Genomic DNA, 144,179 nt, shown 5'->3' on the forward strand with positions numbered 1-144,179 from the left:
CCTCTGAAGCTAATGGTGTCCAGTAGCCGAGGAAGCAGAGCCTATCATTTAAGTAGGTCTGCTCCTCTCTCCTCAGTCCCTCGATGCAGGGAGCCTGTTGCCAGCAGTGATCCCTGAAAAAGAGAAAAAATCCAAACAAAAATGCTTTCTAAGCAGGAAACTCAGGAGAGCTCCCTGCAGTGCACCCATTCTCCTCTGGGCATAGTCTAAAACTGGAGTCTGGAGGAGGGGCATAGAGGGAGGAGCCAGTGCACACCCAGAGTCCAAAGTCTTTCTTAAAGTGCCCATGCCTCCTGCGGAGCCCGTCTATTCCCCATGGTCCCAGCATCCTCTAGGACGTTCGAGAAATCCACTTTGTGCAGTCTCTGCGCAGCCCAGGACTTACTCCTACAGTGCGATCAGAAGAGGCTGATCGGGGCCGGAGCTGACGTCAGACACGCTACCTGACAACGCTCGGTAACGCCTGCATTTTTCCGGACACTCCCAGTACACTGTCAGTTACCACCCACAAATGGTCTCTTCCTGTCAATCACCTTGCGAGCGCTGAGCGGTGATGCCCGTTGTTGGCCAACGAATATGCGTATTGCGGTGCATACGCATGCGGTTATTACCTGACCGCCCACAGCGATCAGGCCTGAATCAGGCCCATAGCTAGAAAAGGCATATTTTGAAGCATGAAGGCCAGGCCTGATTTCTTCTAGGTTAGGAACCATTTAGTTATCTGTTTCTCTATCCTTCTATTGAAGGCTATCCTCATTATGGACAAATCATTGGATCAGGAGAACCACCAATCTTGCCTTTTATTAAGGTACACACAATTTTACGACTTAAATTGATAGACTATGGCTCAGAAATTGTTTTGCAAAATATGTATTTATTTGTTTAGATAGCTATATCTAGAGTTACACACAATAACCTTCAATAAAATATATATTATTAATTATGCAATAACTTCAGTTTTTGGTGTTCTCTACTGAGGTTTGGGTGAGCAATCAACTCCAATAACACTCCTATACTGTGACATCCAAGGATATGAACCATGTCTAAGAAAGGGTTCTTCTGTCTGAAGTCTATTTAGGCCATGGGATGAGTTTATCATAATGTTAGATTATATGTAAAATGTTAGTAAATTAACAAAAAACAATAATAACCCAACATTAAGAACATGCTAACAAGTCTTACAATTAATACAAATGCATGACTGGGTTAGACTGCTGCTAATAAGCCAACAATTGTCATTTTTATTCTGGAAGTTTTTGTTCTTAAATTTATGAGGCTATGGGCAGGATGTAATGCCGCCCAAACTTGGCGGCCATGCGGGATGCCGGCCAAACTCGGATGTTTTTTTTTAAAGGGGCAATCACTTACAAGGCATGGTTTTGCCTTGTAAGTTAATGCCCCTTTAAAATAACATCCGAGTTCGTCTGGCATCCCGCACGGCCGCCAAACTCGGGCGGCATTACATCCTGCCCTTTAAACTTATTAAAAGTTCTAGTTTCTGTCATTCCCAGTTATTTCTTATTTTCAAAATTGTTTTTCTTTGTGTTGTGTACTTGACTGTATAACACGTAACGTGCAATATTACAAAATACAATCCCAACAAAGTTAGTCACCTTGTGTCACCTTCCAGTTCAGTGAAACTTGTCCTTGGGGTGGTGAATATTTTAGCGCTCTGTATTTTGTCTGCCAGATAGTTACAGATATCAACGTCCTGTTGCAGGGGTAAACGATTCTACTTTATATATAGAATGTGCTGATAGTAGCATTGTTTTACTGAGACACTGAACACACAACACAATGTCCTTGTGATTGTTTTACATACAATACCTATTTAAAGCAGAAGGTTTGTTTTTCAAGGGCAGTATATAGCTAATCTAGAATACATACACAAAACATATCCAATTTATTCAGAGCACTTCTGTAGTTCAGTCTTTACTACAAACTGTTGGTTTCCAATGTAACTGCATTGCATAATAATATTAATTTATGTTTTATCACTGCATATTCCACAAATACCACAAGTGTTACAGTTTTACATGAGACAGACATTCCTGGGGAATACACGCAATATATTCTGAACGCTGGGATCCTCACCGCATCCCATTCCGGGTACTTATGTAGATGTTGGTGCACTACTAAAACAGTGTGTGCTGCATGATCATATAGCAAGTACTTCATATTTTCCTTGTAATTCCCTTCTTTACTATTAAAGACAACTAAACTCACATAATACAAATTCCATGCAGGAGACAAATATTTATACATATTATGTATTGATGATAAATGGGTAATTCATTGCAAGATTTTGCTAATTGTAGGCTGGCATGATGAATTATTTCAGATATTGCCCTGATGATGCTGTTTGCAGTAGTATAATTCATACCTCCCAACTGTCCCGATTACAGTGGGACAGTCCCACTATACGGACACTGTCCCGCTGTCACAGCCGTGGTTCGAAGTGTCGCGCTTCAGTTGTGAGGAGGCTTTGATCACTCGCTGCTCTGCAAAGCAGCGAGTGATCTCTGAATAGATGCCGTGCGCAGTGCTCGGGGAGCGCTGGGCACACTCCTAAAATGTCAAAAATAGGTCAGTGACGCGCGGCCACACCCACTCAGCCGAGGCCATACCGCTCCCATCAGAAGCCACATCCCCTTTTCAGGTCACATGTGGCTGCGCCGCGCGAGCGTTCCGACCTTTTACTTTGAGAAGTTGGGAGGTATGTAATGAGCGGTTAGAGCATCGGTTCTCAAACTCGGTCCTCGGGACCCCAAACAGTCAGCGTTTTCCAGGAAGCCCAGCAGGTGCACAGGAGTATTCATTACTCACTGACATTTTAAAAGGTCCACAGGTGGAGCTAATTATTTCACTTATAATTCTGCAATGAGACCTGCAAAACATGTACTGTGTGGGGTCCTGAGGACCGAGTTTGAGAACATGTGGGTTAGAGGATTAAAAAATAAAAAGGGTTCTGTAGCACAAATCAGCGTTTATTTAGTGTTGTCAGGGGACTATCACAAGGAAATGACAATACACGCTCAGTATTAGAAAGATTGATTGTTAGAGTCAATGCAGTTGTTCTGGCATTCAGAGAAAAAATACAAATCATCCTCCACATAAGTATGTCAAAACACTTTCACATTTACTAAGGGAGCTGTATCAAGCCTTGGAGAGAGATAACGTGGAGAAGTTGCCCGAGACTTGATACATCTCCCCCACTGTATGAAAAATGTGCACTTTTGTGGATGGTGGAGGATATCAAATAAAACCCACTCATGCTATACTGTGCTCACACTTTATTACATATTATGGTTTACTGAGGCTCAGGTACCTACATTCCTATTATTGTGAATGCAGGAGTGAGTAATTGCAGCACACTGTACATGCATGTCACAATTACAAGCATTCTTCCTGCATTCATCACATACATAACTGCAGCTACAAAACCAGCTGTGCTCCAATCTCTATGTGCAAAAGGTCTGGACACAAATAGGCTAGGTATATTACTAATCATTCAATGCATATATACAGTATGTACATAGGTAAATATAATGATTAGGTGCAATACATATGTGTGATGAAAGAGGTCTACTTTTACATGTAAAAAATAATTTCACGAACATTCTTAATAGTATAATAGTATATGCTACATAATGCTACATGCTGCCTATAATAAGAAATGGCAATCATTATACCCCAAAGTGAACTTGTTATAAGGTTGGCAGATAGAATGTTTGGAAGTATTTGGATACACATAAGAGTGTTTGTTGAAGTACATAGAACGGTGATGAATACACCTTAGGTGATACAGTGCAACACTGCAAGCTGACGTGATTAGAGGCTCCATCAACAGCTACTGAGGGACCACAGGGATTACTGGGGATACAGGGATCTGGGGTGGATTTCCTTCTCTGCAATCAATCATCTCAAGCCACCAGGTTACTTTATATTTAAAAAATAAAAATAAAAATTGTGATCAATGCCAATGTTTCCTGTCATTTTTTGAAATTACGTAACTGGTTGATGTATATATTATTTTTTTCAGCTGCAGTCAAACTATTTGCTTGCTGTCAAAAATATATATGTTTTCTCATAGCTCAGCAATAATTAAGGTCTGTACACATGTGCCTTGAAAAACAAGGCCTGTTAATTGTGGAGACAAAACAGAACGATCCAATTGTGTTCTTAAAGCTTCCCTGCAGTATAGCCTGCTAAGTACCCAGAGTTACTGATCATGAAAGCTGAGAAGAACATTTACATTGAAGTGAAGCAAATGCTTTTTCGAAAGCCATACTATAAGTATGAAAAGACTAAGAGCATGCAGCAAACTTACCTCATTTTTAAATTGGCCTCTCAGAGATCCGGATGGGAGAGCAGAGGTGGGAGGTGCAGGGTGCGTGGTGCAGAAATGAATGTCAGTGTTATGCCGAACCCCTACCCCCTTCACCCCCATGGGGAATACAGCAATTTATGGCATCACAAAGAGGGGTGGGGCCATGATGGCATAAATCACAACACAATGCTCCATACCACCCTCTCCACCAGTGCTGTAGGTGGCATTTGGGAGGCTGCACTTCTTTCCTTGAGAGTCCTGGAGAGCTCCTCAAAATGTGCGAGTCTCCCGGACACTCCCGGAGAGTAGGCAAATATGACACACACACAGTGAGGGCCTTATTCCATCGCCCATGTGTAGGAGCCATGAGACTAGCCAGTGTGAAAGACACAGTCAACACGTTCATGGCCAGCAGCAAACTAAACCAGTCACAATAGAAAGCTTACTATATTAGCGAACTGATGAACTGAGTCATATGAAACCACTGACTTTAGTGTGATAGTTCAAAAAATACCAAACTCTTCAAGTTTTGCCTTCAATAAATACACAGGGATAGTTCCATATACAAGCAGCTGGGACTGGACATGTTCTGTGGAGTATGTCAACTTCAGGAGATACATCTGGAATAACCGAAGACTGAGGAAAGTGATATCACAATATGAAAAAAAGAAAAACCTGTAGTGTGTCCAATGCTGGGACCTGCAGTAACTTTTGCCAGTACCGTAAGATGCTTATAAGTTGTTTCTTCACAAAAATGTATTAAGCCCAGATCTGTGGAAATAAGAAAATCTCTTTAGCACAATGAAAATATTTGGAGGTGTAATTAACTACAGCAGTGCTTCCCCAAGCCCAGTCCTCGGATCACACTAACAGCTCATGTTTCCCAGATCTCCTCGCAAAATTACAAGTAAAATAATTAGAACTTCATATGTCTCTTTTAAAATGTGTCAGCCAGCAATGACTACACCTGTGCTTCAGCAAGGAGATGTGGAAAACATGCACTGTTAGTGTGTCCGAGGACTAGATTTGAGAAATTCTGTACTACAGAATGAAAGCATGAGGTTGGCTTACTTGACATCCGTACTACAACCCACATTTGAATATATCTTGATGAATAAATACTATTTTGGACACACTGAGTAGATAGGGCTACATCTCACACAACCAGTTTAAAAACACAGAATAAACATCATACTGCATTCTTTCAGAATGTCCTAACACTGCAAAGGTACATGACCTTATGTGAGAACAGGGAAGTCACACAAGCTACTCAATGAACCTTGTTGGTTAGTATGTGACTAACTTGAAGGCTGGATCCCTGCAATCACATGGTCAGATCTATTTATTAATGTTTACCCACAACTACAATATCTTTTTATTTGAACACAATAACACTGACCCTCAGAGTGTGATCCCATGACCCTGAGCAGAACGCTGTCCCATCTGGAGAAACACGCAATGTGCTGACTCTGTTCTCATGCCCAAAAAGAATGGAGACTCGGCTCCCTTTCAGGACATCCCAAACATTGATTGTGTAGTCGTTGTATCCCGCAAACAAGAGACGACCTGAAATATAAAAAAAGGGAATTCGTTATGGCAAATTTAAAAGGTATTTCTTGCCAAATGTGACTTATGAAGAATGGAGTAAATATTACTGCTGGGCAAACTGATAAAACAAACGTCACTTTAATATTATGACACAACACAATAAATGCCGAAAGCTTTGTTATATCCCTAGCTGTAGAAATCTTCAGTTTACATCAGATATCGGGCAGAACAGGCGGTGTAATGGGTAGCATTACTGCCTCACAGCACCGAGATCATGGGTTCAATTCCCACCATGGCCCTAACTGTGTGGAGTTTGTATATTCTCCCCGTACTTGCGTGGGTTTCCTCTGGGTACTCCGGTTTCCTTCCACAATCCAAAAATATATAGGTAGGTTAATTGGCTCCCAACAAAATTAATCCTAATGTGAATGTGTGTGCGTGTACGTGTACATGTAGTAGGGAATATAGATTGTAAGCTCCACTGGGGCAGGGACTGATGTGAATGGCCAAATATTCTCTGTAAAGAGAGGCAGAAAATGTGTGCGCTATATAAATAACTGGTAATAAATAAATAATAATAAGAAGAATTTACTTACCGATAATTCTATTTCTCGTAGTCCGTAGTGGATGCTGGGAACTCCGTAAGGACCATGGGGAATAGCGGCTCCGCAGGAGACTGGGCACAAAAGTAAAGCTTTAGGACTACCTGGTGTGCACTGGCTCCTCCCCCTATGACCCTCCTCCAAGCCTCAGTTAGGATACTGTGCCCGGACGAGCGTACACAATAAGGAAGGATTTTGAATCCCGGGTAAGACTCATACCAGCCACACCAATCACACCGTATAACCTGTGATCTGAACCCAGTTAACAGCATGATAACAGAGGAGCCTCTGAAAAGATGGCTCACAACAATAATAACCCGATTTTTGTAACAATAACTATGTACAAGTATTGCAGACAATCCGCACTTGGGATGGGCGCCCAGCATCCACTACGGACTACGAGAAATAGAATTATCGGTAAGTAAATTCTTATTTTCTCTGACGTCCTAGTGGATGCTGGGAACTCCGTAAGGACCATGGGGATTATACCAAAGCTCCCAAACGGGCGGGAGAGTGCGGATGACTCTGCAGCACCGAATGAGAGAACTCCAGGTCCTCCTCAGCCAGGGTATCAAATTTGTAGAATTTAGCAAACGAGTTTGCCCCTGACCAAGTAGCTGCTCGGCAAAGTTGTAACGCCGAGACCCCTCGGGCAGCCGCCCAAGATGAGCCCACCTTCCTTGTGGAATGGGCTTTTACAGATTTTGGCTGTGGCAGGCCTGCCACAGAATGTGCAAGCTGAATTGTACTACAAATCCAACGAGCAATAGTCTGCTTAGAAGCAGGAGCACCCAGCTTGTTGGGTGCATACAGGATAAACAGCGAGTCAGATTTCCTGACTCCAGCCGTCCTGGAAACATATATTTTCAAGGCCCTGACTACGTCCAACAACTTGGAGTCCTCCAAGTCACTAGTAGCCGCAGGTACCACAATAGGTTGGTTCAGATGAAACACTGAAACCACCTTAAGGAGAAAATGAGGATGAGTCCTCAATTCCGCCCCGTCTGAATGGAAGATCAGATAAGGGCTTTTACAGGATAAAGCCCGCCAATTCTGACACGCGCCTGGCCGAGGCCAGGGCCAACAACACGACCACTTTCCATGTGAGATGTTTTAACTCCACAGATTCAAGTGGTTCAAACCAATGTGACTTTATGAACCCCAAAACTACATTGAGATCCCAAGGTGCCACTGGAGGCACAAAAGGAGGCTGTATATGCAGTACCCCTTTTACAAACGTCTGAACTTCAGGAACTGAAGCTAGTTCTTTCTGGAAGAAAATTGACAGGGCCGAAATTTGAACCTTAATGGACCCCAATTTTTGGCCCATAGACACTCCTGTTTACAGGAAATGCAGGAATCGACCTAGTTGAAATTCCTCCATCGGGGCCTTACTGGCCTCGCACCACGCAACATATTTTCGCCAAATGCGGTGATAATGCTTTGCGGTTACATCCTTCCTGGCTTGATCAGGGTAGGGATGACTTCATCCGGAATGCCTTTTTCCTTCAGGATCCGGCGTTCAACCGCCCTGCCGTCAAACGCAGCCGCGGTAAGTCTTGGAATAGACAGGGTCCTTGCTGGAGCAGGTCCCTTCTTAGAGGTAGAGGCCACGGGTCCTCCGTGAGCATCTCTTGAAGTTCCAGGTAATAATAATTATAATAATAATAATTTTATTTATATAGCGCTCTTTCTCCAACAGGACTCAAGGCGCTTTACAGACATCAAAAACAATGCACATGATACAGAGGATTTGAGTAATACAACAATTGACAAGCAACAGACATAAAAGAAAACCTTAAGCCCACAGAAAGCATAACGCAGGATTGGTGCAGGCATTTTGGGTAATAACTTCCAAGGGTTGTGTATTCCACCCTCACAAGGTACCAGGTGCAGCAGCCATATTAGGCGCTCGGCGTAGGATTACCCAGGGTGGGATAGTCCACCCCTAGAAGTGATGACACAAAATGGGGGTGATTTCAGAGTCCTACAGTTCAGAGTAGGGTTCCATCAAAACCATCAGGCCTATGTATTTTTCATCCCATCCACAAGTGTACCATATGGGGCAGCCATGTTGGGCGCACTTTGGAGGTTACACTGTGGGAGGTGAGCCATACAAGGGCCAAGGTCAAATGTGGGAAAACTGATGCTTATGTTGTAGTATGATGTACCCTGCATGTAGGGCACAATGGAAAGGTGTGCAATCAGTGGAGGTAAACATTACAGGAAAAACACATGGTGGAGTGGAAGCGAGCAATGGAGGAAAAAAAAACAAAAAAAAAAACAGGTAACTAGTGGCAGAGTAGGATTGGGCTAACATTTTGATTAGATCTTAGTACGGGTGGGTAGGATAATGTGGGGGGCATACTCAATACTTAGAAGCAATAGGGATGTCCCTGCTGAACCTGGTCCTATGCCCCACAGTTCCTTGTTCATCTTGGGGATTAGGCCCGGGGCGGGCTTGATGTTCTCAGCCAGAGAGGTGCTAAGCCTGATCTTGGTGTTCTCATGTTTGATGCGAGGAGAGGCCACATTAAGTGCCAGAGTTTTGAGGTTGTGATGCAGTTCTTCTGTTATCTTGTTTGGTTGTTTGCCTTCTGTTTTCCTTCGGTTTAACACAGGTATAACACTGCTGTTTTGTGCTGCCACTTTATAACTAGCCACTTCATAAAATAGCCACTGCAGCGTCCTAATAGGCCTGGCGTCCTATGCTTTACTGACTAAATAGCTCTACAAACATATGTCCTGATTACAACCCCCTCCCCCACACAGCAACCCTCCCACCGAAAGGTGTTAATTAGCTAACAAATGTGAGGTTTGAAAACCCCAGTCAACAACTATAAGTTTTTGCACACTACAGATATTAAACAACTTAAACAATTTTAAAAACATACAATGTAATGAGCAATGTTCTGCAAATATTTACCAGCAAGATTTTACTCCAAGTCCTTCTTGGCCAATCTGGAGCCACGAGTATAGTTCTTACTCCCCTCCGTCTTATAATTCTCAGTACTTTTGGTATGAGAGGAAGAGGAGGGAACACATACACTGACTGGTACACCCACGGTGTTACCAGAGCGTCCACAGCTATTGCCTGAGGGTCCCTTGACCTGGGGCAATACCTGTCCAATTTTTTGTTTAGGCGGGACGCCATCATGTCCACCTTTGGTTTACCCAATGGTTTACAAACATGTGGAAGACTTCTGGGTGAAGTCCCCACTCTCCCGGGTGGAGGTCGTGCCTGCTGAGGAAGTCTGCTTCCCAGTTGTCCACTCCCGGAATGAACACTGCTGACAATGCTATCACATGATTTTCCGCCCAGCGAAAAATCCTTGCAGCTTCTGCCATTGCCCTCCTGCTTCTTGTGCCGCCCTGTCTGTTTACGTGGGCGACTGCCGTGATGTTGTCCGACTGGATCAGCACCGGCTGACCTTGAAGCAGAGGTCTTGCTTGGCTTAGGGCATTGTAAATGGCCCTTAGCTCCAAAATATTTATGTGAAGTGATGTCTCCAGGCTTGACCACAAGCCCTGGAAATTTCTTCCCTGTGTGACTGCTCCCCAGCCTCGCAGGCTGGCATCCGTGGTCACCAGGACCCAGTCCTGAATGCCGAATCTGCGGCCCTCTAGAAGATGAGCACTCTGCAACCACCACAGGAGAGACACCCTTGTCTTTGGTGACAGGGTTATCCGCTGATGCATCTGAAGATGCGATCCGGACCATTTGTCCAGCAGGTCCCACTGGAAAGTACTTGCGTGGAATCTGCCGAATGGAATTGCTTCGTAGGAAGCCACCATTTTTCCCAGGACCCTTGTGCACTGATGCACTGACACTTGGCCTGGTTTTAGGAGGTTTCTTACTAGTTCGGATAACTCCCTGGCTTTCTCCTCCGGGAGAAACACCTTTTTCTGGACTGTGTCCAGGATCATCCCTAGGAATAGAAGGCGTGTCATCGGGATCAGCTGCGATTTTGGAATATTGAGAATCCAACCGTGCTGCCGCAGCACTATCTGAGATAGTGCTACCCCGACTTCCAACTGTTCCCTGGATCTTGCCCTTATCAGGAGATCGTCCAAGTAAGGGATAACTAAAACTCCCTTCTTTCGAAGGAGTATCATCATTTCGGCCATTACCTTGGTAAAGACCCGGGGTGCCGTGGACAATCCAAACGGCAGCGTCTGAAACTGATAGTGACAGTTCTGTACCACAAACCTGAGGTACCCTTGGTGAGAAGGGTAAATTGGGACATGTAGGTAAGCATCTTTGATGTCCAGAGAGACCAGATAGTCCCCTTCTTCCAGGTTTGCAATCACTGCTCTGAGTGACTCCATCTTGAATTTGAACCTTTGTATGTAAGTGTTCAAGGATTTTAGATTTAAAATTGGTCTCACCGAGCCGTCCGGCTTCGGTACCACAAATAGTGTGGAATAGTACCCCTTTCCCTGTTGCAGGAGGGGTACCTTGATTATCACCTGCTGGGAATACAGCTTGTGAATGGCTTGCATTACTGCCTCCCTGTCTGAGGGAGACGTCGGTAAAGCAGACTTTAGGAAACGGCGAGGGGGAGACGTCTCGAATTTCTTGAGACGGGCCCCCACCGTGCCTGAGTCCGCTTGTAAAGCCCCAGCGTCATGCTGAGGACTTTGCGGAGGCGGGAGAGGGCTTTTGTTCCTGGAAACTGGCTGTTTGCTGCAGCCTTTTTCCTCTCCCTCTGCCACGGGGCAGAAATGAGGCGCCTTTTGCCCGCTTGCCCTTATGGGGCCGAAAGGACTGCGCCTGATAATACGGTGTCTTCTTAGGTTGAGAAGCTACCTGGGGTAAAAATGTGGATTTTCCAGCAGTTGCCGTGGCTACCAGGTCTGATAGACCTACCCCAAATAACTCCTCCCCCTTATAAGGCAATACTTCCATGTGCCTTTTAGAATCCGCATCACCTGACCACTGCCGCGTCCATAAACCTCTTCTTGCAGAAATGGACAGCGCGCTAACTCTTGATGTCTATAGTCAGTAATATACTGTCCCTATCTAGGGTATCAATATTTTCAGTCAGGGAATCCGACCACGCCACGCCCGCACTGCACATCCAGGCTGAGGCGATTGCTGGTCGCAGTATAACACCCGTGTGAGTGTATATACATTTTAGGATATTCTCCTGCTTTCTATCGGCAGGTTCCTTTAGGGCGGCCGTATCAGGAGAGGGTAGTGCTACCTGTTTAGACAAGCGTGTGAGCGCTTTATCCACACTAGGCGGTGTTTCCCAACGTGCCCTATCCTCTGGCGGGAAAAGGTATGATGCCAATAACCTTTTAGGAATTATCAGTTTTTTATCGGGGGAAACCCACGCCTCATCACACACTTCATTTAATTCCTCGGATACAGGAAAAACTACAGGCAGTTTTTTCTCACCAAACATAATACCCTTTTTAGTGGTACTTGTATTATCAGAGATATGCAATACATTTTTCATTGCTTCAATCATGTAACGTGTGGCCCTACTGGAAGTCACGTTTGTCTCCTCATCATCGACACTGGAGTCAGTATCCGTGTCTGTGTCTGCCATTTGAGGTAACGGGCGTTTTAAAGCCCCTGATGGCGTTTGAGACCCCTGGACAGGCACAAGCTGAGTAGCCGGCTGTCTCATGTCGTCAACTGTCTTTCGTAAAGAACTGACACTGTCACGCAATTCCTTCCATAAGCTCAGCCACTCAGGTGTCGACTCCCTAGGGGGTGACAACTCTATAATAGGCAATTGCTCCGCCTCCATCTCATTTTCCTCCTCAAACATGTCGACACAATCGTACCGACACACCGCACACACACAGGGAATGCTCTGATAGAGGACAGGACCCCACTAGCCCTTTGGGGAGACAGAGGGAGAGTATGCCAGCACACACCAGAGCGCTATATATAGACAGGAATACCACTATAAAACGTGCTTTTCCCTTTATAGCTGCTGTTATTATTAGAACTGCGCCAAATTAGTGCCCCCCTCACTTTTTTACCCTTTTCTGTAGTGCAGGACTGCAGGGGAGAGTCAGGGAGACGTCCTTCCAGTGGAGCTGTGATGGAAAATGGCGCCCGTGTGCTGAGGAGATAGGCTCCGCCCTCTTCTCGGCGGCCTTTTCTCCCGCTTTTTGGTGAGTTCTGCCAGGGGTTAAAATACATCCATATAGCCCTGGGGGTTATATGTGGTGTATTTTCGCCAGCCAAGGTGTTTACATTGCTGCTCAGGGCGCCCCCCCCCCTAGCACCCTGCACCCTCAGTGACCGAAGTGTGAAGTGTGCCTGAGTAACAATGACGCACAGCTGCAGTGCTGTGCGCTACCTTGTTGAAGACTGATGTCTTCTGCCGCCGATTTTTCCGTCTGGCTCTGTAAGGGGGCCGGCGGCGCGGCTCTGGGACCGGACTCCGAGGCTGGGCCTGTGTTCGGTCCCTCTGGAGCTAATGGTGTCCAGTAGCCTAAGAAGCCCAAGCTGGCTGCAAGCAGGCAGGTTCGCTTCTTCTCCCCTTAGTCCCTCGATGCAGTGAGCCTGTTGCCAGCAGGTCTCACTGAAAATAAAAAACCTAAAACTAAACTTTCACTAAGAAGCTCGGCCGGGCACAAAAATCTAACTGAGGCTTGGAGGAGGGTCATAGGGGGAGGAGCCAGTGCACACCAGGTAGTCCTAAAGCTTTACTTTTGTGCCCAGTCTCCTGCGGAGCCGCTATTCCCCATGGTCCTTACGGAGTTCCCAGCATCCACTAGGACGTCAGAGAAAAGTAGATATTGGACCTTATTCAGAGTGCATGCAGTTGCTTGCGCAGATACGATTTTGGTCACAGCAGACATATGAAAATATTTTAAATGACTCAACTGCCATCTTGTGAGGAGAGACGCCCCATACAAGCATCTCATATCTGCTACTTGAGCGCAAAAGCGGACGATTGGTCACATCATCGGACCTCTGGGCAACACTACGCTGTCTCAGAATGAGCATCTCTCCTGCTGCATATGAATTCTCAGTGGCTGATTATGATTAGGGCACGCCCAGAGAACGGTTCCGATACGTATCCGTTTAGCTAACCGCCCCCGTTACCTCCTCCAAATGCTCACAACCTGTCACTCACATTGCAAACAAATCCTCTGCGCATATTGATAATTAATTGATGCATGTGCACAGTACGGCTTTGGGGCATGCACAGTGGCAAAATATCGACACGGTGTGCATCTCTAAATGAGGCCCATTATCACATCAGTTATTAACACAGCTTAGTGTAAAATGCAAGACTATAATAGTTTTATTTTCCATATATTGGTCAGGATACACAAACAGTCCTACTAATCGAAGTGATTTGTTTAAATATTGCAGTTACATTTGGAGCCCTCAAACAAAATAGTCTTCTTTCCAGGGCCTGAGTTATATGAGATTATATGACTGCAGTCACAGTATGTGTTGTGTAAGCATTAGGCACTGCTCTGGCAGTCGCCTGCCTCACTGTACTGGGCAAGCTGTTGACAGCTGTTTTCAGGACTGAAATTGCTGACTAGATGCAACTGCTACAAATGTTTTTACTGAGTAATGAGCTCACAACATAAAAGCCCAGCAAGAAACCTCTGAAACCATCCACTGACACAGCAGACTCTTCTCACAAAGACAGTTTATTTGCTGCTGTCTGTTTCCGGTAAAAGACAGAATTTGTACTTTCCAGCAGAATCCTACATGATAAATCTTACAATACTTTACAGGAACACCTTGTATTGCATACAAGACTTTATGTACAGTACGTGTTTCATGTTCTTCCATCTATTACTTTCTAGTGGTAAGATCACGGGCTGTTTAAAGGTCAGACTCTAATATAGACAATTACTAAAAGGAAATAGATATATACGTACGTACGTATCTATGTATCGTACGTACGTACGTACGTACGTACGTACGTACGTACGTACGTACATAAGATAGATAGATAGATAGATAGATAGATAGATAGATAGATAGATAGATAGATTCATCTGTACATACAATCTATCCATATGTATGTAACTTATGAACTAAGATATATGACTTTTTTACCGCTGAGGGAGAAATCAACACTTGAGGCTCCAAAAATGATGCTATCCTTAGAATAGATGGCTACTTCTCTATCTGCTCGGAGGTCATACATTCGGCACTACAAATAAAATACATAAAATAAACACAGTATATACAGCATAACAAACATAATGCATTGCATAAACAGCGGGCTCATTGTAAAACACAACAAGAACCTTAGCAAGATTCTGTATAATTCATTAGTAACCAATGACTCTTTACCATTGCTACTGTACATACAGTATGGCCTGTAGATGTCCTATGGTGTGATTACGGACCACAAGTGTAGGAAATGTCTCCACCCAATGATCACAACTTTCATTTGAAATGTTTCCCTTTGTGATAAGCTCCTGAAACTTGCACATACATATAACTGTGAATGTTACGCATAGTTCTATTTTAAGTAATCTAACCTCTATTATAGACAGTTATTTACTGTTCTGTACAAGTGAGAGGATAATGAATAAGTGTATGACAATTTCACAATAGCCATCTTCTCTCTCGCTGCCCCAATTTTCACAGGTTCTAAGCACTAATTTCATGCCTCACATGGGAACACTCTCCTTAATTAATAAAATTGTATGAAGACTGGATTAGTCATTATATGGTAAATTTATTTTGGAGTACATTTCTGAAATGAGACAATAAGCTACTATGTTTAGGAGCACATTACTGAAATAAGACAAATCAGACCAAACAGTAATAATTATCATCACAAATTCAGGGACATAAATATGGATATATAGAAACTTTCTGCCAATTATCCAGTGGTGTAGAGAGAGTTACCCACTGATGCTAAGAAAACACCAGTGCTACCACAGGTCACACACGGTCACGTTTGCCATGTGACGTGTAACTACCTGCGATTGTGTATGGTGCAGTAACCCCAAGAGAATTGAGCAAGCAGTGTCCAATTTACATTGCCATGCCACCAACACTTCCAACTGCAGGTACAAGTGGGTATGAAGGCATCAATTTATTGTCAGCAATGTTCATGACATGTTCTGGTTAGCATTACTTCCTCACAGCACTGAAGTGTTGGGTTCAATTGCAACTATGGCTCTAACTGTGTGGAGTTTGTATATTCTCCCCGTACTTGCATGGGTTTTCTCTGGGAACTCTGGTCTCCTTCTACACTCCAAATATACTGGCAATTTAATTGGCTTCTGACAAATATTAACCCATGTGTGTGCGTGTAAACATGTGGTAGGAAATACAGATTGTAAGTTGATTTCAATGACCCAATATTCTCTGTAAAATGCTGGGGAACACGTATGTGCTCTATAAATCAGATGTGAATACAATCCCGATGGTCGGGATCACGGCATATGAGATACCGGCAGTAGAATCCCGACACATGACGGAATGTCGATATCTCGTCAGAAGGCAGGACACCGCTGCCAAAAATCCCGACCGTCGGGATCCCGATCTTTGAGACACTGGGCTGGGTAAGTACTACACCGGGGATGGGGAGGGGGTTAGATTTAGGCAACCCCCGGGGAACTTAGGGCTAGGGTACAGGGAGGGAAGTGTTTGGTTTAGGGTGCGGGGAAGATGGGTTAGGGTTAGGCACCACCAGGGGGTTAGGGTTGTGCTGCAGGTGAGACACGGCTAAGTTTAGGGAGCGGGAAGGGGAGGTTAATTTTAGGCACCACCCGGGGGGGTATTAGGGTTAGGGTAGGGGGTGGGTTAGACTACTTACCAACCCTTGTTTGGATATCGACTGTCAGGATGCCGCTGTCGGTCTCCTGACCGCCAGCAGCTCGACAGCTGGAATTTCATACATAACCCCACACATCAATTTTGTTGTGTACATTAGCAAACTTTCTCAAATTAACAAAAGGACATTTTATACAAGCTGCATTTAGTTCACCAAGTATAGTGCTACATGGTGCTATTACATATAGATTATATCATTAATAGGATTGCTACAAGGGAAGCTCTTATATCACTATTACATATATACTTTCTGCAGCTGTATTCCAGCTTATATAGAAAAGTCATCAATCGTGGCTGTTATAGATTGGAGTTAATAATACATTTGATAAAATCAATGTTTTATACATGAATTTTTTTCCAAATATTTTTTAAATATTCATGAATGTTTTCCAGAAGTTGAAAACTAGTAGTGATTACTAAGAAAATCCACTAGTATAGTGGTAATGTGATAAAATAAAAGGGTGTGTAAGAGCTGTATAGCATACAATGGACCTTATTAAGCTTCAGTTGCAGTTTTGCTAAAATAGCAAAACTGCAACTGGCTGCGATCGCATGCTGGGGGCTGCCCACCACAGGGCCACCCAGTATGCAAATGCTCGCGAGCCATGTGATCGCAATGTAAATACAATAGCATCACTGATTTGTGAAAGCCCCCCTGTATCCGCAGTCAGGCTGCGAAAGCAGGTGCAGGGCAGCCATTTTTTGGGTCACAGCGATCGCGTGTGATGTCACGTAGCAGCCCCGAACCCACCACCATTTTCATTGCCACACCCACCCAAAGACGAGTCACCGCCGCCGCAATGCAGTGTCGACGCCCCACGAACGCCTCTGCATGTCAATCATGCAGAGGAATTTGTATAAGTGATATACGATCGCATCTCACTGTGTTGTGCATGCGCACAGGATCGTCAGTATGTGATCGCATCGCTGATGCGTCACATAATGAATAGGGTCCAATGTCCGAACATCTACAACACGCTACACATTTAAAAAAGTACCGTGGCATCATCTGACCCAGAGGCGAAGGCATCTCCACTAGGGTAATACCTGCAGAATAAGAGAGGCAGGGCGAATGCAAACAAAGAAATACAATTCTATAATATACATTTATATTATTATAAAACATTGTAGCATTTTATTATAAGTAGTGAAATTATCATTAACAGCTTGTGTCATAAAAGAAAAAAAAAAGTATTGGCCATTAGGAATGATTTTTCATTCTTACGTATAATAATGGAGAACACCTCCCCAAATGTGTATAAGGTATCTAAAGCGACTGTGTGGTTCTGAAGGTTCTCTGGCAGCGGCTTCTTTATACTTTTCAGGTTAATTAATGAATAACACATCAAAGACTGTTAATATCCTTGTAATCTACTACAGTCCATGCCAAGCACACGTCAGCTGCTAGCTGTGTACTTTCTCATCAGTCTTTAGCCCCAGTTTGGACAGCTACCTGAGCTTAAATATAATAACAGTACAGTGTTTAAACCTGGGCAGCGAGATATATAATTTCACAGTACAAAACCTTAAGTGTTTGCAGAGTATGAGCCTTATTCAGAGTTGGACATAAACGTGTATATGGGAAGGAGAAGGTACCACTGTTGCAAACTTACATATACACCCAACTCTGAATGTACCACAATTTATTTTTCTTTTACAAATGCATTTTGCAATTCCGTTTGCGTTTATCTCTGAATAAGGCCCCATGTATATACATAGCATTGGAATATATTTGGTAAAAGCCAAAATTGGAGTCCCCCTTTCCAAAACCCTTTGCTTCAAAGCCCACAAATATTTTCCTTTTAATTTATCTGTAATAACATAAATAAACCTACTCTCGTTTTATCCTTCAAGATAAAAATATGGTAAGTATTGCATGTTACAAAATGATTCAGCGCATGTACAGCCACCTTCACTGATGTTTCATGCAATATGTATTGTACATGGAGCTAGTATTTCCAGGCGGAACTCTGCGTGTTACATCAGTATCTGGTACTGACCTGACACTGTTGATGTCAGATTCGTGAGTTTCAAATGATTGAATGCACTGGCCAGTGCGCATGTCCCATACCATTGCCTTCTTGTCACAGCCCTACATAAACCAGAAGAAACATGCTGGTTACCAGCTGCATCTATAACGGGGGCACATTACGAAACTGCCTCAGTCCTGGAAATGGTTCTACTATTAAAAGCATATAAATAGGCAAATATAGTATATTTATAAGCTTTAACTCACATTACATCTAAGGGGTAAAGGTTACTTCCAAGGGTAATGAAGTCTCCAGGCATATTCCTATATCATAAGGGTTATAGAACTTACTCCAGACACAAAGGTATTTCCTGTTTCAGAAGGTGCCAGATCCAGACACAATACATCAGCTCCATGTCCATGAAAGCTTTGCAGCAGCTGTCCGCTTTCCACATCCCATAGAGCACATGTCCCATCTCCGCTGGCTGTCAGGATCTGAATGTATAGACAGACACAACATGTATCAGGCATGGATGCACTCACAATGGCGGCTCCTCTCTCTGGAGAGACAGAAGAATCCTCATGCAGTAGTGTACATGTCACATCAATGTCCAGCCACCTACACATTTAATATCACCTCTTTTAATTACATTTCCCATTTTACTACAATATTGTAAGGTTTAGCTGTATTAACACTCAAACAAATCATGCCAGAAAGCATTAGGACTATTTATTACATGTATAGTGTTTGCGTGTGCGAGACTTTTCATTCCATTCCTTGGCATGTGCTTAGATATGCCCTTGTCCTGGGGTCCGAGTTTTAGAACCTGTTATTATCTGATAGCCAAACTTATATTTTACATAGAACATTCTGCAACTTTGCTTGTTCTATAGCACATGAAAATGCACAATTCAATCATTCTTTAGTCTAATCATATTCCCCGGATATAGGGGTATATTCAATTGAAGTCGAAAACTGCCGTCTGTCGAAAAGACGTCAGTTTTCGACTTTTTAAGGTCGAATCCTGATTCGACCTATTCAATATTTTGCTAAATTCGATAAATTCGAAATTGTCGGACTGAGATGCGGACCCAGATGAGGCGAGGGGGGGGGGCGCAGGGAGACGGCCGGCGGGCATACAGGGGAAATCAGCGCTACAGTAGCGCTGCAGCTGGATGTCACTCAGCCACCCGACCTCACAGCAGCTTCAACCCGGCTCCAGCATGAGGTCGGGCGGCTGTATGCCCGCCGGCTGTCCCCCCGCAGCTCGCCCCCCCCCCCTTCTCCTCCTCTGCGTCCCATCTAAATTCGACTTGAAAAAGTCAAATTAAGATGGGATTGAATAGGGGTTGTCGGATCCATTTCGACAAATACATGTCGGAATGGATCCGACTTTAATTGAATATACCACATAATCTGTACAGACCACCTTTCCTGACTTGTTTAGTGGCTGAATATTCATAATAGATCATGATAGACTACTTTGCAAATCTAACGTCTATAATTTTAATCACTTACTGCTATAGCAGAGTTTATCTAGCACATGACTTGCTGCTCGTCACCTGCCATCTTTGGGCCCTAGGCTGGCACATTACAGACCAGATGTCAACATCAGATAAAACTTCAATTTTACTAACATCAATTGACTTTTATTAAACCCTCAGTTATTTTTTTCTTTTACATAAAAACTGCTGATATACACATTTGTATAAAAACAAGCCTCTCTGCCTCTGCCACCCCAAACACAGCCCTGATGTGCCAATGCAAAATCTGGGCCTACACTCCGGGCATATATAAACAACAGCACTAGTGTCAGGGCTTATTTAGCAATGGAAATTTGTGATAATACTGTGTGCATGGGATAATAAGTGGTATAGCACAGTGGAACAGTGATTAGCATTGCTGCCTCATAGCACTGGGGTCAACCGGGGCACTATATGTGTGGAGCTTGTATGTTCTCCCAGTGCTTATGTGGGTTTCCTCCAGTTGCTCAACAGTTCATCACACCAGTTCCTCAGAATGCAGTCATTTTTATTCACTACACATTTAATATGCATTTGTTTCTTACATATAATCCACACATTATTAACTCAAACATTTTATCAAAAACTACATTTTAATTTTTTCGAAAAGGGGATTGAAGGGGGGGGGGGGAACTTGATCATATATTTTCGATTACAAGCATCTGGTGATAGATCTGTGATCATTATGAGATTCTACAGCTGTGCAGGAATGTTGAGGAACAGTTATTGTTGAGTGCTGTCACTCATCTAGATCCGGTAGCAATACAGGTATGTGACAAGGATCACACTTACACAATAGCAGAATGTTGGAGAAAGGCTCATTACATAAGTTAACTGAAATAAAATTGAACATGATTCTCACGTATGCAGGAAATGGTGTAATCTGCATTTTTACATTGTGACGTTATCTCGTTCCTGCCACACTTTACAAACAGTTGGTTCTAAGATTCCTTTACAGGGGTTAGGGCTGGGAGACTGGCATTCAGGATCCCGGCGGTCAGCATACCGACCCCGGGATCACGGCAGTAGAATGCTGGCGGGGGAGGGGGCGAGCGCAACAAAGCCTCTTGTCATGAACACGAGTGGGAATAGTCCCTGTGAGTTTGCATTCTGTCTGCCGGTTTTTTGATCACTAGGGATCGCGGCGTAGGCATGATGACCGCATCCCCTTCAGAGTAGGGGTTCCCAGCCACGGTCCTCAGGGCACACTAATAGTCATGTTTTACAACTTGCCATACATAAGCACAGATGACTTAATTAGTACCTAGTTTATTTTAATTGAACCATCTACAGTATGCTGAAGCATGCATATCACTAAAACCTGTACTGTTAGTGTGCTTTGAGAGCCAAGGTTGGGAAACACTGCTTTAGAGGCTTATATGCATTAAAAGTATTCAAATGTAGGCTTACCATACTATCCCTTTAAACCGGGACACTCATGGATTACACAGATTCTATGGCTGATTAAAAATACAGGCTTGAAGTCAGCCAGCCACAGAACCTGTGTAATTCATGAGTGTCTCGGTTTAAAAGGTATGGCAAACCTATTAAAATGCCAATTCTACAGGTTGTCCTGATGCATTAGCTATGATACAGTATGAGAACATTTCAGGAAACAGATAACCATGACACCTGAACATGCACTGCTGGTACCCACATGTTTGGGGGCTATTGCTATACATTTCAATTTGCTTGTTTTCCTAACGCTATCATATACATACCTGCCAACAGTCACGATCTGCAGACCATGGTGCTTTGTCAGTAAGTGGGCATAGTAGGTGCATTGGAGTGGGTTTGGGGTGAATTGGAGGCAGGGATTTTATTTATTTGCTTTTCTGTGGATAAATGCTGGGAGGTATGCATGTAACACCTTCCATATTTATATCTGTGTATTAGCTTTCAAAGAGATCTTGTTTATTGTGTTAGCTATTTTATAAACACTGATTACATTAGTAACTTAGAAATAATAATATAAATATATCCCACATGTGTAGCCATGCTGTACAGCAGGTAAAGTGGCAACATCACACAGTGTGGATTTCTTTGGAGACAGTGCTGCTTATTGGGGGTATTCTGACTCGGCCACACACATTGCGGTCGCATTCCCGATGGATTCGACCACAATGTAAATGACAGGCAAGGTCGTTGCAGGGGTGGAGATTCATCGTTGCGGGCTGGGACCATTTTCGGGGAAAGCTGTGTGACGTCGCACACAGCTGCACTAAAAAGAAAAATAGCCGCTGACCGCCTGGCAGCGTAGCCGCCAGGGGTCAACCTTAGATCCGATTTGTTCGCATTTAGATTGCATCGAGAGGCAGCCCCTGTGCTGAGCGGCCCCCAGCATGTGCAGAGAAGAATGCAGATCTGGCTATGTATGCAGCAATCTATGTTCATCTCTGAATAACCCCCTATATCCCATTATGATACAGATTTTTCCAATTTATACTTGGCTCCTACTTGTAGCTCCCTTGCCTGATGCGATAGCAATAATTCTAATAACACAGTGGGAGTAAGTCTTGGAAAACATGCAGAGTTCACCATGTTACCTGCATGTCGGAGTTTGTGAAGCTGCAGGCAGACAAGTAGTTGGTATGCATCGCCACTGATTTCTTCTTTGCAGCCATGTTTTCATTCTTATCAAATGTCAGAGGGTACACAGAGCACTTATTGTCAAGACCCCTGCATGGGGTAAACAGAGACAGACAGCAATTCAGCTAAGAAACAACATACTACAACAGTGAAGTCAGTGTTAAACTATGGCAGATGTATATGACATCAGAGTTTTGCAGTAATTTAGTTGTCAAAAACGATTTCTAACATATTGAATTTTTATTTATTTTTTTTATTTTATTTTTTACACACAATCACATTAGATTTGTTCTAGACCCACAAACTTGTAATTTCAGGGCAGTTCTTGTCTTTTGCAGCAAAATTGAGACTTGGCAAATAATAATGAATTCCATGTAGTGTTAGTTTGGGAACATCTTAAGGGCCCCATTCACTAGAAAGATAATGTCCGATTTCAACCTTTTGGGCCAATAAATCGGATGAAAAGTTGCAAACCGGATGTGTTTTACATCCGATCCGATGCGCGTTTCCGTGAGCATCGGATCGGAGCCCCTAAGTCGTTAGTGCTGCATTTGTGATATGTCGGATACCGCAGGCATGGCTGGGATCGCATATGATACGATCCTGCTGCCCGGGAAGCTGCCGGGCGGTTCAAGGGAAATCGCCTCCGACTTCAGCCTCAGACATATCGTTGTAGTGTATAGGGCCCTATAGAGAAAATTAACTGATACTACTTCACAATTTGCACACAATGTGTTGCTGTAGTGGGAGTACAAGCTCCTGCAAACCCCGACAGCCAGACCTTTTATATAACTGTGCTCTAGTGACAATAGTCCTATGTTTTGCCTGTTATGTATCACTTAGAAAAATAACATTTCAGTACTACTGAATGTGCAAGACTTACCCACAAGCAATGGCGCAACCAGATGGGGCATATGCACAGGCCATCACCCATGTGCAGGGCATGGTGACTGCATGCTCCTAGAATGCAGCAAAAAACAGATTAGCACAGAGAAATTCTATTTCAAAATGAAAGCTTCCTTTTTCATCCTTTTATTTCATTATTCACTTAAAGAAGATCCGTCACCCCGTGTGTTTAGTAAAGGCTAAATAAAGCTTGCACTACAGAAAAACAAAACAAAAAAAAGTTCCTACACCCCACTCCTTACTTTGGATCTCTTAGAAGAATACCAGATAGATAGCACATATGTCTCTCCTTCGCCAGCCCTCTGCTCCATGCTGGCATTTTTGGGAGAATGGAGTCATTATTTTCGCTCTCCACTGACTGTCCCCTACCCTAACCCGCCTGGGGTGGCAGCTATGGTTAAGATTCGAGGGATGGCGGTTAGGGTTCACTCCACCTCTAGTGCCTACCCCTAAACCCCCCAGGCCCTAACCCTAACAGTCATCCCGATACTAACCTTGAGATGTTGGCGGTCGGTGTTCCGGTGCCAGAATTCCAAGTGGTGTCATGATTCCGGCATCGGTCACATGACAGCCAGCATCCTAACTGCAGGTCCTGTTTAGCACTTAAAGCCGCTATTAACATAATATTTAAAAGTGTGGCATTGGTGTTGCAGTAGAGATTGTCAGAGAAGATGGTGGAGGTATGCATCCGGCCCCTAGCTCGGCCGCCACAAACTAGGCCATTAGGCTATCACTTCTAGTAACCTCCTGTGAAGTGATCTGAATGCACAACTAATAGATAGTCAAGTAGAAGGAAAGTTATTATGTAAATTTAATTTCTGAATATTTTTTCTATTTATTTTATAGCCACATGGTTTACATCTTACTCATGATGGAGTATTATGTGTTTGTTGTTACTGTATATTGTTGCCATTAGACAATATGATAATAAAATAAGAAAACTTCTGTCATTTGTCTGGAAACAGTACTCTTTCACCAGCCAAGTACAAATCTTCTATTGTAGTACAATTAGACACAAATTACTTAATTTATATATACAGTATGCTAACAGAGGTTCACATGGTGAAGAAGAGAAATTGCCACCATATCTATTTCACCACTTGTAATCAGCATTAGTTTTTTTTAATAAGGGAAACAAACCGAATTTCTGTGACTCATTGCTGTGTTTTGTTTGAGAGCTATACTACCATAGTGACACAAGTCTATGTGACACCATAGTGACACTATGCTGCAATGTGGTATAATGGAGATAAAAGTAAAACAATCCTACAATATATTTAATAAAATGTGTTATTATTGCTAGCTGTGGTTTTCAATACGCAGCTGTTTTGTGCATGAGACAGGTCTATGGGTGTGTGTACTGTTACAATAGAAGTGAGATCAGTGCTTTTGTGGTATTGATGTGGTTAATATACTATTAAGTGCGTGTTCATTGTTTAATTTTGTATCGTTGTTTAGAAGTTATACAGTATAGTCATCCTAGGTACTGTCCTGTGATGTGGCTATTTCTCAGCGATATTACAGTATGTAATAATCTCATCATTTATTTCCTTGGTAATATGACTTACTATGAATAACCATGAATAAGGTTCTCACATTCGTGGGATTAAGCTACCTGCTTTACCAGCTCTGACAGTGGAGAGATACATTGCACCGGTGGTAGCTGACGTAATGCTTCCATTTGTTTACCATTAGTATGATAGAATATATGATTTTATTGTATCAGGGTATGACATTGTGTTTGTGTTACAGGAACTTACTGAGCGGCTGTAACTGATGTATTCCTAAATTAGGGTAAAGATGATTTGTATAAAATAAAGGGGATTTTAGTACAATGTTTGTAGAAAAAGAGTCAGTGAGAAATGATGTAACCTGTATTATGGAACTCTATGGTTAGTGTGTCATTGACCATAACTCTAAATATGTTTAGGGTTATGCTATAGCAGTTAATAGGTATGTATGCACATGTGGTGCGGGTATAAGGTACCTTGTTTGTTGTAAAAGCATCCCACACAATCACTTTTCCATCCTGCATAATAAAAACACAAACAGAAAGGTATTAGCACAAATAATAAGGATGCAAATCCACAATTAAGTGATAAAGAGATGCAATAAGCTGTACAGCATTGCTGTGTTATGCTGACTGCAATAGCAACATTCATTGTCAGGTGTATAGTAGCTATGAGGTGGTTGTTTGCAGCTGAAGCCACAGGACAGAGAGCCTGATTCAGAGGTGATGCAATGCCTGTGTATTCGCGATTGGACAATCTTTCTCGTACTCCGCATTTGTGCCGCTATGGATTAAAGACAACGGTCATAGGGGGAGATTCAAATGTTTGAAAAGTCAGTTGGGTGTCTGTTTTTTCCTATCTAATAGACAGGAAAATACAGACACCCAACCGACTTTTCAAACATTTGAATTCCACCCATTGTGTGAATTTGGATGCAGAGTGAATGACCGTTAATAAGCATTTGTGGGGGGGAGGGGGGGGGGGGGTCCATGACCGTTTCCAGGGCATTTTGCATCCAGCCTGGGCAGCCTTGTATGCGTTAGTACAGGGCACAGTGTCTTAGTTCCGATGAACATTCTGAGCAGTAGACCGAGGGGTAAATTTACTAAGATGGGAGTTCTATTTAAGATGGGAGGTTGCCCATAGCAACCAATCAGACTCCAGGTATTATCTTCTAGAAGGTGCTAGACAAATGAGAAGTAGAATCGGATTGGTTGCTATGGGCAACATCCCATCTTCAACAGAACTCCCATCTTAGTAAATTTACCCCCATGTGTGACATTCCAGCTGCTGTGGAACTATACAGAAAGCAGATATGGACCTCCTCTATCCATCGTTATAAGTGCAGGGCAGGAGTAGACCACGTGTGGCACTCCAGCTGCTTTACAACTATACAGAAAGTAGATATGGACCTCCTCTATCCATGGTTATAAGTGCAGGGCAGGAGTAGACCACGTGTGACACTCCAGCTGCTTTACAACTATACAGAAAGTAGATATGGACCTCCTCTATCCATGGTTATAAGTGCAGGGCAGGAGTAGACCACGTGTGGCACTCCAGCTGCTTTACAACTATACAGAAAGTAGATATGGACCTCCTCTATCCATCGTTATAAGTGCAGGGCAGGAGTAGACCACGTGTGGCACTCCAGCTGCTTTACAACTATACAGAAAGTAGATATGGACCTCCTCTATCCATGGTTATAAGTGCAGGGCAGGAGTAGACCACGTGTGGCACTCCAGCTGTTTTACAACTATACAGAAAGTAGATATGGACCTCCTCTATCCATGGTTATAAGTGCAGGGCAGGAGTAGACCACGTGTGGCACTCCAGCTGCTTTACAATTATACAGAAAGCAGATATGGACCTTCTCTATCCATGGTTATAAGTGCAGGGCAGGAGTAAACCACGAGTGGCACTCCAGCTGCTTTACAACTATACAGAAAGCAGATATGGACCTCCTCTATCCATCGTTATAAGTGCAGGGCAGGAGTAGACCACGTGTGGCACTCCAGCTGCCTTACAACTATACAGAAAGCAGATATGGACCTCCTCTATCCATCATTATAAGTGCAGGGCAGGAGTAGACCACGTGTGGCACTCCAGCTGCTTTACAACTATACAGAAAGCAGATATGGACCTTCTCTATACATGGTTATAAGTGCAGGGCAGGAGTAGACCACGTGTGGCACTCCAGCTGCTTTACAACTATACAGAAAGCAGATATGGACCTCCTCTATCCATCGTTATAAGTGCAGGGCAGGAGTAGACCACGTGTGGCACTCCAGCTGCCTTACAACTATACAGAAAGCAGATATGGACCTCCTCTATCCATCATTATAAGTGCAGGGCAGGAGTAGACCACGTGTTGCACTCCATCTGCTTTACAACTATAGAGAAAGCAGATATGGACCTCCTCTATCCACCTCTGTAAGTGTAGGGCAGCAGTAGGCCAATCGTTGGAAGTTTTATTTTCTTTATTTTATTGGATTTAGTTAGGTTTGTTGGTTACTTGCAAATGCAAGGTAAATGGGGGAATAAAAAATAACAATTTTATGATGTTTAATATAATGCATACAGATTTCGCTACCTCTTTATATTGTACGTGGTTGCCTATGTCTTATGGGTCATTCTAGATTCAATGTCTGTTTTATGATACTTTTTCTACATAGCTATATGATGACCATGGCCCTCATTCCGAGTTGTTCGCTCGTTCTTTTTCATCGCATCGCAGCGATTTTCCGCAAACTGCGCATGCGCAATGTTCGCACTGCGGCTGCGCCAAGTAAATTTGCTAAGAAGTTTGGTATTTTACTCATGGCATTACGAGGTTTTTTCTTCGTTCTGCTGATCGTTGTGTGATTGACAGGAAGTGGGTGTTTCTGGGCGGAAACTGGCCGTTTTATGGGAGTGTGTGAAAAAACGCTGCCGTTTCTGGGAAAAACGCGGAAGTGGCTGGAGAAACGGGGGAGTGTCTGGGCGAACGCTGGGTGTGTTTGTGACGTCAAACCAGGAACGATACTGACTGAACTGATCGCAGTGGCAGAGTAAGTGTCGAGCTACTCAGAAACTGCTTAGAAATTTCTATTCGCAATTTTGAGAATCTTTCGTTCGCAATTTTGCTAAGCTAAGATTCACTCCCAGTAGGCGGCGGCTTAGCGTGTGCAATGCTGCTAAAAGCAGCTTGCGAGCGAACAACTCGGAATGAGGGCCCATGTTTTGTGTCGGCTCCACATTGTTGTATTACGATTGTGTGCTGTATTTGTTGTCATGTGCTTCATGTGATATCTGTATATGACAATTTACTCTGAATAAAAATCACTATTTAAAAAAATAATAATAAGATTTTACTTACCGGTAAATCTATTTCTCTTAGTCCGTAGAGGATGCTGGGACTCCGTAAGGACCATGGGGAATAGACGGGCTCCGCAGGAGATAGGGCACTTTAAGAAAGCTTTGGATTCTGGGTGTGCACTGGCTCCTCCCTCTATGCCCCTCCTCCAGACCTCAGTTAGGGAAACTGTGCCCAGAGAAGATGGACAGTACGAGGAAGGATTTTTGTAAATCTAAGGGCGAGATCCATACCAGCCACACCAATCACACCTTATAACTTGTGATAAACTACCCAGTTAACAGTATGAACAACAAAATAGCCTCGGTTCAATCGATAAACTATAACATAACCCTTATGTAAGCAATAACTATATACAAGTCTTGCAGAAGAAGTCCGCACTTGGGACGGGCGCCCAGCATCCTCTACGGACTACGAGAAATAGATTTACCGGTAAGTAAAATCTTATTTTCTCTAACGTCCTTGAGGATGCTGGGACTCCGTAAGGACCATGGAGATTATACCAAAGCTCCCAAACGGGCGGGAGAGTGCGGATGACTCTGCAGCACCGAATTGAGCAAACAGGAGGTCCTCCTCAGCCAGGGTATCAAACTTACAGAACTTTGCAAAGGTATTTGACCCCGACCAAGTAGCAGCTCGGCACAGCTGTAGTGCCGAGACCCCTCGGGCAGCCGCCCAAGAAGAGCCCACCTTCCTAGTGGAATGGGCCTAAACCGATTTAGGTAACGGCAATCCTGCCGTAGAATGCGCCAGCTGAATCGTGTTACAGATCCAGCGAGCAATAGTCTGTTTTGAAGCAGGGCCGCCAACCTTGTTGGCTGTATACAGGACAAACAGTGCTTCTGTTTTGCAGATCCTAGCCGTTCTGGCCACGTAAATTTTCAAAGCCCTGACCACATCAAGGGACTCGGAATCCTCCAAGTCACGCGTAGCCACAGGCACGACCATAGGTTGGTTCATATGAAATGATGAGACCACCTTTGGCAGGAATTGAGGACGGGTCCACAATTTCGCTCTATCCATATGGACAATCAGATAGGGCTTTTAGTAATAAAAGCCTCCAATTCCGAAACTCGCCTAGCCGAAGCCAAGGCTAACAACATGACCACCTTCCAGGTGAAATATTTCAACACCACTGACTTAAGTGGTTCAAAACAATGTGACTTAAGGAACCGTAACACCACGTTAAGGCCCCAAGGCGCCACCGGCGGTACAAAAGGAGGCTAAAAATGCAGTACTCCCTACTCAAACGTTTGTACTTCAGGAAGAGAAGCAAATTCTTTTTAGAAGAAAATGGATAAGGCCGAAATTTGAACCTTTATCGATCCTAATTTCAGGCCCAAGTTCACTCCAGTTTGAAGGAAGTGAAGCAGACGGTCCAAAAGAAATTCCTCCGTAGGAGCATTCCTGGCCTCACATCAGGAAACATATTTTCGCCATATTCGGTGATAATGTTTCAATGTCACTTCCTTCCTAGCCTTAATTAGGATAGGAATGACCTCCTCCGGAATACCCATTACCGCTAGGATCCTGCGGTGAACCGCCATGCCGTCAAACGCAGCCGCGGTAAGTCTTGGAACAGACAGGGCCCCTGCTGCAGCAGGTCCTGTCTTAGAGGAATAGGCCACGGATTCTCTGTGAGCATTTCCTGCAGATCTGGATACCAGGTCCTTCGTGTCCAATCTGGAACAATGAGAATTGTTCTCACTCCTCTTTTTCTTATTATCCTCAACATCATGGGTATGAGAGGAAGAGGAGTAAACACAGAGACCGACCAGAACACCCACGGTGTCACTAGGGCAGGGGTGGGCAATTATTTCAGCTGAGGGGCCATTTCACATGTCCTGTCAGTATCCGAGGGCCACAAACAAAATAGCATCTCCCCCCACTTGACAAAAATATAGGGACGTGGCTTCATGTGGAAGAGGTGTGGGCAAAAAATAATACAGATTCATATAAGGCTGCACAATAGTCTCCATTATTCAAATTGCGCCACACAGCGCCACTTACACACATTACACCAGGTAGAGACCCTTTTTACACACATTACAGCAGGTAGAGCCCCCTTTTACACACATTACGGCAGGTAGAGTCCCCTTTTACACACATTACGGCAGGTAGAGCCCCCTTTTACACATTACAGCAGGTAGAGCCCCCTTTTACACATTAACATTTTATTTAGGATAATTATTGCGCAGCAAGCAAATTATCCAGTGTCTTATAGCCCCTGGGGAAAGGTGTGACACAGTGATAGAACACGGGGGGTGTGACACAGTGACAGAACATGGTGGAGGTGACACAGTGACAGAACACGGGGGGTGTGACACAGTGACAGAACACGGTGGGGGTGACACAGTGACAGGAAATGAAGGGTGACACCAGTGGTGTCAGAAGGCGGGTGCGGGGGGTGCGACCGACAATCGGGTGTCCCCCTCGGACGGGGTGACACAAAAGTGCCAGCTCTTCTGCTGTGACAGGAGCCGAGTGCTGCAGTGAGATAATCTCCTGCAGCACTCGACTCCTGTCACAGATAAGAGCCGGCACACACACAGTCCAGTCTCCGGGGTCAGCCAGCATCTTTGGGGAAGCTGGACATGCCCCCGGAGCGAAAGAGAAAAGACCCGCCAGGCCACGACCCTTCAAAATTAGGTCACACCCCCTTTTCGGGCGCCACGCGGCCCAAGTGGGGGGAGGGGTGGTGTAATAGTACAGAGTGCGCTCCGGGTGATGCCTCTGGGCGACACGGTGACAGAACACGGTGGGGTTGACAGTGACAGAACACGGCGGGGGGTGGCAGTGACAGAACACGGGGTGTGTGACACAGTGACAGAACATGGGGGGAGTGACAGTGACAGAACAGGGGGGGGGTTACACTGTGACAGAACACGGGGGTGACACGTGACAGAACACGGGGGTGACATGGTGACAGAACACAGGAGGGGATGGTACAGCGAGAGCTAAAGTCCTCTCCCCGCAATCAGTGGCAGTCTCCACCGAATTGCAATCTGTGCTAAGACTTCCTGATGAAGTCCCCACTCTCCAGGACGTAGGTCGTGTCCGCTGAGGAAGTCTGCTTCCCAGTCGTCCACTCCCGGAATGAACACTGCTGACAGTGTGCTTACATGATTCTCCACCCAGCGAAGAATTCTGGTGGCTTCCGCCATCGCCACTCTGCTCCTTGTGCCGCCTTGGCGGTTTACATGAGCTACTGCGGTGACGTTGTCTGACTGGATCAGAACCGGTTGGTCGCGAAGTAGGGTCTCCGCCTGACGTAGGGTGTTGTATATGGCCCTTAGTTCCAAGAAGTGAAGACAAGTCTCTTGACTTGACCAAAGACCTTGGACATTTTATTTTTCCCTGTGTGACTGTTCCCCAACCTCGGAGGCTCGCGTCCGTGGTCACCAGGATCCAGTCCTGAATGCCGAACCTGCGGCCCTATAGAAGGTGAGCACCCTGCAGCCACCACAGGAGAGATACCCTGGCCCTGGGGGAGAGGGTGATCAACTGATGAATCTGTAGATGTGACCCGGACCACTTGTCCAGTAGGTCCCATTTGAAAGACCTCGCATGGAACCTGCCGAAGGGAATGATTTTCCCCGGACTCGGATGCAGTGATGCTGACACCTGTCTTGGTTTCATTAAGTTCCTGACCAGAGTCATGAGTTCCTGGGCCCTCACTATCTGAAGGTAAACCCCTTTCTGGTCCGTATCCAGAATCATACCCAAGAAGGGCAGACTAGTCATAGGAACCAACCGTGACTTCGGGATATTGAGAAACTAGCCGTGTTGCTGTGACACCTTCAGCGAAAGTGACACGCTGTTCAACAACTGCTCTTTTGATCTCTCCTTATAGGAGATCGTCCAAGCATGGGATAACTGTGACTCCTTGCTTGCGTAGGAGCACCATAATTTCCGCCAATTACCCTGAAATTGGTAATGACAATACTGTACCGCAATTCTCAGGTACGCCTGATGGGGTGGATAAATGGGAACATGAAGGTATGCAGCCTTTATGTCTAGATACACCATCAAATCCCCCCTTTCCAGGCTGGCCATGATCGCTCTGAGCGATTCCACTTTAAATTTGAACCTTTTCCAGTATAGGTTCAGAGGTTTTAAATTTAAATAGGTCTGACCGAACTGTACGTATTCGGGACTACAGCCAAGGTTGAGTAATAGCCCCCTCCTTGTTACAGGAGGAGAACCTTGAGCACCACCTGTTGGAGATACAATGTGTGAATTGTATTTAATATAACTCCCCTTCTGGGGGAGGAGCCGGTAGGTCCGATAAGGAAAACCGGCGAGGAGGCACCTTTCGAATTCCTTTGTAACCCTGAGAACAATTTTTTTCTATTGCCCCGGGATCCACCTGTGAGTGAACTCAGATGTGGCTGAAGAGTCGAAGACGTGCTCCCCCTGGGACGGATGCCCTTAGCGGAGCTCCCGCATCCTGCGGTGGATGTAGTAGAGGCCGGGGAGGACTTCTGTTACTGGGCCGTGCCCTTACCTCTGGTAAGAAAGGACGCTCCTCATACTTTCTTGATATTCTGCGACCGAAAGGACTGCATTTGATAATGTCTGTGAGGGAATATAAGGCAAAAGATCAGAATTACCAGCTATAGCTGTGGAGACTAGGTCCGAGAGCCCTTCTCCACACAATTCCTCAGCCTTGTGAGGTAAATCCTCCATATGCCTCTTCTAGTCGGCATCACCTGTCCATTGCATGTTCCCCAGGACAAGTCTAGCAGAAATCGACATAGCGTTGACTCTAGAACCCAGTAGACTAACGTCTCTTTGGGCATGTCTTATATATATATATATATATATATATATATATATATATATATATATATATATATATATATATATATATATATATATATATATATATATATATATATATATATATATATATATATAAGACAACATATTTTACATATGTATAGTGATGTGCACCGGACATTTTTCGGGTTTTGGGTTTTGGTTTTGGATTCGGTTCCGCGGCCGTGTTTTGGATCCGGACGCGTTTTGGCAAAACCTCACCGAAAATTTTTTGTCGGATTCGGGTGAGTTTTGGATTCGGGTGTTTTTTTCAAAAAAAACCTTAAAAACAGCTTAAATCATAGAATTTGGGGGTCATTTTGATCCCATAGTATTATTAACCTCAATAACCATAATTTCCACTCATTTCCAGTCTATTCTGAACACCTCACAATATTATTTTTAGTCCTAAAATTTGCACAGAGGTCGCTGGATGGCTAAGCTAAGCGACACAAGTGGCCGACACAAACACCTGGCCCATCTAGGAGTGGCACTGCACTGTCAGGCATGATGGCACTTCAAAAAAATAGTCCCCAAACAGCACATGATGCAAAGAAAAAAAGAGGCGCACCAAGGTAGCAGTGTGACTAAGCTAAGCGACACAAGTGGCCGACACAAAGACCTGGCCCATCTAGGAGTGGCACTGCAGTGTCAGGCAGGATGGCACTTCAAAAAAATTGTCCCCAAACAGCACATGATGCAAAGAAAAATGAAAGAAAAAAAGAGGTGCAAGATGTAATTGTCCTTGGGCCCTCCCACCCACCCTTATGTTGTATAAACAGGACATGCACACTTTAACGAACCCATCATTTCAGCAACAGGGTCTGCCACACGACTGTGACTGAAATGACTGGTTGGTTTGGGCCCCCACCAAAAAAGAAGCAATCAATCTCTCCTTGCACAAACTGGCTCTACAGAGGCAAGATGTCCACCTCATCATCATCCTCCGATTCCTCACCCCTTTCACTGTGTACATCCCCCTCCTCACAGATTATTAATTCGTCCCCACTGGAATCCACCATCTCAGGTCCCTGTGTACTTTGTGAAGGCAATTGCTGCTGGTGAATGTCTCCACGGAGGAATTGATTATAATTCATTTTGATGAACATCATCTTCTCCACATTTTCTGGAAGTAACCTCGTACGCCTATTGCTGACAAGGTGAGCGGCTGCACTAAACACTCTTTCGGAGTACACACTGGAGGGAGGGCAACTTAGGTAGAATAAAGCCAGTTTGTGCAAGGGCCTCCAAATTGCCTCTTTTTCCTGCCAGTATACGTACGGACTGTCTGACGTGCCTACTTGGATGCGGTCACTCATATAATCCTCCACCATTCTTTCAATGGTGAGAGAATCATATGAAGTGACAGTAGACGACATGTCAGTAATCGTTGGCAGGTCCTTCACTCCGGACCAGATGTCAGCACTCGTTCCAGACTGCCCTGCCCTGGTGGGCTCGGAATTCTTAGCCTTTTCTTCGCACCCCCAGTTGCGGGAGAATGTGAAGGAGGAGATGTTGACGGGTCACGTTCCGCTTGACTTGACAATTTTCTCACCAGCAGGTCTTTGAACCTATGCAGACTTGTGTCTGCCGGAAAGAGAGATACAACGTAGGCAGTGATCGCAAAAACGCGCTATAGCGCGTATTTTACCCGAAAACAGCTCCTTAGGACTCACTTTTGAGAAATCAGTGGGTCACGCAGGACGCGCTATAATCTGCCTGTGCGTGACGCGCTATAATCTGCATGTGCATTCCGCACTTCAGCCAATCGCCACCTGCAGTGTCTGCCCCCCCTTGATGATGTGAGACCAGACGCCGTAGCAGACGCCCACCCTCCTGCCCGCCCACTCGCTCTCTCTCCCACTCGCCTGCTTTGATCTCCGGTCCTGCTGCTCGTAGCGCGCGATGGAGAGCTGCACCACCATGTCTCCTTTACACTGACTGAGACCCACTAAGCTGGGAAAACCAGAAAGCGGACAAACGAAAAATCCAGGCAGCCATAGACCACCTGCCGTAGCAGGGATAACCTCAGCAGTGAGAACACAGAGCAGCCTAACCATCGGCTTCAGTTAGCGCTGCTTGTGGAACGCTCCCCTAAAATGTGACAGAAAAAGGGCTCACGGCCCTGCAAAAGGCTACTGTATTTGAGATTCAGAGCCACAAATCTACAGCCAAACCACAGTAGGCTAAAGCAGGTACAAAAAGGCGCTTGCCTTGAAAGCATATGGTTAACGCGCCTGTGGACATTTAAAGGCACTCTTATCTTTATAATATATTTTTTTTAATGTTATTTATCTGTATGATATATATACATTTTTTTATTGTGTAGAATTTTGTAAATATATATGTATTGTTTTTAGCAACAATCCGAGTTCTCACATATATACACAAGCACCGGGGTTAAATAATATTATTGTTTTAAGGTTGGCACAACAGGAGTACATTGTTTTTAGCTCTAACGGCAGCTCACAGATATGGGTAAATGTAAAAACAGTCAATATGGGGTAGTGGAGCGGTATGAGCACACTTTAGGTGCGTTATACTGCTCCTCCCCATGTATTAAGGCTGCGGTCCGGGCTCAGTGACACCCGTTATATTGGCGCTGCTATCAACCAGATAGCACACCGATATGTGAGGGCAATGTAAGAACGGTCAGCCGACACCTGCAGCTATCGATTTCGGCAGCTGCAGGTGGCGATGCCCATACACTACAGCAGGGACAGAGCTGTCCCTGGTTGTGGCGGGTGCCGGCTCTGGGACTGCACAGGGAATCTTGCATGAGTAGCAAGATCCCACACATGTGCACTGGTGCCAGCTGGGCAGGGAGACACAGCCCATCAGCACTAAGCTCAGGGGGCATCGCCAGAAGGGGAATTTTTCATTCCCCCACTTCGGCAGACAAGATGTTACTACATTTTGTCGATGTCCCTTCCTGCTCGGTAATAAGTGCATTGTGCTGGCAAAATACATTTATCCCATAATTTGACACTACAGTATCTAAACCTAGGGGATGGTGAGAATTAGCTATACATATTTACATTCTGCTGAATTGCCATGGCACCTGTAGTGTCACCCCAGCCAATTGCCATGGCACCTGTAGTGTCTTCCTCCCTCCATGGCCTCCAGAAGAAACTCTGCAGTCTCCTCCTCCACTGGTGCGAGATGGTGCCTGTAGCCTCTGCTTAGCGATGCAAGATCTCTGCTGCCGAATGCCCCTACACGGTGCCAGCTCCCTGTTGTTGCCCACTCAGGATCTGCCGGGATCCTTGATGCACCGGTGCCCGTCTCTGCTGTGCCTGCACCACAGGGTGCCGTCACCTCAGCTGCTGCTCTGCTTGCTGCGGTGAGGTGCTCCTCACTGATTGCTGGTTTTAGGTGTGCCATTAGTTACACACTTATCCCTGAGGCTGCCATACCGCCAGTGCTGGTGTTACTGCAGTTTGCACTGACCCCCTGTGCTTCTGACTACTTCTCCAGCATTCAGAACTGCTGCACTCCCTACAGCAGCCAGCCCCCTTTCACCCCCTACCCTAAAGATAGACCCACAAGATCCCTTAGCCAGATGAGTGCCTATATTACCTTTGTACCCTAGCACATTTGCTGGGCACTATCATATACCTCCACACAAATTCTCTGCCTCCTGAATGTTTGGATATCAGCTGTCTACCCCTACCTTCCCCCAGTTGCTATCTACCCTCCCTGCCCCAGCACTGCCAGTAGTACTGCCTGTTCAAAAACCCCACTCTGCACCAACTGCTATATGACCCTACCACCAGCACTACCTGCCCCATAACCTCTCCTTGCCACCCCCTTTATTTTCCCAGCTGCTATCTACCCTTATCCCCTCCCAACCCCCAGCATTGCCTGCCCCTAACCCTCTCCTTGCCCCCCCAGTACTGCCCCAGCTGCTAACTACCCTTATCCCCTCCCTACACCCAGCTCTGCTTACCCATAACCCTCTCTTGCCCCCAGTACTGCCCCAAATGCTATATACACTTATCCTCTTCCTACCCCCAGCATTGCCTGTCATTAGCCACCTCTTTGCCCCATTATTGTCCCAGCTGCTTTCTACTCTTATCCCCTTCCTATTCCCAGCACTGCCTGCACCTAACCTCTACTTGCCTCAAAGTACTGCCCCAGCTGATATCTAGACTTATCCCCCCTTCCTACCCTAATGACCACATGCCCTTACCACCACTACCCCCCCCCCCTCTTCCCCAACTGCTCCCTGCCTAAACTGCCAGCTCAGCCCCAACTACGAGTGCGACTTCTCATGTGTAAGGCATATGGGGTGGCCTGACGCTATATGGGGAACTCAAAAGCATAATTTATGTGATGAGACCCAGAAAGAGTAGAGAAGGACCCCACTTTTTGAAAGTGAGGGGTCCCTGGGACCCACAATTTTTTTCGCTGACCGCGATCACTGGTAGGTTTTAAATCTAGGATCGAGCACGGTGGCCAAAATGTAGTGCTCTGATTTCAACAGATTGACCACCCGTGAATCCTGGTTAAGCGAATTAAGGGCTCCATCCACAAGTCCCACATGCCTAGCGGAATCGCTCTGTTTTAGCTCCACCTTCAATGTCTCCAGCTTCTTCTGCAAAAGCCTGATGAGGGGAATGACCTGACTCAGGCTGGCAGTGTCTGAACTGACTTCACGTGTGGCAAGTTCAAAGGGTTGCAGAACCTTGCACAACGTTGAAATCATTCTCCACTGCGCTTGAGTCAGGTGCATTCCCCCTCCTTTGCCTATATCGTGGCCAGATGTATAGGCTTGAATGGCCTTTTGCTGCTCCTCCATCCTCTGAAGCATATAGAGGGTTGAATTCCACCTCGTTACCACCTCTTGCTTCAGATGATGGCAGGGCAGGTTCAGGATTGTTTGGTGGTGCTCCAGTCTTCTGTACGCGGTGGCTGAATGCCGAAAGTGGCCCACAATTCTTCGGGCCACCGACAGCATCTCTTGCACGCCCCTGTCGTTTTTTAAATAATTCTGCACCACCAAATTCAATGTATGTGCAAAACATGGGACGTGCTGGAATTTGCCCAGATGTAATGCACGCACAATATTGCTGGCGTTGTCCGATGTCACAAATCCCCAGGAGAGTCCAATTGGGGTAAGCCATTCTGCGATGATCTTCCTCAGTTTCCGTAAGAGGTTGTCAGCTGTGTGCCTCTTCTGGAAAGCGGTGATACAAAGCGTAGCCTGCCTAGGAACGAGTTGGCGTTTGCGAGATGCTGCTACTGGTGCCGCCGCTGCTGTTCTTGCTGCGGTAGGCAATACATCTACCCAGTGGGCTGTCACAGTCATATAGTCCTGAGTCTGCCCTGCTCCACTTGTCCACATGTCCGTGGTTAAGTGGACATTGGGTACAACTGCAATTTTTAGGACACTGGTGACTCTTTTTCTGAGGTCTGTGTACATTTTCGGTATCGCCTGCCTAGAGAAGTGGAACCTAGATGGTATTTGGTACCGGGGACACAGTACCTCAATCAAGTCTCTAGTTGTCTCTGAATTAACGGTGGATACCGGAACCACGTTTCTCACCGCCCAGGCTACCAAGGCCTGAGTTATCTGCTTTGCAGCAGGATGACTGCTGTGATATTTCATCTTCCTCGCAAAGGACTGTTGGACAGTCAATTGCTTACTGGAAGTAGTACAAGTGGTTTTCCGACTTCCCCTCTGGGATCACGATCGACTCCCAGCAGCTACAACAGCAGCGCCAGCAGCAGTAGGCGTTACACTCAAGGATGCATCGGAGGATTCCCAGGCAGGAGAGGACTCGTCAGACTTGCCAGTGACATGGCCTGCAGGACTATTGTCTTTCCTGGGTAAGGAGGAAATTGACACTGAGGGAGTTGGTGGTGTGGTTTGCAGGAGCTTGGTTACAAGAGGAAGGGATTTAGTGGTCAGTGGACTGCTTCCGCTGTCACCCAAAGTTTTTGAACTTGTCACTGACTTATGATGAATGCGCTGCAGGTGACGTATAAGGGAGGATGTTCCGAGGTGGTTAACGTCCTTACCCCTACTTATTACAGCTTGACAAAGGCAACACACGGCTTGACACCTGTTGTCCGCATTTGTGTTGAAATAATTCCACACCGAAGAGCTGATTTTTTTTGTATTTTGACCAGGCATGTCAATGGCCATATATGTCCCACGGACAACAGGTGTCTCCCCGGGTGCCTGACTTAAACAAACCACCTCACCATCAGAATCCTCCTTGTCAATTTCCTCCCCAGCGCCAGCAACACCCATATCCTCATCCTGGTGTACTTCAACAGTGACATCTTCAATTTGACTATCAGGAACTGGACTGCGGGTGCTCCTTCCAGCACTTGCAGGGGGCGTGCAAATGGTGGAAGGCGCAAGCTCTTCCCGTCCAGTGTTGGGAAGGTCAGGCATCGCAACCGACACAATTGGACTCTCCTTGGGTATTTGTGATTTAGAAGAACGCACAGTTCTTTGCTGTGCTTTTGCCAGCTTAAGTCTTTTCATTTTTCTAGCGAGAGGATGAGTGCTTCCATCCTCATGTGAAGCTGAACCACTAGCCATGAACATAGGCCAGGGCCTCAGCCGTTCCTTGCCACTCCGTGTCGTAAATGGCATATTGGCAAGTTTACGCTTCTCCTCAGACGCTTTTAATTTTGATTTTTGGGTCATTTTACTGAACTTTTGTTTTTATGGATTTTACATGCTCTCTACTATGACATTGGGCATCGGCCTTGGCAGACAACGTTGATGGCATTTCATCGTCTCGGCCATGACTAGTGGCAGCAGCTTCAGCACGAGGTGGAAGTGGATCTTGATCTTTCCCTATTTTAACCTCCACATTTTTGTTCTCCATATTTTAATGTGTGGAATTATATGCCTGTATCAATAGCAATGGCCTACTACTATATATACTGCGCACAACTAAAATGCACTACAGGTATAGAATGTAGATGGATAGTATACTTAATGACGACACAGAGGTAGGTACAGCAGTGGCCTTCCGTACCGTACTGCTATATATAGTATACTGGTGGTCACTGTGTCAGCAAACTGCAAAACTAAAATGCACCACAGGTATAGAATGTAGATGGATAGTATACTTAATGACGACACAGAGGTAGGTACAGCAGTGGCCTTCCGTACCGTACTGCTATATATAGTATACTGGTGGTTACTGTGTCAGCAAACTGCAAAACTAAAATGCACCACAGGTATAGAATGTAGATGGATAGTATACTTAATGACGACACAGAGGTAGGTACAGCAGTGGCCTTCCGTACCGTACTGCTATATATAGTATACTGGTGGTCACTGTGTCAGCAAAACTCTGCACTGTACTCCTCCTATATAATATTATACTGGTGGGCCCGACTCCCCAGTCCCCACAATAAAGCAGCACACTGAGCACAGATATGGAGTGTTTTTCAGGCAGACAACGTATAATGGTGGTCACTGTCAGCAAAACTCTGCACTGTACTCCTCCTATATAATATTAATTATACTGGTGGTCCCCAGTCCCCACATTAAAATAAAGCAGCACACTGAGCACAGATATGGAGTGTTTTTCAGGCAGACAACGTATACTGGTGGTCACTGTCAGCAAAACTCTGCACTGTACTCCTGCTATATAATACAGCTGCTCCCCAGTCCCCACAATTAAGCAGTGTGAGCACAGATATATATGCAGCACACTGAGCACAGATATGGAGCGTTTTTTTCAGGCAGAGAACGGATAACTGGTGGTCACTGATCAGCAAAACTCTGCACTGTACTCCTCCTATATTATACAGCTGCTCCCCAGTCCTCCCCACAATGAATTAAGCAATAATGCACAATCAAATTCAACAATAACGGAGAGGACGCCAGCCACGTCCTCTCCCTAACATTTGCAATGCACGAGTGAAAATTGCGGCGACGCGCGGCTGCTTATATAGAATCCGAATCTTGCGAGAATCCGACAGCGGGATGATGACGTTCGGGCGTGCTCGGGTTACCCGAGCCATACGGGAGAATCCGAGTATGGCTCGGACCCGTGTAAAAAGGGTGAAGTTCGGGGGGGTTCGGTTTCCGAGAAACCGAACCCGCTCATCACTAATATATATATATATATCTATATACTAGGGACAATAATAACATGGCATCCTTATCTAGGGTTTCAACCTCAGCTGATAAGGTATCTGACTACGCTGCTACAGCGCTATAAACCCATGCCGACAAAATCGCCGGTCTGAGTAGTGTACCAGAATGTGTGTAAATGGACTTCAAAGTACTTTTACTGCATGCTATCTGCAGGATCCCTGAGGATAGCTGTTAAGTCAGCGCTACCTTTTTGGGTAAACGTGTCAATGCCTTGTACACCCTAGGGGAAGATTCCCATCGTATCCTGGCCCCATTAGGGAAAGGATACCCCCTGAGAATTCCTTTTTGGGAAGCTGCAGCTTCTTGTCTGGAGATTCCCGCTCTTTTTCTTCATGAGAGGAGGGAAATTTACCTCAGCTTTCTTCCCCTTAAACATGTGTACCCTTGTGTCAGGGACAGATGAGTCATCAGCGATATGCAAAACATCTTTTATTACAAAACTCATAATGAATACATTTCTGCCAGTCTTGGCTGTACTTTGCATTATCGTAGTCGACACTGGAGTCAGACTCCGTGTCGATAACCGTGTCTATTATTTTGGATAGTGAGCGTTGTGAGACTCTGAAGGTCTCTGTGACATAGGGGCAGACATGGGTAGATTCCCTGTCTGTTCTCTAATCTTTTGTAATAAGCTCATCTTAGCACTTAATTTCACATATCCAATCAGGTGTCGGCGTTGTCGACGGAGACACCACGCACCCACACAGATTTGTTCCATCTCTTCCTTAGGAGAGCCTTTTACCGCAGACATGTGGACACACACGTACCGACCCACTCCACAAACACAGGGAATCTCTTATCTGAAGACAGATTCCCCCCTAGGCCCTTTGGAGAGACAGAGAGAGAGAATGCCAGCACACACCCCAGCGCTATATAACCCAGGAAAAAACACCGAATGTTTACCCAGTAGCGCTGCTGTAATGTATAATCGCCAAATATGTGCCCCCCCCTCTACTTTAAAACCCTCTTCACCGTGTGTCAAGCAGGGGAGAGTCCGGGGAGCTTCCTCCCAGCGGTGCTGTGGAGAGAAAATGGCGCTGGTGAGTGCTGAGGGAGAAGCCCCGCCCCTTCGGCGGCGGGCTTCTGTCCCGCTCAAACTTACTAAAATATGGCGGGGGCTCTTTTATATACATGTACAGTGCCCACCTGTACATGTATATATACTTTTTGCCATAAGAGAGGTGTTATATTGCTGCCCAGGGCGCCCCCCCTGCGCCCTGCACCCATACAGTGACCGGAGTGTGTGAGGTGTATGGGAGCAATGACGCACAGCTGTGGTACTGTGCGTTACCTCAGTGAAGCTCCTGAAGGCTTCTGCCGCCTGAGACGTCTTCTGACTTAGTTTCTTCTGGCTCTGTGAGGAGAACGGCGGCGCGGCTCTGGGGGTGGACGCCCAGTAAGAAGCTGTGTTCACCCCCTCTGGAGCTAATGGTGTCCAGTAGCCAAGGAAGCAGAGCCTATCTTAGACAAGAAGGTCTGCCCCTCTCTCCTCAGTCCCTCGATGCAGGGGAGCCTGTTGCCAGCAGTGCTCCCTGTAAAAATGTAGAAAAAATCCAAACAAAAATGCTTTCTAGGCAGAGAACTCAGGGAGCTCCCTGCAGTGCACCCATCTCGCTCTGGGCACAGTGTAAAACTGAGGTCTGGAGGAGGGGCATAGAGGGAGGAGCCAGTGCACACCCAGAATCCAAAGCTTTCTTAAAGTGCCCTATCTCCTGCGGAGCCCGTCTATTCCCCATGGTCCTTACGGAGTCCCAGCATCCTCAAGGACGTTAGAGAAATATATATTATCTAACCTATAAAAAGCCATAAAATATTGAAAAAAATGTAAAACAAGAAGGTGTTATTATTGTACAGCCTTTCTGACTAATGTAAAAGAGAGACTTGTATAATAAATCTGTAATAGCTTTTAAAATGCTAAATATTTTTCTCTGTTTACATTTCCATTTGCCTAACAACAGTCAAACACCTACAGATTTGAATACAAGTAAATTTGGGTAAACCTTCATATTTTTAGCTTTACAATACATGAATTATGTCATTATTAAACAGTGTGAGGGGAGGTGTAGGAGGACAAAAATGACATTTTGACAGTTTTGTGTCCACTGTTCTCGGTCACTCCCTTATTACCCAAGACTGAAGCTTAGTTACCTGAGATGAGCTCACAATTCTTCTCTTGTCTTTACACCAGTCCATGCAGAGTACTTTATTACCATGGCCCTTCAGTGTCCTCCTTGTTTTCATAACAAACTGACCAAGAGAGTCCACGCGTTCTGCCACCTGGTGCACTACAGAGGGAAAAGGAAGCAGTGTAACGTCTTGTAATTAGTGTTGTGATGTCAACAAAATCTCTTAATCGACTGTAGACCTATGCAGAGCTCCACATGTATATGCACAGTGAAATATAGGGCAAATTGCACACATCAGATGAACAATGCCACACGTTTACCTTGACTGGTAAAAAAGGCTACATGTGCCATTGCAGATACACTTCCCTAAGTGATACCCTTTTCAGACAGAAAAGAAGTGTGAGTGAAGAAGTTCTACCTGGCAATTTGCCGATTAACATTGGTCCTTTTTCTGTGTGAAAGGGTCAACCCGGGTTGAAATTCCCGGGACTTCAACCCAGGAAATTACCAGGGTTGGAGACCCGGGAATTTCGTCCCAGGTTGACCCTTTCACAGAGACAAAATACCCATGTTGATCCGCAAATTACCGGGTAGAAATTCTTGAGCCAGTAATTTGCTTGTCTGTGTGAAAGGGGAGTCAGGCAGGGTCCGGCAAAACTACCCGTAACGCAAATGCCGGGTAAAAGTTGGGATTTTCAGACATTTCTGTCTGAAAAAGGTAGAAGTCTTGCTCTGTAAAATACTTTAAATAGGGAATATAGACACTAACAATAACCTAACTTATATAGAATAAAATAAGATTTTACTTACCGATAAATCTATTTCTCGTAGTCCGTAGTGGATGCTGGGACTCCGTCAGGACCATGGGGAATAGCGGCTCCGCAGGAGACAGGGCACAAAATTTAAAAGTTTGACCACTAGGTGGTGTGTACTGGCTCCTCCCCCTATGACCCTCCTCCAAGCCTCAGTTAGGATACTGTGCCCGGACGAGCGTACACAATAAAGAAGGATTTTGAATCCCGGGTAAGACTCATACCAGCCACACCAATCACACCGTACAACTTGTGATCTGAACCCAGTTAACAGTATGACAAACGTAGGAGCCTCTGAACAGACGGCTCACAACAATAACAACCCGATTTTTTTGTAACAATAACTATGTACAAGTATTGCAGACAATCCGCACTTGGGATGGGCGCCCAGCATCCACTACGGACTACGAGAAATAGAATTATCGGTAAGTAAAATCTGATCTTCTCTGACGTCCTAGTGGATGCTGGGACTCCGTCAGGACCATGGGGATTATACCAAAGCTCCCAAACGGGCGGGAGAGTGCGGATGACTCTGCAGCACCGAATGAGAGAACTCCAGGTCCTCCTTAGCCAGGGTATCAAATTTGTAGAATTTTACAAACGTGTTCTCCCCTGACCACGTAGCTGCTCGGCAGAGTTGTAATGCCGAGACCCCTCGGGCAGCCGCCCAAGATGAGCCCACCTTCCTTGTGGAATGGGCCTTGACAGATTTAGGCTGTGGCAGGCCTGCCACAGAATGTGCAAGTTGAATTGTGCTACAAATCCAACGAGCAATCGTCTGCTTAGAAGCAGGAACACCCAGCTTGTTGGGTGCATACAGTATAAACAGCGAGTCAGATTTTCTGACTCCAGCCGTCCTTGAAATATATATTTTCAATGCTCTGACAACGTCCAGCAACTTGGAATCCTCCAAATCGCTAGTAGCCGCAGGCACCACAATAGGCTGGTTCATGTGAAACGCTGAAACCACCTTAGGCAGAAAGTGAGGACGCGTCCGCAGTTCTGCCCTGTCCAAATGGAAAATCAGATATGGGCTTTTATACGATAAAGCCGCCAAGTCTGACACTCTCCTGGCTGAAGCCAGGGCCAGTAGCATGGTTACTTTCCATGTAAGATATTTCAAATCCACCGATTTGAGTGGCTCAAACCAATGGGATTTGAGAAAATCCAAAACTACATTAAGATCCCACGGTGCCACTGGGGGCACAACCGGGGGCTGTATATGTAGTACTCCTTTTACAAAAGTCTGGACTTCAGGAACTGAAGCCAATTCTTTCTGGAAGAAAATCGACAGGGACGAAATTTGAACCTTAATGGACCCTAATTTGAGGCCCATAGACAATCCTGTTTGCAGGAAATGTAGGAATCGACCCAGTTGAAATTCCTCCGTCGGGGCCTTCCTGGCCTCACACCACGCAACATATTTTCTCCAAATGCGGTGATAATGTTGTGCAGTCACCTCCTTCCTGGCTTTTACCAGGGTAGGGATGACCTCTTCCGGAATGCCTTTTTCCCTTAGGATTCGGCGTTCAACCGCCATGCCGTCAAACGCAGCCGCGGTAAGTCTTGGAATAGACACGGTCCCTGCTGAAGCAGGTCCCGTCTTAGAGGTAGAGGCCACGGATCTTCCGTGAGCATCTCCTGAAGTTCCGGGTACCAAGTTCTTCTTGGCCAATCCGGAGCCACGAGTATCGTTCTTACTCCCCTTTGCCGTATAATTCTCAGTACTTTTGGTATGAGAGGCAGAGGAGGAAACACATACACTGACTGGTACACCCATGGTGTTACCAGAGCGTCTACAGCTATTGCCTGAGGGTCTCTTGACCTGGCGCAATACCTGTCCAGTTTTTTGTTGAGGCGGGACGCCATCATGTCCACCATTGGTCTTTCCCAATGGACCACAATCATGTGGAAGACTTCTGGATGAAGTCCCCACTCTCCCGGGTGCAGATCGTGTCTGCTGAGGAAGTCTGCTTCCCAGTTGTCCACTCCCGGGATGAACACAGCTGACAGTGCTAACACATGATTTTCTGCCCAGCGGAGAATCCTTGCAGCTTCTGCCATTGCCCTCCTGCTTCTTGTGCCGCCCTGTCTGTTTACGTGGGCGACTGCCGTGATGTTGTCCGACTGAATCAACACCGGCTGACCCTGAAGCAGAGGTTTTGCCAGGCTTAGAGCATTGTAGATTGCTCTTAGCTCCAGTATATTTATGTGAAGAGACGTCTCCAGGCTTGACCACACGCCCTGGAAGTTTCTTCCCTGTGTGACCGCTCCCCAGCCTCTCAGGCTGGCATCCGTGGTCACTAGGACCCAGTTCTGTATGCCGAATCTGCGGCCCTCTAACAGATGAGCACTCTGCAACCACCATAGCAGAGACACTCTTGTCCTTGTGGACAATTTTATCCGCTGATGCATCTGCAGATGCGATCCGGACCATTTGTCCAGCAGATCCCACTGAAAAGTTCATGCATGGAATCTGCCGAATGGAATCGCTTCGTAATAAGCTACCATTTTTCCCAGGACTCTTGTGCATTGATGCACAGATACTTTTCCTGGTTTTAGGAGGTTCCTGACTAGATCGGATAACTCCCTGGCTTTCTCCTCCGGAAGAAATACCTTTTTCTGAACAGTGTCCAGAATCATCCCTAAGAACAACAGACGTGTCGTCGGGATCAGTTGGGATTTTGGAAAATTCAGAATCCACCCGTGTTGTTGGAGCACTACTTGGGTTAGTGCTACTCCGACCTCCAGCTGTTCTCTGGATCTTGCCCTTATCAGGAGATCGTCCAAGTAAGGGATAATTAAGACGCCTTCTCTTCGAAGAAGGATCATCATTTCGGCCATTACCTTGGTAAAGACCCAGGGTGCCGTGGACAATCCAAACGGCAGCGTCTGAAACTGATAATGACAGTTTTGGACCACGAACCTGAGGTACCCTTGGTGTAGGAGGGGTACCTTGACTATCACCTGCTGAGAATACAGCTTGTGAATGGCCTCCAATACCGTCGCCCTGTCGGAGGGAGACGTTGGCAAAGCAGACTTTAGGAAACGGCGAGGAGGGGACTTCTCGAATTCCAACCTGTAACCCTGAGATACTACCTGCAGGATCCAGGGGTCCACCTGCGAGTGAGCCCACTGTGCGCTGAAATGTTTGAGGCGACCCCCCTCCGCCCTTGAGTCTGCTTGTAAGGTCCCAGCGTCATTCTGACGCCTTTGTAGAAGCCGGGGAGGGCTTCTGCTCCTGGGAAGGAGCTGCTTGTTGCAGTCTCTTACCCTTTCCTTTGCCTCGGGGCAAATAGGAATGTCCTTTTGCTCGTTTGTTCTTATAGGAACGAAAGGACTGCGGCTGAAAAGCCTGCGGCTTTTTCTGCTGGGAGGTGACCTGGGGCAAAAAGGTGGATTTTCCGGCCGTTGCCGTGGCCACCAGATCCGATAGACCGACCCCAAATAATTCCTCCCCCTTATACGGCAATACTTCCATATGTCGTTTGGAATCCGCATCACCTGACCACTGGCGCGTCCATAAACTTCTTCTGGCAGATATGGACATCGCACTTACTCTTGATGCCAGAGTGCAAATATCTCTCTGTGCATCTCGCATATAAAGAAATGCATCCTTTAACTGCTCTATAGTCAGTAAAATACTGTCCCTATCCAGGGTATCAATATTTTCAGACAGTGACTCCGACCAAGCCACGCCAGCACTGCACATCCAGGCTGAGGCGATTGCTGGTCTCAGTATAACACCCGTATGTGTGTATATACTTTTTAATGTATTCTCCAGCCTCCTATCAGCTGGATCCTTGAGGGCGGCCGTATCAAGAGACGGTAACGCCACTTGCTTTGATAAGTGTGTGAGCGCCTTATCCACCCTAGGAGGTGTTTCCCAGCGCGCCCTAACCTCTGGCGGGAAAGGGTATAATGCCAATAACTTCTTTGAAATTAGCAGTTTTCTATCTGGGGTAACCCACGCTTCATCACACACTTCATTCAGTTCCTCTGATTCAGGAAAAACTATCGGTAGTTTTTTCACACCCCACATAATACCCCTTTTTGTGGTACTTGCAGTATCAGAGATATGCAAAGCCTCCTTCATTGCCGTGATCATATAACGTGTGGCCCTACTGGAAAATACGTTTGTTTCTTCACCGTCGACACTGGATTCAGTGTCAGTGTCTGGGTCTGTGTCGACCGACTGAGGTAAAGGGCGTTTTACAGCCCCTGACGGTGTCTGAGACGCCTGGACAGGTACTAACTGGTTTGCCGGCTGTCTCATGTCATCAACCGACTTTTGTAGCGTGCTGACACTATCCCGTAATTCCATAAACAAAGCCATCCATTCTGGTGTCGACTCCCTAGGGGGTGACATCACCATTACAGGCAATTGCTCCGCCTCCACGCCAACATCGTCCTCATACATGTCGACACACACGTACAGACACACAGCAGACACACAGGGAATGCTCTGATAGAAGACAGGACCCCACTAGCCCTTTGGGGAGACAGAGGGAGAGTTTGCCAGCACACACCCAAGCGCTATAAATATATATAGGGACAACCTTAATAAGTGTGTTCCCTTTATAGCAGCTCAAATATTATAAATATCGCCAATAAGTGCCCCCCCTCTCTGTTTTTACCCTGTTTCTGTAGTGCAGTGCAGGGGAGAGTCCTGGGAGCCTTCCTCGCAGCGGAGCTGGGCAGGAAAATGGCGCTGTGTGCTGAGGAGAATAGGCCCCGCCCCCTTTTTGGCGGGCTTCTTCTCCCGTTTTTTTTTTTAACCTGGCAGGGGTTAAATACATCCATATAGCCCCAGGGGCTATATGTGATATATTTTAGCCAGAATAGGTATATTACATTGCTGCCCAGGGCGCCCCCCCCAGCGCCCTGCACCCTCAGTGACCGCTGGTGTGAAGTGTGCGGAGAGCAATGGCGCACAGCTGCAGTGCTGTGCGCTACCTCATGAAGACTGAGACGTCTTCTGCCGCCGGTTTCTGGACCTCTTCTCTATTCGGCATCTGCAAGGGGGTCGGCGGCGCGGCTCCGGTGACCCATCCAGGCTGTACCTGTGATCGTCCCTCTGGAGCTAGTGTCCAGTAGCCTAAGAAGCAAATCCATCCTGCACGCAGGTGAGTTCACTTCTTCTCCCCTAAGTCCCTCGTTGCAGTGAGCCTGTTGCCAGCAGGACTCACTGAAAATAAAAAACCTAACAAACTTTTTCTAAGCAGCTCTTTAGGAGAGCCACCTAGATTGCACCCTGCTCGGACGGGCACAAAAACCTAACTGAGGCTTGGAGGAGGGTCATAGGGGGAGGAGCCAGTACACACCACCTAGTGGTCAAACTTTTAAATTTTGTGCCCTGTCTCCTGCGGAGCCGCTATTCCCCATGGTCCTGACGGAGTCCCAGCATCCACTAGGACGTCAGAGAAATAAATGTATTGTTACTGTCACACTCCAGTAACAGTTGCCATTTAAAAAAAAAAAATGTAAACTAAGTAAATCACACACACACAGACGTATGACAAAGGAGAGGTGGTCTGCAATGGAGACATTTTTCCTAAGGTAATTCTCATTGCAGATACAAACACCATCCCATAAAACACGCACAGGTATGTAATGTAGAGTTCTGTGGGTCATGTACAGTAGCTCACCTGGTGGAGGACCCAGTTACAACAGTGTGAATTGGAGCTAGAAAAGGTGATTGTCAGATTTAGTGGAATGACTTAATGATATGAGTTGCTAAAGCTTAGTTGACACTCAGTCACAGGATGTAAGTTCAAACTTTTTAAAAACAATTAAGTAATCATGAAGGGAAGTATGCCCATAAGTTATTAAGTCATTATTTCCTGGCAGAGGGAATTGTACAAGATGTGATAATGCATGTCATGTGTTTATGTGGTAATAGGGTAATGTCTGTCCATGCTGTCTGGTACAAGTTCATCTAGTTCAATTCAGGATTTGAACAATAGAGAAAGAACCCCACAAGCCTAATAATCTAGTGTCATGACTATCTATGTTGGATAGGGCAAACTTTCATGTTGGACAGTGATGTAAAAATACACTTGCAGTTCTGCATAACACCTGAGATAACACATACAGTCATTTAATAACAAAGCTATCCATGCTGTATAGGGAAAGCTTCCAGTTGTAATGTATGAGCATGCTGTATACCTGATGGTCTGATATTTTAAATACATTTATTGCCATGGCTGTCCATAGGTTATCCTTCCATGTTGCATTGCAGTGTACAAAGTATACCATCAGTTTGGCAAATTTTCAGGTCATCAAACAGTAAAATAAGAAAATATGCATTCTATTATGTGACCATATAAACAAATAAAAAGAACAATATTATCAATATCAATGATGATGATGATGATAATAATAATAATAATATAAAAAAATAACAACAACAAAAAGAGTAATACACAAGGTGAATATACAGTACTTTATTTGAGTCACCACAAAGTGCTATGCTTATAGTCAGCCCAAAAACAGAGAGCAGGGAGATTTGAATGTAAAGGAACAGTTGTTGTATGAGTTCTACCATATTGTGACTCATTCCAGAATTACCTTACTCCACCCCAAGTTTTGTAACAGCTTGAACCTTCCTCTATTATATAATTATTGTATGTTAGTGTGAGTCTGCTATACAATGGGTGGATTTATTCCAGGTATTGTAATAACCTGCACAATCATCTGTTACATAACGTTATGCTATTATTAGACTGCAATACAAAGGGTGTGTTTAATACTGTTCTTTAACCCTGCCCGAATATTTCCTTTTTGAAATCTATGATATCTCCATGGGAAGTGTTTGTGTTTGATGTCACTATTGACACACAAATCCATTCCACAAACAATTAATCACGGTGATGAAAACTACTGCTTTTTGCCCTCAAACTGAAGAAGTTATGTAAAACATCAAAAGCAAAAAGTACAAAGCAAAGTACAGGTTGAGTATCCCTTAGCCAAAATGCTTGGGACCAGAGGAATTTTGGATATCGGATTTTTCCGTATTTTGGAATAATTGCATACCATAATGAGATATCATTGAGATGGGACCTAAATCTAAGCACAGAATGCATTTATGTCACATATACACCTTATACAAACAGCCTTAAGGTAATTTTAGCCAATATTTTTTATAACTTTGTGCATTAAACGAAGTGTGTGTACATTCACACAATTCATTTGTTTCATATACACCTTATACACACAGCCTGAAGGTCATTTAATACAATATTTTTAATAACTTTGAGTATTAAACAAAGTTTGTTTACATTGAGCCATCGAAAAACAAAGGTTTCACTATCTCACTCTCACTCAAAAAAGTCCGTATTTCGGAATATTCCATATTTCGGAATATTTGGATATGGGATACTCAACCTGTATAACAAAAGAGTCATATAAAAAAAAACGATGAAAGCTGGTACATACAGAATGCTGCTAGTGCGGCGCTGCATGCATCTTGTGATTTTTGCATATGCATGCTGCTATGGTTTTGTAGCAAACGCATTTTATGTCTCTGTAATTGCACACAAATGCGGTCAAATTCCACCTCAGCCCAGTGGAGATTACAGAAGAATGAGGTGTATTTAGGTATTTTGAATAACAGGCATTATTGTGACATAATATATAGACATATAATATCAAGTGCTCTTTCACTAGGGTAAAATAAAGCTTGTAGTTGTCTATTGACCTTATTCACAGATGGATGCAGATTGATAGATACGCAGCCAGATCTGAGTCAATCTCCTCACATACTGGGGGCCGCCCAGCACAATGCAAGGCCGCCCAGCATGTGTAGCGTCGCCTCACAATAAATCTGCAATTAATTGCGGACGCATCAAATTAAGGTTGACCCCTAGCAGGTCAGCCTGGCTGCGCTGTCAGCAGGCCACTGCCATTGTTTTAATTGAAACGGCTGCATGTGACGTGACGCAGCTGCCCCGAAAATGCTCCCGGAAGACCCCAGTTGTGCCAGTCACGCCGCCCCCCACCGCCACGTCGCCACCTCACGAACTCCCACCGCTATCAATCAAATTGTGGTGGCATCCTTCCGGGTTGTGTAAGGCCGCGCAGGTGCAATGCGGCCACTGCGCATGCTCAGTTTGCCGATGCAGCGCTATCGCCGGTGCTAGATTGAGCCCTCATGCAGGCTCAATCTAGCGGGTTGCTCATTTCACCGTTGTGTGAAGTGAGCGCCCCCCCGTCCGTCCCCCCCCTCGCTCAGCACATCGCGCTGCGCTGAGCGGGGGGGGGAGATGTGTGCTGAGCGGTCTGTGTTAAGATCGCTCTGCACACATCTCTCCCGTCAGTACCCCCATTTAGGTGACTTAATCAGTACCTCAATCAGTTTGATTATATCATCTGTGCAAAAGCATGGAGATCCTTAAAACCTAAACTGTTGGGGTACTTCAAGGGCCAAGTTTGGGATACCCTGGGATACTGAAAGGGACAAAGGATGATGGTGATAGAGTATTGGAAGGTAGAAATAATAGGATTTTAATACCTACCGGTAAATCCTTTTCTCTTAGTCCGTAGAGGATGCTGGGGACTCCAAAAGGACCATGGGGTATAGACGGGATCTGCAGGAGACATGGGCACACTATAAGACTTTGAATGGGTGTGAACTGGCTCCTTCCTCTATGCCCCTCCTCCAGACTTCAGTTAGAGAACTGTGCCCAGGGAGAGGGACATTTCGAGGAAAGAATTTATTGTTTAAACACGGTGAGTGTCACCCCAGCTCACACCTCGAACATGCCACAGAACGTGGCATTCAATAGAACACCAGCCGACGGCATGAAAAAACATACAGCAATATGCTGACTGAAAATGTAACACAACCTGTGTGTAATTAAACACGACCAACAATAACATACCGCCTGCCATGGCAGGAATAACGTCAGCAACAGACTGACTGAAAAGAAACACCACATGAGTGTAACCATAACCAATAACTGCAGACACAGTACGCATTGGGACGGGCGCCCAGCACCCTCTACGGACTAAGAGAAAAGGATTTACCGGTAGGTATTAAAATCCTATTTTCTCATACATCCTAGAGGATGCTGGGAACTCCAAAAGGACCATGGGGTTTATACCAAAGCTCCAGACCGGGCGTGAGAGTGCGGACGACTCTGCAGCACCGATTGAGCAAACATGAGGTCCTCATCAGCCAGGGTATCAAACTTGTAGAACTTTGCAAAGTGTTTGAACCCGACCAAGTAGCTGCTCGGCAAAGTTGAACCGCCGAGACTCCTCGGGCATCCGCCCAAGAAGAGCCCACCTTCCTGGTAGAATGGGCCTTCACCGACTTTGGTAACGGCAATCCAGCCGTAGAAAGAGCATGCCGAATCGTATCACAGATCCAGTGTGTAACAGTCTGCAAGGAAGCCGGGGCTCCAATTTTGTTGGGAGCATACAGGATAAACAGAGCCTCTGTTTCTCCAATCCGAGCCGTTCTGGCGACACAAATATTCAAAGCTCTGACAACATCGAGAGACTTCGAATCAGCCAAAGCTTAAGTAGCCACAGGTACCACAACAGGCTGGTTCCTGTGAAACGCGGAAACCACTTTTGGCAGAAATTGTTGCAGAGTTCTCAATTCTATCCACCTGGAAGATCAAATAGGGGCTCTTGTGAGACAATGCCGCCAATTCCAACACCCGCCTTGCGGACGCCAAGGCCAATAGCATGACCACTTTCCAAGTGAGAAATGTTAACTCAACCTCTCGTAAAGGTTCCAACCAGTGTGACATAAGAAACTGCAACACCACGTTAAGGTCCCATGGTGCCACTGGGGGCACAAATGGACGTTGGATGTGCAGCCCTCCTTTCATGAAAGTCTGAACCTCTGGAAAGGCGGCCAATTCTTTTTGAAAGAAAATTGATAAGGCCGAAATCTGCACTTTAATGGAGCCTAACTTTAGACCTGCATCCACCTTTGCTTGCAAAAAATGGAGAAAACTACCCAGCTGAAATTCTTCCATAGGAGCCTTCTTGGATTCACACCAAGACACATACTTCCTCCAAATACGGTGGTAAAGCTTCGCCGTTACTCCTTTCCTAGCCTGAAGCAATGTGGGAATGACTTCACTGGAAATACCCTTTCGGGCTAGGATATGGTGTTAAACTGCCATGCCGTCAAACGCAGCCGCGGCAAGTCTTGATACACGCCCGGTCCCCGCTGTAACAGGTCCTCTCGTAGAGGAAGAGGCCAGGGATCTTCTATGAGTATGTCTCGAAGATCTGGATACCAAGCCCTCCTTGGCTAGACCGGAACAAGTAGGAACGCCTGAACCTTTGTTCTTCTTATGCTTATCACCTTCAGAAAGAGTGAAAGTGTAGGGAACACATAGATCGACTGAAACATCCATGGTATCACAAGGGCGTCCACTGCTATTGCCTGAGTGTCCCTTGAACTGGAACAATATCCTTGAAGTTTCTTGTTGAGGCGAGATGCCATCATGTCTAATTGAGGAATTCCCCAAAGACTTGTCACTTCTGTGAAAACTTCTTGATGAAGACCCCCGTCTCCTGGATGGAGATCGTGTCTGCTGAGGAAGTCTATTTCTCCGTTGTCTACACCCGGAACGAAGACCTCTAATAGAACGTATACATGCCTTTCCGCCCAGTGGAAAACTTTTGCGGCTTCTGCCCTTGCCGCTTTGGTCCTCGTTCCGCCCTAGCGGCTTACTTACGCCACTGCTGTTAAGTCGTCCGACAGAATTAAGACGGGTAGATCGCGAAGAATATGTTCCGTTGTAAATAGCTCTTAATTCAAGAATGCTTATTGCAGACAAGCTTCCCGGCTTGACCTTTTCCCCTGGAAAGACTGCTCCCCAGCCTCGGAGACTTGAATCCATGGACACCAGGATCTAATCCTGGATCCCGAACCTTCGTCCCTCTAGGAGGTGAGAACTGTGAAATCACCACAGGAGTGATATCCTGGTCCTGGAAAATAGGATTATTTTCCGGTGCACGTGCAGGTGATACCCGGACCACATGCCCAACTGGTCCCGCAAAAACCACTCTGGCATTTGTCCTGCTCACCGAATGGCCTCATAGGCCACAACCATCTTCTTCATCAACGGAACGTATTGATGGGTTTACACTTTTGCAAACCTGATCCGACTCTGGATCCTCAAATCTCTTTCCACAGGAAAAAACAAACTCTCAACAGTTCAGTATCTAATCTTATTCCCAACCCCGACATCTGCGCCGTTGGGATCAACAGTGATTCTCTGTGTTGAAGAACTGTCAGAGAGAAACAACGATTCGTACCACTTGTTTCTAGACCTCGCCGTAGTAAGGAGAGCGTCCCAGTACAGAATAATAATGGCTCTTACTATTGAAGGCAAACCATCATACTGCCATCACTCCGGTGAAATGACAATGACAATCCTGAATAGCAAACCCAGGTAAGCTTAATGCGGATGAAACCGCATTTAAACCCTCTTTCTTCTTTTACAGGCTGTAGATCCCTGCCCTGAGAGATTCCATCTTGCCGTTCAACTTCCTAAGTAGAAATCCTTTTTGGATTGGTCTGATCGAGCTGTCCGGGCTCAGAAGCACGAAAAAGCTTGAATAACAGCTTTATTTATTTATTTTGTGACGGGGACCGCCGGACCATGTCCTGTCCTGAACCAACTCTTGTATGGTGTTGCATACTACCTCCCCGTCCAGAGGAGAATAGGTAAGATCTATTTGAAAAATCAGTGAGGGGAATCATCTGGAAAACTCGAGTATGTCCCCCTTTGGACTCTATTCTTAAGTCACTGTGTCAAGTCCATTCCAGGACTGACTGAAGAGTATTAGACGAGTTCCAGCAAGATAGACCCAGCGACCTGCGGTGGATGTGGTAGAAACAAAAGACGATATCTGGGTCTGTGAAGTTGAAAAGGCTGCAGAGCTCATACCTTTTCACCTCCCTCTACCTACAAAGAAGGGGAATAAAAACGGTATCCAACCGGTCAAAAGGACTGCATCCCACAAAAAATGCGTCACCAACCGTTGTGATGGAACATAGGACAAGAAGGTAGACTTATCAGTGGTATCTGCCGAGATCAACTTAACCAAGCCATCCCCAAACCAGATTATCCCTTCATAGGGAAGATACTCCAGGATTTCTCAGAGTCAGTGCATACCTCTTGTAGTCGTACGGCAGCAAGCTGCAATGTTCTAGATAAGACCCAAGGAATATTCCCTTTCTCCCCAGGGTAATTATATCGGATAACAAGGTAACCGACCATTTCGGAATACAAGCACTCCCCCATACGTATGTAATGCAAATATCATCAAAGCATATAAGTAAAATATCACTTAGCTTCCTGTATACTATCCTTTGTGACAGGGCCCCAGTGCAGACCAGGGGTTGACTTTCACTTTAATCTATCCACGGCGGGAAAAGAATAAACACTCGGACTCCTCGTGAGGATTCGAGACCATCTTGTCACGGCTGACCTAGAACTTCATTAACAGAGCGACCAGCACGAGAAGGAATAACTTTACTTCAGCATTCATAATAAATTGTAATACAAATATATACATTTAAATACACATATATACACATATATCTATATATACACACACATCTTTTATATATATATATATATATATATAATCTGTCAGGAACAGCAGGGTCCCTAGTGACATTAATGTGTTCTGAATGTGTATGGACATTTACTGAATGCCAAAGTTGTGGATCTAAACAGGAAACATTATGGCCGACAAAAAACATAGTATTCGTGTCGACAACAGGGAGTAGTAACTGGGCAAAATAACATTTTCATGACCCCGAGGACGTCCCCACAAATACTACCACGTCTGTACTCGAGCTACAGCTCAATGCAAATGTACCATACATATATATATACATACATACATACAGGTATAGGTTTTTTATATTATTTTACACCCAGTCATAATAGTTGGTGCCGACAGGGTCACCCACATACGTCTGTGTCCCCCAAACAGTGTTTACTTTGGAAAAGCTTACAACTACTGACATGCTGACACTAAATCTCATGAATCAAGTACCATCTGGAGTCGGCAATGCCTACAGAGGGATTCCCATATCCGTTTGTGGTAGAGCACTCACACATGTCGACACACTTGTACTCAACACCCACCAACATTGCTAAAATGGGCAGATTTCTGACAGGGAAAACACAGAAACTTTAACCAACTCATTGTACACACGTTCATTATATATACATATATATATATATATATATATATACATACATATACAGTGCTTCATGGTTGAACCTATATTGCACTAAATAACTGTGCCCCCCCTTATTTTACACTGTTAGGTGTTTAACAGTGTTTTGGCGGGCCCAGCATCTCTGTGAGGAGAAAATGGCGCTGTATAGAGTTGTGAGGGCTAAGCCACGCCCCCTTCAGTCGCGCTTCAGTCCCGCTATTTTTTTACATTTTTATACTGGCGGGGGTCCGTATTACAGTGCCTATGCACTGTATACATCTTTGCCAGGCTTTATTTATGAGGTATATTGCTGCCAAGGGCGCCCCCCCTGCGCCCTGCACCTTTGTAGTGCCGCTTGTGTGTGGGAGCAATGGCGTGCAGCGCGACCGCTGCGCGGTACCTCCGAGACTCTGAAGTCTTCTGCCGTCACTGAAGTCTTCTGTTCTTCCTATACTCACCCGGTTTCTTTCTTCTGGCTCTGTGAGAGGGGTGACGGTGCGGCTCCGGGAACGAGCAGCTAGGCGAAGCAAGTGATCAGACCCTCTGGAGCTAATGGTGTCCAGTAGCCTAAGAAGCAGAGCCCTTGAGCTCAGAAGAAGTAGGTCTGCTTCTCTCCCCTCACTCCCACGATGCAGGGAGCCTGTAGCCAGCAGGTCTTCCTGAAAATAATAAACCTAACATAAAGTCTTTTCAGAGAAACTCAGGAGAGCTCCCCTAGTGTGTGTCCAGTCTCTCTGGGCACAGAGTCTAACTGAAGTCTGGAGGAGGGGCATAGAGGGAGGAGCCAGTTCACACCCATTCAAAGTCTTATAGTGTGCCCATGTCTCGTGTGGATCCCGTCTATACCCCATGGTCCTGTTGGAGTCCCCAGCATCCTCTAGGACATATGAGAAAATAAATTTAAGATTACTGGAAGGAGAAAAGGCAGGAGACAAGCTAGTAGGAGTGAGGAAGGCTGAGAAGGAAGGGAATGAAGGAAGGAAGGACAGACATTTCTCACTGATCTATTTTGTGCCACATCTAACCCTTGACGACCACACTTTTTCTACATCGGTGGAAACAGAGCTACTTATTTTCTTTCCTGTGTTTCCAATTATCATGGAACACAATAGAATTCTATGCAAATGACAGATATAAAAAAAATGTTTTTCTTTTTTAAAAATTTCCCTGCAGCTTAAAATGGGAATGACACAATGTTACTGTTATTTCTATATTACCTATTTGTTTACTGGACATTACAGAGTTTAAAGGCCCATACACATTAGACGATGTCGCTCTGTGAGCGACATTGTCTAATGTTTGCCCCTCCCGGCCGGCCTGTCGGCGGCCGCCTGTACACACTGAGCGATATGACCGCTCATATCGCTCAGTGACGCCATGCCTCCGCCAGCCCTGCATGCATGTCATGGACGACAGTCCACATCCTTCATGCATGCCCTACCGACAGCGACGATCGTTGCCGACCCGTGGGGCCGCGCTTCGGTCGTCGCTGGCGGCATACACACTTGACGATAAAATGAGCGACATCGCTCACGGAGTGGGAAAATGAGCGACGTCGCTCATTTTATCGTTAAGTGTGTATGGACCTTAAGAAGACCGTAGTCTGGGCTATCTTATTATTTCTATTTACTAAACAGAACTTGGCAGAGTGATAAATAAATAAATAAATAAATGATTGTTGTAACAATACTGCAGCTCTTAGCAAAACATTTAAACCATATCTCCCAACTTTCTACTTGTAAGAAGAGGGAGACACGCACAAAAGGGGCGTGACCTAAAAAAGGGGCGTGGCTTCACGGAGGACCCGCGATCGTGAGCCACACCCCATTTTCATCACTGAGGGGGCATGCCCAGCGCTCTGTGAGCCGCTGGCATGTCCCCTCTCCCTCTGATTCCAGTGAATAGACGGTGTGCGCATGCGCACAGCGTCTGTTCACCGCTGCTCTGCTAAGCAGGGCAGCGAGAGACAGAGCCTCCCAACTGCCCCCCCACCCACCGCGGGACACTGCGGCCCGCGGGTGGGACAGCGGGACAGTCCCCAAAAAATGGGACTGTCCCGCGAAAATCGGGACAGTTGGGAGGTATGTTTAAACTATTGAGGCGATGATGAGGTTACTGCTTTGTTAGATGGTAGTTTGAACAAAAGTGTTTTGTTTTTAAGTTATCTATATATAGATAACTTACCCGGAAAGGCTAAAAGATCTTAACATGTATAGTTTGGAGGAGAGAAGGGAAAGGGGGGACATGATAGAAACTTTCAAATATACCAAAGGTTTTCACAAAGTTCAGGAGGGAAACATTCTTCAAAGGAAGAGAAGTATTAGAACTCGAGGACATACACTGAAACTGGAGGGAGGCAGGTTCAGGGGAAATTTAAGGAAAAATTACTTCACAGAAAGGGTAGTGGATAAGTGGAATAGCCTCCCATCAGAGGAGGTAGAGGCTATGACTGTAGAGCAATTTAAAACATGCTTGGGATAGGCATATGAATATTCTTACAAAGAATTAAGGTTCGAAAAGGGTTGAGATTACTTAAAGGATAAAAAAAAAGGGGAAGACTAGATGGTGTTATGAACCACAGGTAGTGGTTCATTCCTATTTTATGTTTATAAGTTGTTTCGCAGGCCAGGATTTCCCGTTGCTCTGTTTAAGAGTACTCTTGGTTGCTGCCGCTGGTGAGTCTGTGTAATTGCAGCTTGTTCCCATGTGTTCAGCCTCACCTGGCTGCTAATTGCATCTTGTCAGTTTGGAGTCATGCAACAGGGCAGCTGCATGAGATTATTAATTAGGCCTCTCTGTTATATGCTGGCTCAGTGCTATTCACAGACGCTGGTGATATTTCTAGGTTTCCAGTCTGCTTGAGTTCTGAGCTTGGTTCCTGCTAGTTCCTGAGCTCCTGTGTAGCAGTGTCAGTCGAGCTGCTTCCTGTGTCGATTCCTGTGTCAGTCCCTGTGTTGATTCCTGTGTCTGATCCCGTGTCCTGCCGTGAGGCGTTCCTGTCCTGAGGTCCAGTGGCTTTGCCTGTGCCTGGTCAAGTTTCTGGCTTCTTGGTGTCCACCGGTCTGTCGTTTGGGATTCTGCCTGTCATCCAGTTCTGAGAGTCTGTGTCAGCAGCATTGGAAGTTCCTGTCCGTTTGCCAGTATTCGTACCGGTTCCGTGAGTAGCGGCTCTGCCGCGTCCGTCGGCCTAGGCCGCTGTATTCCGTTATTATTTCTGTCACTGGTGTTTTGCAGAGGGTTCTGCTTATGCTGTCACCGCCGGTACACAAAAGTATTGTGTCGGCGTGTGGTCAGCATTTCCTTTGTTGTTCTTTTCCTTTGGCGGCAAGCCGCACATACATTTGGTTTTAGGCTAGTTAGTAGCCCCTGGCTTTGGTTGTTTCGGTGAGAGGGCCCCTTGTTATCACCCTGTCTCGGTGCACTCTTTGTCTCTCATTAGGACCTGAGGGGGCATCGAAGTTGGGCAGACGTAATCCGCCCTTCAAACGCGGCTGCCGTGGGCTCAAGCAACCATAGTCTCGCAAGAGTGTACTGACAGCACGAGCGAGACAATGGAGATAGGGCGCCAGGGGCTATTCCCTTTCCATTCCCCTTTCCCAGCGTTACGTCCTGGTGCTCTGGACTCACTTCATAACATCTCCCTTGTTCTGAGCACCAGGAACCTAACAGATGGGCCAAGTGGTTCTTATCTGACGTCAAATTCTATGTTTCTATAAAAGGCTAAAAGGAATTTGACTCACTGATTGACTCATCACGAAATGTCTTAAACCACATGGACTACAATCTTGAAACTTGGCAGGTAGCTTCTCCTTAGGTCCCAGGTGCTTGCTAAGAACCGGTTTTACAAATGTCACTGCCCATCCACGGAAATCAACAAAAATGTATGTATGTATCTATCTATCTATCAGCATAACTCTGGAATGCCTGCAGCAATTTACACTAAACTTGGTACACATATGATTTACAATCTGGGAACAAACACTGTGGGGGCAAGACACCCCTAGCTCCCCTAGGGGTGGCCCAGCAGCACAGACTATATCAGGACATGCATGATAGGTCAGTGACGACAGGGCTTCATGTGACAGTGGCAGGGACATGATGTGAGGAGGGGAATGGAGGTAGCAGGAAGCCACACGCTGAGAGTCATATAGTGAAAGGAGCAGGGTTCCCAGCAGCACAGAGTATATTAGGAGATGCATATGTCAGGCAGGACAGGGCTGCATGTGACAGGGGCAGTGACATGATGTCAGGAGGTGGAGTTAGCATGAACCCACACACTAAGAGTTATATAGTAGAAGTAGCAGGGTCCCCCAGCAGCATAGATTATATCAGGAGATGCAACTTGTCCTGCGCTATATAAGAGACTGTTAATAAATCGATCCTGTCACAGGGGCACTGACATGATGTAGGGAGGAGAATGGAGGCAGCAAGAAGCCACAGACAGAGTTGTATAGTGGGAAGAGCAGGGTCCCTTGGGGGGGACCAACAAAGGGTCCGCCCACTACACAAAGTGGGTGGGGGAAGCAAGATATGCCTATATACTACATCTCCAACCAACGTCAATTAACGAAAAACTATAATTCTAATTTACCATCCTCATCCCGTAACGAAGCACGGGTATTCAGCTAGTAATAGCAATAGTATCCATAATGTACGAATCACTGAGAGTAAAGAAAATGGGGAACATTCATCACCTGTCACTTGTGGGGTGATTTTGTACTGAAGACCCCACAACCAATGTTTTCTAAGTATAATGGCTCCTGTGCGACAGTGGAAGAGCCTTAAGGGGGGTACTCACGGAGTGATAATCTAAGCAATCTGACTAGATTGCTTATATTTTAAGCATGATCGCTCCGTGTGTACCCCCCCACAGCGATAGCGATGCGCAGCCCCGCGCATCGCTATCGCCGGTGCTAGATTGGCCTGCATGCAGGCTCAATCTAGCAGGTCGCTCATATCACCCGCTGGGTGAAATGAGCGCCCCCACCCCACCGCCAGCACATATCGCGCTGTGCTGAGCGGGGGCAGAGATGTGTGCTGAGCGTTTCGCTCAGCGCACATCTCTCCCCAGATCTGCCTGAGAATAAGGGCCTTTAGAGACATAGAATTTGATGGATTAGAACCACTTGGCCCATCTAGTCTGCCCCTTTTTTAACCATATTGTTACCTTAAACTCAATGTGATCCTTATTTCCTTGTAATGATATCCTTATGTCTATCCCAAACATGTTTAAATTGCTCTACTGTATTAGTCTCTACCACCTCTGATGGGTAATTTTCCCTCATATTTCCTCTAAACCTACCTCCCTCCAGTTTCAGTGCATATCCTCAAGTTCTAATACTCTTCATTTGAAGAATGATTCCCTTCTCTACCTTGTTAAAACGCTTGATATATTTGAAAGTTTCTATCATGCCCACCCCCCTTTCCCTTCTCTGCTCCAGACTATACATATTAAAATCTTTTAGTCTTTCCATGCAAGTTTTGTGATGTAGGCCATGCACCATTTTAGTTACTCTTTTTTTGTACAGTTTCTAATGTATTAAAATCCTTTTGAAGGGGGGTGTGGCTTGTGGCCTGAACTGAAAGGAAGTGTCCCAGGGGAGCTCCTGCCAAAAAAAGCCCTCTTGGACCCCTTTATTCCTACCTACCCCATCTACCTGTTCCCCAAAACACCCTACAGAGGCCCTTGCTGCTCTGTGAGTACTGGGGGTGCGCTGCGGAGCCGGGGCATAGACTCGTCCTGTGCCTGCAGGTTGCGGCCTTCCCCCCACGTTGAAGCCGGGGCCTAAATTTGGGAGCCCTCTGTCCGCGCTCCGACGACCGCCAAGCGCCGCACATCGCTTGTCGGCCTGCCCCACTGCAGGCATCCTGCCTGGGAGCCTTTGCTGGGCGGACGCGGCGGCGGTGGGAGCCCCTGGAGCCGTGGGGTACTGGCTTTGCCGAGCCGGGCCAAGCCGCGGGGATCCGGTGGCGGCGACCATATTGGTTGTGGCGGAGTGTGAGGCGCGGACGCAGCGCTCGTACGAGCGGCCCGTTAGTGGCCTGTGCTTGCCGGTGGGGCCTTACTGTAGTCGGTGGGGGCACGGGCTGGCCTCTGATCCTGCTGATCGCTGACAGCGGCGGACGGTGCAGGGACTCCTGGAGCTGACTGCGGCCATCTTGGAGGTGGCGGAGCAGGCTCCTTTGAATTGTGCTGCTCCTGAGGTGCTCGCTGGGCAGCAGGCTTTATATTACAGTGGGACACTGCATCATCCCTTGAGCTCTCTACAGATAACTGCCTGCAAGCACTGCACTGAGGCTTCCTACCCCATATTTCTCTCTTTTTGTATATACAGTGCACTCTATTAGATCTGATCCTCAGAGCCCCCTGCTGTTAACTCTTATATTGCGCCTCACCTACTTCCGACACGGTGTGTAGTGATTCAGGACGCTCTCCTGTGGATTCCTTTCTTAGTTTTAACGGAATGTTGGGACCTAGGTCCTTCGAATGATGTGAAAACACAAATGCCTGACCTCCCCCCTACCCAATTCAACTGATGAGCACGTAACACCCTGGCGGACCTTTATTGTAATCTATTCCTAAACTGGCACTTCTATTTTACCAGATATTATGAGCAGAGCGAACACCCGAGCAAAAAAAAACAGGAGCCTCGCAAGATATTTCACAACACTTTTCGCGCCGGGAAAAACCGTCGGAAAAACCGTCTGAAAATTCGTCTCCGTCTTCGCTATTGTCCTCCCCTAACATGGATCCGAAAGATTCACCCTCAACCAAAGAGGATATTCAATCTCTTCAGAGTATGATATTGGACCTTAAAAATTCCTTCACCACCGCTCTCCAATCAGCGATCGGTGAGCTGAAGTCCGACTTGGCGGCCTTGGACTCTCGCACCAGCTCACTGGAATCACCGGTGGAAAACCAACGGGAATTCCACAAACAAGTGGGTGAGGACATGAGTTATCTATCTGGGGAATTGGAATTCCTTAAGGATAAAGTTGAGGATAGCGAAAATCGCGAGAGGCGAAATAATTTACGCATTCGCAATGTACCTGAATCCATTTCGGCCTCCGAACTGGAACCATACCTCAAACGACTGTTTCTGTATTTAGTCCCGTCGCTCTCGGAATCTGCCATCCTGATAGAGAGAGCCCACCGCGCCCTGCGGCCTAAACCAAGGGACTCTGATCCTCCCCGTGATGTTATCCTTCGGTTTTTGTCATTCAAGATTAAGAACAGCATTACCATGGCATGCAGGAATTCGACTTCAACTCTATTCGAAGAATCACGGATCCAGATTTACCAGGATTTGTCACCAGTGACTATTGCTAAACGGCGTGACCTACGTTCTGTTACCTCTACACTGCGCGACAACGGTTACAAGTATCGTTGGGGTTTTCCTTTTCGTCTCATTGTGGAGATTGATGGCAAAGTTCATATCGTCCGCTCCCCTGAGGACGGAGACAAACTGCTTCGCAAACTACAACTGTCCCCTACTTCTACTTCCCAGAAGTGAAGACCCTTCTGTTTCAATTTATGTTTACATTTGAGTTTTGATAACGTATAGTTTAACTAATCTTTTTCTTATTCTTACTCAATTGTTGTGCTGCCTCCATTTTAGATGCTGTTTCAGGTATGACTGCTCCTTTACTTAACTTCCGAACAGTTCTTATTGGCTGGATATATGTACTTTTTGTGTTGTTGTATTTTTATCTCGCAGTCCTGACCGGTGGACCAAATACACTGCCCTATATCTGGGCCTTAAGATTGATCCCTGCCCCGATACCCAGGGACCTGTCTCTAGTTACCGGTCAGCTCAGCGACACTGCCATTGATCTGATATTATTACTACTTTGATACTGTCTTATGTCTAATATCTGATTATCTTTCATTTCATTTTGTTTTCTGTGTATTGGACTGTCCTGCCTCTGCTATGGGTTCTTCTATGGTGCTGGACGGCCCATTCTCTCTATTTACGATTAGTTTTGGGTGGGGGTGTCAGTGCCTTGGCTTGACACTTCCTCCCCCAGTCTCTAGGGATTAGAGATATACCCAAGAATATTGGGTTAATACCCTCCTCTATTTCATTGCATTTGTATTCCACCAGTGAGCTCTTTCTTTTTTTTAGAGCTCAATCTTAGTAGTCGGGTATCCTGCCTTTTGGATACTACGTCTACTTTTTTGTCTTTTCTTTCTCTCCTCCTCTTCTAGATTCTTGTTATAGTTCGTGTGTACGTTGATATACCTGCATCTATAGATAGATAGATCTATATATCTTATATTCTTGTTTGTGTATAGGATTATACATTTCTATTATTTCTATTTTTTATTTTTTCTCTCTCTCTCTCACTTATTTTAGCAGAGTTCGGGGCCCCATCGGTTTCCTGTGGATTGCCCCCTTCTCTCTCTTTAGCCATGCCGCTAACATGTCTGTCCATCAATGTTAAGGGGTTGAATACCCCCCATAAACGCTCTCACCTCCACAGGTCTCTCAAAACTTTGAAAGGTGACGTGATTTCTCTACAGGAAACACTTTTGAAATCGGCCTCCCATCCCTCACTGATGTCTAAACGATTTCCCATGGCCTGGTACTCCAATAATGCAGCGAAAAGAAATGGGGTTGCTATTTTAATCAGAGGATCCGTTCCTTTCCAGTTCCTAGACTGTAAATGCGACACTGAAGGCCGTTATGTAATGGTGAGAGGTAAAATTGGACACGAGGAGGTTACATTGGCTAATCTGTACTCTCCAAATACGGCCCAATCCAAATTTTTTCGCAAGTTCTTCCAAGACCTCTACTCATATAGACGGGGTAAGACACTTGTTGGTGGAGATTTCAATATGGCTCTCATATACATGGATAGGTCCGGCCCCTTGCGCAGTGGACGAACCCCACACTCTTCTGTACTACACAGAGGCATGGCCGAGGCTGGTCTGTTTGATGTCTGGAGCTTTCTTAATCCGACCACTAGGGACTACACTTTTTATTCCAATCCGCATGATGTGTATTCTCGCATTGACATGTTCCTGAGTTGTGCACCTCTCTCCCAGACAGCACGTGCATCCTCGATAGTCCCGCTTACTTGGACTGACCATGCGGCTTTGGTAGCGACTTTTGATATATTTGATATCCCTGACGGCAGACCGACATGGAGACTTAACGAAACCCTATTGAAGATTCCTAAATTTCAGGACTTAATTAAAACTGGGATTCAGGAATATTTCGATGTCAATGTGGAGGGCGACTGCAGTTTAGCCACAATATGGGAGGCCCATAAGGTGGTGATTAGAAGATCCATAATCCAATTTGCGTCCCGCCGTAGGAGAAATCAGGAAACTCAAATTGCTTTATTAACCGACACCATTGCACAACTAGATAGGGAACACAAACGCACACATTCTAAGAAAATACTAGCCGACCTTTCTGAGGCCCGTGATGATCTACAATCTCTTTTGGCGGAGAACATTGAGCGCTCACTTCGCTGGGCTAATCAATCGTTTTACGACAAAAGCAACAAGGCTCATACTTTGTTGGCTAATCGCCTACGCGCCAAGAAAGCTAATCAAGCCATTCATACTATTAGGGAACCCTCAGGTAGCGCTACCTATGACCCTAAGAAAATGAATGGTATTTTCTCTGATTATTATAGAGCACTCTATAATCTTGACCCCCCGACCGACCCCTCGGCGCTCGCCGATCAGGTTCAACAATATCTAGATTCATGCGCTCTTCCTCGGTTAGATGATGCAGCTAACTCTGCTCTCAATGCTGATATTTCTGCGGAGGAGATTGAAGCGGCATTGAAAACCCAAAAACCTTCTAAGGCCCCTGGCCCAGACGGCTACCCGATGGTGTATTACAAAACTTTCGCTCCTCAGCTTATCCCTCATATGGTCTCTTTATTTAATAAGATAATGCAGGGCACCCCTTTTCACACTGATTCCACGACCTCTCGTATTATAGTTATCCCGAAACCCAGTAAGGACCCCTCATATTGCTCAAATTATAGACCCATCTCTTTAATAAACACCGATCTCAAGCTTTTTGCCAAGATATTGGCGTCTCGTCTGAATACTGTGTTGACGTCATTAATAGACCCTGATCAAGTGGGATTTATTCCCGGCCGCCAGGCCTCAGATAACACCAGACGTATTGTTAACTTAATTCACCATATTAACTCAACGAAAACTCCAGCGATTGCTCTAGCGCTTGACGCCGAGAAGGCGTTTGATAGCATCTCCTGGCCCTTTTTGTTTTCTACATTATCCACCGTTGGTCTTCATGGTCATTTCATCACTGCAGTAGCGGCCCTCTATTCTAACCCCTCATCCACAGTCCTGACTAATGGATTAAGCTCACCCCGCTTTAGTTTAAAGAACGGAACTCGCCAGGGATGCCCTCTCTCACCCCTACTTTTCGCTTTATGTATTGAACCTATGCTGACATCGAGGGTATTACTGTGGGGCAGGGCTCGTATAAAATATCTCTGTTTGCAGATGACGTGCTCGTGACTCTTTCTAACCCTTTGATTTCTCTTCCTAACCTACAGAAAGAACTACTTTTGTACGGTTCCCTCTCTGGTTATAAAATCAATCATACCAAATCAGAGGCCCTCGCGTTTAATGTTTCTTCTCATACTAGCTTGACCTTGACCTCTTCTTTCCCTTTTCTTTGGAGGCCCTCGGCCATCAAATACCTTTGCATATATATCACTAAATCCTATACTAGTCTCTATCAGGCTAACTATGTTCCTATAATTAAAACGCTTAAGCATGACTTAGATAAATGGGATCGGTTGTACATCTCATGGATTGGACGGATTAACGCCCTAAAAATGAATTTCCTCCCTCGTATCCTTTATCTGTTCCAAACTGTCCCGACAATGGTGTCCCGAGTAACATTGGCTTCCCTGCAAACAATGTGTCACAAATTCATTTGGGCTCATCGTAAACCTCGTTTAAGACGAACCATATTGACCAAGAGTGCAACCTCAGGCGGTTTGGGATATTCTAATTTTCAGGCTTATTTTAACGCCTGTCAACTTAACCACATAGTGTCCTGGCATTCCCCCCGAGGGATCAGAAAATGGGTTGATATTGAGAACTCTATATTTCAGGGTATCCCCCTGGACTCCTTACTGTGGCTACCCGGGTCCTGCAGACCAGCCTCGGCCTATTCAGTCCCCACGGTTAAATTCACCCTCGGATTGTGGGACAAACTCCGCATCACTTATAATCTTTCTTCATACCCCTCACCTCTGTCACCCATCTGGGGTCACCCCGCCTTCCCTCCAGGCAGTGACCGACACATGGCAGCCCCATGGCAATCCCAAGGTGTCACGAGATTTATCCATGTTAAAGGTCACTCTGCACCGGCCTCTTTTGGAGATTTTCAAGAACGCCTTGGTATTCCATCCTCGTGTCATTACCATTATATTCAAATTCTTAGCTTCCTTAAATCACAACTTAAAACTACTCTTTTGAGATCGCCCACCGCCTTCGAACATATGTGTCTGCTTTCAATTGGCAAAAAGGGGAATATCTCCACAATTTATAACTCTGTTTTGGCTCCAGATCCTCCTCCCCGTGAACCCCACGAATTAGCCTGGGAATCAGATCTTTCCCATCCATTAGAAGATGAACAATGGGAAGAAATTAGATTGTGCACTGCTAAAGCCTCCATTAGTGTGGCACTTAGGGAGACATGTTACAAAGTCTATACCAGATGGTACCTAGTCCCCTCCAGACTTCGTTCCATTTTCCCTGCGACCTCAAATTTATGCTGGAGACTTTGTGGAGAGGAGGGCACCTTTTTCCACATATGGTGGACCTGTCCCTCTATTCGCCCCTTCTGGAATACAGTTGGAGCGCTCATAGCTCAATCTTGCGGGCATAACATTGATCTCTCTCCTGAAATTGCTTTACTTCAAGCCCCCATACCGTCACTACCCAAATCCCAAGATAGGCTTGTTATGCAATTCTGCATGGCGGCTAAATGTCTGATTGCTAAATGCTGGAAGGATCACAAACCACCCTCCATGGCATTATTGGTGACTAAGATTAATTATATAGCCAATATGGAATATATTACTAGTTTAAGGAATAACACAGTGGCCCAATTCCACAACGTTTGGTCCCCGTGGTACCTCACGCGTTCTTTACTCATCCCCGGACTCTGCTAATGCTCATACTGCTAATACCTCTACTACTCCCTCTGTTATTATCTTTGCTTAGACTTACAGCCAACCTCCTGTTTCCTTATCTGTGACTTTCTCAACTTTCCCCTTTTGCTCTTACACTTTTTCTCTTTCTTTTACTTTCCTTATCCTTTTTATTTTTATTTCTACCAAGTTTTTTCTCGGTTTTGGTATAGTTTATATACTATAATTGAAAAAAAAAAAAAAAAAGGGAATGATCACACACACGTTTCAATTTCCACAGGCTGAATGTTGCTATCCTCTGATAGCCTATATTTTCATAGAACTGTATATTTCATTCTAACATTAATCGACAATGTCTTTATGTTATAATTCTATAACGCTATGTGGACAAATTCTCATCTGCTAGTTCATTATTTTGACCTGTACCTGTGTATGTACAATATTGCTTTGATTATTGATCATTCTCAATAAAAATTACCATCTTAAAATCCTTTTGAAGATATGGCCGCCAGAATTGAACACAGTATTCTAGATGAGGCCGTACCAATGACCTATACAGCGGCATTATTACTTCTTTCTGCTGCCGATTCCTCTCCCTATGCAACCAAGCACCTGACTAGCCTTCCTCAGTGCTTTGTTACATTGCTTATCTGCCTTTAAGTCACCTGAAATAATGACTCCTAGATCCCTTTCCTCCTCAGTAGTAGTAGTAGTACAGTGCCATTAATACTATATTTAGCTTTTGGATTTTTGAGACTCAAGAGCATTTTTTGGAATTAAACTGTCATTGTCACGCTCTTGCCATTCCTCTAGTCTACCTAGATCATTAATAATTTGTTTTACCCCTCATGGTGTGTCTACCATTTTGCATAACTTTGTGTCATCTGCAAAAAGACTTACTTTACTTGTAATACCATTTGCAATGTCACCAATAAAGATATTAAAAAACGCTGGTCCAAGTACAGATCCCTGGAGCCCTGTACTGGTAACCTTTCCCTCCTGTGAATGCACTCCATTTATTACAACTCTCTGTTTTCCATCCTACAACCAAGATCTTATCTATTCAACCACCTTAGAATCCAGTCCCAAGCTTTCAAGTTTATTTAACAGTCTGTGATGTGGGACAGTGTCAAAAGCCTTACTAAAGTCTAGAAAGGATACATCTACAGCCCCTCCTTGATATATTACTTTTTTTCACCTACTCGAAAAATTCAATAAGATTTGTTTAACATGATCTCTCCCCAGTAAATCCATGCTTTTGGGGATTCTGTAAACTGCTAGATTTGAAATATTCTACAACTCTTTCCATCAATTTCCCTACTACTAATGTAAGGGTCACTGGTCAGTAGTTGCTAGCATCTTCCTTGCTTCCACTTTTGTGCAGTGGGACTTGGTTTGCTCTTTTCCAGTACTCTGGAATTACTCCTGTAACTAATGACTGGTTGAATAACCTGTTAATGGTATTACCAGCTCCCCTTTAAGCTGTGTTAGTGTCCTTGGATGAATCCCATCTGGCCCTATTGATTTATCCACTTTCAGGTTGGAGAGTTCTGTTAGGACCTTCTTCTCTATAACTGTACTTATATATACCTAATTTTCTGAATATATTTGCATCTTAATTGTGGCTCCTTTCCCCACTCCTTCAGTAGTGAATACTGAGCAAACATAATTATTCAAATTATCTGCTATTGTCTTCTCTCCCTCAACCAAACTGTTACTTTCTGTCTTTAGTCTTATAATTCCACCTTTCGTTTTTCTCCATTCACTTATATACCTAACAAAAAGTTTTGCCCCCTTTACCCACTGACTGGGCCATTTTCTCCTCAGCTTGTGCCTTTGCACATCTGATCACCTTCTTAGCCTCCTTCTGTCTAACAAGATACACCTCCTTGTCTTCATTATTCCATGTATGCTTATATTTCTTAAAGGCCATCTTTTTTTGCTTTCACAATAATTGCTACTTATTTTGCAAACCACACTGGCTTCCCTTTCCTTGTGTTTTTCCTAACCCTTTTCATACAAAGGTCTGTTGCCTTTAGTATTGCACTTTTTCATTTTTCTCACCTCTCCTGCACTCATTCTAAGTTCCCCCACTCTGCCAAAGAATCACATCTCCCCATCCTTACAAAATCAGCCTTCCTAAAATCCAACACATTTGTTTTTGTGTGGGATGAGTCTGTCTCTGTCTCTATTCTAAACCATACTGCATAATGGTCAATAGATCCCAGGTTCTCACCCACATTTATATCATATATTCTGTCACCATTTGTAAGTATTAAGTCTAATATTGTGTCTTTACGAGTGAGCACCCTCACCAATTACTGGAGAGATGTTCCCTGCAAGGAATTCAGAATGTCCCCACTTCTAGTGGAACTTGGAACATTTATTTCAATGTGTTAGCTAAGAGCTATTTAAGCTCTGAAATGCACTAACACTTATGGGGAGATGTATTAAGCCTCTTTAGTGCAGAAGTTGCCCATAGCAAACAATCAGCATTTATCAAGTAGATTATATACAATTATAGGTAGAAGCTGGTTGCTATAAGCAATGCTGGAGCCCCACCCTCTTAACACATAACGGCACACGAGGAGGCAGGGCTGACTGCAGGAGAAAGTGTAGAGCTGCCCAGACACATCGGTGGCTCTATACACTGCAGGGTGCGTGCTGTTTTAAGCACCGTGCTAGCCAGATGAAGGGGCCATGGGGCAGTGATGGGAACCCATAGGCAAATGCAGGGGGGGGGGGGGGTTTCCAGTTGCTCGGAAACCCCCCTCCTCTTGACAATTGGCTCACATTATGACAATAGCAATGGTATATAATATGATTAAACGTGCAATCTCCAGAATCTCATAGTTCCTCTTCGCCACAGTGATCGCTAAAATGTTTGTTGCATTATACTGTGTAACATCACAGCTCTACAGATAATAAGAATTTACTTACCGATAATTCTATTTCTCGGAGTCCGTAGTGGATGCTGGGGTTCCTGAAAGGACCATGGGGAATAGCGGCTCCGCAGGAGACAGGGCACAAAAAGTAAAGCTTTAGGATCAGGTGGTGTGCACTGGCTCCTCCCCCTATGACCCTCCTCCAAGCCTCAGTTAGGATACTGTGCCCGGACGAGCGTACACAATAAGGAAGGATTTATGAATCCCGGGTAAGACTCATACCAGCCACACCAATCACACTGTACAACCTGTGATCTGAACCCAGTTAACAGTATGATAACAGCGGAGCCTCTGAAAGATGGCTCACAACAATAATAACCCGATTTTTGTAACTATGTACAAGTATTGCAGATAATCCGCACTTGGGATGGGCGCCCAGCATCCACTACGGACTCCGAGAAATAGAATTATCGGTAAGTAAATTCTTATTTTCTCTATCGTCCTAGTGGATGCTGGGGTTCCTGAAAGGACCATGGGGATTATACCAAAGCTCCCAAACGGGCGGGAGAGTGCGGATGACTCTGCAGCACCGAATGAGAGAACTCCAGGTCCTCCTTAGCCAGGGTATCAAATTTGTAGGATTTTACAAACGTGTTTGCCCCTGACTAAATAGCCGCTCGGCAAAGTTGTAAAGCCGAGACCCCTCGGGCAGCCGCCCAAGATGAGCCCACCTTCCTTGTGGAATGGGCATTTACATATTTTGGCTGTGGCAGGCCTGCCACAGAATGTGCAAGCTGAATTGTATTACACATCCAACTAGCAAAAGTCTGCTTAGAAGCAAGAGCACCCAGTTTGTTGGGTGCATACAGGATAACAGCAAGTCAGTTTTCCTGACTCCAGCCGTCCTGGAACCTATATTTTCAGGGCCCTGACCACATCTAGCAACTTGGAGTCCTCCAAGTCCCTAGTAGGCGCAAGACACCACAATAAGCTGGTTCAGGTGAAACACTGACACCACCTTAGGGAGAGAACTGGGGACGAGTCCGCAGCTCTGCCCTGTCCGAATGGACAAACAGATATGGGCTTTTTTGAGAAAAAAACCACCAATTTGACACTCGCCTGGTCCAGGCCAGGTCCAAGAGCATGTTCACTTTTCATGTGAGATGCTTCAAATCCACAGATTTGACTGGTTTTAAACCAATGTGTTTTGAGGAATCCCAGAACTACGTTGAGATCCCACAGTGCCACTGGAGGCACAAAAGGGGGTTGTATATGCAATACACCCTTGACAAACTTCTGGACTTCAGGAACTGAAGCCAATTCTTTCTGGAAGAAAAATCGACAGGGCCGAAATTTGAACCTTAATGGACCCCAATTTGAGGCCCATAGACACTCCCGTTTGCAGGAAATGCAGGAATCGACCGAGTTGAAATTTCTTCGTGGGGCCTTCCTGGCCTCACACCACGCAACATATTTTCGCCACATGTGGTGATAATGTTGTGCGGTCACCTCCTTTCTGGCTTTGACCAGGGTAGGAATGACCTCTTCCTGAATGCCTTTTCCCTTAGGATCCGGCGTTCCACCGCCATGCCGTCAAACGCAGCTGCGGTAAGTCTTGGAACAGACATGGTACTTGCTGAAACAAGTCCCTTCTTAGCGGCAGAGGCCATAAGTCCTCTGTGAGCATCTCTTGAAGTTCCGGGTACCAAGTCCTTCTTGGCCAATCCGGAGCCATGAGTATAGTTCTTACTCCTCTACGTCTTATAATTCTCAGTACCTTAGGTATGAAAAGCAGAGGATGGAACACATACACCGACTGGTACACCCACGGTGTTACCAGAACGTCCACAGCTATTGCCTGAGGGTCTCTTAACCTGGCGCAATACCTGTCCCGTTTTTTGTTCAGACGGGACGCCATCATGTCCACCTTTGGTAATTCCCAACGGTTTACAATCATGTGGAAAACTTCCCCATGAAGTTCCCACTCTGCCGGGTGGAGGTCGTGCCTACTGAGGAAGTCTGCTTCCCAGTTTCCATTCCCGGAATGAAACACTGCTGACAGTGCTATCACATGATTTTCCGCCCAGCGAAAAGTCCTTGCAGTTTTTGCCACTGCCCTCCTGCTTCTTGTGCCGCCCTGTCTATTTACGTGGGCGACTGCCGTGATGTTTTATCCCACTGGATCAATACCGGCTGACCTTGAAGCAGAGGTCTTGCTAAGCTTAGAGCATTATAAATTTACCCTTAGCTATATTTATGTGGAGAAAAGTCTCCAGACTTGATCACACTCCCTGGAAATTTTTTCCTTGTGTGACTGCTCCCCAGCCTCTCGGGCTGGCCTCCGTGGTCACCAACATCCAAAACTGAATGCCGAATCTGCGGCCCTCTAGAAGATGAGCACTCTGTAACCACCACAGGAGAGACACCCTTGTCCTTGGATATAGGGTTATCCGCTGATGCATCTGAAGATGCGATCCGGACCATTTGTCCAGCAGATCCCACTGAAAAGTTCTTGCATGAAATCTGCCGACTGGAATTGCTTCGAAGGAAGTCACCATTTTTTTTACCATGGCCCTTGTGCAATGATGCACTGATTTTAGGAGGTTCCTGACTAGCTCGGATAACTCCCTGGCTTTCTCTTCCGGGAGAAACACCTTTTTCTGGACTGTGTCCAGAATCATCCCTAAGCACAGGAGACTTGTTGTCGGGATCAGCTGCGATTTTGGAATATTTAGAATCCACCCCTGCTGTTGTAACAGTATCCGAGATAGTGCTACTCCGACCTCCAACTGTTCCCTGGACTTTGCCCTTATCAGGAGATCGTCCAAGTAAGGGATAATTAAGACGCCTTTTCTTCGAAGAAGAACCATCATTTCGGCCATTACCTTGGTAAAGACCCGGGGTGCCGTGGACAATCCAAACGGCAGCGTCTGAAACTGATAGTGACAGTTCTGTACCACGAACCTGAGGTACCCTTAGTGATAAGGGCAAATTTGGGACATGGAGGTAAGCATCCCTGATGTCTCGGGACACCATATAGTCCCCTTCTTCCAGGTTCGTTATCACTGCTCTGAGTGACTCCATCTTGATTTGAACCTTTGTAAGTGTTCAAAATTTTTTTAGATTTAGAATAGGTCTCACCTAGCCTTCTGGCTTCAGTACCACAATATAGTGTGGAATAATACCCTTTTTCTTGTTGTAGGAGGGGTAATTTAATTATCACCTGCTGGGAATACAGCTCGTGAATTTTTTCCCATACTGCCTCCTTGTCGGAGGGAGACCTTGGTAAAGCAGACTTCAGGAGCCTGCGCAGGGGAAACGTCTCGACATTCCAATCTGTACCCCTGGGATACTACTTGTAGGATCCAGGGGTCCTGTACGGTCTCAGCGTCATGCTGAGAGCTTGTCAGAAGCGGTGGAACGCTTCTGTTCCTGGGAATGGGCTGCCTGCTGCAGTCTTCTTCCCTTTCCTCTATCCCTGGGCAGATATGACTCTTATAGGGACGAAAGGACTGAAGCTGAAAAGACGGTGTCTTTTTCTGCAGAGATGTGACTTAGGGTAAAAAACGGTGGATTTTCCAGCAGTTGCCGTGGCCACCAGGTCCGATGGACCGACCCCAAATAACTCCTCTTCCTTTATACGGCAATACACCTTTGTGCCGTTTGGAATCTGCATCACCTGACCACTGTCGTGTCCATAAACATCTTCTGGCAGATATGGACATCGCACTTACTCTTGATGCCAGAGTGCAAATATCCCTCTGTGCATCTCGCATATATAGAAATGCATCCTTTAAATGCTCTATAGTCAATAAAATACTGTCCCTGTCAAGGGTATCAATATTTTTAGTCAGGGAATCCGACCAAGCCACCCCAGCTCTGCACATCCAGGCTGAGGCGATCGCTGGTCGCAGTATAACGCCAGTATGTGTGTATATACTTTTTATGATATTTTCCAGCCTCCTGTCAGCTGGCTCCTTGAGGACGGCCCTATCTATAGACGGTACCGCCACTTGTTCTGATAAGCGTGTGAGCGCCTTATCCACCCTAAGGGGTGTTTCCCAACGCGCCCTAACTTCTGGCGGGAAAGGGTATACCGCCCATATTTTCTATCGGGGGGAACCCACGCATCATCACACACTTCATTTAATTTATCTGATTCAGGAAAAACTACAGGTAGTTTTTTCACATCCCACATAATACCCTCTTTTGTGGTACTTGTAGTATCAGAAATATGTAACACCTCCTTCATTGCCCTTAACGTGTGGCCCTAATAAGGAATACGTTTGTTTATTCACCGTCGACACTGGATTCAGTGTCCCTGTCTGTGTCTGTGTCGACCGACTAAAGTAAACGGGCGTTTTAAAACCCCTGACGGTGTTTTTGAGACGTCTGGACCGGTACTAATTGTTTGTCGGCCGTCTCATGTCGTCAACCGACCTTGCCGCGTGTTGACATTATCACGTAATTCCCTAAATAAGCCATCCATTCCGGTGTCGACTCCCTAGAGAGTGACATCACCATTACAGGCAATTGCTCCGCCTCCTCACCAACATCGTCCTCATACATGTCGACACACACGTACCGACACACAGCACACACACAGGGAATGCTCTGATAGAGGACAGGACCTACTAGCCCTTTGGAGAGACAGAGGGAGAGTTTGCCAGCACACACCAAAAACGCTATAATTTTATAGGGACAACCTTATATAAGTGTTTTCCCTTATAGCATCTTTTTTATATATATTTCTAACGCCAAATTAGTGCCCTCCCTCTCTGTTTTAACCCTGTTTCTGTAGTGCAGTGCAGGGGAGAGCCTGGGAGCCTTCCCTCCAGCCTTTCTGTTGAAAAAGTCACGTTAATCGTGACGAAACGCGTTAGGCTCCTCCCCTTTTATTTTGTCTCTGATTCACCAGTACCATAGCACCAAGAAACTCTGCCCTCCACGGAGAGTTATCCAGCCTGCACGGCGGCTATACTGCTATCCCTGAACGGCGTCTGACGGCTGACACTAGCCGCGGGACACTGCGAGCTCTGACAGCTGTCTCCCGGCAGTGGGAAAACTACAGCCCGTATCACCGCCCTACAGCTACACCTGGTAACGCCAGCCTGTATCAGATCTTTGGACGTGGGACAGCGCTTCATTCTCGTGCATGCCGGTGCGGCAGCTCCGATCGGCACTGCACCTGTGAGTCCTCACCGCAATTAGCGGCAACAGCGTGTGTTACTCTGATGCCCTGGAAGATGTGTAATACCCATGCTCAGGGCACCTAAAGGATCTACACCAGCCCTAGGTAAAACACAGATAATCATCCTGCATCCGGGACTCACCAACCCCACAGTAAACTGGGATAAATATTTCTTCAGCCAAATCTCTCTCCTCAAACATCATACGGTGGGCTCAACACAGGACTGTACCGAGGACGCTCGGTAGTACCAGCCCATAGGAGAGGTAAAAACTGTATACTGCCTATTTTATTTCTGATCGCTGGGCCTTTGCATTTCTGTTTCCGACTATTGGAGGAAAAAAACTTTTGTTGTCTCCACCCATTTCTAAGTTACAATTTATTGCAGAGTTTAATTGTAACCATTTAAGTTTCATCCTGATTACAATTGTTAACAAGTATCAATCCGAAACCCTGAATCAGGGGAATATTATACATAGAGCTTGATCGATACTGTGTGCTTACATAACGGTGTTTCAGAGTACAGTTATTTATTCATTATGTTACATATGATTTGTTGATGTATTTTATATCATAATAAACCCTTTTTATATATAAATCTGTCAACTCTCCATGATCTATACCCATTTGTAAAGCACCCTAAGCGCAGCCGACTTCCTTTTTCCTCTTTTTAATACTGCATCCATAGGCACACGCACAGTGCCTATTATCGGCAGCGCTCAGGTGCGGTTGCATTTTGGTAGATTGATTTATTTATTTAGGCGCGGTCAGTAAGGTATTTTGGCTTTCTGTGAGGGAAAATGGCGCTGTGTGCTGAGGAGATAGGCCCCGCCCCTTTTTCGGCGGCCTCGTCTCCCGCTCTTAACGGATTCTGGCAGGGGTTAAATATCTCCATATAGCCCCCGGAGGCTATATGTGAGGTATTTTTAGCCAAAAATAGGTTTTCATTGCCTCCCAGGGCGCCCCCCTTCCAGCGCCCTGCACCCTCAGTGACTGCCGTGTGAAGTGTGCTGAGAGGAAATGGCGCACAGCTGCAGTGCTGTGCGCTACCTTAAGAAGACTGAGGAGTCTTCATGCCGCCGATTCTGGACCTTCTTCTTGTTTCAGCATCTGCAAGGGGGCCGGCGGCGAGGCTCCGGTGACCATCCAGGCTGTACCTGTGATCGTCCCTCTGGAGCTAATGTCCAGTAGCCAAAGAAGCCAATCCATCCTGCACGCAGGTGAGTTCACTTCTTCTCCCCTAAGTCCCTCGTTGCAGTGATCCTGTTGCCAGCAGGACTCACTGTAAAATAAAAAACCTAAGCTAAACTTTTCTAAGCAGCTCTTTAGGAGAGCCACCTAGATTGCACCCTTCTCGGCCGGGCACAAAAATCTAACTGAGGCTTGGAGGAGGGTCATAGGGGGAGGAGCCAGTGCACACCACCTGATCCTAAAGCTTTACTTTTTGTGCCCTGTCTCCTGCGGAGCCGCTATTCCCCATGGTCCTTTCAGGAACCCCAGCATCCACTAGGACGATAGAGAAATATAGTAATACATTTTACAGTACATATCATCCATAGGAACTATTATAGTAATAGTACACAAACCGTATTTTTACCGAACTTTCCGGACATATGCAATTATTAATGGTTAGCTAAACCTGCACAGTTACTATTAATTAATACAGTATAAGTTTCCTAGTGTTCAGAAATGTACACAGGATTCTTATGAACTTAAAACAAAAAGCACAAAACGAAGCTGACCTACTTCTTACATGACCTGTTTTACTTTCATACTACACTGTTTCAGCTCTAGATAAAAGTAGGGCATTAGTGAGCATTTCTGGACAATGGAACGACTCCCTGCACTGCGGAGAGATACATTACTCAGTAGCTATACTGTATACGCTTTATAAGGCTTCTTTATGTGGAATTCCATCTGTCATCTTTGATTTCTGTACTTGTCTAATTATTTCACATCCCTAGGACTTCTCTTGTGGTTAGTCAGTAGTATCATAAGGGGTTTCCCAACCCCAGAAATCAAATCTCAAAAATTATACATTTATTTATATCAGATAAACTGGGGTGTCAGGGTTTAGTCCACACAATCAAATTTGTCAAATGTATGACAAGGTTAATCTCTGCTGTGATTGAGTTTACATAGGACAGGAATACAGGAACGCCCTTTAGGTAAAATGCTTGAACAATTGTATTGATCTGCAAGTTTCCATTGGTATGTGAAAGATGTTATGTGTAAATTGATATAAATAAATACATGGCAAGCCTGCAGGAGCACATGCTCCTTGTCACAATACATAGGCATTCACAATTTGTACAAAATGTGAACTAAGAACCTTATATAGCAATATTTCTTCATTCTCCTGTATTTGTTATATCGGGATGCGTCCAAAATACTGGCAGTCGGGATGTCTCCTACGTAACTGCTTTCACACTGGATACATAAAACTTCTATGTAGTACATTGTCATTGTGTTTAGTGGATGAATGTTCAGATAGGTCACTGCCCATAGGCACATGCAGTACTTTATGACAACATGCAATGAGTGAAAGGCTATGAGCTATCACATGCTTTCATGTGACCTTGTTTATACACTAGAAAAGTAGCAGAAGTTACCCCAGCAATATCATCTTATGTTTGCTCTTTTATTATTAAATAGATGTTTACAACATCTGCGAAATATTACACACGTTTTTGTAATTAATGCTGGTATAATCAGTGACATGTTCTGATGGAATACATATGAAATGCCAGCAATTACATGACTGACCACGGCATCCCAACACTGAAGATGCAGACATCAGAGGGGGTATTTCTAGCCCCCTCCCACTCTAACCTCTAACCCTAACCCTCCGGGGTTGTCGGCTCTGGCTAACCCTTGGGGGGTGGCGGCTAGGGCTAACCACCCCACTAGTGCCTAACGCTAACCCTCCCCGGGCCCTAACCCTGATACTCACCTTCAGGATGTCAGCTGTCGGTGATCCATCGCGCCAGTCTCCTGAGTGGTGTCAGGATTCCGGCGTTAGTCACATGACCGCCAGCATCCCAAGAGCAAGGCAATAACCACTATTGTTGTCCAGTATAAGTACTGGAATGCTGGATTTCTCAGTGTGAGGCATGGATAGGAGACAGGGAAATGGGTTATAAGCACAAGGGTAAAAACAGACTGAAATTGTGCTTTCCTGTAAAAGCGCTCCTGAAATGTGCAAAAGGTTACAAATTAAAAATATACGATTACTGGCATAACCTGAGTATCCATAAAACTGAACTCATTTTGCATCAAGGAAAATGCACTTCACTCTAAAAAAATAAATAAAATAACAATAAAAAACAAAAACAAAAAAAACAGGGATGTGCTGAAGTACAGGAGGGGATCTTCTCCCCAGGACAGTATAATTTGTACAGTGTTGGTTCTGGCCACAATTTAGCCTGCTACCAGTAAGGCTGGTTCCACTGTGTTCCTTCCATGTAGTGTTCATGAGGATGCTTTCTCTATTATATAGATGCCACTAGATAGTGAAGAGATCACTAGAATTGTCTCCATTGGAAAGAGATCACTAGAATTGTCTCCACTGTAAAGAGATTACCAGCATGTTCTCTGTATTGTATAGAAATCACTAGAATGATCTCTATAGTGTGTGCGTGCGTGTGTGTGTATATATATATATATATATATATATATATATATATATATATATAATTTTTTTTATTATTATTATTTAAAAAAAAAAAATTTTTTTGAGATGATCCCTGTATCGGGACTTAAGTTGCTCTGTATATTGTATAGAGGTCACCAGGAAGCCCTCTGCATTAGAGATCAATAAAATAGTCTGCACTAAATATTAGTCCATACTTTTCTACTCTCAGGGAATGTCCGAGATATTCCCGAGTCTGGGGTTGTCCTCCTGGACAAATAGACCTTTCTTCTGCTATGTTTGTCCGCTATGTGCTATTTGAGAGTACAAACTGTACATGACCTTGTCAGATTTGTTTGTATGGGTAGAATGTAGACTCAGAGCACCAACAAATGGGGTTAAACATTATTATATGTGGGAGATGGAAGAATGTAAGCAATGGTATCGATATCCCAGAAGTCACCATCCCGGCAGTCAGAATGCCAACAACGGCATCCTGACGTTCACAATCCCGACGGATCCCAGTGAGTATTTTAACCCTAACACTAACCGTCCCCTCCCACAGCTTAACCTTACACTCCCTACCCCCCCCCCCCCCCTCACCCAGCCTTATCCATCCATCCTGCCCCCCCCCCTACACACACACACACACACACACACACACACACACACACACACACACACACACACACATCGTAACCCTAACCCTCCCCTATTGCCTAATCTTAACTGTAACCACAGTACTTACTGTCGGGATTCTGTCTGTTGGGATACCACTGCCAGTATTCTGTCAGTCGAGATAGTGATTGCCGGGATATTAACTACTTCCCTAATTGAAGAGTATATGGTTTAATATAAGGAAATGAAGGATTTGACATGTAGGCTATGACAAGTTTTATACAACATAAAGGACGGGCTAGGGATGGTGACATTAATGGCATATTATATACCTTTGACATTATTCATCCCTGGCTTAGTCCTAACTAATAACAGTGGCATATACCTCTCAAAGTATACTGTCACATTACCCCAAATATTAGGCCCCAGAAAACAAATTGGATTTAAATATTATAATTTATTATTGGACTACCTCCCCCCAAATTAACCTACAAAGACACATTTCTTATACACAGCCCTAATGTCCTGCATTCACTACACTGAGACTTAAACTATTATTATTACATATACACCGTCTGAGACCATTCTTGACTCCAGCCAATTGAATGCTTATATAACACATTTCACAGCTAATAAACCCACAGCTAATAAATCTGTGAATCGCTCACTGAGGGTTTGTGCTTCTTCCCTAGTCTGAGGGGGAAAATCTTTACTAAAAATAAAGCACGGATGATAACACTGGCTGCATTGATGATAATACTGGCTTTCAGTGGGAGGATTCCTCTGCTCTCATCTTTGAGCCAAATGGTTGCTAAAAAAAATGATGCTACTAAAAGACAATTATTATTAACAGAGTCTTATATAGAACAACAAACACATAGATTCCTGCGCTAATTAACTCTACAAAATGATATGGCTCAGAGTTTGCTTGACTCAATAAAAACAAAACAAAAAGGATAATTAAATATACTTTATATGATTCTTTTTTATTTTTATCACACATACATACATGTATGTTTAAAAATTAATTTAAGAATAAATTGATTAGACCGGTCTAAATAAAACATAAATCAAAAAAGCAAAAATCAGAACATAGTAATAAGCTAATAATAAGCTAAAGGAGGTGGAACATAAGTAAACTCCTGTGCACAGAAAAATCAATAAAAATACTAAAAATAAGTCCTTTATATAGGATCGTGCAAATAGTTTGACCAGCTATAAATTGCAACAGTGTCTCGTTATGTTTTGTAGTGTTAGACACTCTTCATCAAATTGCCACTCAGCCAAAAAGTGCAACAGGTAAGTGTGACAAACGCTCCACAACGGAACTTTACATATGGTTCGCACCTGAAGCTGACATGCGGAACAGGAAAATAATGTGAGACGGTCTCGGGCTGCGGGAAGGCGCTTCGCTGGCGCCTGGTATGTTATTGTTAATTACCCCGACTTCCAGGCTCTGTGAGTCCGCGTCTTCGGGTGCCGTATGCAGACACCTGCGTCCCGTTAATAGGCACACCTTCACCGTTGATTCTCCTGATAATGCCTCTGGAGCCCGGCTTCCAGGCTCTGTGAGTCTCCGGGTGCCGTATGCAGACACCTGCGTTTTAGTGTTACTCACACGTTCACCATCAATTCTCCAGATAATGTCACTGGAAAAGATATGCTGTAAAAGTGCAATATAGCTGGTGCACAAAGGTCCAAATAGGCTGCTCCTCTGACGCGTTTCGCTCCTCTTATGGGGGCTTCCTCATAAGAGGAGCGAAACGCGTCAGAGGAGCAGCCTATTTGGACCTTTGTGCACCAGCTATATTGCACTTTTACAGCATATCTTTTCCAGTGACATTATCTGGAGAATTGATGGTGAACGTGTGAGTAACACTAAAACGCAGGTGTCTGCATACGGCACCCGGAGACTCACAGAGCCTGGAAGCCGGGCTCCAGAGGCATTATCAGGAGAATCAACGGTGAAGGTGTGCCTATTAACGGGACGCAGGTGTCTGCATACGGCACCCGAAGACGCGGACTCACAGAGCCTGGAAGTCGGGGTAATTAACAATAACATACCAGGCGCCAGCGAAGCGCCTTCCCGCAGCCCGAGACCGTCTCACATTATTTTCCTGTTCCGCATGTCAGCTTCAGGTGCGAACCATATGTAAAGTTCCGTTGTGGAGCGTTTGTCACACTTACCTGTTGCACTTTTTGGCTGAGTGGCAATTTGATGAAGAGTGTCTAACACTACAAAACATAACGAGACACTGTTGCAATTTATAGCTGGTCAAACTATTTGCACGATCCTATACAAAGGACTTATTTTTAGTATTTTTATTGATTTTTCTGTGCACAGGAGTTTACTTATGTTCCACCTCCTTTAGCTTATTATTAGCTTATTACTATGTTCTGATTTTTGCTTTTTTGATTTATGTTTTATTTAGACCGGTCTAATCAATTTATTCTTAAATTAATTTTTAAACATACATGTATGTATGTGTGATAAAAATAAAAAAGAATCATATAAAGTATATTTAATTATCCTTTTTGTTTTGTTTTTATTGAGTCAAGCAAACTCTGAGCCATATCATTTTGTAGAGTTAATTAGCGCAGGAATCTATGTGTTTGTTGTTTCCAAGTTACCAGGGACTTTAAAGTGCCGGTTTCTTTCTGTTTGACTTGATTTACCCCAAGTCAATTTTTTCTTGCAGCTTGAACATATATTGTATTGGTTTAAATATTGATACTAAACATTGTATTAACACAACCATTTTAGTTGGGTTGTGGTATATTAGCGCCTGGTTAATTTTTGCATGGTACTTATATAGAACAGCAAATTCCAGTGTGCAGGTAATTAGAGATATGCGCCAAACAATTTTTGCTGGTTTTGGTTCTAATTTGTCGTCTGGTTTTGGATCAGGTGTTGGATTTTGGCTGTGACTTGTTTTGGTTAAATATTTTTGCCAAAAATGTACAACAAAAATAATAATGGTAGAATCACATAATTTGGGCTTTTTTTGATTCGAGGGTATTATTAACCTAAATAACATTAATTTTCACTCATTTCCAGTCACTTTTAACCACCTCACAGCCCACAATATTGATTTCATCCGCTTTGGGCCAAAGGCTGCAGCGAGCTGGCTGATTACTAAGTGAAAGAGCAGCGGCACAAACACACGGCAGTTTATAGCACATCTAAGAAACATTGCAGTGTCAGAAATAAAAAGTGGTGCAAGATGGAACTGTCCTTGGGCTCTCCCATCCACCCTTATGTTGGGTTTTAAAAAGGGCATACACAGTTTTACAGACCAAGCACTTTTATTATTATTATTATTATTATGCTTTATTTATATGGCCACAGGGGATCCACAGCGCTCGATTACAGAGTACATAAACAAAATAATCAAAACAGGAAAATAGTTGCATACAGTTGAAGACAATATAGGACAAATGGGTGGTATTCGTGTGACCGGCGGTCGGGTGACCAACGGTCACATGATCTCCACCGACATCCTGCCCCCTCACTATCCCGATGGTCGGCATGCCGACCAACAGGGACTATTTCCACTCGTGGGTGTCCACGACACCCATAGTCGCCACTGAGCCAGCAGCGTGGCGAGCACAGCGAGCCCGCAAGGGGCTTGCTGCACTCGCCCCTCCCCGCCGGGATCCCGGCGTCGGTATGCTGACCGGCGGTCTCCTGACCGCCGGTCAGACATACTACACCCAGGACAAATACAGGGTAAATAAACATAGCTACATGCCCAGGCAACACAGTGGCTTTCTTTTGATCAAAGGCAAGAACGGGAGCCACTGTTAGCTGACTTTCACAAACAACATCATCAACATCCTCAATGTCAGATAGTAGTAGTACACACATATCCCCCTCATCCTGTTCCACTTCCACACAAGCATCCTCAATTTCTATTATGTCCTCATCACCATCTTTACTTGTACTGGTCCTCACATGTGCAGATGGTGCAGAAATGGTGGAAGGAGTCGAAAGAGGCTTCTCTATGAGGACAGTGTGAGAAATGTCAGACTCACACATAGCTAACGTGGACACCCCTAGACCCTCCTCAGGGATATATGACAGTTCTGAACACACAGTTTTTTCTACTGTCTTAGTGATTTTCATATTTTTTTTACACCTCTTTCTGCCATGCCTTTCTGCCATTTCATCCTGGATGACATCTCGCCACCTCAAACTTAATATTTCAAAGACAGAGTTAATTATATTTCCACCGGCCAATAGTAGGTACCAACCTGATATCTCTATCACTGTTGAAAACTCGACTATCTACCCTATCCCACAAGCTCGCTGCCTAGGTGTCATCCTTGACTCTGATCTGTCCTTTGTTACCCACATTCAATCTATCACTGACCTGGTTTGGGGGGGTTGTGGACTCGGGGTTTCTTCCGATGACCGGGAAGTGGAACCGCAACTGGGCCGCAGCAGAGATGGCCGGATGTAAGTCTTCCTCATGCAGAATCAGATTGGCGGACAGGAGGCACGTGCGGACGCTGAAGGATTCCTGAAAGAGAGAACTTGACAGGTGCTGGTGAATCACAGAAAATACTAAGTGCGGGAGGCACGGAGGTGCTTGGAGGCACGGAGGTACTGGAGGCACGGAGGTGCTTGGAGGCACGGAGGTGCTGGAGGCACGGAGGTGCTTGGAGGCACGGAGGTGCTTGGAGGCGCTCGGGCGCTTGTAGGCACTGAGGTGCGTGGTGGCGCTCGGGCGCTTGGAGGCACTGATGAGCTTGGAGGTGCGTGGAGGCGCTCGGGCGCTTGAAGGCACTGATGTGCTTGGAGGCACGGATATGCTTGGAAACACGGAAGTAGCAGGAACGAGGGAGCTCTGAAGATCACAGTTTCTGACAGGCAGAATTGATGATACACAGGCGCCGGATCTCTGCCCGGCGTCTGGCTTTGAACCTCCCGCCTTTGCCTGATTGGCGGAGCGGGCAGGTGACGTCAGCCCCGCTCCGCCTACCTGACCTCACTAAATATGACGGCGCCCTCGCTCCGGGAAGCCGCCGGGGAGACCCACTGACCCGACGCCGGAACCCCAAGACCGCCGGAGAAGAGAGGCGCCAGGCCATCCAGGACACCCGCAGAGGCAAGCGCGGCCGCCGCTGCCCGCGAGGTGTGGCAGTACCCCCTCCTCCAGGAGTGGCCCCTGGACACTTTCCGGGCTTAGTTGGATGTCTGGAGTGGAAGATCCTAACCAGTCGGGGAGCCGTTACCTCAGTAGCATTGATCCAACTTCTCTCTTCAGGACCATAACCTTTCCACTCTACCAAGTACTGTAGTTTTTTATGAAGATAACGAGAGTCAAGAATAGCTTTGATTTCAAATTCTGTCCCAGCTTCAGTCACTATAGAAGTTGACCTAGGGGATGCTGAGTGAAACCGATTCAGAATGAGGGGACGGAGGAGAGACGCGTGAAAGGAGTTCGGAATTCGAAGGTGGGAAGGCAACCCTAGTTTGCAGACGACCGGGTTCAAGACTTGCAACACTGGGAAAGGACCAATGAACCTTGGGGCAAATTTCATAGTAGGCACTTTAAACGAAGATTGCGGGTAGAGAGCCATACCTTGTCGCCAACCTTATATTGAGGAGCTGCTCGTCGCTTTCTATCCGCAAAGAATTTATAGCGACCGGAAACTCTCTTGAGATTGGCATGAACTCGACTCCAGATTTGGTTAAAGTGTCGGAGAGTAGAGGCTGCAGCAGGAACTTCTTCTGGAGGACAAATGGGCAACTCCGGAACTTGGGGATGAAATCCGTAATTAATAAAGAATGGAGACTCACCAGTTGAAGAGTGATATAGATGGTTGTGGGCAAACTTGGCCCAAGGCAACAACTCCACCCAGTTATCTTGAGAAGGGGAAAGGTAAACACGGAGAAAAGTCTCTAGATCTTGATTGACGCGTTCAGTTTGCCCATTAGTCTGTGGATGGTAAGCAGAAGAAAACTTGAGTTTAATTTGTAGAGCTGAACAGAGGGCTCTCCAGAATCTTGCTGTAAACTGTACCCCTCGATCTGAGACTATTTCTAGAGGTAACCCATGCAGGCGGAAATGTTCTTGGATAAATAACAGAGCCAGCTTGGAAGCGGATGGTAATCCGGTCAACGGAATAAAATGTGCCATCTTAGAGAATCGGTCAATAATCACCCAAATGGTGTTATGACCCTTAGAGAGAGGTAGTTCTGTAACAAAGTCCATCGAGATATGAGTCCAAGGCCTTTTAGGAATGGATAAAGGATGCAACAAGCCCGCAGGCGGCAGACGTGCAGTTTTGTGCTGAGCACATTGAGGACACGAATTGACATACTCTTGAACATCCTTTTTCATAGTGTCCCACCAGTACGATCTTCGCAGGAATTCCCACATTTTCTGAACTCCCGGATGACCAGAAAACTTAGAAGTGTGAGCCCACTGCAACAGTCTTGGTCGAAATTTAACTGGCACCGACATTCTTCCAGGAGAAGGGCCCAACCCAGTGGGAGCTGCAGAAATAGAGATGGGACTAAGGATTAATACCTTTTCTACTGTATTCTCCTCATCCGAATCCATCACTGAACGGGATACGGCATCCGCCTTGGTATTAAGAGTTCCAGCCCGATACTTGATGATAAAGGAAAATCTGGCAAAGAATAGCGCCCACCTTGCCTGACGGGGATTCAAACATTGGGCCGTCTTAAGGTACAGTAAATTCTTGTGATCCGTAAAAATTGTAATTAAGTGTTTAGCACCTTCCAGAAGATATCTCCATTCTTCTAAAGCAGATTTAATTGCCAGCAGCTCTTTGTCTCCAATGGTGTAATTTAATTCAGCAGGGGAGAACTTGCAAGAATGGAAACCACATGGATGCAACTTCCCGTCTGAGGCGTACTGCGAAAGTACGGCACCTATGCCTACCGTGGAAGCATCAACCTCCAGAAAGAATGGTTTTAGGAAATCTGGCTGCTGAAGTACGGGAGCGGACATAAAGGCTGTCTTCAGCTGTTTGAACGCTGCTACTGCTTCAGAAGGCCAATTGCTTGGGTCAGCCCCTTTCTTAGTCAGAGCAGTAATAGGTGCCACGATAGTAGAGAAACCTCTTATAAATTTTCGATAATAATTTGCGAATCCTAGAAATCGTTGCACTGCTTTCAAGGAAAGAGGTTGAGTCCAATCTCGGATGGCCGAGAGTTTCTCCGGATCCATACGCAACTCAGTTCCAGAAATAATGTAGCCCAAAAATGGAATAGAAGGAACCTCAAAGGTGTACTTGGAGATTTTGCCATAAAGATGGTTCTCGCGCAACCGAAGGAGTACTTCCTTAACTTGTAGTCGGTGCTCAGAAAGATTCTTCGAAAATATCAGAATGTCATCCAAATAGACTACTACATTCAGATACAACATGTCCCGAAAGACTTCATTAATGAATCCCTGAAAGACGGCGGGGGCGTTGCTGAGGCCAAATGGCATTACCAGGTACTCGTAATGCCCATCTCTAGTATTGAAAGCCGTCTTCCACTCATACCCTTGTCGGATACGTATTAGGTTGTATGCTCCCCTTAAGTCAAGCTTAGTAAATACTCGAGCTCCACGCACTCTATCAAAAAGCTCTGTGATGAGCGTCAGAGGATACTCGTTCTTAATGGTGACTTCATTTAAACCACGATAGTCAATACATGGTCTCAGGCCACCATCTTTTTTCTTTACAAAGAAGAAGCCAGCTCCCGCTGGGGAAGTGGAGGGACGGATGAACCCCTTCTGCAAATTAGACTTAATGTACTCTGACATAGCTTGTGTCTCTGGAACCGACAAAGGATAAGTGCGACCTCGGGGCGGCATTTTTCCAGGAATAAGCTCAATAGGACAGTCCCAGGGCCTATGCGGAGGTAATTTATCAGCCGCCTGTTCCGAGAAGACATCTAAAAATTCTCGATAAGCCTCTGGAATAGACTCCACGTCCAACTTGGCCGATGTACGGAGTGGAACGACAGGAGTAAGACAATTTAATTGACAGAAGGGACTCCAAGAAATTATTTGTGTCGACCCCCAGTCGACATGAGGGTTGTGAAGCCTGAGCCAGGGAAAAACCCAAAACGAGATCATGAGACATCTCCTGAATAACCAGAAACTCCAATTGTTCTCGGTGCAAAGCCCCCACTTGTAGCTGAATTGACTCAGACTGACTCGTAATCAAGGCGTTAGGAATTTGGACACCGTTAATAGCTGTGATCGTAATAGGTCGCTCGACCAACTGTAACTTCAAGCCCAAACTCTGGGCGCAGGAGAGAGAAATAAAATTCCCCGCAGCTCCCGAATCCAATAGAGCCATAACAGTTTTGACTTCTGTTTCAGTAGACAAAGATACTGAGAGTAAACAGTCCACTACTGGAGAAGATTGAGAAACCACACCCAGCTTGACTTCCCCGGAACAGGCTAGGACTGCCCGTTTCCCGGGCGAGACTTGCAAAACTTGAGAAAGTGATCCGCGGCTCCACAGTAGAGGCAAAGTCTATTCTCACGCCGACGCTGCCGCTCCTCTGGAGACAGCCGAGACCGATTAATCTGCATGGGTTCGTCTAGACCTGTCGTAACCGATTGTTTAGCCGGAAGAGCCCTGAATCTGCATCGATCAGACCGAGTACGTTCGCCGACTCGTTCCTGCATGCGGAGATCCACTTTCACACAGAGCGAGATCAACTGTTCCAAAGAATCTGGCAAATCCCTTGTAATCAGTTCGTCCTTAAGACGGTCGGACAGCCCGTTCCAGAAAGCGGCCCGTAAGGCATCATTATTCCAGCGCAATTCGGAGGCTATGGTCTGAAAATGAATCACATACTGACCTACTGAACAGGAGCCTTGTCGAACTCGGAGTAGATCTGAAGAGGCAGCGGTCGTTCTGCCAGGCTCATCAAAGATCCTGCGGAAAGATGAGATGAAATTGGTGTAGCTGGAAACCAAAGGATCAGATCGCTCCCATAACGGAGACACCCATTCCAGCGCTGAGCCCTCAAGCAAGGAAATAATGTATGCTACTTTGGACTGATCCGTGGGGAAGTTGTGTGCGAGGAGTTCAAACTGTACCTCGCACTGGTTAAGAAAACCACGGCAATTCTTCGGACTGCCGTTGTAGCGAGAGGGAGTGGGAAGCTGAAGGCGTGACCTGGTTCCGGACACAGCGTGAGCATTATCGGGAGAGACTACCGGAGCGGGCACCGGAGCTGGAACCGGAACTACTGAAGCCAGGGAAACCTGAATTTGATCCAGCCTGCCGGATAGTTCTTGGAGATACCGCATCACCTGGCTTTGCGCCGCCTCTTGACTCTGAACACGGGAAACCAGATCCTGGATGGCACTCGCCTCTGGGTTCCGATCCCCCGGGTCCATGTGGCCTGTGTATACTATCACTGACCTGGTTTGGGGGGGTTGTGGACTCGGGGTTTCTTCCGATGACCGGGAAGTGGAACCGCAACTGGGCCGCAGCAGAGATGGCCAGATGTAAGTCTTCCTCATGCAGGATCAGATCGGCGGACAGGAGGCACGTGCGGACGCTGAAGGTCTCCTGAAAGAGAGAACTTGACAGGTGCTGGTGAATCACAGAAAATACTAAGTGCGGGAGGCACGGAGGTGCTTGGAGGCACGGAGGTGCATGGAGGCGCTCGGGCGCTTGTAGGCACTGAGGTGCGTGGTGGCGCTCAGGCGCTTGAAGGCACTGATGTGCTTGGAGGCACGGAGGTGCGTAGAGGCGCTCGGGCGCTTGAAGGCACTGATGTGCTTGGAGGCACGGATATGCTTGGAAACACGGAAGTAGCAGGAACGAGGGAGCTCTGAAGATCACAGGCAGAAGATCACAGGCAGAATTGATGATACACAGGCGCCGGATCTCTGCCCGGCGTCTGGCTTTGAACCTCCCGCCTTTGCCTGATTGGCGGAGCGGGCAGGTGACGTCACCCCCGCTCTGCCTACCTGACCTCACTCAATATGGCGGCGCCCTCGCTCCGGGAAGCCGCCGGGGAGACCCACTGACCCGACGCCGGAACCCCGAGACCGACGGAGGAGAGAGGCGCCAGGCCATCCAGGACACCCGCAGAGGCAAGCGCGGCCGCCGCTGCCCGCGAGGTGTGACACAATCTGTCTCAAGATCATGTAACATGCATCTAAAAAACATATCCAAAATACGACCATACCTTACACAAGACACTGCTAAAACTCTAATCCACGCTCTCATTATCTCCCGCTATGATTATTGCAATAGTCTCCTAACTGGTCTTCCCAAAACGAGACTCTCACCACTACAATCCATTCTGAATGCAGCAGCGAGGCTAATCTTCCTCGCTAGACATTCATCATCTGCAGATCCACTCTGTCAGTCCCTCCATTGGTTACTTGTATTCTACCGCATTCAATATAAAATACTTTTACTCACACACAAGGCCATTAACCAAACTACACCAACGTACATCACTTCGCTTATCTCAAAATATCTTCCAACCCGACCATCTTCGCTCTTCACAAGACCTGCGTCTCTCATCCACACTCATTACTCGCTCCCACTCACGATTGCAGGACTTTCATCGGGCTGCACCCACTCTGTGGAATGCCTTACCACGCACAATAAGACTCTCCTCTAGTCTCCAAACCTTCAAGCGTTCCCTGAAAACTCACCTCTTTAGGCAAGCATATCAAATTCCAGAACCGCCCACATAACTTTCATAAACCTTCCTATCAAATTGCATCTACTCTGTACAGTCCACACATATCCTCACATGTCTTCTCATTCTTCACTTTCCCTTCCTCCCGAACCCAGTTCATCATTGCTGTATGACCATATCATACAGCCCACCAAGAACCTTTGCAATCTGGCGGACAACTATGCAATAGATAGTACCTTTCCTTGTGTATACATGCCTATTTCCCTATAGATTGTAAGCTTGTGAGCAGGGCCTTCCTACCTCTATGACTGTTTGTTATTGCCCTGTTTGTTATATCATTATTTCCAATTGTAAAGCGCAACGGAATTTGCTGCGCTATATAAGAAACTGTTAATAAATAGAGTGAAAAGTTCTTGCATCATCATAAGAGGCAGAAGAAGATGCCTCACTGACAGCTGCAGAACCACCACTTATAAGTAAAGGCCAAGACCTGAGCCTTTCCTTGACACTGCATGTAGTAAATGGCATGTTGCCAATTTTATGTATTTCCGTACCAAACTTTACTTTTATTAGAGGTGTTTTTTTCTTTACCACTATTTTAATCAATTTTAGATGACCTGACTATTCCCTTGAGTATCGCCTTTAGTAGATGATGTTGAAGGACTAGCATCGTCATCAGGACTGGTGGCGGCGACTGCAACCCTAGTATTTGGTTGCTCTTCTCTAAACTGATTATTATCCATTTTTCAATTCACGGATGACTGCATGGAGTCACAGGTCTTATATACAGTATGCACATGAACAAAGCACACAAGGCTAAAGTGCACCAAACGGTGCAAACAATAGATCTACTGTATATATTTGATTTTAATTTTATTTTTTGAACTCGCGGCGCGGTTCAAACTGCATGGAGTCACAGGACTTTGAACAATGAGGCCGATTCAGACTTGATCGCTGCTGTGCGTTTTCTCACAGGCTGCGATCAGGTCTGCACTGCGCATATGTTTGCACCACAATGCGCAGGCGCAACGGACCACAGCAACGGGGATCGCCGGTCAACGACAGGATGGTGCGAAAATTCTGCACGCACCAGCGATCGCAAGGAGATTGACAGGAAGAGGGCGTTTGTGGGTGGCAACAGACCATTTCTAGGGAGTGTCTGGAAAAACGCAGGAGGGACCCAGCGTTTTGTGGATTACTGACGTCAGCTCTGGCCCCAATCATCGCAGCCGCAGAGTAAGTCCTGGGCTGTGCAGAGACTGCACAAACTGCTGTTTGTGCAGCTCTCCAGCACAAGCGATCGCACACCTGTACACACACAATACCCTCCCCATGTATGTGGCGACTACCTGATCGCAGGGATGCACAAAAATGCACCCTAGCGATCAGGTCTGAATTACCCCCAAAGTGCACTATGGTAAAGCGCACCGAACAGTACAAACAATAGAAGAATATATTTATTTTTCACTTCGCAGCTCAACTCTCACTACAGCAATTGAAAGGGCTATTATTTTATTATGTATGTGAATAATAAATGCACTGGGGTACAGTGCACACATTTCTAGCAAACTTAAAAGAATAAAGCAATTGTGACTTTTTTACTTTTTATTCTTTTTGATCAACTGACAATGACAATACACACTGTAGTGCTGCTTATGAACACACCGCTACTTTAGATCAGGGGTGGAGAACCTTTGGCCCTCCAACTGTTGTTAAACTAAATATACCAGCATGCTTTGCTACAGTTTTGCTATTTGGCCATGCTAAAACTGTTGCAGAGCATTCCCGGATGTGTAGTTCAACAACAGCTGGAGGGCCGAAGGTTCTCCATCCGTGCTTTAGATGAACACAACACAGCCAATTTAACCAGCAGAGTTCAGCACAGCACACAGCAGCGTGCCTCTTGTATACACTGACTATACACACAGCACAGCCAATTTATAGCACAGTACACAGCAGCGTGCCCATTGTATGCACTGATTATACACACAACTCGTCCAATTTACAACAGAGTAAAGCACAACACACAGCAGCGTACCCCTTGTATACACTGACTATACGCACAGCTCAGCCAATTTACAGCAGAGTACAGCGCAGCACACAGCAGCGTGCCTGGTCAGAGTGAAATAGCACCGAGGCCGCGGCGCCCTTATATAGAATCCAAAACCTGCGAAAATCCGACTCCAGGAGGGTGACGTTTTGCCTTGATGTAGAATCTGAGCCTTGCGGGAAACCCCTGAACTGCGAATCGGATCCCAGAAGTTCGGGATGTAATAGAAGCTGATTTTAACGTCCGGCAAAAAGTATGCACCAACTCGAATACTATGTCTGACTTTTTCCCGAAACTCGGCCAATGTAATGGTGTGCGTCTTTTGCGCTTACAATGTGACTTACGGATGTGACTTCTGACTGCTTTTATATACAAGGAAGTGTATTTTTTCCGACCAACTGGAAAGCATCCGTTATGTTAACAGTTGCAGAGTGATAGAATGTCACCCATTGGCACCCAAAAGACCAATGATTAAAGCAACACACACCCTAAATAAACCACAGTAGCTTATACTGACTTAAATGATATGCGGAATGGCTATATTCTGTGTGTACTAGTGGCTGTATCTGCATACCAAATTATGTTACAGTGTTTGGTTGGAAAACACGGTAGCATAAAAAAATTTATGCACATACAGTTGCTATTACACACAGAATATAGGCATGCTGCATATCATTTTAATCAGCAAATGCTGCTTGTGTGTCCTATTAGCATCGTTTTGCATCTAAAGCATTTTGGGGGCAAATTGTGCAAACATTACATGTACAGTAGATGGACTATTTAGAGAGATCAAATACATTTTTTTCTTTTAAAGGTTAGAAATACTTTTAAATATGTTTATTTACTGTAACCGTGCTGTAATTGTGTACTTGCAGTTGATTTTCAACATTGTCAAACACAACTCACCCATAAAAAACAGGTCTATTTATGTCCAACTTTATAGAGCGGTTTTGTATGAGATTTCCAAACCCGGAATCCATTACATCGGCCGAGTTGTATGTTTAACATGGGCAAAACATCTGGATCCGACTTTTGGCCGGCCACTCTCTTTAAGAGTAGAAAACATCAGACTGCATGTACTCTGACGCTATTACATTGTCCGAGTTTTCAAAATGTCAGACTTTTTCGGAAAAATCGGATATTTAACAAACGTGGATCAAAGTCGACTCTCATTACATGCCGGTCAATATCTTTTCATGTAAAGAGCTTACATGTCCCCCTAAGGTATCCAGTTGATAGATATAGTATACAGTAAAAAGATAGACAGTAAATAGTGTGACGCTCGACCCAATTGGTCGACATACAAACGGTATACTTGCCTACTCTACCGGATTGGCCATGAGGCTCCTGAAAATTGTATGGCACTCCCGGCCCCCCGGAAGGGCAGGGAAGTCTCCCGGGGCAGCCACCAACAACCTCCCCCCCCCCCCCAGCAGCCTTTAAAGTGGGTGGTCCAGGGAGACAGATGACGCGATTTATTCTGAATTGCGTCATTATTTTCCCGCCCGCTGCTATTCAGTGTCGGTAATCTGGGCATTGAATAGCGGGGGGTGGAGTCATGATGACGCGATCATGTATCCAACCCCCATACCGCCCACTCAAGACGAGGCCACTACCTCTTTTACCAACCTGGCTGCCCCCCTGGCTGCGCAACGAACGAAAGCAGCTAGCGATCAACTCGGAATGACTCCCATAAATCAGTAATAATGATAACAATTTTTTTATGAATTGGTGCAGTACCTGAAAATAAAGTTTGGGCTTTTTTTTTTTATATGATTGGATTGTCAGTATTTTAGTAATAAAAGCTTCTTGTTTTGTGTGGCATTTTATAAATAATACATAATAAAAATTAATTTTTATTATGTTTTTAGGATCTATGGGCCTGATTTAGAGATGATGCAAATGATATTTTTTTTCGCAACTGCTGATATCCACAAGTGAAAAAATGGAAAGAGACGCCCACCAGAACTATCGCAACTCGTTTGCAATTGTGTACACTTTCGTGGACTATACGCAAGAACAAGGAACATCAGGCTTAATGGTATATCTGTGGATATGCACACAGTAGTAGTGACGCAGGCGCCATGCTCACAGCGCTGACGTCAGGTACACCCCCTGAAAACGGCCACGCCTGTGTTTTTGCTGTTACCTCCCCCAAACGGTCCCTTCCTATCAATCACTTTGTAAAAAAAAAATCCTCATTGCGAGTTGGATCGCAGCAGCATCTGACACATGCACAATCCAATCATGACACATGTGCAGCCTGCCGAAAATCACTCAGTAGCGTGGAACATCGGCTCTGTACCCATCTCTGAATCAGGCCCTATATCACCCACCATCAGGAGGATACCTAGGTCTTGATGGTTAATTATCAAATGTACAGTTGTTTGGCGCCCGTGACATGCATTTCACATTTGCAGATCTCCAGGTGCCTGCGTAGCCAACTACGCACCCCAGCGGGGAAGGATACATTGAATATAATGTCCTGGTCTGAAACAATAGCTTTCATAAACATATTATTATTATTATCAAGCACAACAATGGCACCCATTTGTACTAGGAGCTGTCCCAGTTATACCTAGACACCACTCATTCTGTGCATGACTCATTGTTCAATATTAATAGCGAGAGAAAGATTACAGACATCTGACATAGAAAGATTGTGGCTATCAGGGCTGCCTGCTGATGGTGGATATAATGAAGCTACAATGATGACACTATAACAACACTTGCAGGTTAAACCTTGTAAGTACAGACTGTTCATTATGAGGAACCCCTTGTGACATAACTGGACTGTTACATAAACCTATGTCAGCAGTAGCAGAGTCCTCCTCCTCTGTCACCTAACGGAGCTCTGCCACCTCCCAGCTGTGTCACTGGCCAGATGTCAGGGACAGTCTCTGACATACTCACATTCAACATCATGCAGTTTGGCTCTCTCCTCCTCCAGCTTCCCCTTCAGGCTCTCTGCTTCATTCTTCAGGGTGGCCAGGGTCTCATTCTCCTGCAATCCCTCGGTTGCCATCTTGGGATGTATAAGAGAGAGAAGGTTGGAGAAGAGGAGGGAGGTGGAAGGAAGCAGCGTATGTGATAGGGATGGCTCTGCACTATCAGGGATGCTGTAGCAGCAGCTGCTTAGCACAAGCAAAAGTCTTTTTTTTTTTTTTTTTTTTTAAACAAGAACAGCTTTATTTGTATAGATACGAATGAGCCTGGTATTCCTGCAGAACAGGGGCAGTTTAGCAAAAAATTGCAATTAACAGTTACTTATATATGGGTGATTCTGTGATGTTAAATGTTTAATTCATGCTAACATTTATAAAAAATGACACTGTGTACTCATTAAACTATACGCCAGAATACACCATCAGCTAATGATCTCTGTAGTTATAGGCAGCTATTGTGGTTCCAAAGCATAATTACCGTGGAACACAGTTCTTCAATCATTTTATTGATTGTTATGTTTAATTAACACGTAAAAATATTATGTTAGGATATTCTAAAGACATATCCTCTTTGTTAATATTGCATACCTCCCAACATGACCCTCTCCAGGAGGGACAGAATGCTCTGCTCCTGCACTTTCCTCTTAATGTATGATTGCCGGCACCTATGTTGAACAGGCTATGCTAATGGATATGAAAGGTGTTTCAGCACAGGTGCTAGCAATCATACATTAAGAGGGAGTCCAGGAGCAGAGCATTCTGTCCCTCCTGGAGAGGGTCATGTTGGGAGGTATGATATTTGGACAACAACATTATCTGACTTTGTAGCTACACAGGTCATGAAAGGCCTATGCAGCTATCCATACACTACATATCGCTGACACACTTGTTAGGGGGATATTTACTAAAGTGCGGGTTTACAAAACTGTAGATGTTGCCTATAGCAACCAATCAGATTCTACTTATCATTTATCGAGCACATTCTAGAAGATAAAAGCCAGACTCTGATGGGTTGCTATGGGCAACATCTCCAGTTTTGTAAACCCAAACTTATACCCGTTACACTCAGCACAATAGCTAGCAGATTCTGGTTATTTGTAGTTGATTAAACAACAGGAAATATTCTATGAGGGAGATGTACTAAGCCTTGGAGAGAAATAAAGTACCAGCCATTCAGATCCTGTCATTTTTTAAACACATCCTGTAACATGGCACTTAGGAGGTGATTGGCTGGTATCAGTGGTGTATCTATAATGGGTGCAGTGTGTGCGGTACACACGGACCCTGGGTCCAGAGGGGGCCCACACTGCACACACTGCACCCATTTCTTCTATACTTACCTTTGCGGCGTCCATTGGTGACCGTGTGTGAGACCACTCCTCTCCCATAGCCGGCACCACTGCTGCTAGCGCACTGAGCACTAGAGACTCTGGCACAGTGCCAGAGTCTACAGCGCATGCGCAGGACTCCGAAAAAAATGGCGAGGCATTTGCTGTAGACTCTGGCACTGTGCCAGAGTCTCAGTGCTCAGAGCGCTAACAGCGGCACTGCCGGCTACGGGAGAGGAGGGGGCGCACACATAGAGTCCCCTCCTTTCTAGATACGCCTCTGGCTGGTATTATATCTTTCTTCACTTTATCTCTCTCCAAGGCTTAGTACATCTCCCCACTGCTGAACCCACACACGTACAGTAGAACAGGGCCAAACTATAGCTGCATACCGGATCTGTGGCTGACTTGCAAATTGCACTGATCAAAAGGGGCTGATTTCTTGTAGATGGAAGATTACCATTATATTATCATCATTTTATTTATTTACAGACGCCAATTAACAGCACTGTACACAGAGCGATCTGAATGTTGGCAGATACATGTATTTTCCTAGCTACTCTCATGTCCCAGGTATGAATATGTTTGAGGGCCAATTGGTAGGAGCATCAGGGTTGGCAGGGGTACTGTGTATGTGGATGCAAGTGTTTAGTGATGACAATGACTATAAGCAAACCAAGCGTGTACATAAGTAGCAGAGGCTCTCCTGCCATTTAGAAATGTGTCTATGGGCCTGATTCTGACTCGGATGTGCCCACAGATATGTGCACACTGCACATGTACCAGGGAAAGAATTTAGCAACTATTTATGTGCAGGATCAGTCATACACTTACAGACGAAGATCGCTACTGCAAATGGATTGATCAGCCTGTCAACGCACTACACTTTTGGGGTAATTCAGAGTTGATCGCAGCAGCAAATTTGTGAGCAGTTGGGCAAAACCATGTACACTGCAGGGGGGGCAGATATAACATTTGCAGAGAGAGTTAGATTTGGGTGGGTTATTTTGTTTCTGTGCAGGGTAAATACTGTCTGCTTTATTTTTACACTGCAATTTAGATTTCAGTTTGAACACACCCCACCCAAATCTAACTCTCTCTGCACATGTTATATCTGCCCCCCCCCCCCCTGCAGTGCACATGGTTTTGCCCAACTGCTAACAAATTTGCTGCTACGATCAACTCTGAATTACCCCCTTTCTGTGAAATGGGTGTTCCTGGGCGGTAACTGGGTGGAGACCATGCAATTGCATGGGATTTTTCTGTCTCGTGGGAGCAGTTATGGGAGCAGCACAATAAAAGGGTAACATAGAAACATAGAATTTGATGGCAGATAAGAACCACTTGGCCCATCTAGTCTGCCCCTTTTCTCATACGTCCTAGAGGATGCTGGGGATGACATCAAGACCATGGGGTATAGACGGGATCCGCAGGAGAAATGGGCACTCTAAAGACTTTTCATTGGGTGTGAACTGGCTCCTCCCTCTATGCCCCTCCTCCAGACCTCAGTTTTAGAAATGTGCCCAGGTCGACTGGATGCACTCTGAGGAGCTCTACTGAGTTTCTCTGAAAAGACTTATGTTAGGTTTTTTATATTCAGGGAGATCTGCTGGCATCAGACTCCTTGCTTCATGGGACTGAGGGGGCAGAAGCAGAACCAACTTCTTCAGAGTTTAATGGCTCTGCTTCTGGCTGACAGGACACCAATAGCTCCTGAAGGGAACTGAACGCTAGCCGTGTCTAGATGCTCACTCCCACAGCACGCCGTCACCCCCCTCGCAGAGCCAGAAGACAGGTGAGTATGAGAAGAATGATCTTCAATAAGTAAGTGACGGCTGAGGTGCGGCGCGGCTAGCCTGAGCGCAGCGCGCCATTGCTGCCCACACACACAGGCACTGCAGGGTGCAGGGCGCGGGGGGGGGGGCACCCTGGGCAGCAAGAAACATACCTCAAACTGGCTAGAAGGGGGCATAAGATGCCGCTGCACAACCCTACCCCCGCCAGTATTAATAATAGGTCATATACTGAGTGTAAGGATGCGCCATTGTGGGGGCGGAGCTTCTTCCTCAGGCAGTCAGCACACTACTCAGCGCCATTTTCTCTCTCTCCTCAGGCTGCAAAGAACATGCTGGTCCTCTCCTCTACTTCTGACAAGTACAGGGTGCTATAAAGGGGGGGCACAAAGCGATTGTGGTGCATTTGATAGTGTATATTACTATTTAAAAGCGCTTTTGGGCTGTGGACGTACTGTGTTCACAGGCAATACTGGCGCTGGGTTTGTGAACTGGCTGCTCCTATCCTGTGTCCCTCTGACAGATTTTACTGTGGGTCTGTCCCCAAAATAAGTCCCAGTGTGTCTGTGAGTGTGGTGTACACGTGTGAGGCATGTCTGAGGCAGGGAGTTCCTCCCCGGAGGAAGCCATTTTAGGGACACAGAGTTGTAATGTGGTGGCGCTACCGGCACACCAAGAGCCTGCATGGGTGAAAGAGCTATGTGACAGTATGCATCTGATTAACCGGAGATTGGATAAGTCTGAATCTAAGGCTGCATGCTGGAGAAAATCTGTGGAAGATGTGATATTTCAGGATGCTGTTATATTCCTTATGCGGGGGGCCTCTCTGGGTCACATAAGAGACCATTTGCAAATGTTGTAAACACTGATACCGACACGGATTGTGATTATTGTGTCGACGATAGTGAATCCAGAGAGATAGATCATAAATTGGCAAAAAGTATACAATATATGATTGTGGCTATAAGGGACGTGTTGGAGGTGACAGAAAGCACTCCTGTACCTCAGGAGAAAGCTTATTTATGTAAGGAAAAGAAATCCAAAGTCACGTTCCCTCATTCACACGAACTAAATGCTCTGTTTGAAGGGATGTGGTTGAATCCTGATAAAAAATTCTGTATTCCCAAAAGGATTCACATAGCTTATCCTTTCCCGGTTGAAGACGGGAAAAAATGGGAGTCACCCCCTGTGTTAGACAGTGCACTTTCCAGGTTGACAAAGAAGGTAATTCTCCCTGCTCCTGGCACGGCTTCTCTTAAAGAGCCGGCAGACCGCAAAATGGAAACGACATTGAAATAATTTATGTTACCAATGGTACACTGCTCAGGCCCACTATTGCCTGCACATGGGTGAGTCGCGCTATTGAAAAATGGTCAGAAAGCGTGTCATCAGAAATTGACACGACTGAGAAAGATGAGATACTCCTTAAGTTAGGGAATATCAAGGACGCTGCCGCCTACATGCTGGAAGCAATGAAGAATATTGGACTCTTGAGTTCACAAGCCGCTACCATGGCAGTATCAGCTAGGCGGGCGTTGTGGATTCGCCAGTGGAACGCGGCTGCAGATTCCAAAATAAACATGGAGGCTCTCCCATATAAAGGTGAGGCCTTATTTGCTGATGGCCTGGATGCGTTAGTCTCGGCTGCTACCGCAGGTAAGTCAACATTTTTGCCCTCTGCGCCTGCACCGGCAAAAAAGACCTATCACCCACAAATGCAGTCCTTTCGGCCCAATAAATACAAAAAGACGAGAGGTTCCCCCTTCTTTGCAGGTAGGGGAAGGGGAAAGAAGCCCACACCGGCTCCAGGTTCCCGAGAGCAAAAGTCTACCCCTAATTCTGCCAAATCTCCAGCATGACGCTGGAACTCCCTTGCGGGAGGCCGCTCGGGTGGGGGCACATCTCAAACTCTTCAGCCAGGATTGGATGGCCTGGACCCCTGGGTGTTGCAAATAGTATCCGAGGGATACAAACTAGAGTTTCAAGACGTTCCCCATGCCGATTTTTCAAATCGACCTTGCCAGCTTCTCTGCCAGAGAGAGAAGCAGTAACAGCGGCAATCCAAAAATTATGTCAAGACCAGGTCATAGTCCTGGTACCGTTGTCACAACAAGGGCGGGGTTTTTATTCAAGCCTCTTTGTTGATCCGAAGCCGGACGGCTCGGTCAGACCGATCCTAAATCTAAAAGATCTGATTTTCTTCCTGAAAAGGTTCAAGTTCAAGATGGAATCACTTCGGGCGATGATTGCCAGTCTGGAGGAGGGGGACTACTTGGTGTCGGTGGACATAAAGAATGCTTACCTGCATGTTCCCATTTATCCTCCTCACCAGGCTTATCTGAGATTCGCGATTCAGGATTGCCATTACCAATTCCAGACGTTACCTTCCGGTCTCTCCACGGCGCCGAGGGTATTCACCAAGGTGATGGCGGAGATGATGGTCCTCCTTCGTCAGAAAGGAGTCAATACAATCCCTTATCTGGATGACTTCCTGATAAAGGCGAGATCCAGGGAGCAGTTATTACAAAACATATCCCTCTCCCTGTCAATACTCCAACAACACGGGTGGATCATACATTACCCAAAGTCACAGTTGGAACCGACGAGAAGGTTGTCTTTCCTCGGGATGATTCTGGACACAGAAGTTCAGAGAGTATTTCTTCCGCTGGAAAAGGCTCTGGAAATCCAGAAAATGGTAAAACAGATATTGAAACCATCAAGTGTGTCGATCCATCAGTGCATTCGGTTGTTGGGGAAGATGGTGGCGGCCTACAAGGCCATACAGTTTGGCAGGTTCCATGCCAGAGTATTCCAGTGGGACCTGTTGGACAAGTGGTCGGGGTCACACCTACACATGCACAGAAAGATAATCCTGTCGTCAAAAAAACAGGATTTCGCTCCTGTGGTGGTTGCACAGCTCTCACCTGCTAGAGGGACGCAGGTTCGGGATTCAGGACTGGGTCCTAGTAACCACGGATGCAAGTCTCCGAGGCTGGGGAGCAGTCTCTCAGGGAGAAAACTTCCAGGGACGTTGGTCACAACAGGAAGCCTGCCTTCACATAAACGTTCTGGAGCTAAGAGCCATTTACAACGGCCGTCAACAAGCGGTACATCTTCTTCAAGACCATCCCGTGCAGATCCAGGCGGACAATGTAACAGCAGTCACATACAGAAACAGGCAGGGCGGAACGAAAAGCAGAGCGGCAATGGCAGAGGCGACAAAAATCCTCCGCTGGGCACAAAAACATCTACAATCTCTGTCGGCAATATTCATTCCGGGAGTAGACAACTGGGAAGCAGACTTCATCAGCAGACACGATCTCCATCCAGGAGAGTGGGGCCTCCACCAAGAAGTCTTCGCAGAGGTGACAAGTCTTTGGGGAGTTCCTCAAATAGACATGATGGCGTCTCGTCTCAACAAGAAGCTTCAGAGGTACTGTTCCAGGTCGAGAGACCCTCAAGCAGTCGCAGTGGATGCACTGGTGACCCAGTGGGTGTTTCCATCAGTGTATGTTTTCCCTCCACTTCCGCTGATCCCAAAAGTACTCAGGATCATAAGAAAGACAAGGGTTCGAGCAATCTTCATTGCCCCAGACTGGCCAAGAAGGGCTTGGTACCCAGATCTTCAGCAGTTACTCATAGGAGATCCTCGGCCTCTTCCTCCTCGGGAGGACCTGCTGCAGCAGGGGCTGTGTGTGCACCAAGACTTACCGCGGCTACGTTTGACAGCATGGCTGTTGAGCGCCGTATCCTAGCCAGGAAGGGTATTCCTAAGGAGGTCATCCCCACCCTTATTCAGGCCAGAAAGGGAGTAACGTCAAAACATTACCACCGTATTTGGAGAAAATATGTGTCTTGGTGTGAATCCAAGAATGCTCACTTAGGACGTTTTCTCCATTTTTTTGCAGGATGGTGGGGAGACGGGCCTACGATTGGGATCAATCAAGGTCCAGATTTCGGCCTTGTCAGTGTTCTTCCAAAAACAATTGGCCTCTCTTCCAGAGGTTCAGACCTTCGTGAAAGGGGTTCTGCACATCCAGCCTCCATTCGTGCCTCCAGTGGCACCATGGGACCTTAACGTGGTATTGCAGTTCCTTCAATCGGATTGGTTTGAGCCTCTACAAAAGATAGAGTTGAAGTTTCTCACTTGGAAAGTGGTGATGCTTTTGGCATTGGCATCCGCAAGGCGGGTGTCTGAACTGGGGGCCTTGTCTCACAAGAGCCCTTACATGATTTCCCATGAAGATAGGGCAGAGTTGCGAACTCGCCAACATTTTCTTCCAAAGGTGGTTTCTGCTTTTCACATAAACCAACCTATTGTGGTGCCAGTAGTTACTGACACATTCACTGATTCAAAGTCTCTAGATGTGGTTAGAGCTTTGAAAACTATGTTGGTAGAACAGCTCGTATACGGAAAACAGAGGCTCTATTTGTCCTGTATGATCACAACAAGACTGGCTGTCCTACTTCCAAGCAGACTGTTGCACGTTGGATTAGAAATATGATTCAGCAAGCTCATATTAAGGCTGGATTGCCGTTACCGACGTCGGTAAAGGCCCACTCCACTAGGAAGATGGGCTCATCCTGGGCGGCTGCCCGGGGGGTCTCGACATTACAACTTTGCCGAGCAGCTACTTGGTCAGGGTCAAACACATTTGCTAAGTTCTACAAGTTTGACACCTTGGCCGATGAGGACCTAAAGTTTGGTCAATCGGTGCTGCAGGGTCATCCGCACTCTCCTGCCCGTACTGGAGCTTTGGTATAGACCCCATGGTCTTGATGTCGTCCCCAGCATCCTCTAGGACGTATGAGAAAATAGGATTTTGATAACCTACCGGTAAATCCTTTTCTCCTAGTCCGTAGAGGATGCTGGGCGCCCGTCCCAGTGCGTACTTTACCTGCAGTTTAGTTATTACAGTTACACAAGTTGTGTTATCTTGGTTTCAGCATGTTGCTGCAATTGGTTCATGCCTGTTGGCGTGTGTTATGTTGAATGCCATGTGTGTGGCATGGTTGAGGGTGTGAGTTGGTAGATATCTCACCACTAGTTAAGTAACTCCTTTCCTCGAAATGTCAGTCTCCCTGGGCACAATTCCTACAACTGAGGTCTGGAGGAGGGGCATAGAGGGAGGAGCCAGTTCACACCCAATGAAAAGTCTTTAGAGTGCCCATGTCTCCTGCGGATCCCGTCTATACCCCATGGTCTTGATGTCGTCCCCAGCATTCTCTACGGACTAGGAGAAAAGGATTTACCGGTAGGTTATCAAAATCCTATTTTTTGTTATCTTTTAGGCAATCTCAACCCTGTTTGAACCTTAATTCTTTGTAAGGATATTCATATGCCTATCCCAAGCATGTTTAAATTTCTCTACAGTCTTAGCCTCTACCACCTCTGATGGGAGGCTATTCCACTTATCCACTACCCTTTCTGTGAAGTAATCTTTCCTTAAATTTCCCCTGAACCTCCCCCCTCCAGTCTCAGTGTATGTCTTCGAGTTCTAATACTTCTCTTCCTTTGAAGAATGTTTCCCTCCTGAACTTTGTTAAGACCCTTGATATATTTGAAAGTTTCTATCATGTCCCCCCTTTCCCTTCTCTCCTCCATACTATAGTAGTGCGCCATGTGCCAGCCCGTCCCCCTAGATCCATGACCTCATGTCACGTCTACTAGGCAGGGCCACCATGCAGCTCTGCACTCTGCTGCACTTCCAGTTCCAATGTAAAGACTAAGCAACAAATTCAGAAGCATAATACTTTGTTACTCTGGAATGGTGTTCTTATGATTTTAAAATATTACTATACCAATTCCACGCATAGCGAACAGACAGTCACTGGCCCAGCCTTGCTGTATATGGTCCGTAAAGGTCTTTCTCTGTTGCATTTGGAACAAGGGCCGAACAGGACAACTAGGAAGGTTTGATCACACATCCTTCTGAATTCAGCTGGAAGAGAAAGAGATAGACAGAATTATTTCCCACCTCCTCCCTTCTATTTCCATACCAGCTAATGGCAATAGGAAATAAGGAGCTCTGGGCGTAATAAGCTCCTTGTCTATAATCCCTGTTGTCTCGTTGGTACAATTCTTTAATATCTTGTGTAAAAAAAAAACAAGAAATTGAACATCAGTTTATTTCATTTTAATAAAGGAATGGAATTATTTATTTATATTTTTCTTTTGTTAGGATCCTCTACTACATTGGTTATTTCATTTTTTTTTTTTTATTTAATAACTTGCAGTTGTCATTGTTGCTACTGCTGTATGTGAAAAAAGATTAGTCTGAGACTAAAATGTCACCACACACTAATAACAAACACCAGGCAGGTCAAAACTATGTAAGACGTTCAGTTTCAATACATTTCAGTGTTCAATTATTTACGCATCATTTTTAGAAGCTGTATTATATATTGTGTTATATGAAATGGCAAATACAAAGTGGACCTCAAAGATTAACTGGTTTTCTCTGGCCACCAACCTTCCTGGAAAATACATATATGGGGCTATACTATTGGTGCCAGTTTTTCCGACAGTCGGAAAAACCAGCACTTTTCGACAGAAATAGGTTGATTTTGCATTCGACCTATTCAATGAAAGTGCCGGTTTTTCCAACAGTCGGAAAAACCGGCACTTGTTGAAAAACACATCGGCGGATTAGCCACGGATCCACGTGTTTTGTCAAATTAGCGGCCAATTCAGACAGGATATTGGCGCATTTTTTCGACAATGCTGATTCGGATCAGCATTGTCGAAAACGGGCAAAACCTGTCGGAATTGCCAGTTATTTAATACTGAACTGTCAGATCCTCTCCATCGGAGAGGATCCGACTGTCATTGAATAGACACCATAACATCCCTTGTGTGACATAGTATTATTAGTTCCCATATCCTGGTACAGATTTCTAGATTTATGACAAACTTGATGCCAGTGTACTGGTATATCATACTGATGTAAACAGCGTATATTCAGTGGAGACAAAGGGAGAGGGGCATGCCAGAAGCTCACAGAGCGCTGGGCATGCCCCCTCAGTGATGAAAATGGGGGCGTGGCGGCCCCTCCCGTGAAGCCATGCCCCCTTTCCCATGGGCCACGCCCCCTTTTAAAGTGCGCACATGCCAAGATGTCCCTCTTTCAGGTAATTAAATGTTGGGAGGTATGTAATAATGGTGAAAGTAGTGTTTGCCCTCAATGGATCTGTCATCGATGGTCGATGGCTTAAACCAAAGGACAGAATTTATATAAGGTTTGTGTTTTGTACATGCGCAGTCTAGTCCACTCATGCACAAAACGCATTTGTGATTCACCATCAGGCTTATTACTATTGTACCAACAGTGGCTGGCTATTAATGGAGAAAACAGTCACCATCAGCCTCAGACCAGCGACAGTTACTGACTTATCAAAGGTCGATGGCCAGCCCTAAGCGGAAGTAGAAAGCGGACATAAGTGGTCTTTAACATGGTGGCACATTAATTCCAAATAATGGGAACTTAGAACAACAGCTACTGCACACTTTGCCATGCATTAGGAATGATGTTGCTGATGTATTGTACCATGGGCCTGATTCAGAGATGGACACAATGTTGGTGATGTACGCAGTGGAGCCACTGCGCATGCATCTAAGTTGCACTTCACATGTGCAATGATGGTCTTACAACAGCAGGCGGGGACTGTTTGTGGGAGGTAATGAGGGAGTGGTGACTCAAATGCAAAACAAAAAAAATACCCTGACATGTCATAGGCAAGTAAGAGAAAAGGGGTCAAGGACACATGAGCAGGGTCAGCTGGGTGGTAAGTAGTGACAGATAGTGAATGAGGGTTGGGGGAGAGACAGTGACACTGTGTTAGTGAGGAGGACAGGAGTGCAGTGATTTTCAAAATGACGCTTCAAGGAAGAGAACTGTGTTTAAACAAATTTGCACACAAATTTAGGCATTGGTACACCCACTTGTAATTGGTTACTAGATTTTTTTTATCAAATAGACCTCAGCAGGTAAAATTAGGTAGCCTTTTGTCTAAGATTTGTAACTATTAGTACGGGAGTCCCACAAGGTTGTGTACTAAGGTCATTCTGACCCGATCGCTCGTTGCAGTTTATCGCAGCACAGCGATCGGGTCGGAACTGCGCATGTGCCGGCGCCGCAGTGCGTCGGAGCATGCCAGCCATCGTTGCCTAGCAATCGCCTCTGAGGAAGAGGCGGTCGCTGGGCGGGAGGGGGCTGGACGGCGGCGTTAAGCCGCCGTTTAGGGGGGCGCGGTCCGGCCAACAGAGGCGTGGCCGGTCTGCTGGGGGGGCGAGCCGCGGTGGCTGTGTGACATCACACGCAGCTGCTACGACCCGAGGCAGCGAAGAGGTCCTCCCAGCCAGCCCAGGAGCTGCGCTGGCCGGGAGTAACTCCTGAGATGCAAAAGCATCGCCGCTGTTCGATGCTTTTGCATTTCTGCGGGGAAGGGGGAAGGGCGGCACTGACATGCGGGGCGGACTAGCCCTGTGCTGGGCGTCCCCCCGCATGTCTGAGTGCCTGATCATAGCTGTGCTAAATTTAGCACAGCTATGATCAATCCGGAATGACCCCCAAAGCCCTCTTCTTTACTCACTATTTACTCATGATTGCGTGTCTGCCTATGATAGTGGTGCAAATTAGTAAATTTGCAGATGACATAGCAGTAATTGGATTAATTTCTGGTGAGGATGAGGCGAGCTATTGTAGGGAAATTGAGAATTTGGTGGCCTGGAGTGAGGTTAATCACCTTCCGTTAAATGTGGATAAAACCAAGGAACTGGTGATGGATGTTAGGCATAGTAGTGATTTTTCACTACTCCCAGTATCTATGAACGGGTTAAATATTGAGGTTGTTCATTCCTTTAAATTCTTAGGCATCCATGTTTTCTCCAGTTTATTGTGGGTGGTTAATACTCAGGCAATAGTTAAAAAGATACACCAACGCTTATTTTTCCTTTGCTGTCTTAAGGTTGCAGGTGTGGGCATTGGTACATTAATTAATTTTTATAGATGCGCTATTGAGAGTGTTTTAATGTATGGAATTATAGCCTGATACGGAAACTGTACTATCTGTGAGCAAGGAGAGTTAGAGCGCTTGGTTCGCTCAGCTGGTAAAATTATTGGGGTCCAGCTGCAGACTTTTAAAGATTTCTTTGCAGCAAGATTGATAAATAGAGCTATGAGTATTCTGTCTGATTCTAGCCATCCGTCTGCTTATCTTTTTACTAAGTTGCCCTCTGGTAAGCGTTTTAGATCATTGAAGGCACGCACAAATCTTCTACGGAACAGCTTCTTTCCAACTGCCGTACGCATGTTAAACACTAATTGTGAATAATGGGCCTAACTCAGACCTGATCGTAGCAGCAAATTTGTTAGCAGTTGGGCAAAACCATGGGGGTAATTCCAAGTTGATCGCAGCAGGATTTTTGATAGCAATTGGGCAAAACCATGTGCACTGCAGGGGAGGCAGATATAACATGTGCAGAGAGAGTTAGATTTGGGTGGGTTATATTGTTTCTGTGCAGGGTAAATACTGGCTGCTTTATTTTTACACTGCAAATTAGATTGCAGATTGAACACACCCCACCCAAATTAACTCTCTCTGCACATGTTATATCTGCCTCCCCTGCAGTGCACATGGTTTTGCCCAATTGCTATCAAAAATCCTGCTGCAATCAACTTGGAATTACCCCCCATGTGCACTGCGGGGGGGCAGATATAACGTGCAGAGAGAGTTAGATTTGGGTGGGGTGCGTACATATAAAGCAGACAGTATTTACTCTGCACAGAAAAAAAATACCCCACCCAAATCTAACTCTCTGCACATGTTATATCTGCCACACTTGCAGTGCACATGGGGGGGTCATTCAGACCCAATTGCACGCTGCAGTGTTTTGCAGCCGTGCGATCAGGTCTGTATTGCGCATGCGTGCAGACTGCAATGCGCAGGCGCGTCGCTGGCCGGCGACAGCCGTTGCCGGGCAGCGACGAAAACAACAAACTAAGCGTTTGCAGTGGCGAACGCAAGAAGATTGACAGGAAGAGGCCGTCCCTAGGTGTCAACTCACCGTTTTCTGGGAGTGTCGAGGAAAATGTGTCACACGCCATAGGCGGCGTTCACCGCGCTTACCCCTGCGTGCCTGCTGGTCTGTGTTGCGGCCTCCGCCTTCGTTGGTCCACGGGCTCCAGCGCCTGGCTGGCGCGGCTCCCGGCGGTTCTCCGGGGCAGGGGCGCCGCCATGACACCCGGCATCACGTGGGCGGGGAGCAGGTGACATCATCAGACTGTTCCGCCAATCCAGCGGAGGCGGGAGATTCAAAGGCAGACGCCGGGCAGCGCCTCGGCGCCTGAGTATCGTCTTTTCCCCTGAAGTGGATGCCAGTGCTTCTGTCCTCGGCGGATCTCTCTGCAGCATGCCCCAGTGTCTCCGGCATTTCCAGGTGTCAGTTGTTGCACAGCTCCAGCATTCCCAGCCGCTGCTGGGTTCCACTGCGCTCTAGTCACCAGTGCTTCTTGGAGTCAGCGTGGGCTGCAGGTTAAACGTCGCTCTCAAGTTATACAAGTCCTCAGTGTCTTTAACCCTCGCTCTCAAGTTATACAAGTCCTCAGTGTCTTTAACCCTCGCTCTCAAGGTATACAAGTCTTCAGTGTCTTTAACCCTCGCTCTCAAGTTCTTCAAATCATCAGTGTCTTTAACTACCGCTCTCAATTTCTTCAAATCATCAGTGTCTTTAACCACCGCTCTCAAGTTCTTCAAATCATCAGTGTCTTTCACCACCGCTCTCAAGTTCTTCAAATCATCAGTGTCTTTAACCACCGCTCTCAAGTTCTTCAAATCATCAGTGTCTTTAACCACCGCTCTCAAGTTCTTCAACTCATCAGTGTCTTTTAACCACCGCTCTCAAGTTCTTCAGTCACCAGTATCTTTTACCGTCACTCACAAGTACTTCCTGGACATTTCTCCATACACTCCTTCTCTGTTATGTGACATTGTGTTGCTCTCTTCCTGCAATAAAGTCCTTTAATATTTTCACCAAGCTTTACTGTCAGAGTCCTGTATGAGGAAGACCTATATCAAGCCATCCCTGTTCCGACCCAACTGTGGTTCCTCTCCCCTACCATCGGGAGAACCCCCGAGTTCACAACACCCCCAACCTAGGTCAGTGACAAAATGCAGGCGTGCCCAGCCGTTTCCAGGGAGGGTTACATAGTTACATAGTTAGTGAGGTTGAAAAGAGGCAAAATGCCCATCGGGTTCAACCTGTATTCTGTGTTAAGCTGTTCATATTATAAAGCACCTGCTGAAGTAATGGTTTAATACCAATTGACAACTACGATTCTACCACTCCCAGATATTAATGTCACTCATATAGCTAAATGCTATAACCCTGGATACGTTTTCCAGTTAGAAATTTGTCCAATCCATTTTTAAATGCATTTAGAGTCTGCCATTATTACTTTCTCCGGCAGGGAGTTGCAAATCTTTATTGCCCTTACCGTGAAGAACCCTTTCCTACGTTGTGTACAGAATTTTCTCTCTTCTAGCCTCAGTGAGTGCCCACATGTACTATACAGAGTTCTATTAATGAGCAAATCCCCTGTTAGCTCCTTGTAATGACCCTTTACATATTTGAATATATTAATAATGTCTCCTCTTAGACGCCTCTTTTCTAGAGTATACATATTTATCCTAGTAAGCCTTTCCTCTTACTCCAGTGTCTCTAACCCTTTAATCAATTTAGTAGCTCCCCTTTGAACCCTTTCTTGTTCCCCTATATCTTTTTTATAATATGGTGCCCAAAATTAAACACAATATTCAAGGTGTGGACGTACCAATGATTTGTACAGTGGCAGGATCACATCCTTGTCCCTTGTCTCAATGCCCCGTTTTATGCACGCAAGCACTTTACTTGCCTTATTTGCTGCATTTTGACATTGTGTACTGTTACTAAGCCTATTTTCTATGAGCACCCCCAAATCTTTTTCCACCATGGTTACCCCTATATTTTCCCCATTTAGAGTGTAGGATACATGTGTGTTTTTTGTCCCAAAATGCATAACTTTACATTTTTCTATATTGAACCTCATTCCCCATTTAGATGCCCAGGTTTCAAGTTTAAATAAGTCATTCTGTAGAGACTCCACATTGCTTTCTGAATTAATTACCTTTCACAGTATAGTATCATCTGCAAAGATTGACATTGTGCTTTCCAGGCCTATTCCTAGATCATTGATAAATATATTGAACAGTAGCGGGCTAAGGCCCTCATTCCGAGTTGTTCGCTCTGTAAAAATCTTCGCATCGCAGCGATTTTCCGCTTAATGCGCATGCGCAATGTCAGCACTGCGACTGCGCCAAGTAAATTTGCTATGCACTTAGGAATTTTACTCACGGCATTTTCATCGTTCTGGCGATCGTAATGTGATTGACAGGAAATGGGTGTTACTGGGCGGAAACAGGCCGTTTTATGGGCGTGTGGGAAAAAACGCTACCGTTTCCGGAAAAAACGCAGGAGTGGTCGGAGAAACGGGGGAGTGTCTGGGCGAACGCTGGGTGTGTTTGTGACGTCAAACCAGGAACGACAAGCAGTGAAATGATCGCAGATGCCAAGTAAGTCTGAAGCTACTCAGAAACTGCTACGAGGTGTGTAATCGCAATATTGCGAATACATCGTTCGCAATTTTAAGATGCTAAGATTCACTCCCAGTAGGCGGCGGCTTAGCATGAGCAAATCTGCTAAAATTCACTTGCGAGCGAACAACTCGGAATGAGGGCCTAAGTACGGACCCTTGTGGTATTCCGCTGACTACTGGTGTCCAGCTGGAGAACAGCCCGTTGACCACTACTTGATGTACTCTGTTATCCAGCCAATTACCTATCCATGTGCAAATAGTATATCCTAGGCCAAGTTCCCTTAATTTGATGATCAGTCTCCTGTGAGGCACTGTATCGAATGCTTTTGCAAAATCTAAATGCACCACATCCACTGCTTTACCGTGGTCAAGATTCGTGCTCACTTCCTCATAGAAGCTGATTAAGTTAGGTTGACATGATCTGTCCCTTACAAACCCATGCTGAATTTTGCTAATAATCTTATTAACCTGCAGATAATCCTGTATGCTATCCCTCAAAATACCTTCCAATTTTTTACCCACTATAGAGGTTAAACTAACTTGTCTATAGTTACCAGGATTATTTTTAATTCCCTTTTTAAATAAAGGCACTACCTCAGCTATGCGCTAATCCTTTGGCACCATTCCTGATGTAATTAAACTTTGGAAAATTATGTATAGGGGTTTTGCTAGTTGCGACCTAAGCTCCATAATAACCCTTGGATGAAAACCATCTTGGCCTGGTGATTTATTAATCTTTATGTTGCTTAGTCTCTCCAGGACTACTTCCTCACTTAAACAAGCATCAAGCCAAGAGTCATTACCTTCACTATCGTTATGCACTACTCTCACAGTCTGATCCTCCCTGGTGAATACTGAGTTAAAATATTTGTTCAGTATTTCAGCTTTTATTTTATCATCGTTTATCAAAGCTCCCAATTCATTTTTTAGTGGGCCTACGTTCTCCTTCTTTAACCTTTTACTTTTTATGTATTTATAAAACTTTTTAGGATTGGTTTTACGCTCTATAGCAATTTGTTTTTCGTTTATAGGCCCTCATTCCGAGTTGATCGGTCGCAAGGCGAATTTAGCAGAGTTACACACGCTAAGCCGCCGCCTACTGGGAGTGAATCTTAGCTTCTTAAAATTGCGACCGATGTATTCGCAATATTGCGATTACTAACTACTTAGCAGTTTCAGAGTAGCTCCAGACTTACTCTGCCTGTGCGATCAGTTCAGTGCTTGTCGTTCCTGGTTGACGTCACAAACACACCCAGCGTTCGCCCAGGCACTCCCACCGTTTCCCCGGCCACTCCTGCGTTTTTTCCGGAAACGGTAGCGTTTTCAGCCACACGCCCCTGAAACGCCGTGTTTCCGCCCAGTAACACCCATTTCCTGTCACTCACATTACGATCGCCGGAGCGAAGAAAAAGCCGTGAGTAAAAATACTTTCTTCATAGTAAAGTTACTTGGCGCAGTCGCAGTGCGAACATTGCGCATGCGTACTAAGCGGATTTTCACTGCGATGCGATGAAAAAGAACGAGCGAACAACTCGGAATGAGGGCCATAATTTTAGCTGCTCTTATCACTTTTTTGCATTTTTTATTGCATTCCTTATAATGCTGGAATGACTCCTCCCCTTTATTAGATTTAAATGTTTTGAAAGCATACTTCTTTTTAGCCATTGCTTCTTTGACCTCCTTATTGAGCCACATTGGCTTGTGTTTAGTACTCCTGCGTTTACTGCTCATGAGAATGAATTTGTGAATATTGCTATCAAGCAACCCTTTAAAAGCTACCCATATTTCCGTTGTGTCTTTACCATGAAACAAAACTTACCAGTCAATGTCATTTAGTGCCTGTCTCAGCCTATTGAAGTTAGCTTTTCTAAAGTTAAATGTTTTAGTTGTTCCCTTATAGCTGTGTTTCTTGAAACTGATGTCGAATGTGATCATATAGTGGTCACTGTTTCCTAAGGTCTCCCCAACTTTAGTGTTTGATATAATGTCAACATTATTGGTAACAACTAGGTCCAGAATAGTTTTACCTCTAGTTGGGTCCTCGACTAATTGAGACAAGTATTGATCCTTTAATGTATTTAAGAACCTGCTGCTCCTAGTTTTTACACATGAATCATTACTCCAATTTATATCCGGATAGTTAAAATCCTCTAAAACTTGGATGTCCCCCATTCCCGCAGCTTTTTCAATTTGCAGTAAGAGTTGTTCCTCGTCATGTACGTTATTATCCGGTTGCTTGTAGCACGTGCCAATGACTAGTGTCTTTGCTTCTGTGCCCCCACCTGTGATCTCAACCCATAGTGACTCCACGTTATCTCCAGTCCCCTCGTAAATACCATCTATTAAGTTTGGTTTTAGAGATGGTTTAACAGAGGCAAACCCTCCTCCACTTTTGGTAGCCCTATCCCTCCTGAAAAGAGAACATCCCTCCAAAATTACAACCCAGTTGTGAGAGTCTTCCCACCATGTTTCCGTAATACCTATACAGGTTGAGTATCCCATATCCAAATATTCTGAAATACGGAATATTCCGAATTACATAATTTTTTGAGTGAGATAGTGAAACCTTTGTTTTCTGATGGCTCAATGTACACAAACTTTGTTTACTACACAAATATATTATTAAAGATATTGTATTGTATTACATGACCTTCAGGCTGTGTGTATAAGGTGTATAAGAAACATAAATGAATTGTGTGAATGTACAAACACTTTGTTTAATGCACAAAGATATAAAAACTATTGCCTAAAATTACCTTTAGGCTGTGTATAAGGTGTATATGAAACATAAATGCATTCTGTGCTCAGACTTAGGTCTCATTGCCATGATATCTCATTATGGAATGCGATTATTCCAAAATACGGAAAAATCCAATATCCAAAATACTTCTGGTCCCAAGCATTTTGGATAAGGGATACTCAACCTGTAATATCATACTGAGATTTAGATACATGCCATTCCAATTCCCCCATTTTACCTGATAGGCTTCTTGCGTTTGCAAGCAAACATTTTAGCTTAGCATCTCCCTTGCCCGTTTGTTTTAATGGTATCTTATCTATCTTTACAGGTGCCCTTCTAGACTTACCCTTACCGACTGTTAATCTCCTCCCTCCCTTTCCACCCCATCATACTTAATACAGCTTTCCTCACTACTATCTCTATTTGACCTATTAAGACTTTCTAAACCCCCCACCCTGATATTAGTATCTTCCCTTATGCTGCTTTGTACATCATTTTCTACAGTATATACGGTATTGTTGAGCCATATTCGGCGTTAGGTGATAAATTGAGAATACCTTAGGCAATACCTGTGTCAGTATTTCCGGTGTCAATACCCATGCAAATACCCTTGCACGCTGATCTTTCACTCCCCTTTCTTCACCCCCAAATTGTTCAGTACCCCCATCCTTACTGTTCTCACTGTTTGACCCATAGCTTCTAGCTAAACCCTCCCCCCAGGCTCCTAGTTTAAAAGCTCCTCCAACCTTCTAACCATCCTGCCCCCCAGCACCGCAGCCCCCTCCTCATTCAGGTGCAATCCATCTTGACAAAAAAGATGGCACCTGACTGAGAAGTCCGCCCAGTGTTCCAAGAACACAAACCTTTCCTTCCTACAACAGTCTCTAAGCCACACATTTACCTCCCTAATCTCCCTCTGTCTCCCTGAGCTAGCGCGTGGCACTGGTAATATTACCCTAGATATCCTTGCCTTAAGTTTCTTGCCTAATTCCCTATAGTCTTTCTTAAGGACATCCCACCTACCACTAACTCTGTCATTGGTGCCAACGTGCACTAAGACCGCCGGGTCTTTACCAGCCCCTCCCAACAATCTATCTAACCGGTCCGCGATGTGCCGTACCCAAGCACACGGAAGACAACAGACTGTACGGCGATCACAGTCTCGGCAGCAGATTGCCCAGTCTGTCCTCCTGATAATAGAATCCCCTACCACCACAATCTGACTAGGTTCCTCACTAACTTTTTTCCCATCTGTACCGGGGAGACTGCTCCTCTGGTTACTAGAGGGAACGGTATCCTTCGGTTCCATCATGTCCTCACTGCCATCCTCAGAATCTTCGTGCAATCGGGCGAATGTATTGGGGTTTGGCAGATCGGAGATGTCCTGTCTCCCCCTCTTCTTCTTCCTTCTAACCGTGATCCAGCTGTCTACCAGTGATCCTCCTGCAACTCCTCCACTGTTCTATCTAAACTTTGCTTGAGATTGTGAATACTCCTCAGTCGCGTAACGGTCCGCTCTAGGTCAGTTACCTGGGCTTCCAGGGTGACCGTTCGCTCACATCTCATACAGATGTACCCACACTCGGGCCGTTGTGCCAGGTGCACATACATCATGCACGACACCCACTGTGTGAGATTCTCAATTGCAGCCACCCCCATTTTTAATTAGTGCTAACTCCCTGTTACTTTCCTGACATCAGCTCCTGGCCAGATCATCGCAGCGGGTGAGTAAGTCTTGAGCTGTGCAGAAACTGCACAAACTTTTTGTTTGTGCAGCTCTCTACACAAGCGAACGCACCACCGCGAAGGCATTACCCCCTCCCCTGTAGGCGGCGTTTACCTGGTTACAGCAGTGCAAAAAATAGCCTGCATGCAACCAGGTCTGAATTAGGCCCATGTTTTTTATCAACTGCTAACAAATTTGCTGCTATGATCAGGTCTGAATTACCCCCCATGTGTCATCTCTGTAATGTGTGTTATTGTATGCTCTTTTATACCTATGTCCTACTTTTTTATCATCGTTTGGTGTGTTGTACAAATCGAATTTTGTTGTCCACTCTTGTTTGATAATGACAATAAAAAAAAATTGTATCGTAAATTTGCTGCCCGGACATTTGATTTATGCGATGTATCAGTAGCGCAATACGAACAAATATCTTGTGTGATATTCATTAACAGTTTCAACAGTTTCCTTTAGGCTTAAACATGTTAAACATACAGTTTTTGAAATTTGATTTCCGCTTTGGTGTAAACCTGCGCTTATCCTTGAAAATTGTTGAAAAATGGTTGAATAAAAAACAATTTTCCTTGGGGTGTTGACATACTTTACTAATACCCATGGCTCCTGTGTCTCACTTCGGTTACTCGGGATCCGGTCTCTAGGTCGACAAGACTTAGGTTGACAATGTCTAGGTCGACCACTATTGGTCGACATGATCTAGGTTGACATGACAAAATGTCGACATGAGTTTTTCAATCTTCTTTTCATTTTTTGAGCTTTTTCATACTTTACAATCCACGTGGACTACAATTGGGAACGGTAACCTGTGCCGAGCGCAGCGAGGCACCTTGCCCGAAACATTGCGAGCGATGCAAGCCATGCAAGGGGACACGGTGCACTAATTGGGGTTCCCGGTCACTCTACGAAGAAAACAACACCAATTTTTTTTTACCTCATGTCGACCTTTTTTCATGTCGACCTAGAAGCCATGTCGACCAACTTACTGTCGACCAATAGTGGTCGACCTAGACAGACTAGACTTAGGTCAACAGTATCTAACATACCACACCAAGGTTACTCAGAGAACCGATGTTCAACCAATATTTGTGTCTTCATACACAATCGTGGATCTCAGGCGCCAGCAGTGGGTGTCTTAATACAAGCTGCAACATTTGTATATTTTTGCACAGCCACTGCTGTCTGTGACATAGTAAATATATTTTGTTAAGGCTGTCACTGTGGCTAAAAGGAGTCTATGTACTAAGCCTTTGAGAGTGATAAAGTGGAGAGAGCTGAAGTACCAACCAATCAGCTCCCAATTGTCATGTTACAGGCTAGGTTTGAAAAATGACAGGTAGCAGCTGGTTGGTTGGTACTTTATGTCTCTACTTTATCTCTCTCCAGCAGAGACATCACCATTGCTTTCTTTAAATAGGTCAGAACTCGGAAGACCTAGGTCTGTCGCTAACGAAGGATAAGTACCCATTTTAGCTTTTGGCAGAGTGACTACTTAGCAGGACTTGGTGCCCGGTTCTTGTGGTACTGTTTAACATGGCCAAATAAAAACACAATTTCTTGCATACCAATGGCTGTGGTGTACAAGAGGCACAATACATTGGTACAGCATACACCTCACACTGGCTGTAGTGACGATTACATCACTAGAATAAAAGGAGTTAACACTTTGATATTTCAACAATAAAGTCAATTATTTTCTTTTAATTTATTCTGATTTTAGGATTTAAGTGTTAATGATGTCATTTATTGCAACAAGTTTGTAGCATTTCATCTTTTCCCGGGAATGCAAGTAATAACTGCACAATGACACATTCGTGGAAAAATGGAAGTGTTTGTATATTAAAAAATAAATAAATGTCATACTTACTGTGTGGGAGATCCGCTGTAGAACAAAAGGACAACTGTGCTTTCTGCAGACAGGAACAGAATGACAGGCCTTATGCTGGTAAGCTACTTAGCAAGGCATTAGGCCTCTGGTCTCTTTAGAGAGAGAGAATTCCTTTAAGACCACGTCAAGTACATGATTACTCGATTATCAGCCAGCCAGATCTCAGCAGAAAATTAAACCAAGTGCAGGCGTGTCCAAGATGGTCCACCATTGGAGGAGGTAACGCTAACTCTCTCATACTAAGGTGACATTTGTAAGCAGAATCTGACACTTGTGGGCATACCTGGCATTGCTAAAATGAAAATAAAATGAGTGATGCTGCATGGAAGGTGTTGGAGGTGGAAGGATATTTTATTTGTTGCCAGGCTTAATGTGGTGTCTGCAATACAGATATTTCCAGATACCGTGTTCTAACAACATTGGGGTAATTAGATTTATTTAGAGTACTGTATATAGTAAAGTGAGTTTGCAACAAATGTATATTGTCAGAGCTCATAAACATTGGCCTTGCTTTAAATGGTGAGAAATTCCGTTCTGTAAAGCTAGGTACCCAATAGACGATATGTTGTCCAATATGGCGGATTGGACCAACATATCACCTAGTGTTTACTCGCTATGTCGCTGATGATGCGTGCTCCCACGTATCATCAGCAATGACCTCCGTCGGCTCTACATACAGAACCGACGGAGGACATCGCTAGCAAGGTTCATGCTGCCAAATGCAGCATGGCCACCATAGTTGCTCCATCGCTGCCTGCATCGGCAGGTGTGTAACCCGCCAGGTACCGCTATTGCAGATGTAGCTGGGAACACACATCATCTAGTGTGTACCCAGCTTAAGGACCAATAACAGACCAGGTTTTAAGAACTGCTTTAACTAGTTATTTGTATTCATACTTGATGATAGAAAATGTGCTGAACTGAAGAACAATGTTCATAACCACTTTATTCTTGGCTCAGGTCCTAATTTAGCATAGATTGCTATTGCAAAGCAATCCATAGCAATGCAAATACAGGAGGAGGAGGTGCACACCACCTCCTTCCTGCATTTGCAATGCGACAGCACATGGGATGATCATCATGACTCAGGCTTGCCGTTGCAGGGCGGCTTGCAAGGCCAAGGAAATTGTCCTTGGCCTCACCACTCCCGGAAAATGAGGGCAACATGAACCCGTTTCCAGGCAATGCTGGCTGCCCCTTTCCCTCTAACAAAAGGCCTCTGCCTGTCAATCAGGCAGAGGCGATCGCATTTCTGCAGTGCAATCGCAGGACCCTTTCTGCACATGCGCAGAACGGGCCTTGCGCATGCACAGTTTCCTGACCATTGGGAAACTGCGATTGGGATCACATTTGTGGTCCTTAGTAAATGATTTCCATTAAAAATACACACATTAAAAAACAGTAAAATATTAATACATATTACAATAATGGCGTTACGCTGTGGGAAATGGATATTCTAAAAAGCCTGCATCAAACATTTGTAAGCAAAGTAAAATAATACACAACTGGGCAAAACCATGTGCACTGCAGGTGGGGCAGATGTAACGTGCAGAGAGATTAAGCTTTGGCTGGGTTATATTGCTTCTGTGCATGGTAAATACTGGCTGCATTTGCATGTAGCCCACAAATGTAGACAGCTTTATTTTTACACTGCAATTTCAATTTTAGCTTGAACACACCTGACCCAAATCTAACGCTCTCTGTACGTTACACAGTTTAGCCCAGTTGTGTGGTTTTTAGCTTTGCTTACAAACCTGAAACAGGCCCATTGTTTCACAACTTCACACAAGGCTATCAAGGTACTTGGAGCTAGATGTAAGTAACTAAGTAGACAACAAAAAGAATGTGATATTTTTTATTTGTGCAAATATAATTTTTTTCTATATAAATTACATATTTCTTTGTAACACAATATACTTTTAATTCTGGCAGGGAGAAGCTTGGAGTACAACCATCAAATCATGCGACACATGTGCAAAGTCCTTTACAGTCAGTGTGTTCAAAATTAATCCCTTGCCTTCCCATAATGGAGGTGGCCATATTCCTAGGATTTGGTGATATCAATGAGACATGGAAGCTTGTACAAGAGTGGCATCACTAGCTGCTATGAATGAACAGTCTGCTGTCGGATTAATGTTTCAGCTCAGACAAATGTAGTCATCATAGTGTGTAGGCCACAGGTTCTCAAACTCGATCCTCAGGACCCCACACGGTGCATGTTTTGCAGGTCTCCTCACAGAATCACAAGTGAAATAATTAGCTCCACCTGCTGAACTTTTAAAATGTGTCAGTGAGTAATTAATACACCTGTGCACTTGCTGGGTTACCTGCAAAACATGCACTGTGTGGGGTCCTGAGGACCGAGTTTGAAAACCCCTGGTGTAGGCTATGGTTCAGTGGTTATCAAACCTGGTCTTCAGGTCCCCAAACAGTTCATGTTTTCCAGGTGTATTCATTACTCACTGACACATTTTAAAAGAGTACACAGGTGGAGCTAATTACTTCACATTTGATTCTGTGAGGAGAACTGGAAAACAAGAACTGTTTGAGGTCCTAAGGACCAAGTTTGAGAAGCTATAACTCTTTGCTATCAGCTGTAACACAGACCATTTACTTGAGTATTTAAATTATTATTATTATTGTTTATTTATCAACAGTTTCTTACATAGCGCAGCATATTCCGTTGCGCTTTACAATTAGAACAATAGTAGTAGAACAAAACGGGGTAAAAACAGACAGACATAGAGGTAGGAAGGCCCTGCTCGCAAGCTTACAATCTATAGGGAAATAGGCATTGATATATAAGGATAGATGCTACCCAGAGCCGGATTAAGGGGGGGTCACAGGGGTTAAGTACCCCGGGCCCTCCTATCTCAAGGGGCCCCCTGGCTGTGGTACTTTGCCTCTGAAATAGCTGTCCCCTGCTGACTGCACACAGTAACGCAGTGTGCAGCTAGCAACTGCACGAAGGGTTAAGAGCTACAGCAGTAGCTCTCTGGTTTGGATGGACACACCTTCTCCCAGCGTCACTGAGGAGAGACGGACACCCAGGGGTAAATTTACTAAGATGGTAGTTCTATTTAAGATGGGATGTTGCCCATAGCAACCAGTCAGATTCCAGGTATTATCTTCTAGAAGGTGCTAGATAAATGAGAAGTAAAAGCTGATTGGTTGCTATGGGCAACATCCCATCTCAAATAGAACTCCCATCTTAGTAAATTTACCCCCTAGTGCGGAGTCGAGTCAGACTAGAAGGGAAGAGGAGTCAGAACTATGACTGCATTGCTGATTAGAAGTGCAAAAGGTTAAGAAAGCAAGGTAGTCCGGACTTGGGAGAGGTGATTGCCAAGCAACCACAGTAGTAGTGTGTGTTTCAGTCTGTAGTAGAGGGGGGTGGAGTATATACTGGGACATTCCGGGAAGGGGGGGGGGGGGGATTGCAAGCATATCATGAAGGCTGTATCTTCTTGTGCTATCTGAATGCATGTCATGAAGTGTGTGTGTGTCAGTAAGTGGTGTCGGTTAGTGTGTGTTTCAGTAAGGGGGGTCTTGGTCAATAAGTGGTGTCTGTCAGTAAGTGGCACCTGTGTAAGAAGGTGTGTTTGTGTGGTGTGTGTCAGTAAGGGGTATCGGCATCAAGAAAGTTGTGTCTGTGTCAGTAAGGGATGTCTGTCAGCAAATATGTATGGTAATGTGCCAATAAGTGGTGCTGACACCAGTATCTGTCAGTAAGTGAGTTAGTAAGGGATGTCTGTATCAGTAAGGGGTGTCTGTCAGTAAGAGTGTTGGTGTCGTGTGTGTCAGTAACAGGTATTTGTGTCAGTAAGGGATGTCTGTCAGCAAGTATGTATTTGTGAATGTGCTGTCTGTGTCCATAAGGGCTTTCTGTCAGTAAGTGGTGCCTGTGTAGGCATTTGTGTCAGTAAGGGGTGTATGTCAGTGTTTGTGTCATTAAGAGGTGTCTGTGTCAGTAATGTGCATCAGTAAGTGTGTCTATGTCAGTGTGTCTGTGTCAGTAAGGCAGTATGTGTTTATGTGTGCAGCTATGGGGGGTAGTGTGTGTGTGTGTGTGTGTGTGTGTGTGTGTGTGTGTGTGTGTGTGTGTGTGATTGCATGCAGTTGAGGGAGGGGGTCCCCAAACAGATTTCTTGCTTAAGATCCCAATGAGGTTTAAATCAAGCTCTGTATGTGGGTACAGGGAATTGCTGTTGCAGGAGGAGGAGTACACACACAGGGGCATAACCAGGAGGGCCCCCTGTCTTTAGTGCCCCGGGCCCCCCGAAGACTTAATCCGGCCCTGAAGCTACCTATTGCATAATGGTCCACCAGATTGCTAGGTTCTTAATGGGTTGTATGATATGATCATCCAGCAATGTTGGCCAAGGGTCAGGAGGGTGTGAGAGTAAAGAAAGACAAGATATGTGATGTTATGTGTACTGTACAGAGAGGATGTACTTAGATAGGGAAGCAATGAAGGTTATGTGGGTGGGTGTGGAATTTGATAGGCTTGTCTGAAGAGGTGAGTTTTCAGGGAACGTTTAAAGGTTTGGAGACTAGAGGTGAGTCTTATTGTGCGTGGGAGGGCATTCCACAGAGTGGGTGAAGCCCAGATAAAGTCCTGTCATTTTGAGTGTGAACAAGTAATACGTGTGGATGAGAGACGCAGATCTTGTGCAGAGCGGAGAGGTCGGGTAGGGAGATATTTTGAGCTGAGTGAAGAGATGTATGTTGGTGTAGCTTGGTTAATAGCCTTGTATGTAAGTAAAAGTATTTAATTGGTTTATGTATCAAGCAGTGAAAACAGTGGAGAAGTGGACCAATGGAGACATTGCCATTGCCCATATCAACCATGATTTTTAGGTTTAGGGTTACAATTAGGGTTAGGCACTAAGGGAGTGTTAGGGTTAGGCTGAAATAACAAAAAAAAAATGAATGTGTTGACCTTTTTGTGTCAACAATTTGAATATCAACTTTTAACCCTATTGACCTAAGTCGCTGGCAACCAATTACCTGTCAATATAATGTCCCTGCCAACAGTTTGATCATGTTGACCTATTGACTGACAACCATCTGATGTTGCACTATTGACTGTCAATCTTACTGTTGTTCTATCAATAAACATCACTGGTCATCTCACGGCTCGACTACTGCAATGTCCTCCTCACTGGCCTCGCTTGCTCCTATCTTGCTCGCCTCCAATCTGTCCTGAACTCCGCAGCTAGGCTTATCTTCCTCTCCCGCCGCTCCACATCTGCCACTCCCCTTCGACAAAATCTACATTGGCTCCCATTCCCCTACAGAATCCTCTTCAAACTTCTCACCCTCACATACAAGGCCATCTCTAATTCCACTGCTCCCTGCATCTCCAACCTCCTCTCCCTTCATACTCCCTCCCGCCCCCTATGGTCGACCAATGACCGTCGCCTCTCCACCACCCTGGTCACTGCTTCCCATGCTCGTGTTCAAGACTATGCCCGTGCTGCACCCCTTCAGTGGAACGCACTCTCCCCGACCTTGCAAAGCTTCAAACGGGCACTAAAAACCCACCTATTCATAAAGCACACCCTCCAGAAGCATAACCTTGTCCTGAGGCTGCTCATCCAGCCCCCTGCCTCATGCCTTGAACATCTCAGCTTTGCTTGCATACTGCCATCAGGCTACGTCCCGCTTGCTTGCACCTCATGTCATCTGTCTGTCGACCCTTCCCACTAGATTGTTAGCTCTTCAGAGCAGGGCCTTCTTCCCTCTTGTTATCCAAGCCATCTTCTTGAAACATTTCACTCACAGCTCTCCCCTACTGAACGACCATCTTTACCCGCTTTTTCTCCTAATGGTAAAGGCTCATCTCCATCTATGGCAACCTGCCCCTAGTAGTACGATGATCACTCCCTCACTACTTACATCTTAGCTGTATTAGGTCTTGAGAATTGTGGTGCTCTTTGTTACCTGTACTCTATTTCTGTTATTTATTTACTGTATTGCTAAGTTTGTCTCCCTGTACTGTCCTTTGTACGGCGCTGCAAAACACTTGTGGCGCCTTAGAAATAAAATGTAATAATAATAATGTTCCTTGTCTGCACCTGCAATAAAAAGATGACAGGAAAAAGCACCCAAATTTTCATTTCTATAATACAGACGGTGACCTATTTGAATTTAAAAGTTATCTCCTCAAAGACTGTATAACACATTTATTTGGAGATAAGATCTCTCTGTCAATTCCACAATGGCCAAAGCAAAATTCTTTTGACCAAACTGACCACATTCATAAATGTGAAGAGGCCTATATTGCAGAGGATGTATAAACTACAACCTCAGACTGCAGCTGTTCAGAATCAAGTTCAGTTCACATTTCAGCTTTAGTTGAAACAGAGAAAAATAGTTTATAGCAAAAGATAAATAACAAGTGTTCATATTTACTAAGACTTTAGATGCTTCAGGTTTTTCTCCTCAAAGCTCTCTATATTCAGGATCAGAAATATACATTTCCCAGTATTATATGTCTGTAATCTATATATTATATTAACAACCTGGGTAATGTACATAAATGAAGGTTTACACACAGAAAACAGCAGACATCTGAACTGCTATAAAGTGTATAAAAAAAGAAGGACTAATAAAAAAAAGATTATGGGCGGGGTTGTAATGCAGCCCAAGTTAGGCCGACGTGCGGGAGTTCAGCTGAACAAAACTTTTTTTTAAAGGGGCTATCACTTACAAGGCAAAACCATGCCTTGTAAGCGATTGCCTGTTTAAAAAAAAAAAAAATGACCAAGTTCATCCGGAATCCTACACATCGGCTATCTCGGGAGGAATTACCTCCGGCCTTATGTCTTCGATCTTTATAATACAAGTTGAAATATTGTATAAACCTCCTAGATGGAATAAAAAATACATTTGTTATTCAATGAATATAATAAAAGATTCTTCATAAACATACCAATAAAATTAAAATATCAGAAAAATATCACCATTTGCGTACAGAAATCAGAAACAATAAAAATGTTATCTCCATTGTGATTATCTACAAAAGATACATAGGCAAAACACACTAAAAAACAAATAAGACGTAAAATGCAAATATTTTTACAAACTTACATAAATAATAAAGCTTCATTGCATTATATTTGAATGAAGTAACTAATTGGTTAATTTTGCAGTTTTGGCTACAGATGTTTCTATACTTCAGATGTTATTGAATAGAACCTTTTCATTAAATGTGTCATAGTAATATCATACTAAATAAAAAATCACCATATGGTGCAAAAAACAATGTTGTGAATGTTTCTGGTATCAACCAATCAGATATACGCTTTTTAACAGTCCAGTGAGTTGAGTCAAAGGAAATCTAAAACCTTATTGGATGCTACTAATTATGTATTTCTACAGGTAGCCATCCTCTCTCATAATCAAGAAGAATAGAAGAGAGAAAAGAAAACTGCAGGTAGTTTGTCCATTATAAATAATATGTCTGTAATGGCTGACCGTTAATATTTAACCTAGTAACTCTCATATAATGTAATGTGGCACTGTTGTCTTCTCAATTTCCTAAATACAGCTTAAAAATGAAATAATATATATCTACTAGAACATGCTACTTTCATAGATAATCCTTCATTTTTTTAAATAATGACTAAAAATCCTTGAGACAGAGAGACACAAATACACTAGTAACACAATCCAACATTAAAAATAATTGTACTTAGAGACAAAATAGTGCACCATTCATCCACAGATACATTCCCGTGAGTACGTGTTGTGATTAGAGGACACGCAGTCTGTTTATATCCTAGATCCTCTTTAGGAAGCCAAGCTTGAGGCTGCTGGGAATTTGGATCATCTCCAGTGCATGTGGAGATGGGCTGAATGGGAATGTCACTTGGAAGAGATATTTGCTATCCAGCATTAACTGTGAACCATCTTCGCGATTGCTTAGCATGGACTGAAATAAATATGATAATATTTGGGTTTATTTTTATGTCAAGATCTAACAGAATCATAATAGGTAAGAAAAACTTTCTAGGACTGAAATAAATATGATAATATTTGGGTTTATTTTTACGTCAAGATCTAAAAGAATCATAATAGGTAAGAAAAACTTTCTATCTGCATTCGTGTCCATGAGTAAATAAAATACATGATAGAGAACATGATATAATCTTTCACAATAACTCAAAGGAAATATTCCTATATAAGTATTTAACACACAAATATTATTCCAATGTATTGGCTTTCACTTGGTCTTTATTTCTGACTTGTTTCACTGTGACAGCCTAAAGGCTTTGAGCAATGTAATAAATGTGGTTAATGTCAACATTACATATAAAATAAAATGCCAACATTTCAGAGTAAACTATGACAATACACTTTTACTGTGAGTGATCTAAGGCAAATGCTAGGAAGGACTCTGTAGGGGGGGATGTCGTTCTAACTTTTTATCTTCTATGTTTTGAGCTTTGCCTGTATTCACAAAACTCCTAATCAGACTAGGGCTTCATGTAGACATAATGCAGTCCGCCCCCATGGTATGTAAGGGACAGGCGCACCTACACATTTGCTACCTGAGTAGTTAACCATATCAAAAAAGAAATAACTACAAATAAAACCTACTGGTATTTGACTAACTTGGTGAACACACCAATGAATATAGCATGGGCTATACAGAGAACTGAGAGGACAGAATCATGCTACTTTACATAAGGCCACACTTGAACAGTTGCAACAACGTTCACTACACCTGCAGATGGGGAGTAAAATAAAAGCTCTACCAGGTGTTCACAAGTGACTGACACTGCAGCATGCAAGCTATAGTCACTAGTTGCAGGGATATCACATACTTGACTTAGATGAAGAAATTATATGTTACATAATGGTGCTGTCATGGGACAGGGGAAGTCCTGGACGGCTTGCGGTCATTAGGTCGACAAGACTTAGGTCGACAGTCATTAGGTTGACCACTATTGGTTGACATTCATTAGGTCGACATGGTCCTTAGGTCAACCTGAAGAAGGTCGACATGGAAAAAAGTTGACATGAGTTTTCACTATTTTCCCCCCCATTTTTTTTAACCTTTTCATACTTTACGATCCACGTGGATTACAACTGAGAACGGTAACCTTGGCCATGCGAGGGGACACGATGCACTAATTGGAGTTCCTTGTCACTTTACAAAGAAAACAACACAAAAAAAAGTAAAAAAAACCCAAACACAATATGTCGACCTTGTTCATATCGACCTAATGTCCATGTCGACATAATGCATGCTGACCAATAGTGGCCGACCTAAGTCTTGTCGACCTAACGACCCACACCTGTCCTGGACATATGGCAGAGCGAGCAGTGTGACAGCTACAAGAAATAGTAAAGGGGCTGTAGACTTGTGAGCAAGCTGTTGAGAAAATGTGTATGAAGGCAATCTGTCTTCTGGCTGCAGGTAATAGACACAGTAGCAATATTTGCAATACAGGGTGGAGGGAATGAGATCTATTGTGCAGGTGGCAAATAAGGTAGGTACTCGCTGCAGCATTCAAGAAATAGAAAGCTCACTAAACACAATGTGCTTTCTGACTGACAGGTCAGTCAGGCTGTTGGTACTACAGTAATTTATTTATTATTTATTACCAGTTATTTATATAATATAGTGCACACATATTCTGCAGTGCTTTACAGAGAATATTTGGCCATTCACCTCAGTCCCTGCCCCAGTGGAGCTTACAATCTATGTTCCCTACCACATATACAGTACATGTACACACATTCACACTAAGGGGTAATTATTGTTGGGAGCCAATCAACCTACCAGTATATTTTTGGATTGTGGGTGATAACTGGAGTACCCAGAGGAAACCCACGCAAGCAAGGGGAGAATATACTAATGCCACACAGTTAGGGCCATGGTGGGAATTGAACCCATGACCTCAGTGCTGTGAGGCAGTAATGCTAACCATTACACCATTTTTTCTTTACACAAAGCAAAGAAAAAATGGTTAGATAAAATGTTGATATTGAGCTGAAAACTCTGGGATATTCTGATCGTAAATCATGTGAAATGTATTTCTTTATTTTTCGGATAAATTATTGTCTTGTAATCTAAAGAAAAGAAAAAAAAACCCCACAAAGGATGATGCAAACTGCTCTGCCTCAGGTATACACTGGGAAATAGCTTTAAACTGAATTGAATAATGCTAGCTGGATGTGACTGGCTGATGGTAAGAGCATACTTGTCAACTTTTAGTGTCTCCTCTCCAGGAGAAGACAATGCTGGCCATTATTGGGGGCAGTCACCTCAATAGAACCCACTCCCACATGGGGAACTGTCACAATTTGCATAAATTAGCCCCATCCTCTCTATATGGTGCTGGGATTCCTGTGATCATCTCCCCAACTTCCCACTTCATTAGGAACGGGCGGGATGTGGGAGATCCACCTATTCTTCTGGGGAGTGCGGGAAGCTACCCAAAAACTTGTGAGTCTCCTGCAAGTTCAGGGAGAGTAGGCAAGTATGGGTAAGAGGAGTCCATGGAACTCCTGGCTATAATAGCACATCAACAATTATTTCATTTAATATTTACCAGTTCCAATGGTCTAATCATTGCATTTCTTCATATAGCCCAGTGTTTCTCAAATCTAACCCTCAAGTACACATCAGTGATGTTTTGATTTAGGCATGTGGAAGAAAGTGGGGAAGGTGGGGTTGAGAACAATAACATAGCCCACAACTTCATTCAAATGAATAGGTTCTTAGAATGTAAGGTTCTTGCCATGAATGGGATAATTCAGGACAGTGGAACAGCATGCTGGTTACTCTCCCAGTGTTAACCTTTACTCAGTATATGCACTTAACGTGCTCCCTTAGGGTCCCATTTGTCATTAAATAATTGTTGCATATTCCCTGAAAATAGCCATTTTTGGGGGATAACTGCAAATATTAAGTATCACCCACATGTATGACATAGAGACCTCAGCAGACATCTCCGACATCTGCTGCGGTCCCTCCATTTATGGCAACAGTTGCAACACCCATTTGTTTCTATAGGGGATGCAATGTTGTCAGATTTACCACACTCCGGAATACAAAGCATGTGAAGATAGCGCTGTGCTGCTGTATCCTATGGGCTCAATTCACAGAAATCACCGGGGAGGGTTCCTCAGGAAACCACCCCAGCAATGGCTGCCACGCATGCCTGGTCAGCAGACCGCACATGCACAGGAACACTGACACAGGAGTGAACCCTGCATGTGTTCATTAATACATTCCAAGGTCCATCTTAACAGCAGTGTGGGCCCCTGGGCACGGCAATGCACTGGGGCCCCTACCTATCCTCCAGCTGTAGGGGTTGGGGGTGCTATCAGCCGCAGCTTTGATGTCCCGTGAGCAGTAGGGGGTGTTCTATCTTCAGCTCAGCATGTAGGACCTGGAGCAGTAATTTCTGCTAATTAATCCTTTACTGCACAGATGCGGCGGAGGGAACACTAAACTGTATAAGAGGGGCATTGGGCTGAATGAAGGGGCCCTGGTACATGACTTCCAGGGTGGTAGGGGGTGTTTAATACGCAGGGGAGGGGTGGATAGTGGAGTGGGCCTAATAGTCACCATTTTCCGGTGAGAGGGCAGCTTGCTTGACTGCAGATATCTCCAGTTCCTGGAAATAAATTTCTTAGCTTTGAATGGGATAAAAACACTAAAGAGTCTCACCTTTCAGGAGGTACTGGGGACTTGGGGATCAGAGTTCAGAAGCTAGAGCAATCCACCAACGGAAATATAAAACTGTATACCAGGCGTGCAGAGCTGGAGCAGGGACCAGCTGCTGGAAGGCTGACATCTCTGGTTTTGGGCATAGTATAGACAAGCTGCCAGTGTTCACCAAAAGGGGAGAGTCCCAGCTTTTGAAGTATACCCTTATAAAAACTATAAGTCAAACAGAATCCGAGATATCTGGCTGGGAAGAGCAATTACTAGGCTTGGATGGGGACCACTGCTTTGAAGTCGGATATCTCTGGTTCCCCTTGCCCGATTTTCAAAAATCTGGTACCCCTGAAAAGAGGGGACCCTCAGCTATCAGCCTAAGGCCCTTATACTCCTGGGGCCCTTGGGCAAGTGCCCATTGAGCCCATACGAAAAGACGGCCCTGTACATTCCAGCGGTATAATCACATATTGCAATGCAAGTTTGGGTGTTAATATTGTACACAGAGCCCTTTGAAAATATTGATAAATGGGCCCAATAGCAATGAAAAGGATTTTAAGTACAGTACAGATATGCTTTCAGCACATGGGAATACAGTGAACAAAAAACTGCTCTGCTACACACATGCATACTAACAGGTGTAGATGCATATGGGTATGGTCACTTTGACCACACTGGGTTTTATGCAGTGGTTTTTTGATGAAAAAGTATAGCGATACAAGTTCCAGGCAGTGACAGAAAAAGGACATTTCACAGAGAAAGCTGCTGGTAGTCCGAATCCAGAGTACTACAGGAAACGAGCATTGGTTTTATGTTTACATACATTCTGCACTCTTTTCACTTGCAAAAAAAATAATAAAAGACACTAGTGCATAATAGCCTTTACACTACTTGGCTTTATAGAGTTCACATCCACTGATACTCATCTGTGTGTTTACATCTACACATATACATATCAGTATGTACCTAAAATGCTCCATAAACAAATGTAGCCCTGAAGCAAAAGAACATTCTTACCTGAACTTTGCGAACAAATGAGGGTGTTACTCGTTTCTCAAAATCATCAATTGGAGTGTAAGAGTTCAGGATCTTCACAACCTAGGGAAAACAATGCGCAAGAGAAAAACAACACTGTGAATATGGAAGGCACATAGCAATTGAGTGACTGTTACATTGACAGAGAAGGCAAGAGAACAGGGTATAAACCGTCCAAAATCACATGTAAATGGGGTCTGTACTGACCACTATCAACCTGAGAATGTAATCTTTATTCACAACTAGCCAACAGAGAATGGGGTCTGTAACTCACTTTGGGCATCCAGATAATGTGGTCTGTACTGTACATTAGTCACCGGAGAATGCAGTCTGTATTGTATATTAGCCAACAGAGAATGGGGTCTGTACTGTACATTAGTGAGTGGAGAACGCAGTCTGTATTGTATATTAGCCAAAAGAGAATTCAGTTTATGCTGTATACTAGCCAACAGAGAGTTATGTAAAGTACACATGATGATACTGTATAGATGCTTCTCATTCCTGCAAACTTTGTACGGTGGACAGGGCACTTTTAGTCCCTTTGTTCCCTCCAAATCTCCAGGTTACAGAAGATGTAGGTACAGTACTGGCATGATCAAATACAGATTTACCCTACTACTTTCTTTCGCATATACACCGGGACGGATTGGGATGGAAAACCAGCCCGGGAAATTTAAGTAAGCAGCACTAATGGGGACGGGGTCTGCTGAAGGGGTGTGGCCTGCCAAGGGGGGCAGGATCCCTCCTCATAGGCCCTGATTCTAAATTGGACGCAGTTGCAGCCTTGCCTGCACACTATTATAGCAAGTCTGACGCTGCAGGGTGAGGGTTAGGGTTAGGCTGCGGGAAGGAAAGGTCAGGGTTAGGCACTATGGGGAGGGTTAGGCTGCAGGAAGGGGAGGTTAGGGTTTGGCTGCAGGAGGGGAGGCTAGGGTTACACTGCGGGAGGGATGGTTAGGGTAAGGCATTAGGGGAAGGTTTAGTGTTAGGCAGCGGGAAGGAGTGTTAGGGTTAGGCTGTGGGTGTGGATGGTTAGGGTAAGGCACTAGGGTGAGGGTTCAGGTTAGGCTGCGGGACGGGAGGGTTAGGTGTAGGGTAAGGTAAGGAGTAAGGTTAGTTTAGATAGATAAAAGTGTGGGGATTTTGGCACAGAATGGCGGTGTTGGTATTATGACTGCCGGCATCCCGTACCCAACCCCTCCACACTAGTAGCAGACAGAGCAGGAAACTATCCCTATATTATACAGGCTATATATGAGAGCACTGAGTTTGAGTGTGGTTATGATTGTGACTACAGTCTGGGCTTACAGGGCAGGTACCAGGATGTCTGTCACAGGGAAGGCATGTTCAGCCATGTAGTGCTACTCGTCCCGTGTTACCTCTCTAGCGGCCCTCTCGCCGGTGTGTTCTGACTGCATTCAGGGTATAACAGTGACCCAGCCCCCACCTGTCATTTACTCCCCTCACACAAAAACAGTCTGCGCTCAGCTATCCTCTCTGGTTACCTGCTCCCAGGAGCCACCTCCTACTCCTTTCCTCAGTGGTGTGCACCATTCGCTGACATTCCCTCAGCAGCAGCACCAAACATACACAGATCACTTGGGCTGATAGCGCAGTCAGAGCCGACCCTAACCAATTTGATGCCCTAGGCAGAATTTTGGCTGCTGCCCCATAGCCCCGCCGCTAGTTCCGCCTCTGACCCAGCTCCCCTCTATGTTATGTCGCACAGTAGTGTCCGTTATTCACATTACACCGCACCGTATCGCTCCTTATTCACATTACACTGCACTGTATCTCTCCTTACTCACATTACACCACACCGTATTGCTCCTTATTCACATTACACCGCACCGTATTGCTCCTCATACACATTACACCACACCATATCTCTCCTTACTCACATTACACACCTGTATTGCCCACACAGTAGTAGTAGTGTCCTATACACATATTGCTCACACAGTAGTAATAATGCCCTGTACACATATTGCCCACACAGTAGTATCACTCGAAACACAAGGGGCCTAATTCTGAGTTGATCGCAGCAGCAAATTTGTTAGCAGTTGGGCAAAACCATGTGCACTGCAGGGGGGGGGGGGCTGCAGATATAACATGTGCAGAGAGAGTTAGATTTGGGTGGGGTGTGTTCAATCTGCAATCTAAATTGTAGTGTAAAAATAAAGCAACCAGTATTTACCCTGCACAGAAACAAAATAACCCATCCAAATCTAACTCTCTCTGCAAATGTTATATCTGCCCCCCCCCCCCCTGCAGTGCACATGGTTTTTGCCCACTTGCTAACAAACTTGCTGCTGCGATCAACTCAGAATTACCCCCAATAAGCAGCACTGCCAGTGTGCCACACAGCAGTGGGGTCAGTCTCCCTCCCTATCAACCCATACGCAGCGCAGCAGCAGCAGCACTTACCTGGTGAGTCTGCTGCCACAGCTTCTCACTCCGCAGTGTGGAGTGTGGAAATTACAGAAATGGGGGGAGGCTGCCTGCAGTGGAGGCCAGAGCAGGGAAGGATCTGGGAGCAGAAAGGCCTCACTGAAGGAGCCAGACTGACTAGGGAGCAGGAACCCGGCATTGTCTGCACCACGCCGCCCTGCTCCCCAGAGTGAATGTCGGGTCATGGTTATTAGAGCCGCAACGGTACTAGCGTCAGCCGGCTCTTATGAAACGGAAGTACAGTGCTGGTCTCAGGGGCTAATTCAGACCTGATCGCTAGGGGGCATTTTTTGCATCTCTGCGATCAGGTAGTCACCGTCTACAGGGGGAGGGGAAATCGCTGTGCAGGGGTGCGATCGCATGTGCAGGAGAGCTGCAAAAACAGAAGTTTCTGCAGTCTCTGCACTGCCCAGGACTTACTCAGCCGCTGCAATGATTGATTCCAGAGCCGACGTCGGGAATCCTCCCTCCAAACGTCTGGTCCCTCCTGCGTTTTTCACACCATCCTGTCGCGCCTGCACATTGTGGTGCATACGAATTTCAGACTTGATCGCCCGCTGAGCGAAAACACAAAGCAGCGATCAGGTCTGAATGCGGCCAACAGGCTCTGTCAGCTGACGCTGACCGATCGGAGCTCGGCAGCAGGCCTGGTATTGAGGGATGCGCGGCCACTGACGAGACAAAGGGACCGGCCATCCAGGAACTTTCCTGGTGTCCCAATCTGCCCCTGCATATACATAGTTATGTTTATAACTCATGCATTTACTTTGTATGTTTTAACCATGGTTTATATTATGGGTATAAGTATTGTTTTCTTAATGGGAAATCATGTTTGCACTTATACCAGGTCTGCAAAAACCCGCTAGTCAGACACCCATCACTGCATGGGTTAAAACTCTGGACAATACCCTTGAAAATGTAATCTCATTACAGTGAGGACCTAAACAATGGCCTTGCTAATTACAGCAGTGATCAGGCTCCACTTGTGAAAGCCATTGTGTTCACCTGATATGGGCCCTCATTCCGAGTTGTTCGCTCGCTAGCTGCTTTTAGCAGCATTGCACACGCTAAGCCGCTGCCCTCTGGGAGTGTATCTTAGCATAGCAGAATTGCGATCGAAAGATTAGCAGAATTGCGAATACAAATTTCTTAGCAGTTTCTGAGTCGCTCCAGACTTACTCCTACACTGCGATCAGTTCAGTCAGTTTCGTTCCTGGTTTGACGTCACAAACACACCCAGCGTTCGGCCAGACACTCCCCCGTTTCTCCAGACACTCCCGCGTTTTTCCCTGAAATGCCTGCGTTTTTCTGCACACTCCCAGAAAACGGCTAGTTTCCGCCCAGAAACACCCACTTCCTGTCAATCACACTACGATCAGCAGAACGATGAAAAAACTGTTACACCGTGAGTAAAATACCTAACTTTTGTGCTAATTTACTTGGCGCAGGCGCACTGCGAACATTGCGCATGTGCAGTTTGCGACTAATCGCTCCGTAGCGGAAAAAAAATAACGAGCGAACAACTCGGAATGACCCCCCATGATCAGATAGCATGGAGCTAGAAATCGCCATTCCTACAGTACATGGAGCTGATGCTGGCAGCACCTGGCATACAGTACATCTCTGAGAGATAAGGTCTTCCAACTGGGAAGCCAGGGGAAAAATGCCACCCATAAAAAGCTGTGTCCGGGAACAATAAGGAGACTGGGTGTTTGTTAGCAGAATACCAGGACTGAAGGGGCGACACTAGACTGAAATATCTACTGAAGGACTGTGAGGATTGGCAAGAATTCTTCCTTTATCTTTTATACTTACCAGTGTGCCCACCAAAAGCTGCATGACAGTAAATCAAGACTGCTGCCTTGACTCTGCAATATAGGATCAAGGCTCAGCCTGTAACAGATAGCATACCTCCCAACATGACCCTCTCCAAGAGGGACAGAATGCTCTGCTCCTGGACTTCCTTCTGAATGTATGATTGCTGGCACCTGTGCTGAAACACCTTTCTTATCCATTAGCCTGTTCAACACAGGTACCGGCAATCATACATTAAGAGGAAAGTCCAGGAGCAGAGCATTCTGACCCTCCTGGAGAGAGGGTCATGTTGGGAGGTATGAGATAGCTCAGAGTTGACTATTTAGAGACTGGTATAGTGATGTTTTTGAACATTGTGTGTCCTTTCCATTTGCTGTAGTATGACCACATTTACTAAAGTGCTATATTGCTGTAGGAGCATTTTAGTAAACGGACTTTAGTATTCCTTCATCTAGATCAGTGGTTCTCAAACTCGGTCTTCAGGACCCCACACAGTGCATGTTTTGCAGGTAACCCAGCAAGTGCACAGGTGTATTAATTACTCACTGACACATTTTAAAAGGTCCACAGGTGGAGCTAATTATGTTTGTGAGGAGACCTGCAAAACATGCACTGTGTGGGGTCCTGTGGACCGAGTTTGAGAACCTGTGATCTAGATCATAGGTTCTCAAACTCGGTCCTCAGGACCCCACACATTGCATGTTTTGCAGGTCTCCTCACAGAATCACAAGTGAAATAATTAGCTCCACCTGTGGACCTTTTAAAATGCGTCCGTGAGTAATTAATACACCTGTGCACTTGCTGGGTTACCTGCAAAACATGCACTGTGTGGGGTCCTGAGGACCGAGTTTGAGAACCTAATATCTAGATATTTGCCTTCATTTAAAACTATGATCCCATGTGCATGGTAATGAGGCCAGGCAATAGGCTGCAGGTATTCCAGTAAGTGCTTATCTGGTGTGAGAGCCTTTCCTATGATCTCCACCAGTTGGCCAGTGCAAATAGCCTTTGTGTCCTGGTATCCCATAGTTGCCTACCTGACCCTCTCCATGAGGGAGAAAATGCTCTGTTCCTGGACTTTCCTGGTAATGTATGATTGCCATCACCTGTGGTGAGCTAGTTAATTGATAAGAAAGGTGTTTCACCACAGGTGATGGCAATCATACATTACCAGGAAAGTCCAGGAACAGAGCATTTTCTCCCTCATGGAGAGGGTCAGGTAGGCAAGTATGTGGTATCCACACACTGGTGCAGACCTGCACACATCCTGAGATAACTGCAACTTTGTATATACTACAATTGCAGATTTTTCAGTGAATACTTTTTTTTGCCTGTGATTTGGGGCAACATTGCATTCAATTCAGCATCATCCTTAGGTACAAAAATTACCTAGTACATACTTCCCAACATGACCCTCTCCAGGAGGGACAGAATGCTCTGCTTCTGGACTTTTCTCTTTATGTATGATTGCCATCACCTGTTTTGAACAGGTGAATGGATAAGCAAGGTGTTTCAGCAGAGGTGATGGCAATCATAAATTAAGAGAGAGTCCAGGAGCAGAGCATTCTGTTCCTCCTGGAGAGGGTCATGTTGGGAGATATGCTAGTATACTCTTCTTTATAGAACTATGTATATTAAAGCAGCAATAGAGAGGGTAGAATACGGGTACCTGGACTGTGGACAGTGCAGTACAGCGCTCACATATCTCTTTAGCATCTTCATCTTTGATTTTCTTAACCTGCAATAACCATGCAGCCTGGGATAGAGGTTCCAGAGTTTCCTTGGCAGCACTTCCCTGCAGATTCTTTCCTTGCAGCCATTCTTCCAGATAGCTTATATTGCATCTAGATAAATAATAAAGACATAATTTAAATGATGAACAATAACTACAAAGCAATTTAGAAAAAAAAAATCACATAGGACTTGAAATTTCATTAGTGCTATGTACCATGTCCAATGATGCCTATATGCAAATGCTGGTGCACAGACAAAGGGCCTAATTCAGATCTGATCGCAGCAGCAAAATTGTTCTCTAATGGGAAAAACCATGGGCCTGATTCAGACCTAATTGGTGCTGTGCGTTTTCGCACAGCAGCGATCAGGCCTGAACTGCGCATGCCTCTGCCTGATTGACAGGCAGAGGTGGTCGCCGGGCGGGCCGGTGGCGTTTGCCCGCCGTTTAGGGGGCGCGGTCTGGGCAACGCAGGTATGCTCGGACCATTGGGGGGGCGGGCCGCGGCGGCTGCGTGATGTCACACGCAGCCGCTGCTACCCTCACAGTGACGAGTAGCTCCCTGCCAGCAAGCAGGAGCTGCGCTGGTAGGGAGCTACCCTTCAAGTACAAAAGCATCGCCGATGTGCGATGCTTTTGTACTTGTGCGACAGGGCAGGGACTGACATGCGGGGCAGACTAGCCCTGTGCTGGGCGTCCCCCCGCATGTCTGTGTGACTGATCGTAGATGTGCTAAATTTAGCACATCTACAATCAGGTCTGAATTAGTCCCCATGTGCACTGCAGGTGGAGCAGATATAACATGCAGAGAGAGTTAGATGTGGGTGGGTTATTTTGTTCCTGTGGAGGGTAAATACTGGCTGCTTTATTTTTACACTGCAATTTAGATTTCAGTTTGAACACACCCCACCCAAATCTATTTCTCTCTGCACGTTATATCTGCCCCACCTGCACTGCACATGGGCCCTCATTCCGAGTTGTTCGCTCGCAAGCTGCTTTTAGCAGCATTGCACACGCTAAGCCGCCGCCTACTGGGAGTGAATCTTAGCTTAGCAAAATTGCGAACGAAAGATTCTCAAAACTGCGAATAGAAATTTCTTAGCAGTTTCTGAGTAGCTCGGGACTTACTCTGCCACTGTGATCAGTTCAGTCAGTTTCGTTCCTGGTTTGACGTCACAAACACACCCAGCGTTCGCCCAGACACTCCCCCGTTTCTCCAGCCACTCCCGCGTTTTTCCAAGAAACGGCAGCGTTTTTTCACACACACCCATAAAACGGCCAGTTTCCGCCCAGAAACACCCACTTCCTGTCAATCACACAACGATCACCAGAACGAAAAAAAAACCTCGTAATGCCGTGAGTAAAATACCAAACTTCATAGCAAATTTACTTGGTGCAGTCGCAGTGCGAACATTGCGCATGCGCAGTTTGCGGAAAATCGCTGCGATGCGATGAAAAAGAACGAGCGAACAACTCGGAATGAGGGCCCTGGTTTTGCCCATTAGAGAACAATTTTGCTGCTGCGATCAGGTCTGAATTAGGCCCAAAGTGAGTTTGCCACAGACAGCGGATGTTGGGAGTTGAGCTTGAGTCTTATGCTAAAATAAGGAAACATATATTTCTTATTGTTCTTATCTTTAGGTAATCATTTCGAAACGGTACCCTATGCTTTCCTTTTATTATAATACTACAGTACTTGTGCTTACTATGCTATCAGGAATTAATTCTTATATTTTAAGAGGTGTTCGACTTGATCCTCTGTATCAGGTCCCTATTCTTCCTCCCATTTTGTCCATTTTTACCCTGTTTTGGAGTGGCTGGATCTAGAACAACACATACAATTACTGTATATCATACTAGTGAACAGACTATTTTAGAGTGCGTTGGTGCCTACTTATGTTATTACATTAGTGAGTGGAGGGCTGAATGACAAAGGGTTTATACCATTTTGTGTAGTGAGGAATGTAGGCAGGATGACATAAACTAAGAGTGAGATGGCAGAATGAGCAGGGTACACCAGTAGTAATATCAAATTAAGGCAGGTGGCACTTGACAAGTAACTGTACATTAAACAAGTTCATCCATCCAACTTTTAGCTCTTTTTTTCCCAACTTGATTAACCATCCAACAACAGAAGCCACTAGTCAGTAATTGGCAATGCAATTGTATATATTTATTAACAGTTTTTTATATAGCGCAGCATATTCCGTTGCGCTTTACATAAATATAAGTCACTTGTGGATCTATAAGGGGTGCAAGGTGTGCGGTGCACATGGGCCCCTGGGAAGCCCACACACGCACCCATATAAATGTACTTACCTCTCCATCGGACTGGTGCTGGCTGCAGAAATCGCCTGGGAAAATGTCTGCCGTGGCCATTTTCCCAGTGATTTCCCTTTTAGCTGCAAGTGAATATGCAGCTGAGATCTGTGTGACTCTGAATGGCCTGTCATTTCTCAGATTTGTGTATGAAGGCTCATTTTTATTAGCTGCTATTGATGGATCAAAGCGGACTTGTGCGCAACTCTGAATTGGGATCACTGTTAGGAATGTTTTTCATTAGCAGAGCTTTACAAAATGAATCATAAGAAAAAAGCTCTAAAACTACATAAAATAAATAAATAAATAAATAATCAAACAAACCAAAACTGAAGCCCATTGAGTGCTAAATGTCCAAACCACTGGACTTCTGTCATTGTGTTTTGATTAGTGATATGGGAATTACAACCATGTCAAGATTAGAGAAAAAGTGGAGAGTTCCTATTGTCTGAAAGTAGCGCTAAACCTGTCAAACCGTAACACAGGTGTTCTAAGACGAGATCAGGGAGAACAGAATCCTCCTGTGGACCAGAAGGTGCCTGTCAATAGACTAAGTTGACAACCAAGAAGATACTGAAATAATAAAGACAAAATAAGAATTTACTTACCGATAATTCTATTTCTCATAGTCCGTAGTGGATGCTGGGGACTCCGAAAGGACCATGGGGAATAGCGGCTCCGCAGGAGACTGGGCACAAAAGTAAAAGCCTTAGGACCACCTGGTGTGCACTGGCTCCTCCCCCTATGACCCTCCTCCAAGCCTCAGTTAGGATACTGTGCCCGGACGAGCGTACACAATAAGGAAGGATTTTGAATCCCGGGTAAGACTCATACCAGCCACACCAATCACACCGTACAACTTGTGATTTGAACCCAGTTAACAGCATGATAACAGAGGAGCCTCTGAAAGGATGGCTCACAACAATAATAACCCGATTTTTGTAACAATAACTATGTACAAGTATTGCAGACAATCCGCACTTGGGATGGGCGCCCAGCATCCACTACGGACTATGAGAAATAGAATTATCGGTAAGTAAATTCTTATTTTCTCTGACGTCCTAGTGGATGCTGGGGACTCCGAAAGGACCATGGGGATTATACCAAAGCCCCCAAACGGGCGGGAGAGTGCGGATGACTCTGCAGCACCGAATGAGAGAACTCCAGGTCCTCCTCAGCCAGGGTATCAAATTTGTAGAAGTGGAATGGGCTTTTACAGATTTTGGCTGTGGCAGGCCTGCCACAGAATGTGCAAGCTGAATTGTACTACAAATCCAACGAGCAATCGTCTGCTTAGAAGCAGGAGCACCCAGCTTGTTGGGTGCATACAGAATAAACAGCGAGTCAGATTTTCTGACTCCAGCCGTCCTGGAAACATATATTTTCAGGGCCCTGACTACGTCCAGCAACTTGGAATCCTTCAAGTCCCTAGTAGCCGCAGGCACCACAATAGGCTGGTTTAAGTGAAATGCTGAAACCACCTTAGGGAGAAATTGAGGACGAGTCCTCAATTCTGCCCTATCCGTATGAAAAATTAGGTAAGGGCTTTTATAGGATAAAGCCGCCAATTCTGATACACGCCTGGCTGAAGCCAGGGCTAACAGCATTACCACTTTCCATGTGAGATATTTTAAGTCCACAGTGGTGAGTGGTTCAAACCAATGTGATTTTAGGAATCCCAAAACTACATTGAGATCCCAAGGTGCCACTGGAGGTACAAAAGGAGGCTGTATATGCAGTACCCCCTTGACAAACGTCTGAACTTCAGGAACTGAAGCTAGTTCTTTTTGGAAGAATATTGACAGGGCCGAAATTTGAACCTTAATGGACCCTAATTTTAGGCCCATAGACAGTCCTGTTTGCAGGAAATGCAGGAAACGACCCAGTTGAAATTCCTCTGTAGGGGCCTTCCTGGCCTCACACCACGCAACATATTTACGCCAAATACGGTGATAATGTTGCACAGTTACATCCTTCCTGGCTTTGATCAGGGTAGGGATGACTTCATCCGGAATGCCTTTTTCCTTCAGGATCCGGCGTTCAACCGCCATGCCGTCAAACGCAGCCGCGGTAAGTCTTGGAACAGACATGGTCCCTGCTGGAGCAGGTCCTTTCTTAGAGGTAGAGGCCACGGGTCTTCCGTGAGCATCTCTTGAAGTTCCGGGTACCAAGTCCTTCTTGGCCAATCCGGAGCCACGAGTATAGTCTTTACTCCTCTCCTTCTTATGATTCTCAGTACCTTGGGTATGAGAGGCAGAGGAGGGAACACATACACTGACTGGTACACCCACGGTGTTACCAGAGTGTCCACAGCTATTGCCTGAGGATCCCTTGACCTGGAGCAATATCTGTCCAGTTTTTTGTTGAGGCGGGACGCCATCATGTCCTCCTTTGGTTTTTCCCAACGGTTCACAATCATGTGGAAGACTTCTGGGTGAAGTCCCCACTCCCCCGGGTGGAGATCGTGTCTGCTGAGGAAGTCTGCTTCCCAGTTGTCCACTCCCGGAATGAACACTGCTGACAGTGCTATCACATGATTTTCCGCCCAGCGAAGAATCCTTGCAACTTCCGTCATTGCCCTCCTGCTTCTTGTGCCGCCCTGTCTGTTTACGTGGGCGACTGCCGTGATGTTGTCCGACTGGATCAACACCGGCTGACCCTGAAGCAGAGGCCTTGCCTGACTTAGGGCATTGTAAATGGCCCTTAGTTCCAGGATATTTATGTGAAGTGACGTTTCCATGCTTGACCACAAGCCCTGGAAATTTCTTCCCTGTGTGACTGCTCCCCAGCCTCTCAGGCTGGCATCCGTGGTCACCAGGACCCAATCCTGAATGCCGAATCTGCGGCCCTCTAGGAGATGAGCACTCTGTAACCACCACAGGAGAGACACCCTTGTCCGTGGAGACAGGGTTATCCGCTGATGCATTTGAAGATGCGATCCGGACCATTTGTCCAGCAGATCCCACTGAAAAGTTCTTGCGTGGAATCTGCCGAATGGAATCGCTTCGTAAGAAGCCACCATCTTTCCCAGGACCCTTGTGCATTGATGCACTGACACTTGGCCTGGTCTTAGGAGGTTCCTGACTAGGTCGGATAACTCCCTGGCTTTCTCCTCCGGGAGAAACACCTTTTTCTGTACTGTGTCCAGAATCATCCCTAGGAACAGCAGACGTGTCGTCGGAATCAGCTGCGATTTTGGAATATTTAGAATCCATCCGTGCTGTCGTAGTACTACTTGAGATAGTGCTACTCCGACCTCTAACTGTTCTCTGGACCTTGCCCTTATCAGGAGATCGTCCAAGTAAGGGATAATTAAGACGCCTTTTCTTCGAAGAAGAATCATCATTTCGGCCATTACCTTGGTAAAGACCCGGGGTGCCGTGGACAATCCAAACGGCAGCGTCTGAAACTGATAGTGACAGTTCTGTACCACAAACCTGAGGTACCCTTGGTGAGAAGGGCAAATTGGGACATGGAGGTAAGCCTCCTTGATGTCCAGAGACACCATATAGTCCCCTTCTTCCAGGTTCGCTATCACTGCTCTGAGTGACTCCATCTTGAACTTGAACCTTTTTATGTAAGTGTTCAAGGATTTCAGATTTAAAATAGGTCTCACCGAGCCGTCCGGCTTCGGTACCACAAACAGCGTGGAATAATACCCCTTTCCCTGTTGTAGG

At 45.3% G+C, this 144,179-nt stretch overlaps 2 protein-coding genes across 5 annotated transcripts in view; both read right to left on the reverse strand.

Annotated features, from left to right (window-relative positions):
- Nucleotides 1-2,966: 2,966 nt before the first annotated feature.
- Nucleotides 2,967-106,411, reverse strand: GNB5 (G protein subunit beta 5). 3 transcript variants are annotated; one of them, XM_063926098.1, is made up of 12 exons: nucleotides 106,272-106,411; nucleotides 97,317-97,428; nucleotides 43,225-43,361; nucleotides 25,246-25,287; nucleotides 23,236-23,312; nucleotides 22,310-22,442; nucleotides 18,591-18,734; nucleotides 18,271-18,362; nucleotides 17,269-17,317; nucleotides 14,534-14,630; nucleotides 5,730-5,896; nucleotides 2,967-5,101 (listed from the first exon to the last, which is right to left on the reverse strand). In XM_063926098.1, exons 1-12 carry the CDS (start codon nucleotides 106,395-106,397, stop codon nucleotides 5,090-5,092), a joined length of 1,188 nt encoding a protein of 395 aa, XP_063782168.1. In that variant the 5' UTR covers nucleotides 106,398-106,411; the 3' UTR covers nucleotides 2,967-5,089. The 3 variants fall into 3 exon arrangements, with proteins under 3 accessions (XP_063782168.1, XP_063782170.1, XP_063782169.1); XM_063926100.1 differs by lacking the exon at nucleotides 106,272-106,411 and adding an exon at nucleotides 97,937-98,003; XM_063926099.1 differs by lacking the exon at nucleotides 106,272-106,411 and having other exon boundaries at nucleotides 97,317-97,560.
- Nucleotides 106,412-126,591: 20,180 nt separating this feature from the next.
- The window catches only part of MYO5C (myosin VC), a 333,517-nt gene continuing 315,929 nt past the window's right edge, over nucleotides 126,592-144,179 (reverse strand). For both annotated transcript variants that reach the window (XM_063926097.1, XM_063926096.1), the window contains exons 39-41: nucleotides 138,121-138,295; nucleotides 132,168-132,248; nucleotides 126,592-127,406 (exon numbers count right to left, since the gene is read on the reverse strand). In XM_063926097.1, the coding sequence (XP_063782167.1) occupies nucleotides 127,254-127,406; nucleotides 132,168-132,248; nucleotides 138,121-138,295 (409 nt within the window). In that variant the 3' untranslated portion in view covers nucleotides 126,592-127,253. The remainder of the gene's footprint in view (nucleotides 127,407-132,167; nucleotides 132,249-138,120; nucleotides 138,296-144,179) is intronic.

Source organism: Pseudophryne corroboree, chromosome 6 (genome assembly GCF_028390025.1).
Source record: "Pseudophryne corroboree isolate aPseCor3 chromosome 6, aPseCor3.hap2, whole genome shotgun sequence".
NCBI lineage: Eukaryota > Metazoa > Chordata > Amphibia > Anura > Myobatrachidae > Pseudophryne > Pseudophryne corroboree.

Bases quoted from the DNA above. Each gene is read 5' to 3' on its own strand.
- GNB5 (XM_063926098.1), bottom strand. From the start codon at position 106,397: ATGTGTGATCAAACCTTCCTAGTTGTCCTGTTCGGCCCTTGTTCCAAA. The intron at 22,443-23,235 runs GTAAGTCTTGCA...TACCCCATGCAG, and splicing joins GGTTGCGCCATTGCTTGTGG to GGGTCTTGACAATAAGTGCT. The intron at 18,735-22,309 runs GTAACATGGTGA...CTATACATTCAG, and splicing joins TCACAAACTCCGACATGCAG to ATCCTGACAGCCAGCGGAGA.